This window comes from Macaca thibetana, chromosome 6, assembly GCF_024542745.1.
Source record: "Macaca thibetana thibetana isolate TM-01 chromosome 6, ASM2454274v1, whole genome shotgun sequence".
NCBI classification, from domain to species: domain Eukaryota; kingdom Metazoa; phylum Chordata; class Mammalia; order Primates; family Cercopithecidae; genus Macaca; species Macaca thibetana.
In genome coordinates, this window is record NC_065583.1 from 2,073,052 (window position 1) to 2,215,359 (window position 142,308).

Below are 142,308 nucleotides of genomic sequence, written 5' to 3' on the forward strand. Positions count from 1 at the left end.
CCCAGTCTCAGGTATGTCTTTATCAGCAGCATAAAAACAGACTAATACAACATGAAATGATTTTTTTTTGTTTAAAGTCACTAACATTAAGGGTAGTTTGTTATGAGCACTGGGATCCAGCTGTGAGCAACACAGACAAGCTTTCTAGAGGAAATGTACTTTTCTAGCTACATTCTGGGAGGGGAGGCAGACAATACCAAATAAAACTCCAACAGGAAAATACTGGGAAGTGATAAGAACGGCAAACAAATGAAAACTGTGTGAAGTGGCACAGGGACTTGAGGTTGGGAGGGATGCATATTTTAGAATGGCTAGAAAAAGTGTGTCTGAAAAGTTTAATTGAGCTTGGATATGAATGATGATGATAAAAAGCCAGACATGCCAAGACTAGGACAAAATCAGTCCAGAAAAACCAGTCCAGTTCTTCGCACATGCAAAGAACAGAGTTGGTGCGTTTAAGGAACAGAAAAAAATCATGGGAGACTTAAATTCACAGATAATGATACAAAACGGGGTCAGAAAGACTGGCAGGGGCCAGATTACTTAAGGCATGTAGGCCAGAACGGATGGATAGATGGGAGAATGGATACGGATGATGGATGTATTGAAAGATGCATAAACAGGCCAGGCGCGGTGGCTCACGCCTGTAATCCCAACACTTTGGGAGGCCGAGGCAGGCGGATCACGAGGTCAGGAGATGGAGACCATCCTGGCTAACACGGTGAAACCCCGTCTCTACTAAAAATACTAAAAATTAGCTGGGCATGGTGGTGGGCGCCTGTAGTCCCAGCTACTCGGAGGCTGAGGCAGGAGAATGGTGTGAACCCGGGAGGCGGAGCTTGCAGTGAGCCGAGATCAGGCCACTGCACTCCAGCCTGGGCGACAGAGCGAGACTCTGTCTCAAAAAAAAAAAAAAAAAAAAAAAAGAAAGAAAGATGCATAAACATAAGGGTGGAGGGTGGGAGGAGGGAGAGGATCAGGAAAAACAACTAATGGGTACTAGGCTTAATATCTGGGTGATGAAATAATATGTACAACAACCCCCCCCACCCCATGACACACGTTTACCTATGTAACAAACCTGCACATGTACCCCTGAACTTAAACAAAGGGTTTAAAAAGAAAAAAAGTGGATAAAGATAAATGGATGGAAGAATGGGAAGGTGGGTGGATTGGTGGGTGGGTGGATGGATGGGTGGGTGATGGGTGGGTAGGTGGATGATGGGTGGGTGGATGGGTGGATGGGAGGGTGGATAAGTGGGTGGAAGGGCAGATGGATGGATGGATGGATGGATACTGTCAAATTCCAGATAATTAGAAACCCAAATCCATTTTCGATCACTAGGTGGCAGCCAAACATTTAGAACTGTTACGTAGTTGTGTCTGTCTTTATATTGGCGTTTTTTTTTTTTTTTTTTTTTTTTTTTGAGACAGTCTTGCTCTGTTGCCCAGGCTGGAGTGCAGTGGCTTCCCGGGTTCAAGCAATTCTCCTGCCTCAGCCTCCTGAGTATCTGGGATTGCAGGCACCTGCCACCGTGCCTGGCTAATTTTTGTATTTTTAGTAGAGATGGGGTTTCACCATGTTGTCCAGGCTGGTCTGAACTCCTGACCTCAAATGATCTGCCCGCCTCGGCCTCGCAAATTGCTGGGATTACGGGCATGAGCCATCTCGCCCGGCCTGTACTGGCATAAATTTTAAAGAACTCATGATATTCGTCACTGAGAAGTCGATGAACTTTCATCTCTGTGCAGAGCAGAGCGGAGTGTCTGGACTAGTGTGGCCACTGGGCTTTTAGCTGTGCAGAGATATTATGCCCTTGGCCCAGAGATGAGCAGGTAAAATTCGGGGGAGCCAGACTTCCCAAGGGTTACCTCTGCAGCAAGCAGGCTCTGTCCATTTACAATGCTGTGTTGTACAACAAATAGTATCATGTGCCAGGTGGATCATAATGTGAAAAAGATTAAGAGGCACAGCTTCAGAGAGTGAGAATTTCTGGTCCTAATAAAGGAGTAAAAATACCATCAAGTTTGAGAATATTGATTCAAGAAATGACTAGGAAGAGCCACCTACCCTAGAAAAGTGAAGAATCATCCTGGACTCTCCAGCAGAAAAACAGTTTGCATATGGAATTAAATCATATCACTCTTTCCTTCAAAACAGACTTAATGAGTGCAATGATTTGAATATGGTTTGAATAGGGTTTGCACAGGGTTTGCATAGGGTTTGAATATGGTTTGAATAAGGTTGGAATAGGGCTGGAATAGGGTTTGAAGATGGTTTGCATAAGGTTTACAATAGGGTTGGAATAGCGTTTGAAGATAGTTTGAATGTGGTTTGCATGTGGTTTGCATAGGGCTTGAATAGGGTTTGAATAGGGTTGGAATATGGTTGGAATAGGGTTTGAATAGGGTTTGAAGACGGTTTGAAGATGGTTTGCATTTGGTTTGAATAGGGTTGGAATAGGATTTGACGATGCTTTGCATAGGGTTTGCATATGGTTTGCATAGGGCTTGAATATGGTTTGAATAGGGCTTGAAGATGGTTTGAATACATTTTGCTTGTGATTTGAATAAAGTTTGAATAGGGTTTGAATAGGGTAGGAATAGGGTTTGAATTGGATTTGAAGATGGTTTGCATGTGGTTTGAATAATTTGAATAGGGTTGGAATAGGGTTGCAATAGGGTTTCAAGAGGGTTTGAATCGGGTTTGAATAGGGTTGGAATATGGTTGGAATAGGGTAGGAATAGGGTTTGAATTGGGTTTGAAGATGGTTTGAATATGGTTTGCATATGGTTTGCATATGGTTTGAATAGGGTTCCCGCCAAACTTCATGTTGAAACTCAGTCCCCAAGGTGACAGTATTGAGAGGTAAGGCCTTTAAGAGGTGATTGGATCACAAGGGCTCTATTCTCACAGATGAATGGATTCCTGGTAAACTAACTGCTTTTTTTTTTTTTACAACCTTGCTCTGTTACCCAGGCTGGAGTGTGGTGGCACGATCTTGGCTCACTGCAACCTCCACAATTCTCATGCCTCAGCCTCCCAAGTGGCTGGGATTACAGGCATTCACCAAGCCCAGCTAATTGTTGTAGTTTTAGTAGAGACAGGGCCTCGCCATGTTGGCCAGGTTGGTGTCGAACTCCTGACCTCAAGTGACCCACCCACCTCAGCCTCCCAAAGTGTTGGGAAGACAGGTGTGAGCCACGGAGCCCGGCCAGAACTGGCTGCTTTATATGAAGAGGAAGAGAGGTCAGAACTGGCAGCTATGTAAGAAGAGGAAGACAGATCTGAGCGAGCATGTGAGCACGCTCAGCCCCTCACCATGTGATGCCCTGCATCGCCCTCTGAACTCTGCAGAGTTCCCGCCAGCAAGAAGGTCCTCATCAGATGTGGCCTCTCAACCTTGGACTTCCTAATTGAAATACATAAATTCCTTTTCTTTATAAATTAGGTATATCTAGTTTCAGTTTCAGGTATTCTCTCAGAAGCAATAGAAACCAGACTCAGGTCATGAGCACTCACTCTGTATCCATTCTGCAACACAGAAGTGGGAGGAATTGCCACGTGGTTCCTTGTCCCAGGGAGCTCCCCCTATAGAAAGGAGTCGGAGAGACAAACAAAGGACTATCATACGGCATCCAAACCGATGCTCAGCCAGCCTGCTTCATCATTCAGGAGCACTTTCAGCGGCAAGTGGGAGAGTTACTGTGGCTTAAATAGGGTCATTTACCTTGACCATTCCCTCATGCTTGTCATCTCATGATGGCAGAAAGGCTGCCCTAGCTCCAGCTATCACATGTACAGTCAAAGCAGGAAGAAAAGAAAAAGGACATGGATCATTAGCTATATTTTTCCATATACTGAGGAAAGCAAAAGATTTCCCAGAAGCACCAACACATTTGGTTACAGCTCATTGGTTAGAACTATGCCACATGGCACCCCAGGCTGCCAGGGACGTTGTAAACATGGGTATCTCACCTAGGCTAAGCCAACGAACAAAATCAAGGTTCCATTAATACAACAGGTACTGGATATTGAGTATGCAGTTAATAGTGTGTCAAAGAAATGCAAATTTGGCCAGGTGCAGTGGCTCATGCCTGTAATCCCAGTGCTTTGGGAGGCTGAGGCAGGAGGATCACTTGAGGCCAGGAGTTGACCAGCCTGGGCAATGTAGCAAGACCCCCATCTCCACAAAAAAATTTTATGAAATAAAAACATAGCCAGCACTTTGGGAGGCCGAGGCAGGCGGATCACCTGAGGTCAGGAGTTTGAGACCAGCCTGGCCAACATGGTGAAACCCCGTCTCTGCTAAAACTACAAAAATTAGCCAGGCATGGTGGCAGGCACCTGTAATCCCAGCTACTCAGGAGGCTGAGACAGGAGAATCACTTGAACCCGGGAGGTGTAGGTTGAAATGAGCCAAGATTGCACCAGTGCACCCCAGCCTGACGACAGAGCGAAACTCTGTCTCAAAAAAAAAAAAAAAAAAGAAAAGAAAAGAAAAGAATATCACCCCACTCCACACCTGGGATGACTTCTTCCCCAGCTCCGATCACTTTGCCTGGCCGGACTTCAGGGACATTTGCAAATGGAACAACCACGTGGTGAGCAACCTGCTCTGTTGCCAGACCAACTACCTGGTGGTGGCTGCCATGATGATTTCCGTCGTGGGGTTTCTGAGTCCCTTCAACATGATCCTGGGAGGACTTGTGGTGGTGCTGGCGTTCACAGTGTTTGTGTGAGCAGCCCACAATAAAGACATCCTTCGCCGGATGAAGAAGCGCCACCCTACGACGTTCCTTATGGTGGTCATGTTCACCAGCTATTTCCTTATATCCATGTTTGGAGGAGTCATGGTCTTTGTGTTTGGCATCACTTTTCCTTGGTTGTTGATGTTTATCCATGCATCGTTGAGACTGTGGAACCTCCGGAACACACTGGAGAATAAAATGGAAGGAATAGGTTTGAAGAGGACACCAACGGGCATTGTCCTGGATGCCCTACAAGAGCAGGAAGAAGACCGCAACAGACTCACTGACTATCAGCAAAGTGAAGGAAGAAACATAACTGACCTGAGATGGGGTTGCAGCAGAAATTGAGTTGCAGTTTGCCCTTGTCCGGACCTACTTTCTGCTTGTGTTTTTGAAATAGGAGGTGCAGGTACCACTCAATTATCTATGGCAGCATGCATGTATAGGCCGAACTATTATCAGCTCTGATATTTCAGAGAGAAGGCCTCAGAAACTGAAAAAGAACCACCACCCTCCTATTATGTCTGAAGTTTCACGTGTGTTTATGAAATCTAATGGGAAATGGATCACACTATTTCTTTAAGGGAATACAAAATAAATAAATAAATAAAAGAAGTATGGCTTTTACAGCAACAATACTGTTATAGGAATAAAAACAATCATTGTAAAGTATCAAGACAATACAAGTAAATGAAAAGGCTGTTAAAGTAGATGACATCATGTGTTATCCTGTTCCTAATCCCCTAGAATTGTAATGTGTGGGATATAAATTAGTTTTTATTATTCTCCTTTAAAAATCAAAGATGATCTCTATCACTTTGCCACCTGTTTGATGCGCCGTGGAAACTGGTTAAGCCAGTTGTTTATACTTCATTTACAAATCTAAAGATAGCTGTTTAGGATATTTTGTTAAATTTTTGAAATGATAGTAATGTGTTTTCACCAGCAAGTATTTGTTGCAAACTTAATGTCATTTTCCTTAAGATGGTGACAGCTATGTAACCTGTAGTATTCTGGACAGACTTGTTAAAAAATAAACAGACAAAAAGAAAAGTAAAACAAAACTTGAGTTCTGTTTATCTTGCACATTTTTTGTTGTTACAGTGAAAACAAAAATGGCCCGAGAAAATGTTTCCCATTTTTTTATTTTTTAGTTTATAACTGGAACATTTAGAAAGAAGGAAATGAATGTGCATTTTATCAATTCCTTAGGGGCACAAGGAGGACGATAATAGTAGATTTTTTGAAATTTGAACAACATCTTTAGATAACCAAGCAAAGACTTTAAAAAATTGTAATGAAAATGGAAAACAGCTACTGTAGCTCATAAAAATTTTAGATAGCTATTGCTATAATCATATACTTTTATAGCTGGACATTAAAATTATGATAGCATGAGTTCATACATTCGATTACTTTTCCTCCCTTTCTCTTGTTTTTTTTTTTTGAGACGGAGTCTTGCTCTGTCGCCCAGACTGGAGTGCAGTGGCGCGATCTCATCTCACTGCAACCTCCGCCTCCCGGGTTCAAGCAATTCTCCCACCTTAGCCTCCCGAGTAGCTGGGACTACAGGTGCTCACCACCACGCCTGGCTAATTTTGTTTTTTTATTTTTAGTAGAGATGGCATTTCACCGTGTTAGCCAGGATGGTCTTGATCTGACCTCATGATCCGCCCGCCTCGGCCTCCCAAAGTGTTGTGATTACAGGCGTAAGCCACCGTGCCCGGCCTTTTTCTTTGTTTGTTTGTTTGTTTGAGACAGAGTCTCACTTTATCGCCCAAGTTGGAGTGCAGTGGCGTGGTCTCGGCTCACTGCAACCTCCACCTCCTGGGTTCAAGCGATTATCCTGCCTCCTCCTGGGTTCAAGCGATTATCCTGCCTCAGCCTCCCGGGTAACTGGGATTACAGGCGCTCACTACCACTGCTTAGGCTGGTCTCGAACTCCTGGCCTCAAGTGATCCCTTGGCCCCGGCCTCCCAAAATGCTGGGATTACAGGCGTGAGCCACTGGCTATTTTTTTTTTTTTTTTCCTGTCAGGCTTAAGCAGTCTTTCTGCCTCAACCTCCCTGTAGCTGGGACCACAGACACATATCACCATGCCTGACTAATTTTTTTTTTTTTTTTTTTTTTTTTGAGACGGAGTCTTGCTCTGTAGCCCGGGCTTGAGTGCAGTGGCCAGATCTCAGCTCACTGCAAGCTCCGCCTCCCGGATTTACGCCATTCTCCTGCCTCAGCCTCCGGAGTAGCTGGGACTACAGGCGCCCGCCACCTCACCCGGCTAGTTTTTTTTTTGTATTTTTAGTAGAGACGGGGTTTCACCGTGTTAGCCAGGATGGTCTCGATCTCCTGACCTCGTGATCCGCCCGTCTCGGCCTCCCAAAGTGCTGGGATTACAGGCTTGAGCCACCGCGCCCGGCCTGCCTGACTAATTTTTGTATTTTCTGTAGAGATGGGGTTCGCTGTGTTGCCCAGGCTGGTCTCGGACTCTTGGCCTCAAGTGATCCACCTGCCTTAGCCCCCATCCTTAAAAAAAAAAAAGGACATGAATTCGATTGTGTCACTGTGCTGCTTGAGCCTTCAGTAGTTGTCCTCCAAGTAGAATCTGCTCCCTGCCTGTCCAGCCTGGAGGCTACTGCTCCAGGCCCTTGGCCTCTTAGCCTCAAAGCCTGCTTCCCTCTGCCTGACCAGGCCCTATCTATCACCTGCCAAATCCCAGGTTACGCATCACTTTCTCAGCAACTCTCCCCAACTCCCAAATAGCTCCCAATTAGGGGCTCTCACTGTAGTGCATAGCACTTGCTGAAACTTGTAGCTGTGGACTGTATTGTAAAATTACTCATTTTTCTTCATCTCCCTGCTAGATTCGAAGCTTCTCCAGGAAAGGGATCTTTTCTCCTCTGGTCATCCCAGGACAAGGCAAATAGAATGTACTTGAACATTCACTGGATGGACAAATGCGTGAAATGAAGACACAAATGTGGAGCTGGTAAGCAGTGGGCCAAGCATCCTTCCAAATGGAGAATGAAATTATGAAGACTTGGGCTGGGCGCGGTGGCTCACACCTGTAATCCCAGCACTTCGGGAGGCTGATGCGGGCGGATCACGAGGTCAGGAGTTCGAAACCAGCTTGGCCAACATGGTGAAATCCGGTCACTACTAAAAATACAAAAATTAGCTGGGCGTGGTGGGGCAGTAATCCCAGTTACTTGGGAAGCTGAGGTAGGAAAATCACTTGAACACTGGAGGCAGAGACTGCAGTGGGCCGGGATTGCGCCACTGCCCTCCAGCCTGGGCAACAGAGCAAGACTCTGTCTCAAAAAAAAAAAAAAAAAAAAAAAAAAAGCCGGGCGTGGTGGCTCACGCCTGTAATCCCAACACTTTGGGGGCTGAGGCGGGCGGATTACCTGATATCAGGAGTTCAAGACCAGCCTGGCCAACATGGTGAAACCCCATCTCTACTAAAAAGACAAAATTTAACCGGGCACGGTGGCTCACGCCTGTAATCTCAGCACTTTGGGAGGCCGAGGCGGGCGGATCACGAGGTCAAGAGATTGAGATCATCCTGGTCAACACGGTGAAACCCCGTCTCTACTAAAAATACAAAAACTTAGCCGGGCGTGGTGGCGGGTGCCTGTAATCCCAGCTACTCGGGAGGCTGAGGCAGGAGAATCGCTTGAACCCGGGAGGTGGAGGTTGCGGTGAGCCGGGATCGCGCCACTGCACTGCAGCCTGGAGACAGAGCGAGACTCCGTCTCAAACAAACAAACGAACAAACAAAAACTTAGCCGGGTGTGGTGGGGCGGTAATCCCACCTACTCGGGAAGCTGAGGTGGGAGAATCACTGGAACCCGGAGGCGGAGGCTGCAGTGAGCGAGATCGCGCCGCTGCCCTCCAGCCTGGGCAACAAGAGCGAGACTCGGTCTCAAAAAAAAAAAAAAAAATTAGCCGGCGGTAGGTTTTGAAGATTTGATTTGGCTGAAGACTGTGAGTGACTCGGCGGAAGCCTTGGGAGATCCGCACCCAGAAAGTTCAAAACGGACCGTGTGTTGTCGGCCTGAAGGCGGCGCGCGGCGCGCTCGGTCCCTCCCCAGGTCCGCGCGGGGCGGACCCTTCTGCTCAGCGGGCGGCGGGACACTGTGGGGACGCCTTTGTTTCCGCCGCTCGTGGTGTCTGCATCCACAATTTGTTTACGTGGTTGTGGAGCCGGACTCCGCGTCGAAGGGCGGTCTCTTTCAACACAACAGTGGGGCTCCGGGAAAGGCCGAGAGACGCGGGGATCCCCGCCGGAAGGGCGGCCCGCGCTGCCCGGCCGTGGCGGGGGCGGGTGGTACCCCATACCCGCGCTCCAACCGAGATGCCCGTTTCTTAAGGGCAGCCTGGAGCAGCCTGGAGTGTCCCACCCGAGCAGGTCCCGGAGGCGGCCCATGCTGTTTATCACTCAGAAATGTAAAGTTTGTTTGTTTTGAGACAGGGTCTCCCCACTTTGCCTAGGTTGGAGTTCAGGGGCGCGATCTCAGCTCAGTGCATCCTCCACCTCCTGGGCTCAAGCGATCCTCCCACCTCAGTCTTCTGAGTAGCTGGAACTACAGGCATGTGCCACCAGGCCTGGCTAATATTTATTTTTTTTTTTTTGTTTTTTTTTTTTGAGACTGAAGTCTCGCCCTTGTTGCCCAGGCTGGAGTGAAGTGGCGCGATCTCGGCTCATCGCAACGTCCGCCTTTTGACTTCAAGCAGTTCTCCTGCCTCAGCCTCCCAAGTAGCTGGGATTATGGCCCTGCGCCACTGCACCCGGCTAATTTTTTGTATTTTTAGTAGAGGCGGGGTTTCACCATGTTGGCCAGGCTGGTCTTGAACTCCTGATCTCAGGTAATTTGCCTGCTTCGGCCTCCCAAAGTGCTAGGATTACAGGCGTGAGCCACTGCGCCCAGCATGTTTTTAAATGTTTGTAGAAATGGGGCCTCAGTATGTTGTCCAGGATGATCTGGAACTCCTGACCTCAGGTGATGTGCCTGCCTTGGCCTCCCAAAGTACTGGGATCATAGGCGTGAGCCATCACACGGAACCTAGATCATTTTTTCTCAACTTTTTTTTCATGATCACCATCTTAAAGATCCTTTCTAGATCTTTTTTCCTAGTTCCCCACCACATGACATTTTAATAACATAGATATACTGTAACGTATGTCTTTTTATGTCCTGTGGCCCTTTGGAAGGCAACAAACCATTGTGTTACCTAAGATTTGTTTCCTTCCCCCTCATAGCCTCCCCATCCCACTACCCCCATGCACTCATACCACAATTTATTCCATACTTCATTAGACATTAAGCTGCTTTCTAAAGCTTCCCTATTTCATGCTGCCATGAACAATCTTATAATTAAATCAGTGCAAAAGCAGGAATGGAATGAATGTTTTAATGAAATGTATGTGTTTATACTGCAAATAGCCCTAAGCGAGAGGATGTACCAATTTACACTCCAACCACAATGTACCTCGATGACATCTCCCTGCATGCTTTCCAGCTCTCTTAATTACTCGTTTAAAGGATCACTAATTTGAAAATTAGTTGCAAAGGCTTTGTGTTATTTTATTTAATTAGCATTTCTTTGGTTACCACTCAGAGGGACACCTCTCAAGCCTATGGATCATCTGCATATTTTCTTTTCTTTATTTTTTTGAGACAGAAATTCGCTCTTGTTGCCCAGGCTGGAGTGCAATTGTGTGATCTCGGTTCAACACAACCTCCGCCTCCGAGGTTCAAGCGATTATCTTGCCTCAGCCGCCCGAGTAGCTGGGATTACAGGCATGTGCCACCATGCCCCACTAATTTTGCATTTTTAGTAGAGATGAGGTCTCTCCATATTGGTCAGGCTGGTCTTGAACTCCCCACCTCGGGTGATCCGCCCACCTCAGCCTCCTAAAGTGCTGGGATTATGGGAGTGAACCACTGCGCCCAGCTGTTTTTTTTTTTTTTTTTTTTTTTGAGTTTTGCTCTTGTTGCCCAGGCTGGAGTACAATGACATGATCTCAGCTCACTACAACTGCCACCTCCTAGGTTCAAGCGATTCTCCTGCCTCAGCCTCTCGAGTAGCTGCGATTACAGGCATGTGCCACCACGGCCGGTTAATTTTTTGTATTTTTAGTAGAGGCAGGGTTTCTTTATGTTGGTCAGACTGGTCTTGAACTCCTGACCTCAGGTAATCCACGATCTTGGCCTCCCAAAGTGTTGGGATTACAGGCGTGAGCCTGGTCATCTGCATATTTTCTTTTGCAAATCTCAGGGTTCTGTTTTTCTGTTTGTTTTGTTTTGAGACAGAGTCTCGTTCTGTCACCCAGGCTCGAGTGCAGTGGCGTGATCTAGGCTCACCGCAACCTCCGCCTCCCAGGTTCAAGTGATTCTCCTGCCTCAGCCTCCAAGTAGCTGGGATTACAGGCACGTGTCACTATGCCCGGCTAATTTTTGTATTTTTTTAGGAGAGACGGAGTTTCACCATGTTGGCCAGGCTGGTCTCCAACTCTTGATGTCAGGTGATCCACCTGCCTTGGCCTCCCAAAGTACTGGGATTACAGGTGTAGCCACTACGCCTGGCTTTTTTTTTTTTTTTTTTTTTTTTTTTTTTTTTGAGACCGAGTCTTGCTCTGTCACCCAGGTTGGAGTGCAGTGGCAAAATCTAGGCTCACTGCAAGCTCTGCCTTCTGGGTTCCCGCCATTCTCCTGCCTCAGCCTCCCGAGTAGCTGGGACTATAGGTACCTCCCACCACGCCTGGCTAATTTTTTGTCTTTTTAGTAGAGACGGGGTATCACCATGTTAGCCAGGATGGTCTCGATCTCCTGACCTCGTGATCCACCCACTTCGGCCTCCCAAAGTGCTGGGATTACAGGCGTGAGCTACTGTGCCTAGCCCGGGGTTCTGTTTCTTGAGGGCTGTATGGTGAGCGGTGGTTTCCGGATCCTAGCCGACTAGCAGGTCAATCATGGCAGTGTTTACCAGCTGTGCACCTACCTGGAGCAAATTAATTACTCTAACCTCTCTTTGTAAAATTTGTAAAATGGGGTAAATAATAGTACTCATCTCCCATTGGGTTGTTTTGGGAATTAGCTGAGATACCAGTAAGCATTTTATTTTTTTTTGAGACAGAGTCTGGCTCTGTCACCTAGGCTGGAGTGCAGTAGTGCGATCTTGGCTCACTGCAACCTCTGCCTCCCGGGTTCAAGTGATTCTCCTGCCTCAGCCTCCTGAGTAACTGGGTTTACAGACACCTACCACCACACCTGGCCAATTTTTGTATTTTAGTAGAGACAGGGTTTCACCATATTGACCAGGTCTCTTTTTTTTTTTTTTTTTTTTTTGAGATCGAGTCTTGCTCTATTGCCCAGGCTGGAGTGCAGTGGCGCAATCTTGGCTCACCGCAACCTCCGCCTCCCAGGTTCAAGTGATTCTCTTGCCTCAGCCTCCCAAGTAGCTGGGATTACAAGTACTTGCCAGCACACCTGACTAATTTTTGTATTTTTCGTAGAAATAGGGTTTCACTATGTTGGCCAGGCTGGTTTTGAACTCCTGACCTCAGGTGATCTGCCCACCTCGGCCTCCCAAAGTGCTGGGATTACAGGCGTGAGCCACTGTGCCCAGTCTACTTCACATTATTAAGAAATCCATGAAAATATAATTTTAATGGCTGTAACATGTCATCACACAAAATAACTGGAGTATAACAGTTTCCATCAAATCTAAAATATCATCAATTTTAAGTCCCACCATTATTTTCTGCACTACTACAAACAAATTCTGGCCTGGCATGGTGGTTTGTAATCCCAGCGCTTTGGGAGGCCGAGGCAGTCAGATCACCTGAGTTCAGGAGTTCCAGACCAGCCTGGTCAACCTGTCTCTACTAAAAGTACAAAAATTAGCCTGGCGTGGTGGCATGTGCCTAGAGTTCCAGCTACTTGTTGGGAGGCTGAGGCAGGAGGATCACCTGAGCCTGGGTGGGGGAGGTTGCAGGGAGCCAAGATCGTGCCACTGCACTCCAGCCTGGGCGACATAGTATTATTACTATTATTATTATTATTATTATTTTGAGATGGAGTCTCGCTCTGTCGCTCAGGCTGGAGTGCAGTGGTGTGATCTCGGCTCACTGAAAGCTCCGCCTCCCAGATTCACGCCATTCTCCTGCCTCTGCCTCCCAAGTAGCTGGGACTACAGGCGCCCGCCACCATGCCCAGCTACTTTTTTTTGTATTTTAGTAGAGACGGGGTTTCACCATGTTAGCCAGGATGGTCTCTTATCTCCTGACCTCGTGATCCGCCCGCCTCGGCCTCCCAAAGTACTGGGATTACAAGTGTAAGCCACCGCGCCTGGCTGTATTTTTATTATTTTTTGAGATGGTCTCACTTTGTCACTGTGCCCGGCTAATTTTTGTATTTTTTGTAGAGATGGGTTTTGACCATGTTGCCCAGGCTTGCTTCAAACTCCTCAACTGAAGCAATCTGCCTGCCTCGGCCCACAAAGTGCTAGCATTACACGTGTGAGCCACCACGCCCAGCCATGTTATTTATGATTGCATTTCTTTTCTTTTCTTTGAGGCAGAGTCTTGCTCTGTCACCTATTCTGGAGTGCAGTGGTGTGATCTTGGCTCACTGCAACCTCTCCCTCCAGGGTTCAAGCCATCCTCCCACCTCAGGCTCTTGTGTAGCTGGGATTACAGGTGTGTGCCATCACACCTGGTTAATTTATCTTTTTTACTACACTTGATCTTTGCTCAAAGGATGAGATGTGACAATTTAGTAGAGACGGTGTTTCACCATGTTGGCCAGGTGGGTCTGGAGCGCTTGACCTCAAGTGATCAGCCCACCATGGCCTCCCAAAGAGCTAGGATTACAGGGTGAGCCACCACGCCCAGCTAATATCATTGGTTTTAAAACACATTCCTGGCCAGGCGAGGTGGTTCATGCCTATAATCCCAGCAATTTGGGAGGCTGAGGTGGGTGGATCACCTGAGGTCAACATGGCGACACCCCGTCTCTACTAAAAACACAAAAATTAGCTGGGCATGATAGCGGACGCCTATAATCCCAGCTACTCTGGAGGCTGAGGTAGGAGAATTGCTTGGATCCCGGAGGTGGAGGTTGCAGTGAGCCGAGATTACGCCATTGCACTCTAGCCTGGGTGACAGAGCAAGACTCCATCTCAAAAAAAAAAAAAAAAAAAAAAAAAGCAGAAGAAAATAAATAAAACACATTCCTATCTCATTAAGGCTAAGCTGTACAAAATGTGTCTTATAAATGATACCAAAGATAACAAATATGTGTTTAATCTCTGGATGGGAAAGGCTTTCTAAACTTAAAGACAAACCTCAAAGGAACATATCCATGGCTTTGACATCAAGAAATTTAAACATTCTATATGTCCAAATATTAAAAAGCAATCATAGGCCGGGTGCAGTGCTCACACCTGTAATTCCAGCACTTTGGGAGGCTGAGGTGGGTGGATTACTTAAGGTCTGGAGTTCCAGACCAGCCTGGCCAACATGGTGAAACTCCATCTCTACTAAAAATACAAAAATTAGCCAGGTGTGATGGTGCCTGCCTGTAATCCCAGCTATTTGGTACTTTTTTCCTTCTTTTTTTGAGATGGAGTCTCCCTCTGTTGCCCAGGCTGGAGTACACTGGCGGGATCTCTGCTCACTGCAACCTCCACCTCCTGGGTTCAAGTGATTCTCCTGCCTCAGCCTCCCAAGTAGCTGGGATTACAGGCACTCGCCACCACGCCTGGCTAATTTTGTATTTTTAGTAGAGACAGGGTTTCACCATGTTGGCCAAGCTGTCTCAAACTCCTGACATCAAGAGATCCACCCACCTCGGCCTCCCAAAGTGCTGGGATTACAAGTGTGAGCCACTGCGCCTGGGGTATCCCAGCAATTTGGGAGGTTGAGGCACAAAAATTGCTTGAACCCGGGAGGTGGAAGTTGCAGTGAGCCGAGATCACATACCTGCACTCCAACCTGAGTGACAAAGTGAGATCCTGTCTTAAAAAAAAAAAAGCAATCACAAATCGGGGCCGAGCATCATGGCTCACATGTAGAATAATTCCAGTGCTTTGAGAGGCCAAGGTGAGAGAATTGCTTGACGCCAGGAATTCAAGACTAGCCTGGGCAACATAGTGAGACCCGCATCACCACAAAACAATACAAACAATTAGTCAGGCCTGGTTGAAAGTGCCTGTAGCCCTAGCTACTCAGGAGGCTGAGTGTGGAGGATGGCTTGAGCCTAGGAGTTCAAGGCTGCAGTGAGCTATGATTGTGTCACGGCACAGAACAAGACATTGTCTGTAAAACAAACAAAAAATACCACCACAAAACCACAAAAATAATTAAAAGGTAGGCAAACTGAGAAGAATGTTTGGGGCAACTATCCTAAGGGCTAACAGCCTTAACAAAGAGCTCTGTAAACTATAAGAAGTGTACCAAGACATAAAGACCACTGAGGCAAGATGGTGAATTTTTTTGTTTTTTTTTAGATGGAGTCTTGCTCTGTGGCCCAGGCTGGAGTGCAGTGGTACAATCTCTGCTCACTCCAACCTCCACCTCCCAGGTTCAAGTGAGTCTCCTGCCTCAGCCTCCTGAGTAGCTGGGATTATAGGCGCCGCCACCACACCCGGCTACGTTTTGTATTTTTAGTAGAAAGGGGGTTTCACCATGTTGGTCAGGCTGGTCTCGAACTCCTGACCTCGTGATCCACCGGCCTTGGCCTCCCAAAGTGGTGGGATTACAGGCATGAGCCACCTCGCCTGGGCTGATGATGAACTTTTTATTTTAAAAAACCTTTGGCTGAGCGTGGTGGCTCATGCTTGTAATCTCAGTACTTTGGGAGGCCGAGGCAGGCAGGTCACTTGAGGTCAGGAGTTCCAGACCAGCCTGGCCAACGTGGCAAAACCCCATCTCAACTAAAAATTAAAAAAAAGTAGGTGTGGTGGCACACATGTAATCCCTTTAGACTTGGGAAGCTGAGGCACGAGAATTCCTTGAACCTGGAAGGCAGAGGGTGCAGCGAGCCGAGATTGCACCACTGTACTCCAGCCTGGGTGACAGAGTGAGACTGTCTCAAAAACAAAAGCAAACAAAAAACCTTCTTTCATTGCCAGACATGGTGGGTCATACCTGTAATCCCAGCACTTTCTCTGGGCAGCTGAGGTGGGATGACTTCTTGAGTCCAGGAATTCAAGACCAGCTTGGGCAACAAAATGAGACCCCATTGCTACAAAAAGAAAAATAAAAAAGTTATCTGAGCAAGGTGGCACATGCCTGTGGTCCTACCTACTCAGGAGGTTGAGGCAGGAGGATTGTTTGAGCCCAGGAGGTAGAGGCTGTAGTGAGCCATGTTTGCACCACTGCACTCCAGCCTGGGTGACAGTGAGGCCGTTTCTCAAAAATAAATAGATAATAAGTAAAAAATAAATATTTAAAAACCTTGTTTTAATATAAGTTGGACAATTTATATATAAGAGCATTGGCTATAAATGTATGAAATTTATTCTACCTCACTACTATTCTTTTTTTTTGAGATGGAGTTTCGCTCTTGTTGCCCAGGCTGGAGTGCAATGGCATGATCTCAGCTGACTGCAACCGCTGCCTACTGGGTTTAAGCAATTCTCCTGCCTCAGTCTCTCCAAGTGGTTGGGAATACATGTATATGCCACCATGTCTGGCTAATATTTTTTTTTTTTTTTTGAGAGGGAGTCTTTCTCTGTTGCCCAGGCTGGAGGACAGTGGTGTCATCTCAGCTCACTGCTTCCTCTGCCTCCTGGGTTCAGGTGATTCTCCTGCTTCAGCCTCCAGAGTAGCTGGGATTACAGGCGTGCGCCACCATGCCCAGCTAATTTTTGTATCTTTAGTAGAGATGGTGTTTCACCATGTTGGCCAAGTTGGTCTCAAACTCCTGACCTCAAGTGATCTGCCTGCCTGGGCCTCCCAAAGTGCTGGTATTAGAGGCGTGAACCACCGCACCTGGCCAGAGTCTCTCTTCTTGATTACCTCGGCCAAAGTGTTTTCTGAAATGGTACCACAGATATGTGCTTCCAGTTCCGTTTGTAGTAGAGGGCATGGCATGTACCGTCATTCACCCTGCCTGCTCCATCTGCATCCCCCTCACATCCAGCAAGTTTTCCTTTGCATAGGGCTTATTGCTCCCCTGCTGATCACCTGCCAAAGCCTTCTCTCGGAGTTAACATCCTTGCCAAGGCCTAAGTGGCTTTTGAAGATCAGGCCCTGCTTAGCTCTGGGCTCCCGTCTTTCTTTTGATGTCCTCTCTACTTTTCTCAAACCTGTCAAAACTGGATTCGGACTCTGTGGCCCTGGGGTTGGAAACATGCTTCGTCTGCATCTTCCCAGGGTGGCACTTAGGCCTGCACTAGCTAAGGTAGCCCTGCGGCAAGGTCCAACCCTGCCTTATTGTTAATTTGTTTATTGTCTGTGTCCACTAGAGCTGGGGTGAGGAGGGCAGCCAGATCAGACCTGGGGAGGCCTGGGAGGCTACGGCATCTTCGGTGTTGGGCAGTGCTGTTAGAAACCACGAACATTACTCATCTGGCAGCATGTGTGCACATGGGGTGAGCCGGGGGTCTCCTCGAATGCGGCGTCTACGCCCGGGGATTGGACGCACTGTTACCGATTCTGTCCTGGGAGATTCAGCGGTAACCTACCGGGCAGAGGCCGGCGCGCACCCGTGGAGAAGCCCGCGCTCGCGATTCCTCCTCGTGCCAGGGCCCCAGGGCACGGAAGGCCCACCGACCGTGAGGCGGGTCAAGGGGTACACAGGGTGCGAGTTCGTTAGGCAAAAGCTGGGTACAGGCGCGAGCCACAGGCACGGGAACCTCGCGCCGACCGGGGCCCTAGGCCCGACGACCGCAGGTAAGGGGAAGTGGAGGCACACATGGCTGGGACGTGCCCCAGGCACCATCCGGGTGGCTTCGGGCGCGGGACGTCCGCAGCCCCGCAGCTCCCAGGACGCTCGACCATCTGCGGCTGATCAGCTTCGGCCGGTTTGGGGATAAAGGGGAGACAGGCGGCGCGGGGAGTGGGAACGCCTGAAGGCCGCGCCTCTCCTTTCAGGTCGGCCAGGAGCGCACCGGTAAGAGCCAGGGGGTAAGGGGTAGAAAGACGCCCACCTCTTCAACCCAGAGCTCGGGACTCCTATACAGTCCCATAGGGAACAGGCGGCCGCCATTCCCCTCCCCCACGCTGGCGGGTAAGGCTAGAGAACGGTTTCAAGGAAGACGCATGCGCATGAAACAATTATAAACCGCTAAGACTCCCAAGTTCAATATTCGCGGGAAGGCGCATGCGCAATAAAAAGCCCGGCGGGTTTATGGGTGGGGGTGCTGCGCCCAAAACCCAAGCGTGTAATAATCCGCCGGCGGACGGTGGGCTGGCTCTTGAAACTACGCATGCGCCAGAGCTCTTTGTGACGCAACGGGGCGGTGCGGGCAGCTGGCTGCGCGTGCGCAGAACTCGCACAAAGGGCCTTATTTAGGTTGCGCAGGCGCCCGCTGGCCATTTCGTCTTAGCCACGCAGAAGTCGGGTTTCTGGGTGAGTCTCGGTGGGTCCTCGCTTGCAGTTCACCGACCACCGTGGGCGCCGTTTTTGCGAGGATTGGTTGTCCTCATACCTCTGGGAGGGCCACGGGGACCTTGGCGAGCTGCGGGCTGCCATCGAGAGCCGCGAGTGGTTCGCTGAATGTCGGCACCGCAGCTGAGGCCTGCAGGCCGCGCCGACTCTATTGTGTGAGAAGTCGGAGGAGGCGGAGCGGAAGCGGCCGCCGCCATTTCCTTTCCTCCACGCTGGCTCGGCCCGGGCCCCCACGGTTCGGGGCGCCGACGGTTGCTGCTCAGAACAGCTTTTGGGGGTCCGGCCGCCGGACGAGGAGGTGTTGGGTATTGGAGCCGCCGGGGTGGGTGCATCCCCCCGGTTTTTGCTTGGTGGGGGGGCCGGTGCGGGCCCGGGGGCGCCTCGGAGGCGGAGGACAGCTTAATTGGCGCTCTTAGGTTTGGTCCTCCCCGCCTTGCAGTTTGTTTCGACGCCGGACCGCGTAAGAGACGATGATGTTGGGCACCGAAGGCGGAGAGGGATTCGTGGTGAAGGTCCGGGGCTTGCCGTGGTCTTGCTCGGCCGATGAAGTGCAGAGGTTTTTTTCTGGTGAGTTAGAACTAGGACGCGGGAGTTCGAGTTCGAGGCCGGGGCGGGCGGGCTGGCGGGCAGCCGGGCTGGGGCGGGGCGGGGCGGCGGGACCCGGGGCGCCCCCTGGCGAGGCGCGGGCGACTGCACTCACCGCCGTGTGGCTCGCGCCCGGCCGGCCGCGGTTACGCAATGGAATTTTCGAAAGCCCCGCCCGTCCTCCTGGCCCTGCGGGGGGAGTGCGGCAGATCTGGCAGACCCTTTGATTTCTTTACTACCTTTGAACACCAACTTTTCTTTTATGGATGTCGTTTTTCTTTTTCCTTTGTGTTGGGAGTCTCTGTCACCCAGGCTGGAGTGCAGTGGCGCGATCTCGGCTCACTGCAGCCTCCGCCTCCTGGGTTCAAGCGAGTCTCCTGCCTCAGTCTCCCGAGGAGCTGGGACTAGAGGCGCGCACCACCACGCCCAGCTAATTTTTGTTTTTTTAGTAGAGACGGGGTTTCACCATTTTGGCCAGGCTGGTCTCGAACCTCTGGACCTCAAGTGATCAGCCCATCTCGGTTTCCCAAAATGCTGGGATTACAGGCGTGAGCCACCGCGCCTGGCCCCGGTGTCTTTTTGCGAAAAGATGAATTGGCATAGGTGGGTTTCCTCCTCAATCTCGAGAAAATTGCCGAGTAATTAGACCAATAATAGTAATGTTTTTCAGTATCTTGAAGTGTAATCTCTTGTTTCCAGTTCTGGTGTTTCCTTGAAAAGGAGCATTCTTCGGAAAGTTAAAATGTCACGTCTTAATTTCAGTTTTCCTAATCAAGATTTGGTAATTGAAGAGTGTTTGCTCATCTAGTTCTTAATTTGGCTGGCTATACAATTGAAAACACTGAAACCCAGGGAAGTGTTTTTGCAGTCCCTAGGTTTCCTGAATATTTTCTATCAGAATGTCCTTGTTCCCGTTATTAGACTGGGAAAAATTAGACTGATAAAATCCTACTTGTATGAAATTGACAGCTTTTGGCAAGACGTTTGTAGTGTTGACTTACTATCTGAATTTAGCATTGGTAACGGAAAACGACCTGTAAAACAAGAACCAAGTACACTGGAAGCCACCTTGCAGGGGGCAACGCTGGGTTTGGCTTCAGCTGTGCAACTTGGAGCATTTTAGCTTGGTAACACTGATCCCCTTTCAGGTGAGTAATGGGCCTGTAATTTGGATTTGAATGAGAAACCGTAATGTGGCTGCTGGTAAGGTAGAACTTGACAAACGCGCCAGACCAGACCAAAGCAACTCGCAACGAAGTAGGTTTGCCATAAAGTCACAAAGTCCAGGCTTGATAATGTTCTGAGAAATTGATAAAAGATGTGTGATGTGGACATAAGTAGCAGGGACTTAAGAGAGAAATTCATTCTGAAACTGCTTTGAATATTGTATGTTGTTGATGGGTTGGAAATACATCACCTTGGGAATGAGGTTTTTTTTTTTTTTATTGGAGTTCCAGGAGTTGGTAATATCGTCATTATATGCAGGCTTCACAAGTTACGTAATTTGTAGTGGGGACACGGAATAGACATTTCATCTGTGTCACCCAGAGGTGGTTTTAGGTTTTAAATTCCGTATTAACGGTTGTTTTCTTTCCAGACTGCAAAATTCAAAATGGGGCTCAAGGTATTCGTTTCATCTACACCAGAGAAGGCAGACCAAGTGGCGAGGCTTTTGTTGAACTTGAATCAGAAGATGAAGTCAAATTGGCCCTGAAAAAAGACAGAGAAACTATGGGACACAGATATGTTGAAGGTTTGATTTACATTGCCCTAGTTACAGTAAATAAAGCATTAAACAATAGAGGTCTTACCCCTTCTGAATTTTAGGTATTTGACTGCATGGAAATGGTCATCTAAGGGAGTTTGTGGCAGCTCTTCCTAGCTTATCTAAAGACCCAGGAAGTCTGAACTTTGTTACCTAATTTTCCAAAAGTGACTAATTCTAAGCACCTCTTTCAGTATTCAAGTCAAACAACGTTGAAATGGATTGGGTGTTGAAGCATACTGGTCCAAATAGTCCTGACACGGCCAATGATGGCTTTGTACGGCTTAGAGGACTTCCCTTTGGATGTAGCAAGGAAGAAATTGTTCAGTTCTTCTCAGGTATGTAGTCCTGTTTGTTGATGAGCAGTGAGTTTTGGCTAGCTTCTGCAAGGTGATTTAATAGACCTTAAAGTTGAGTAGCTTAGGTATTTCAATAGGTTGTGTAAATTGCCAATGAATTAATGTTTTCTTCCTAGAGACCTTCAAATAATTTAAGCCCATCTTAAAGGTGGAAATGAAGTACTTCCAAAATGTTAACTTTGCCTATATTTAGTATTATAGTTCAGAGTAGATCTTTCATTGAGGATTGCCCTCAACAGCTTAACTGCTTTTCCTCACATTGGTGTCCAGCTAAGTACTTCACGTTAAAGGTAAGATCCCTTAACATCAGATTAGTGTGACGAATTAGGTTGTTGTAAATTATGGCAAGTGTCTGTGTTGTTGCAAGAGACACATTTGGGTCATGTGACCAGAATGGTCTAATTCTCTTTAATGCAGAAGTCGATTTATGAAAGACTTGGTTTAACCAGTGTGATATAAACTTACTGAAAATCAGATGTAGTGAGAGTAGTTTGAATGCTTGTAGTCTCGGTATCTGAAATAACAAAGTGTTTTGAAATTGTTCCTGGGCCTAAAGTATTTGAATGTTTTTATGCTGAAGAGCTGATAAGATTGCATGTTTAACAATGTTAGATATCGTATATTTTAAATATTAATATTTATGATGTGATACACTGGAAGCAAGAAATCCTTTCATGGTTTAGTGTAGTATGTTAAAAATTTATATATGTATCAAGTCCTAATGTCAGAATTTTAAAAATCAAGTCTTGTTTTGTTTTTACTCTAAATTGGTGAGAATTGAATGCTATCTGTCAACGTTAAATATGAACATAATTTCATATCTTCTAGGAAAGTGCTTTAAGTCCTTTTTGTAAGCTTGGGAATGTATCCACGGAAAGGATTTTTCATAGACGGAATTTCCAGAAGTGAATCATAACTACTGTTAGAGCATAAGCATGCATGATTGTGCTGTGTAGATCAGTTTTGTTGAAAGTTTAGATTGTTATGTTTGTCAATTATAATTTAATGTTTTAGTTTTTATATGAAATGTTTAAATGTATATCTTTTTAAAGACTTGAAGTTCCAATAACTTAAAGCATTGAAATATAAAATGAGGTAAAAGGTGTTTTGAATTTAGTAAAACTGTTATTTAATGCTTAAAACTTAATTGAATTCTTGTATAATTCTCAACATTAAGTTGCATAGATATGTGTTCTTAAGTTGTTGAATTCTTAATGCATCCTGCGTTCAGCAATTTTTTTTTTTTTAATTTATACTGTACCATGGGTGTGTTAAGAATAGTTATACTTCGTAATAATGGAACTTCATATTATTGCAATGCATATTTAAAGAGTACTTGTTGAAAGCATACCATTCACCTAAAGTTAAAAGTTCTGGTTTATTTAAAGCTATAAGAAGAATCATTTCTGGGCTTGTGATGTTAATATTGCCCCCCTACTGGGGTTATTTGTCCTTGGGTTGAAGGGTTGGAAATCGTGCCAAATGGGATAACATTGCCGGTGGACTTCCAGGGGAGGAGTACGGGGGAGGCCTTCGTGCAGTTTGCTTCACAGGAAATAGCTGAAAAGGCTCTAAAGAAACACAAGGAAAGAATAGGGCACAGGTGGGGATGGATGGTTGGTTGGATATGTCACTTTTCTTATGGTAAACAATTAAATCCATATTCTCTCTGCTTAAAAGAAGAAATTAATGTTTTGTAGTCCTAGGTAATTGATGTTTTGCCATGATTTCCAAACTTTTCTTGTGTCAGTCCCATGTTACACGCAAACTAAATTTTAGGTTTAAAATTTGTCCCTAGTTAATTGGTCTACTTGACAATTTTGTGAGTCTTATTAACCCCAATCAATAGAGTTGAGAGACTATGGCTTTAAAAAATTAATGCAAACCTGGCTTTAGCTGTAATAACACCCACCTAGAGTAAATTAATATTACCATAAGAAAATGTGATACTTTCTGATCTTGTTTTTAAAGTTGAAATGCAACAAACTTTTTCTTGCTGTATATAAATATTCTGCATAGTATTAATAAGCATAGCTTTCAAGAAATTGTCACAAAAGGTTTTATTCTCTTTGCTTGTGACTATTTTTCATTGAAGCATGCGCTTACCTATGCTGATTCTTACTAAAAGCATAGGCTGGGGTATTTATTGGCGAAAGGAAATGTGTAGTGTGGGCTAGACTGTTGGTGGAGGCTGGCTTTTTAGCCCACTTGCTATACATGCTGCCAATGGATTTAAGACTTGAAATGTTGAAAGTTGAGTGGAATTATTTCCCTCCTAGAACGTTTATTTTACAGTACTCCTCTCTACCCCTAAGGTTGGGCTCTGCCTCAGGAGGAGTGAGTGTTTTTTTTCTGTAAAGTTTACATTGTCTTACTATTTATTGAGTGAATTTCTGGTCATTGCCTATGCAAATATAAGAAATCTGGCTTTAAATATTAGTCAGTTTCATGGCTATGACTAGATTGTATTTCTTGTGTAACTAAATACCTGTATAAAATGAACTAATGTTGTCTCTCCCCTCCCTACCCTTTCCTTATGAACGATGCTTTAGGTATATTGAGATCTTTAAGAGCAGTAGAGCTGAAGTTAGAACTCATTATGATCCACCACGAAAGCTTATGGCCATGCAGCGGCCAGGTCCCTATGACAGACCTGGGGCTGGCAGAGGGTATAACAGCATTGGCAGAGGAGCTGGCTTTGAGAGGATGAGGCGCGGTGCTTACGGTGGAGGTACGTGAGGATTCCCAGGGTTTGGCAAGTAGTCTGTTCCTTTGTTTAGGTGTTTTGTTTGATGGATTGTACTTTGTCTTTCAGGCTATGGAGGCTATGACGATTACAATGGCTATAATGATGGCTATGGATTTGGGTCAGATAGATTTGGAAGAGGTAAGGTAAGAATTGAATTTCTCAGTTGAAGGATGCTTACACTCTTGTCCATCTAGACCTCAATTACTGTTTTTCAGGAATGTCTGATCACAGATACGGGGATGGTGGCTCTACTTTCCAGAGCACAACAGGACACTGTGTACACATGCGTGGATTACCTTACAGAGCTACTGAGAATGACATTTATAATGTAAGTGTAGGATGAACTCACAAGTCTATTTCAGTATGGCAGTAAAAGTCTGAGCCTTACTCTATAAATGTGAGCACTGTGTTAGAAATTGTAGTTTTATTTTGTAACATTAGAAAGTTGATTTAATTCTTTGAAATGCCTTGTGTTGTAGTTTTTTTCACCACTCAATCCTGTGAGAGTACACATTGAAATTGGTCCTGATGGCAGAGTAACTGGTGAAGCAGATGTCGAGTTTGCAACTCATGAAGATGCCGTGGCAGCTATGTCAAAAGACAAAGCAAATATGCGTAAGTGTGGTTGAGCGTTTGTGGGCTCTTAACAGGTGATTGTGTGACTAACATTTACAATAGAGAAATGGAAAAATAAGGATATATGAGAAGTTTCCTCTCCAGTAATAGATTAATTCTTGGGGGATGGGGGGCAGTGGGTTGAAGGAGGTTTGGGTTTTAAAAATTAGTCTAACGGATTTGTGATACGCACATCTTGAGGTTTATATCCTTAATTGACAACATAGATGAATATGTAAAGGCTAGATATTGGAGTTAAAGTAGATCACCTAAGAGAAGTAGCTAGAATTTTCTTTGCCAAGGTATTTGAAGTTCACAGATCTGCTTGTTTAAAAACTTTATAAAAGTGCTTATCCTGTTGTGTTTCACCAACAAACATTTTCAAACTTTTTTTTTCTCATTTCAGAACACAGATATGTAGAACTCTTCTTGAATTCTACAGCAGGAGCAAGCGGTGGTGCTTACGGTAGCCAAATGCTAGGAGGCATGGGTTTGTGTAAATATCACTTTAGTGTCTTTTTTTTAAGCTAACCTTGTATGCCTTTTCTCTCATTTCAGAACACAGATATGTAGAACTCTTCTTGAATTCTACAGCAGGAGCAAGCGGTGGTGCTTATGGTAGCCAAATGATGGGAGGCATGGGCTTGTGTAAATATCGTTAGTTTTTTTAAAAACCAAAACGTTTATATCTGTATAAGTCAATTATAAGTTGTTAATCTATTTAATAAGTTTAGCATAACAAACTTAGGCAAAGAAAGCAGTTTCTTGATATTTGAATTTTGTATCTGGCTTACTTAAATCTTTGTTATGAAGTTCCTTAGGATAGATAATTCAAATTAGATTTAAGTACTCTTGGGGGAGGGGACTACGGAGTGAAACTACTTAAATTTTCTGAGTATAAAGTTTAAATAGCAAAATAGGATTAAGATAAATGTGGGCATAATTAGGTGTATTGACGTGCCTTTGATATATCTAAGGGGGAACCCCACTAAATCTAGTCAGGCAGTTTCATAAGATCTTCACAAAATGCCTCTACTTAGGGAATCTTGTGGGTTTTAGTCCTGCTGATGTATATCCCGTTAGCACTTTGGTTTATAAATATTTGAGTAGCTCAAATGATGGATAGAAGGGTAGCCCGGTTATAGACAGTAGGCAGAAGGAGGCAGAGGGTTATAGTAATATAAGGTCAAGACTGGAAAATATAGATATAGAATTACAAGCCCGGTACCACCAGGTACCACATTATGTAAGGAACAAGGTTCTAAAGTTTTCTTAACTTAACAGCAAACCAGTCCAGTTACGGTGGCCCAGCCAGCCAGCAGCTGAGTGGAGGTTACGGAGGCGGCTATGGTGGCCAGAGCAGCATGAGTGGATACGGTAAGCCTGTTTTTTTAAATATACTTAGAATTAAGTTTTAGGCAGGTTTCTTTAGTTGGGAAGGTGCAGGCTCCTTTTTGGTGAAATTGGGTTATTAAATGTATGCTTTCAATCCAAATGTAACTTTTTACTAGCTTAATTTTCAGAAACAATCATTGGGAGGGGGAAGTGTTCTGTGAATAAAAAACTAGTCATTGCAACTTTGGAATACTGTCGAGCCAGAAAATATCTGCCTCCATTTATTAAAACATTAAATAAAGTTGTTCGCTTTTTTGTCTTTTGGTTAGCAGTACATCAATTTTAGATGGAGGGAGAATTTGGAATAGTAGAATGGTGGTTGGGTTCAGGACCGTATTTATTAGTTAACCTAGGATTGGTTTTATTTATTTTTTTTCAATTGGTCTAAAGAATGGTGATTTTGGTATTATAGTCTTACCCTACAAAATCCTTTTGCAGACCAAGTTTTACAGGAAAACTCCAGTGATTTTCAATCAAACATTGCATAGGTAAATATTTTCTCAAAAAATATAATTTAAATTCCCAATAGCAAATACTGATATGTTGTAATAATACTTTCTATAGCAGTCAATGGCTCTGACTTAACTCCATGGAGGCTGCCATTTGGGCACAGTGAGTTGCCTTTAGTCCACCTTGGTTGTCTCACTTCCTGCCCACCGTGAATAGGAAAAGCAAGAGACTTCCCCTGTGCTCCCTTTTCTCAAATGCCATTCGAGGGACACATTGTGAATGTTTATGGTAAATTTTTTTAAAAAATGCCTTGTTTAGCTTTAAAAATACGAAGTAATTTTGCAATTTTTGAAAAACACTAGTTTTCCTTTAAACTTAATTTTTCATGTTGATCCTGAAGAATCCGTTAAAATGGTAGCACAAGAGTCTGGCAAGTTGGTACTGCAGAGAAAAGGGGTTAATTGAGGCTTGTTTGGAGTCGGGATTCCCCTTTCCCAAACATGCGTCTCGCCACTTGGACAGCAGCCATTTGTACTCGTATACTTTTTAAACTTTTTCTTGGAATACTATATTTTATTTGACTGGTAGTCTGACATTATTCCTAACTTGTCAAATTGATCTCTTTGCAGGTAACCAAGGAGCAATGAACAGCAGCTACTACAGTAGTGGAAGCCGTGCATCTATGGGCGTGAACGGAATGGGAGGGATGTCTAGCATGTCCAGTATGAGTGGTGGATGGGGAATGTAATTGATCTGTCCTGATCACTGACTCTTGGTCAACTTTTTTTTTTTTTTTTTTTTTTTTTTTTTTAAGAAAAAAAAACTTCAGTTTAACAGTTTCTGCAATACAAGCTTGTGATTTATGCTTACTCTAAGTGGAAATCAGGATTGTTATGAAGACTTAAGGCCCAGTATTTTTGAATACAATACTCAATCTAGGATGTAACAGTGAAGCTGAGTAAACTATAACTGTTAAACTTAAGTTCCAGCTTTTCTCAAGTTAGTTATAGGATGTACTTAAGCAGTAAGCGTATTTAGGTAAAAGCAGTTGAATTATGTTAAATGTTGCCCTTTGCCACGTTACATTGAACACTGTTTGGATGCATGTTGAAAGACATGCTTTTATTTTTTTGTAAAACTCAATATAGGAGCTATGTCTACAATTAAAAGTGAAACATTTTGGCATGTTCGTTAATTCTAGTTTCATTTAATAACCTGTAAGGCACGTAAGTTTTAAGCTTTTTTTTTTTTTTTTTTTTTTTTTTTTTTTTTTAAGTTAATGGGAAAATTTTGAGACGCAATACCAGTACTTTAGGATTTTGGTCTTGGTGTTTGTATGAAATTCTGAGGCCTTGATTTAAATCTTTCATTGTATTGTGATTTCCTTTTAGGTATATTGCGCTAAGTGAAACTTGTCAAATAAATCCTCCTTTTAAAAACTGCACTCTGTCTTGTCTGTGCTTCAGTGTCATGTGGACTGAGTCTCGGTGCTCTGTGCCCACCTGGGTACACATCTAGGGCCACATCTCTGGCTGTGGCAGAGAGGCTTGGCAGTTGAGGCTGTTGTGTAGATGTCTTCAGACTTCCCTCCAGTGCAACTGAAGGTAAACTCGTCTTTGGGGCCCTTGTGGAAGGGCTGTATGTCATTTGGCTGCACAGGACCTGATCTGAACTTGCCTATAACTTGTTAAGCACTTGCACAGAGCGAAGGGGGAGGTGCCAGTGCCCTCACTGCATGGCCTGCATGTCTGTGAGGCCTTCATGCTTGGCTGGGAAGGTGCTGGAGGCAAGGGAGGTTATGATGAATACGTGGGTTTCTTCTAGCTCAGCGGTGGTGGGTTTTTTTTTTTTTTTTTTTTTTTTTGAGGCGCAGTTTTAGCCGTCTCAGGCTGGATTGCAGTGGCGTGATCTCGGCTCACCTGCAGCCTCCACCTTGCGGGCTGAAGCCATTCTCCTGCCTCAGCTTCCCAAGTAGCTGGGGTTACAGGTGCCGCCGCCACTCCAGGCTAATTTTTTTGTATTTTTAGTAGACAACGGGGTTTCACAATGTTGGCCAGTCTGATCTCCAACTCCTGACCTCATGTGATCTGCCCACCTCAGCCTCCCAAAGTACTGGGATTATAGGCTTGAGCCACTGTTCCCAGCCTTCACAGATGGTTTTTCAAATTGAGGTTTTGAACTTTTACATTTTTGGCTCATTCCTAAAAATCAATTCTACTTGGAAGCAGAATTACATGTAAATCTGGGTAGAGTGATAGTGATTGAGAGCTAATGTGACTAGTTTAAATGAACTCCAAATATATCCCCGTTTTGGTAGTTCAGAGCTCCAACATGATGCTAGGAAGTATTCAAGCTGCTTTAAAGTGTACCTGAGCGAGTTAGAAACGCCACACTTTGAGATGAATTCAGGAGTCCTTTGTTAGCCGGTGAACAAGAGACCGCTAAGGCACGAAATTCTCTCCAAAGAAGGGGCTAGATTTTCTTTAATACTTTGTTTAGAGAGGGGAGGGGGATTCTAGCTGCAGCAATCTTAACAGAAGAAAAACACAAAAATGTTGAAAAGACAAATGGTTACAGGAAAACAGTTCCAGGTGCAGGGGCTTTAAATTCATCACAAGGTGATAGGCGTGGGGGCTCTGGCGTTACCTATGGGACAAATGGGGCTTTATGGTACCATCTCCGAGTAAATTGCTGGGAACTGCTTGCCTCAGCACCTTATTGGTTAATTGCACTCTGATATGCTGAGAGCTTGCACAAGTTAAGTCCTTGAGGAAGCGGGTGGGTGAGGAGCCCTTGATGTCTTGTAAATGAAGGAGCCAAATGGAGTCCCTCCGGCTTTCTCAACTAAAGGAGAGTCTATTCATATTACAACAAGGTTAGGTATCTAAGGGAGAGTCTATTCACATTAATAATACAAGGTTGGGTATTAGAAAAGCAGTCCTGAAAAGTCTGGTCCCAGAGTTCCTTCAGTAGATGCTGAGGGCCCGGCAGCTACTCATCCCATTAGATTCAAGTCCCTGATAATGAAATGAGAGTGTAAATGTGTCTGAGTTAGGCTGTCAGATGGGCTTGTGCCCTTTAAAGCAAAGTGTGGATAAGCTTTCTCTTGAGTTTGTTGGGGTAGGGCTAGGTAGGTTGGACAGAGTGGCTTAGTATCGGTCATTTCTAACCATCTGCCCACAGGAGCAGTGCGTGCAGGAGACATGGAGGGAGGGCTTCGCAGATCCTCCCTTGCTTGCTCTACCAGGTTTCCCCATCAGGACTGGACACCAGCAGAGGGAAGGGTCTGGAGTATGTATCGTTGGTTTTGTCTTTGGCAGGTCTAGAGAGAGCAGCAGTTGTCCCGGGGGAAGGCAGTGTTGAGAGTTGCTGAGCTGTGTTCTAAGCCTGGTTACTGCCCTTCAGATCTTGTGTTAATAGTTTGGTACTGAGGCCCAGTATTGAGAAGGATTGAGGGTTCCTTCTCTGGGTCCTGAGTTAACTGTGGTATATTTAGGGATAAAGCTTGCCCTGTGGCCGGGCGCGGTGGCTCAAGCCTGTAATCCCAGCACTTTGGGAGGCCGAGACGGGCGGATCACAAGGTCAGGAGATCGAGACCATCCTGGTTAACACGGTGAAACCCCGTCTCTACTAAAAAATACAAAAAACTAGCCGGGCGAGGTGGCAGGCGCCTGTAGTCCCAGCTACTCGGGAGGCTGAGCCAGGAGAATGGCGTAAACCTGGGAGGCGGAGCTTGCAGTGAGCTGAGATCTGGCCACTGCACTCCAGCCTGGGCAACAGAGCGAGACTCCGTCTCAAAAAAAAAAAAAAAAAAAAAAAAAAGCTTGCCCTGTTAGAGAAGGGACTAGAACTAGACACTTGGAGTAAGGTTAAACTAAATCCAGAGCCATATGGCTAGTCTAGACCAGGGGCAGTGGCTAACGCCTGTAGTTTCAACACTTTGGGAGGCTGAGGTGGGCAGGTCACCTGAGGTCAGGAGTTCGAGACCAGCCTGGCCAACATGGGGAAACCCTGTCTCTACTAAAAAATACAAAAATTAGCTGGGCGTGGTGGTACACACCTGCAATACCAGCTACTGAGGCAGGGGAGAATTGCTTGAACCTGGGAGGCAGAGATTGCAGTGAGCCAAGATCGCGTCATTGTACTCTAGTCTGGGCGACAAGAGAGAAATTCCTGTTTCAAAAAAAAGTCTAGACGCATTATGGTTCTTTGGAATCTTGTGCTCCATAGCTTGTTTGCAGTGACTTAATTAACCTCCTGACCTTGTGAGTTGGAATCTGCATTTTAAACAAAATCCTGACCACTCACCCCTACCTCAGTTGACTTGGGAAGTGCTGCCTTAGAACATCTGTCCTTCGTTTCTCAGGCTGGGTAAAGGTGGTATGGTACCAGACCAGGGACTGGAGATGCCATAATTAGGGCTTAGAATATGTTTGAATTTGTGAGTAGGGAAGTTATCCTGACCAAATATTGCCAACTTTGAAAATGGGTGTGATAAATTTCACTTAAACACAAGTGTCAGGCACAGAGGTGGGAACCTCCTGCATGTTTTTTTTTTTTTTTTTTTTTTTTTGAGACGGAGTCTCGCTCTGTTGCCCAGGCTGGAGTGCAGTGGCCGCATCTCAGCTCACTGCAAGCCCCGCCTCCCGGGTTCACGCCATTCTCCTGCCTCAGCCTCCCGAGTAGCTGGGAGTACAGGCGCCTGCCACCTCGCCCGGGTAATTTTTTTTTTGTATTTTAGTAGAGACGGGGTTTCACCGTGTTAGCCAGGATGGTCTCGATCTCCTGAACTCGTGATCCGCCCGTCTCGGCCTCCCAAAGTGCTGGGATTACAGGCTTGAGCCACCGCGCCCGGCCCCTCCTGCATGTTTTTATACTGAGCTGCCAGAACTGACTTGAAGTAGGGGAGGGATGGATTATTCTGCTTTTGTGTGTGCAGATGAAAGCTAAGACTCAAGTGAACCGACTTGCCTAAGGCTGCCCAGCAAGTTAGGGGTCCACACTGGGTGTATTGAAAAGGCACAGATGTCGTATATGCCAGTTAGGGGTAGTGAGAGGCAGTTTTTTCTCAAAGTTTGGCCCTGTATGAGATGGCAGCTGCTATGGTGAGGTGAGGGAAGGGGAGGGGAGGGCTGCCACTGGGCTTCCCTAACAGGGTTGGAAACCTGCTAGGACATGGCTTTGGAGCAGGGCAGACCTCGTCTTGAAGTCTGGCTGTACAGTCCTAAGCTGTATAGGATGGTGGGTGAATCTTTGAGCCTTGCCCAAGCTCCCACCTTTTCCATCTTGAGAGCGGTTGGAGGGAGGGAGCGGCAGAGGAGGAAACTCAGTCGAGGGTGCCATGCAAGCATCTACCAGGGCTGACCAGGTCGTGGGGGAGCCCAGAGGAGGGGTGCGATCCTGAGGCCTGCATTTGGTGAGGGTAGGGAGCCTGCGGGAAGGGAAGGTAGGGTCCTGGACAAGGTGCACGTATAGAAGGTGAAGGATGAGGTCTGGCAGACTGACTCTTGGCTGTCTGGACTTGACCGGAAGAGAGCCCCAGGCCATTGGCTGTTTGGGGGTAGGGGCCTCCGAGGGAGGGACTGGAAGCCAGTCCTAGCACTGCATTTGAAATGTAAAAAATGACTGCCTGCCAAGTGCCTTTCCACAGGTGTCTCCATCTGTAACCTGTCCAACTCCCAATCATGTATGTGAACTACTCTTGCACTTTGGTGACAGGCTTGGGGTCACTTCCTCTGCCTGTTGGTGGCAGGCTGCCCCTGCAAACTGCCCTTGGCTCACCAGGCACAGCCCTGCAGGCTCTGGGGCAGCACCGGCGGCCTCTTGCTTACACTGGGCTCGGGCACGAGGGGTACGGAGGCCTCCTCCGGTGCGGTGGCTCTTTGGAAGTTGACAGGAGCTTCTGCATGCGCCAGAGTGAAAAATAAATGATTTTATTGCTGGACCAACGATAGGTAGTCACAAGGGCATGAAATGGCAAATTTCTTGACTGAAGCAGAGAAGGCACAGACAGACCCCATGTGTGTCAAACGCTGTACACGAGTCAGGTTTTCAGAAGGGAGGTGGGAGAGGGAAAGTACTCACTAGCAGAACTGAACTGCTGTAAAACAGGTTAAATTCTTTGAAAAGTGAAAAATGATAGTAGCAAAATCATGACGTTGTATCTGAACCAGAGCCGTAAGATGGAAGTTTCCATCCAGAGGAGTTAATTCCGAACGAATCACGGCACGGTGAGAGCTGCTGGTTCTGGCACACTGTCTTCTGGAGTGCCAGTGGCCGGGCGAGAAGTTTGATTCTTTCCTTCGATTCTCTTGGGAAAGAACACAATTCCCAAGCCCCTGGAGACCCACAGGGTTTGGCGCTGTCCGCGAGGCTGTGCTCCCGAGGACAGACGCTCAGGAGGCCGTGGAGGAGCAGCGCTGCAGGAGCAGGGTGTGGCAGCCGTCGCACACTCGCACTGGCTTGGGGTAGGAGGGCAGGGCCAGCTCGTTGCTGGAGCAGGTGTTGCAGAAGATGTGGCCACAGTTCCGGCAGTGGTGCTAGAGGACGGGAAGAAGGCAGTCACAGGACACCCAGGGAAAAGCCATCCACACACCCTCCCTGCTTCCTAACTCAGAAGCGCATTTGTTTGGAATGGGTTTTTTTTTTTTTTTTTGAGACGGAGTCTCGCTCTGTCACCCAGACCGCGCCCGGCTGATTTTTGTATTTTTATTAGAGACGGGGTTTCACCGTGTTAGCCAGGATGGTCTCGATCTCCTGACCTCGTGATCCACCCGTCTCGGCCTCCCAAAGTGCTGGGATTACAGGCCTGAGCCGCCGCGCCTGGCCTGGAATGGGTTCTGTTTCTGTGGAGTGGTGAGGGCTGTGTGCAAAGGGTTTTTTTTTTTTTTTTTAATTTGAGACAGTCTCGCTCTGTTGCCCAGGCTGGAGTGCAGTGGCATGATCTGGGCTCACTGCAAGCCCCACCTCCCGGGTTCACACCATTCTCATGCCTCAGCCTGCCGAGTAGCTGGGACTACAGGCGCCGCCACCTCACCCGGCTAATCTTTTGTATTTTTAGTAGAGACGGGGTTCACGGTGTTAGCCAGGATGGTCTCGATCTCCTGACCTTGTGATCCGCCCACCTTGGCCTCCCAAAGTGCTGGGATTACAGGCGTGAGCCACCGTGCCCGGCCTAAGGGTCTTAAGACAAAAAGTTTACTTTTGCTGTACTTCATCATTAAGCCAGCCAGCTATGGGAAGAGTCTGCTTTGTTCTCTTTGCTGCATTCCAAGGGGGTGGGAGTGGGTCTTCCCCTTTCTAAACAGGTTCCCTAGGTGCCTGATAAGACACCGAGATGAGCACCTGTGCAGCCTCTGCTTTTGTGGTTCCACAGATGGGAACAGCCAGGCCTTGTAGACATATGTGATCTCAGGCAGCCTCAGGCCGTGGTTTCTAGCTCTGAGCTTACTGCAAGGCACTGCCTGAAACTCGGGGTGGGGAGTGGGGGTGGCTGAGGCTTCCTCTTTTCCAGAGCTAGGCTGTTGATGGGAACAGACAGAACATGGCTGTGGCAGTGTTTCTTTTAGCTCCCAGTTTTGCTTATATCCAACTCTTCCCCTACCCAGCTGGTCTTGGTGAGGCTATTAATAAGGCCCTGGCAACCCTAGACCCAAGGGTGAGCCTAGGACCTTGTTTCCAGAACCTAAAAGACAGGGACAAGCACCCTGCCTAGATCACCAGTGATTTTTGGTGACCTGCTGCCCTGTAGGTTCCCCATAGATTCTGTTTTTGCCTAAGTTGGGCCAGATTTCGGTCCTGCCGCACACAGAGAATTTTCAATGACAATCCCCTAGAGCAGCTCGGCACAAGGAGCCCCATCTCCCCCAAAATCATTGTCAATTCCTGCAAGGATGTGCTGGAGACCAGGGGCCTGTGACTGGCCAAGGCCTCCCAGAAAGAGGGTGCCGGGATGGAAAGCCATCTGCACAGGCAAGCAGGAGAGGCGGGGCCGCCCATCTGCCAGCCAGGGAGCAGTCACAGGGCAGTGCGCCTGGTGTGATGCGGGCTTCTGGAACCAGAGAAAGCGGAATCTCAGCGGGCAAGGACCCAGGGCACTGGGAGGGTGGGCGGAGCCCCACAAACCTTTCTCCGGGAAATGGAGAACTCCTTCTCACACTGCCGGCAGCGTGTCGCTTCGTCATCTTTCAGCCAGGCGTGGCCCTGAGGAGGAGAGGACATCCTAGAATCCACTTCCTGTCTAAGCCCCTGATGAGTGCGTAGCTGTGTTCTGGCTGCATCCATTGTCCCTCATAGCACCTGTTTCCTAGTGAGGCACTGTTTCTTCTCCATCAGATGTGGCCTCACAGCACTGTCATCAACGGGCCCTTGCCCGGTCTGGCTGCAGCCAGGATTCCTGTGTCCTAGCTCCATGCTTCACCTCCTGGCCTCTGCAGGCTGCCCCGGGGCCTCAAGGCAGTCTCCAGCGTCCGCTCACTCAGGCACACCCCCACTTTCCATCAGTTCCCTTTGGCTGAAGTAAGCAGAGTGAGCTTCTGGTGCCTGCAACCCTAGACCCTGCCTGAGACACTGGTCGAAGAGACTAGCTGAACTGGCAGGCGCGGCAGAAGGGCCAAGTCTGAGGGAGACTGGGACACCTGCTGACGCTGATCCCTGTGGAGAGACAGGTGGTGATGGACAGCGGGCACTGCATCCCACAGGCCTGAGGAAGCGCTTCTCCTTGCGGGCCAAAGCCTTGATTCCTGAACAGCCCTGGGGAGCAGATGGACTCCATTCCACAGGGGAGGCGGCTGAGGCTTTGAAAGGTGGCTCTTGGGAGGGCTTTCTCAGGGAGCAGCACCTGTGATTTATTCAGGCTTAGGGACTGGGGCGTTCCAGGAGTCAAAGGCATGAGGTACTTTTCTGGCCTATTAGCATCTGCTGGATGTGATCTTCTTGCTGACAGACAGATCCTCATAGACTGAGCTAGAGTCACACACCCTTGGGGCTGCCAGTGTGTGCCCAGGACGTTCATCCTGACATCAAAGAGCTCTGGCGGCTCTAGAGTCCTGTTTCATGATTTTTACCCTCCCTCTGATGCTGTGAAACTGATGTTACCTAGAAGTCCAGGCTGCTGTTAGTTGCTGCCCCTGACCTGACACTTGGAAGTTAGATGCCCAGAGACATTAGGGTCCCTGCTCTGCACCACGTGGGAGAGTGTGGAAAGGGGCTGCTTTTGCATCGCTGCCACGGCACAGCCGAGGCCGAAGGGTGGACGCTCCTGCAGGCAAGGCCATCTTGCAGGCCAGGCTGCCGTGCCCCTGAATGCCCTGAATGTCTGCCTCCTCTCCCACACACTCCGCCCTGCAGCTCAGCCTGGCACCTGCACCTGGCACCTGCACCAGGCCACCCGCAAGCTCCTGCTCTTCAGTGGAATGTGTTATTCTGCCCTCCCCACAAGGGTGTGGAAACCTGGCCCAACTCAGGGCTTGGCTTGAGTGGTCCTTAGCCATGGCACAGGGCACTGCAGTGGGGCTGGCTGGCCTCTGGCCCCTCGCTTCAACAGAAGGGCCTGTTTTTCACTGTTTAAAGATACCTGCGGGTCTCTCTTCTCTGCCACCTGCTTCCCCCTTTAGGAAGACCCATCAGGCCTATTTTCAAAGCACAGCTGATGGCAGAAGAACTGGAGGCAGAAGACCTAGGTTCAGCTTTGGCCCTGCCACCTGTCAGCATCCCTCAGCTGAGGGACACGTTTCTGAGCAGCGTCTGGCTTCTCTGTAAATATGTCATCCACACCACTGCTTCGACCACACGCTCTCACCTGACTCTTGGGATACTTAAACGTACGAGCACACAGGCCATCAGCACAAGCTGACGGCGAAGAAGTGGTTCTTAGCAAGCCAGTACCTTCAGTGCCTGGTTCACTTCTTTTATATCTTCCATCTTCAGCTTGGACCTAAGGAAGAAAAGGCCATTTGACAGCAGTGAGAGAGAGTGAGGCTCTGGCTCCCTAACACAGCTGGCTCTCATGACTAGCTTTGTGAAGATACCGGACTTGTGAGGAGACCCAGAGCATGGGTTGTTAAAATGCCTTCCGCCTCTGTACAATCCCAGAGTCGCCTCATCACACTGGCTCCCGTCTGCTGGGGGCTGAGGCTGAGCCTGGGACTGCACCCGGCACAAGAACACACTGCTTAGCCTGCAGGGGCTCAAACAGACTCTGAGGGAGGCTGAGGCGAGAGGATGGCCTGAGGCCGGAAGTCCAAGACCTGGCCCTGTTCTGCGCTGGTCTCTCCCGCTGTCCCCAGCAGGAACCTGAGTCTGCAGCCTCTCCCCGGCCTCCAATCTGCTGCCTGCTGTCTGGAAGGGGCAGGCTCAGAGGGCACAGCCATTTGTTCTTGCTCCATTCTTGTTAGTGTCAGAACAATTCCTTTGTTTACGTAAGAGACAGGACTGAACACGGTTTAAATTGGCAGAACTAAACCAAATAAAATGAGGCAGTTTGTGCGATTTGGGGAAACAGTGTGATCTTTTTTTTTTTTTTTTGAGACAGGGTCTTGCTATATTGCCCAGGCTGGAATGCAGTGATGCAATCATGGCTCACTGCAGCCTCAACCTCCTGGGCTCAAGTGATTCTCCCAAGTAGCTGGGACTACAGGTGCGAGCCATCATGCCTGGCTAATTTTTGTATTTTTTTGTAGAGGTGGGGTTTTGCCATGTTGCCCAGGCTGGTCTTGAACTCTGGACCTCAAGTGATCTGCCTGCCTTAGCCTCCCAAAGTGCTGGGATTATGGGCTGAAGCGTTCCTTTTTTTTTTTTTTTTTTGAGATGGAGTCTTGCTGAGTCGCCCAGGCTGCAGTGCAGTGGTGTGATCTTGGCTCACTGCAACCTCTGCTTCCTGGGTTCAAGCGATTCTCCTGCCTCAGCTTCCCAAGTAGATGGGATGACAGGTGCCTGACACCATGCCCATCTTATTTTCTTGTACTTTTACTACAGACGGGGTTTCACCATATTGGCCTGGCTGGTCTTGAACTCCTGATCTCAAGTGATCCACCTGCCTCGGCCTCCCAAAGTGCTGGGATTACAGGCGTGAGCCCCCACGCCCAGCCTGGTCTGAGCCTTTGCTAAAAACTGAGATCAGTCTGAACTATCATCAGATTAGACTAATCAAAGTGAGAAAATGGCAGGTCTCTGGGAAACACACGCTAGACTTCTAAGGGAGGGATTAGAAAACAGCATCAGGGCATTTAGAAAAATCCCTGTGGCTTTTACTAAAGATTGGGAGGCAGCTCCTTCCCTTCCTGGTCCGGCTGCAGACACAGGAAATAGGCCAGCAGATTGACAGGATCAGAACAGGCTGCCCAGATGGACAGACCTTGGGAAGCCAGGTCAAGATGGCAAACTGAACATACAAGAACTCTGGGGAACACAATTTAGGAAGAATCCAGATGTTCCCAAGATAATGAAACTGGAAAACTGTTCCTGTAGCTAATGTAGGGTCTGCGAAGAGGCTTTGCCGTCTGTCATCCGGCACAGGCTTGCAAGAGGAAGAAGCGAAGAGGAGAGAGCACAAAAGCAGCTCCTCAGGCAGCCCTGTCTGGGTTTGCATACACCTGATGCTGTCACACGCACAGCACTTGCTGGGAGGGAGTGGTGGCCAGGCAGCTCACACTGGAATTCGGAAGCTAGGGTAGCCGGTAGTGCCAGGCAGCCATTAAGTGCAACAATACATTTTTGTGTTTGTTTTTGAGACAGAGTTTCACTCTTGTCGCCCAGGCTGGAGTGCAATGGTGCGATCTCGGCTCCCTGCAACCTCTGCCTCCCAGGTTCAAGCGATTCCCCTGCCTCAGCCTCCCCTGTAGCTGGGATTACAGGCGCACTCCAGCACGCCTGGCTAATTTTATATTTTTAGTAGAGACGGGGCTTCTCCACGTTGGTCAGGCTGGTCTCGAACTCCCAACCTCAGGTGATATGCCCACCTCGGCCACCCAAAATGCTGGGATTACAGGCATGAGCCACCACACCCGGCCACAAAGATATATTTTAAAGATCAGAGACCATCCACAGTTTCGAGGTCTATGGTCACTAGGAGGGGACCTGTGACACTGCCTTGCCATCCATCCAATGTAAAGAGGAAAACACTGGCTGCAAACCCCAGAAGCCAGCTCCACGCCCGCCCCTGTTCCACGTCTGCTTCTGGTGAGTGCTCTTGGGATGCCCTCACAGCTGGCCTGTGCTCTTGAGCATGGGGACAGACACTGGGCCTTGCGTCGCTCAAGGAGCTCCCTGGGGGTTGGGGAGGAACAGGGGCCAGAGCATGGCAAGTTGACAGGCCAGACGAGAGCAGCACAGGGCACTCAGCTGAGCGGGTGGCAGGCAGGGCGGAGGGTGGGAGGGGAGGGAGCAGTGGCCATGGGCTAATGTAGAGAGGTAAGGGGCGCAGGATAGATGGCGAGTGGCCAGCACCTGCATCTGGGAGTGGGCAGACTGCATTCCCACCACAGACATCAGATTCCTTGACCAGCTATTTTTTTTTTTTTTTTTTTTTTGAGACGGATTCTCACTTTTGTCACCCAGACTGGAGTGCAGTGGCACAATTGTGGCTCACTGCAACCTCTGCCCCCCGGGTTCAAGCGATTCTACTGTCTCGGCCTCCCGAGTAGCTGGGATTACAGGTGCCCACCACCACGCCTGGCTAATTTTTGTATTTTTAGTAGAGATGGGGTTTCACCATGTTGGCCAGGCTGGCCTCGAACTCCTGACCTCAGGTGATCTGCCTACTTTGGTCTCCCAAAGTGCTGGGATTACAGGTGTGAGCCACCATACCCGGCCTATTTTCTTAATACTACTACTCTACACCTTTCCAGACTGCAAGAAAAATTCTAAGGCTGCACGCATCTATACCCCAGTGTGTTTCGAGCTGATTCTCATTTTGGTCTCCATGTGTGGACCTTTTCCGGTCAAATATACGCAGTGCTGGGCCTGAGCCCAGGCTGTGCTGAGGCTGAGCCCCATCTGCTTGGTAATGGTGCTTACGTCAGGCATGGGCACTCGGGAGCAGAGTCAACCTTGGGTGACCTTGGGAGCTATGCAGAAAGAAGAGGGACTTTGTTCCTCTGATAGATGGCCTTGCTGACGGCTGTTTTGCCCCTGAAGGGTCCAGACCCACCTGTGAGGTAGACAGGATAGCAGAGGTGGGAAACAGAGACCGACTCCTGATGGCTTCTTTTGCTTAAGCTACTTTGAGTTGGATTTCTGTTACTTGCAACCGTGAGGCCTGACTCGAGGAGAAAAGGCTACCCACTATGTTGAAAATGCAAAATCATCACACAAATGGACAAGCTCCACAATCCGAAGTGTGATACACCCCAAGGCCCAGGTGTCCACAGCAACGTGTCCAGACTGGGACACCAAAGAGGGGCGCTGTCAAGTCAGAGGACAGCAGAGCTACCAGGGTCTGTGCCCATCAGCATCTGTAGCAGACAGACAGACAGACAGGCTCCGGCGGCTGCTGTGGCCAGTTCCCCAAAGGAAGGGGCTGTGCTGCCCAAGGCCGGTGAGTGCACCTCTACCGGGCCAGGCTTCCATTCTCAAACCCGCCACGCTCCCTCTGGCCTGACTGTAGACTGACCAAGAAATCCTCTCATTGCCCATCTGTTCCCTAAGGCCCTGGATACGAAGCTAAGGAATAGGAGTGTCCTGGTCACTAGGAATGAGTGCGCTTGATGAATTAACTAAGAGCTGACTGACATCCCCAGGGGGTTAGCAGGAATCAGTGCTTGGTCCCCCTGAGGCCTGGCTTCCTGAGAGCTCATCCGTGAACAGTGGACGGGGCTCCTAAACGGCCCACCCTCCTTTCGCCAGAAGGTAGGTTTGGGGCCCGAGGGGTGCGCCGGGTAGACTGGTGTGCCTGCAGCGGCAGACGAGGGGAGTGGGGCTCTTACTGGCTGAGGTGCAGGCCCATTTCCTGGAGGGCTTGCTCCTGCTCCTCGCAGATCTTCTGCAGCTCTGCCTTCTCGTCCTGAAGCTCCCGCAACTCCTAAAATGAACAAACCAACCAGACGCTGGACGGAGGATTCACGGGCCTTTTAAAAAATTTTTTTATTTTTTTGAGACGGAGTCTCGCTCTCTCGCCAGGCTGGAGTGCAGTGGCACCATCTTGGCTCACTGTAACCTCTGCCTCCTGGGTTCAAGCGATTCTCCTGCCTCAGCCTCCCAAGTAGCTGGAACTACAGGTGCCCGCCACCATGCCCTGCTAATTTTTGTATTTTTAGTAGAGATAGGGTTTCACCATGTTAGCCAGGATAGCCTTGAACTCCTGACCTTGTGATCTACCTGCCTTGGCCTCCCAAAGTGCTGGGATTACAGGCATGAGCCACTGCACCGGCCTTTTTTTTTTTTTTTTTTTTTTTTTTTTAAAGATTTAGCAACCAGAGCAACAAGCAGATCAGAATGTTTTTCAATAGCAAAAGGCGGCTGGGCACAGTGGCTTATGCCTGTACTTCCAGCACTTTGGGAGGCTGGGGCAGGTGGGTTACCTGAGGTCAGGAGTTTGAGGCCAACCTGGCCAACATGGTGCAAACCTGTCTCCACTAAAAATACAGAAATTAGCTGGGTGTGGTGGGCACCTGTAATCCCAGCTACTTGGGAGGCTGAGGCAGGAGAATTGCTTGAACTGGGGAGGCGGAGGTTGTGGTGAGCCGAGATCGTGCTACTGCACTCCAGCCTGGGCGACAGAGTGGGACTCCGTCTCAAAAAAAAAGCAAAATGTAGTCCTGTGTTAATGTCATTCAAGATTATTTCTTGCTAGCTTCCTCTCGACACGGGGCAGCTCGAAGGCAGGCACTGTACGCGGGCTCTGCAGCTGGGACAGAGACATGGGACAGGACAGTGACATTCATCAGCCACATTAAAAACAGTTACCCTCGGCCGGGCACAGGGCTCACACCTGTAATCCCAGCACTGGGAGGCTGAGGCGGGCGGATCACCTGAGGTCAGGCATTCAACACCAGCCTGGCCAACATGGCGAAACCCCTCCTTTAGTAAAAATACAAAAATTAGCAGGGCGTGGTGGCACATGCCTGTAATCCCAGCTACTCGGGAGGCTGAGGCAGGAGAATCGCTTGAACTGGGGAGGCGGAGGTTGCAGTGAGCTGAGATCGCGCCACTGCACTCCAGCCTGGGCGACAGAGTGAGACTCTGTCTCAAAGAAAAAAAAAGTTACCCTCATGGGACAAATGAGGCTTTGCCTATTTGAGCTTCTTTTTAAAAGATAAACTTTTTACAAAACAGATTGCTATCTCAAAAAATCTAAAGAAGAACTGTGCACAAAAATCACACGAAGCTTGCATCAGCAAAGACTAGTTTGAAAGGTGGTTTCCTGTTCAACTCTGAAAAAGTTGCTTTTTTGGAAAGCACTGGTCAAGGATGATGAAGGCGGTGACTTGGGACCTCATTTCATGGCTAGACCACCTGGGGGCTGGCTGGACCACATGAGGAGCCCTGCATGGAGCAGAATCCCAGGGGACAACGGCACTGACACCTGGGGCCAGTGCACCTTGAGCCAGTCTGGTAAGGCCAGGATGGAGACCCAGAGAGTAACTGGGGTTTCTGGGACCACGGGGGACGGCGGTGGAGCTTAGGCCCCAGCGGAGGGGTAGCTCCCCGCACACCCTGTGCCGTAGCCTCTGCTTCTGTGTACATGCTTGCAAGGCACGCTGTGGCTTAACTGGGGATACTAGACATTGTTTTGTTCCTATTGTTGGGGCGGGCTGTAATTGTGTGATTCGAATCTTTTGACCAAAGCATTTTGAAGCAGAATAAAGGAGGTGTGCCCCGTGACGAGGCAGAACTTTCTGAAAGTCCTCTTCTGCCCTGCACTTCCTCCGTTCCACTCTCCAAGCCAGACCTGGCTCTTGAGGAAGCTCTCCCTTCCCCAGCAACTCCAGGCACTTTCCGATGGAAATCAAAAGGGCCTTTTCTAACTCTCTCGAATCGCTCAGTGGTGTCCATTACGGTGTTCAACGCCACAAAATCCAGGTCCAGAAGCCAGCCAGCCCTGGGCCCCTCCTGGGAAGGTGCCGAGGGAAGCCTGCTTTGGGCTCCGCTGCGCCGCAGTGCTCGGCAGTGCGGGGGCCTGAGAGGAGGGCACACCATCCCCACACGGGAGGAGCCCCACAGCGCCCCAGGCCGCAGTCAGCCCGTCCAGGACTCAGAGCCGCCTCCTCTCTGGGAAAAGTCGATGGTTTTACATTAGGGCGAATGTTCCACACGGCCTCGGAGCTTCCTGGGAGGTCTCGTTCCACAGCCAGACAGTGAAGGCCTCCCGGACCCCACTTCTCTCGCCCTCTGAAGCCCACCGCATCCAGGCCATGCCTCCAAGTGAGAGGGTCCTCCAGGGGACTGAGGGGAGGGGGCAGTGGAGGGCTGGGGTCAGTTTGCTTCCCAGGGATGACCCGACCCTGGGCAGTGGCTGAGGTAAGGACTGCCATGTGCTGGGAGATGTTGACTGGCTCCTCCCAGCTTCCTCTCCTGCAAGCCTGCCACTCACTCTCCACACAGGAACCAACGACCGTCCGCAAACGAAACGGATCCTGTCCCTCCACCAGCTTCCCACTGTGCTCAAAACAAAACCCACGTTCCTTCCCCTGGCTCCCAGGGCCCACGAAGGGCTTCCTGCCGCCTGCCGCCGAGGCCTCCCCTTTGCTCCTCACACTCCTGGCTGCTCCTGCAGCCTCTGCCCAAGCGGTGCTTTGTACGGCGTAACTCACTGGAGCCTCTGCTCACCGGTCGCTCCCTCCCCAGGCCCCTTGCACACGGGTGAGGACACTGTTCTGCTTTATTCTCTTCATGGCACTCGCCTCTATCTGAGCTGGCCAGCAGGCTTAGTGATTTATTTGTCTTCGCTCCTCAAATAGGAGCCCCTAACAGCCTCCCCACGCCCTGGAGCCCCCACACACAGGGTGCGGGGAGAGGAGCCTGCCAGAGGCTCTCCCGCCCCAGGAGGGCCCACCTCACCTTTTTCAATCCTTCCACTTGTTGTAGCTCCGTCCTGAGTAGAGAGGAAGTGTCTTTCTCGCGCTGTAATTCGCGCTGAAGAGCCTGTCGGTGCTCTTTTTCTGATTTCAGTTCTTTCTCTAGGCTTGAGCTGTTTCCATAAAACAAACTTGAGTTAGTCTCGTGGGAGATCTTCATGGAGGACCGACAACCCTACACACTGCCCAGGAAACGGGGAGTCTCTGAATTGCCACTTGAGCACTGAAACCCTTCGGCAAGGCTTTCCTCTCCCCCAGGGTCACCTGCCCGTCCACAGGAAAGAGCAGGAGCCAGGGAGAGAAAAGCCTGCAGGGCCATACTCGACTCTTCCGCAGGAGAGAAGGGAGAGAGCTCTGAACACTTGGACCACAGAAGAGAACGCGCCCCTGACGTGGAGACCTGAGGAAAGGAAGTTCAAAATTCCTTCTTTCCTTTTCCTGAGACAGGGTCTAGCTCTGTCATCCCAGCTGGAGCGCAGTGGCGCAACCTCAGCTCACTGCAGCCTCAACCTCCTGGGCTCGAGTGATCCTCCCACCTCAGCTTCCCGAGGTGCAGAGATTACAGGCATGAGCCACCGCACTGGCCAATTCATTCTGCTTTCTGTTTGTTTTTTTGAGACGGAGTCTTGCTCTGTCGCCCAGGCTGGAGTGCAGTGGTGTGATCTTGGCTCACTGCAACCTCTGCCTCCCAGGTTCAAGCGATTCTCCTGCCTCAGCCTCCCGAGTAGCTGGGATTACAGGCACATGCCACCATGCCCAGCTAATTTTTTGTATTTTTACTAGAGATGGCATTTCACCATGTTGGCCAGGCTGGCCTTGAACTCCTGACCTCGTGATCTCCCTGCCCCGGCCTCCCAGATGCTGGGATTACAGGCGTGAGCCACTGTGCCCGGCCTCATTCTGCTTTCTATAACCTATGGCCAGACTCACGATGGAGAACCCTGGAGGGAGAAGAGGCCGGGAGTGAGCCCCGGCCTGAACCTGACTCCTCCCCTGTGCCCGCTGAGTGGCCCTGGGGGCCCTGCTGGACCCCTGGAGTCTGCTCTCTCCCTGTGGGAATAAACATGTCTCTTCTCTCTCTTCTCCCAACATCAGGCTTTTAATCTGCCACATACACTATCTCAAAACATCTACAGGCCACGCACGGCGGCTCACACCTGTAATCCCAGCACTTTGGGAGGCCGAGACGGGCGGATCACGAGGTCAGGAGATCGAGACCATCCTGGCTAACACGGTGAAACCCCGTCTCTACTAAAAATACAAAAACTTAGCCGGGCGAGGTGGCAGGCGCCTGTAGTCCCAGCTACTCGGGAGGCTGAGGCAGGAGAATGGCGTAAACCCGGGAGGCGGAGCTTGCAGTGAGCTGAGATCCGGCCACTGCACTCCAGCCTGGGTGACAGAGCCAGACTCCGTCTCAAAAAAAAAAAAAAAAAAAAACTAGCCGGGCCAGGTGGCGGGGGCCTGTAGTCCCAGCTACTCAGGAGGCTGAGGCAGGAGAATGGCGTGAACCCCGGAGGTGGAGCTTGCAGTGAGCTGAGATCTGGCCACTGCACTCCAGCCTGGGTGACAGAACGAGACTCCGTCTCAAAAAAAAAAAAAAAAAAAAAAAAAAAAAAAAAAAAATCTGTAGACGAACTGTGCACAAAATCATATGAAGCTTCCGTCAGCAAAGGGTAGGTGAAAGGTGGCTTTCTGCTCAACACTGACACACGGTTGTTTCTTTTTAGAAAGGGTGGTTAAGGGTGATAAAGGCTGTGACCTGGGACCATGGTCTGAGCGTGGCCAGACCTTCTGGGGGTGAGCTGGAGCACGTGAGTCGTCCTGTGGGGAGGGAGCTCCCTAGGGGTAACATACGAACGCTGCAGGGGTGAGTGCTGAAGCAGGACACTACTTGCCCCCAGTTCTTCCCAGTCCCTCCTGAGCCACACCCAGCCCAGGCTCCCTGCAGGGCCCCTACCATTGCTCGTGCAGCTGGGAGAGCTGCCGCTGCAGGGCGCTGATCCTCCCGCCCAGCTCCTGCTGCAGCTTGTGGCTCCGCTCCTCGGCCCCCTGCCTCGCCCGCTCCGAGTGCTGCAACCTGGATGCGACACCAGCAAGAGCACAAATGAAGCAAATCTTTGTAAGGAAAGGATGACTTTTGCTGGCTGAAATTCTTTCTTAAAATTAACACACAGTAAAATTAGCTCTTGTGAGTTTTAACACACGGAGAGTCAGCTCCACCACACTCAGGATACAGGACAGTCCCACCACTCCCAAAACCCCCCAGTGCTGCCATCCGGAGCCACACAATCTCCCCACCTCAGCCCCTGGCAGCCACTCATCTGTTCTGCAACAATATGGCTTTGGCTTTTTGAGAATGTAATCTAAATGTGATTATACGTTATATAACCTTGAGACTGGCTTTTTCTCAGAATAATGTCGCTGAGATCAATCCAAGTTTCTGTGTATGTCAGTGGTTCATTCCTTTTGTTTCCTCTCTGAACATTCTCAAAGGGCAGTGGTTCATTCCTTTGTATGGCTGAGCTGTATCTCACTGCACAGATTACCACCTTCTTTATCCATTCACCCAATGCAGAACACGGGGACTGTTTCTAGTTTTTGGCAGTTATGAACAGAGCTGCTACAAACATATGTACTGGTTTTGGTGTAGACGTAAGTTTCATTTCTATTTGGATTACATGGTAAGAGGACGTTTAGCTTCTTGAGAAACTGTTTTCCTAAGTGGTTGCACCATTTTGCATTCCTACCAATAACGTATGAGAGATCCATTAACTCTGTGTCCTCATCAGCACTTGGTGTTGTCATTAAAGAAACTGTAGCTGGCCAGGCGCGGTGGCTCACGCCTATAATCCCAGCACTTTGGGAGGCCAGGGCGGGCAGATCACCTGAGGTTGGGAGTTCGAGACCAGCCTGATCAACATGGAGAAACCCATCTCTACAAAAATACAAAATTAGCTGGGCGTGGTGGCACATGCCTGTAATCCCAGCTACTCGGGAGGCTGAGGCAGGAGAATCTCTTGAACCTGGGAGGTAGAGACTGCGGTGAGCTGAGATCGTGCCACTGCACTCCAGCCTGGGTGACAAGAGCGAAACTCTGGCTCAAAAAAATTAAACACACACAAACAAAAAAAAGAAACCACAGCTGTCCTAACAGATGTGTGGTGGGATGGCGCCACTCATTTCTCTGATGGCCCATGGTCTGAACATCATCTCGTGTACTTTTCTGCTGTCCAGATGTTCTCTGTGATGAAGTATCTGTTCAAGTCTTTTGCCCCCCAATTTTTTTTGGTTTGTTTTGAGATGAAATTTCTTTCTTGTTGCCCTGGCTGGAGTGCGATGGCACGATCTTGGCTCACTGCAACCTCCGCCTCCCAGGTTCAAGCGATTCTTCTGCCACAGCGTCCCAAGCAGCTGGGATTACAGGCATGCACCACTACACCCAGCAAATGTTTGTATTTTTAGTGGAGACGGGGTTTCACCATGTTGGCCAGGCTGGTCTTGAACGCCTGGCCTCAGGCGATCCACCCGCCTCGGCCTCCCAAAGTGCTGGGATTACAGGTGTGAGCCACTGTGCCAAGCTTGTGCCCATTTTTCAATTGGATTGACTGTTTACTGCTGAGCTTTGAGAGTTTTTTTTTTTTTTTGAGACGGAGTCTTGCTCTGTCACCCAGGCTGGAGTGCAGTGGCGTGATCTCGGCTCACTGCAACCTCCCCCTCCCAGGTTCAAGCGATTCTCCTGCCTCAGCCTCCTGAGTAGCTGGAACTACAGGTGCCCATCACCACACCTGGCTAATTTTTTGTATTTTTAGTAGAGACGGGGTTTAACTGTGTTAGCCAGGATGGTCTCAATCTCCTGACCTTGTAATCTGCCTGCCTCGGCCTCCCAAAGTGCTAGGATTACAGGCATGAGCCACTGTGCCTGGCTTTTTTTTTTTTTTTTTTTTTTGGAGACAGAGTCTCTTCCTGTTGGCCAGGCTGGAGTGCAATGGCACGATCTCAGCTCATTGCAACCTCTGCCTCCTGGGTTCAAGCAATTCTCTTGCCTCAGCCTCCCAAGAAGCTGGGATTACAAGCGTACGCCACCACGCCTGGCTAATTTTTTGTATTTTTAGTAGAGACAGGGTTTCACCATGTTGGCCAGCCTGGTCTTGAACTCCTGACCTCAGGTGATACACCGGCCTCAGCCTCCCAAAGTGTTGGGATTACAGGCGTGAGCCACCGCGCCCAGCCCCTGCCCTGCACTTTGGAGAGGAACTCTGAATAAGTTCCAGGCCCAGGGAATGCTTGGCACCTTCCAGAGAGTATCTGCAGGCGGAAGTGATTACCTTTCTTCCATTTGTTTCATGCTGGACATAACTTGGTTGGTTTTTCCTTCAAAGGATGTGATGGCTTCATTCTTCTGCTGCAAACTGCTCTCTGCATTCTACAAAAGCAAAGGAGGGGTTCATGCTCTGCCTGTCCCGCATCCTTGCGCCTGCTCGGGATTACAAACGGGGCTTATTTGTTAACCTTGTACCTTTGTGGCACTTTCAACAGTATTCTGCTAATCGCTGCTCTTCCCCACACCCCTGGAAGACAAATGGACTCGAGGCTCTCAGTTTTGTCAGCAGAAGGAAAGGTAGAGAGGGAGGTCCTGGAGTCTTTGCTCATTTTTGACAGCGTATTCCAGAGTCGGGTCAGGCTCAGTGTTCCCCAGCTGTCCCCACGTGCCAGGCACATCCACTGGTTCATCTGAGCCCTGAAGGTTCTCAAGGAAGATGCTCTCACCCCACTTTTCCCACCGAGAAACTCAGAGGAAAGCAACTGATGAAGGTTAAGAGCAAATGAGGGGTGGAACTGGGTTCGCACCCACATCTGTGTGATTTTCTCTAAGTACAGCTTTTAGCCATGACAGACACAGAGCGGCCAGGAGCGGGCACTGTGTGTTCCTGTGTGTTTACAAGAGACACCCCAGGCCGGGCGCGGTGGCTCAAGCCTGTAATCCCAGCACTTTGGGAGGCCGAGACGGGCGGATCACGAGGTCAGGAGATAGAGACCATCCTGGCTAACACAGTGAAACCCCGTCTCTACTAAAAATACAAGAAAATTAGCCGGGCGAGGTGGCGGGCGCCTGTAGTCCCAGCTACTTGGGAGGCTGAGGCAGAAGAATGGCGTGAACTCGGGGGGGGCGGAGCTTGCAGTGAGCCGAGATCGCGCCACTGCACTCCAGCCTGGGGCACAGAGCAAGACTCCGTCTCAAAAAAAAAAAACAAACAAGAGACACCCTTAAAAAGCCAGAAGACAGGCCGGACACGGTGGCTCACGCCTGTAATCCCAGCACTTTGGGAGGCCAAGGCGGGCGGATCACCTGAGGTCAGGAGTTCGAGACCAGCCTGGCCAGCATCGTGAAGCCCCATCTCTACTAAAAATACAAAATGTAGCTAGGCATGGTGGCAGATGCCTATAATCCCAGCTACTCCGGAGGCTGAGGCAGAATTGCTTGAGCCCAGGAGACGGAGGTTGCAGTGAGCCTAGATTGTGCCACTGCACTCCAGCCTGGCCAACAGCGTGAGACTCTGTCTCAAAAAAAAAAAAAAAAGCAAAAAAAGAGCCTGAAGACAAAAGTCCTAATAAATTCATGAAAAATAACATACGGAGGCTGGGCACATGTGGCTCACGCCTGTAATCTCAGCACTTTGGGAGGCCAGGCGGGCAGATCATGAGGTCAGGAGATCGAGACCATCCTGGCTAACATGGTGAAACTCCGTCTCTACTACAAATACAAAAAAATTAGCCAGGCGTAGTGGCAGGCGCCTGTAGTCCCAGCTACTCAGGAGGCTGAGGCAGGAGAATGGCATGAACCCAGGAGGCAGAGCTTGCAGTGAGCCGAGATCGCGCCACTGCACTCCAGCCTGGGCGACAGAGCAAGACTCCGTCTCAAAAAAAACCAACCAACCAAACAAACAAAAAAAACCATAAAGACTGTATTCTCTGATCTTAATGTAATAAAATCAGACATTAATAACAAAAGAACAGCTAGAAACACCTCGTATCTGGAAACTAAATAGCATATTACTAGAAACGATTGAGCTAAAAAAAGAGAAATTATGGGCTGGGCGCAGTGGCCCACACCTGTAATCCCAGCACTTTGGGAGGCCAAGGCAGGTGGATCACGAGGTCAGGAGATCGAGACCATCCTGATCAACATGATGAAACTCCATCTCTACTAAAAATACAAAAATTAGCTGGGTGTGGTGGTGGCGGGCGCCTGTAGTCCCAGCTACTCAGGAGGCTGAGGCAGGAGAATCGCCTGAACCCGGGAGGCAGAGGTTTCAGTGAGCCAAGATTGCGCCACTGCACTCCAGCCTGGGTGACAGAGAGTCCGTCTCAAAAAAAAAAGGGAAATTATGAAATACTTAGAGCTAAAAGACAATGCAAACACCATATGATACTTCACTGCACTGAACATGGCACTGAGTCTAGGAAACACCACAATTTCACACACCACTGAGAAAGGAAAAAGCTGCTGATTGAAACAGGATGTACCATCTTGACTAAAAGCTGCATCTCAATTTCCGAGATGCTAAAATGGGGAAAATGGGCTTCTGCAATGATGAAATACTTCGGTCACAATTTGGAAGACGCAGCTAAACTAGTTCTTGTGGGCAATTTTCAACTTTAAAGAAATTTTTTAAGGAAACGGCGACAAAACTAATGCAGTAAGTGTGCATTTCAGAAGCTGAAAATGAGCTACAGAGCAAACCCAAATAAAGCAAGTAGAACACAAAGGTGAGGGTGAGCTGTTCCAGTCACACTACTGACACCAGCTATGTGGGTTTTCCACACCAACCAATTCTGACACTAACTGGACGTCCTACAATTCAATTCGGATACTACTGTAACTACTCAGGGTCAGTGTAGACTCCACAGTTAGGAAGGGCTCAGTCCCACAAGACTGGCCCCCTGAGCCACCAGCTGGGAGCCCCAGATGGCCACTGTATTTCTGACCAGGCAGCTGTACATGGGGGCTTCCCACGAGCCCCTCCTCGGCTTTGCTAGAACGGCTCACAGAGCTCAGGAAGGCACTTGACTTACAATTACTGGTTTATTATAAAGGAATGGTCAAATGGAAGAGACGCACAGGGTAAGGGATGGGGGAAGGGGTGCAGAGCTTCCGCACCCTCTTTGGATATACCACCCTCCCAGCATCTTGCTGGGCTCGTCAGGCCAGCAGCTCTCCGAACCCTGTGGTTTGGGGTTTTTAGGGAGGTCTCATTATGGAGTCACGACTGATGAAATCATTGATCACTGGTGATTAGCTCAATCTTCAGTCCGTCACCCCTACCTCCTGGGGTGGGGCTGAAAAGTTCTAGGTCTGTAATCATGCTTTGTCTTTCAGGGGACCATGACTATCCTAACGTTACCCAGAAGCCCCAGCTACCAGCTGTCAGCATACAAAAGACAGTCTTTCACTCTAGAGCATCCAAGGGTTTAGGAAGCTGCGTACCAGGAACCAGGGGCAGAGACCAAACATATATTTCTTGTTATGCCACAGTAGAAATCAATTAAGTATGGAACAACAGTAAAGCATATTAGAATAGGCCGGGCGCTGTGGCTCACGCCTGTAATCCCAGCACTTTGGGAGGGCAAGGCGGGTGGATCACCTGAGGTCAGGAGTTCAAGACTAGCCTGGCCAACATGGTGAAACCCCATCTCCACTAAAATACAAAAAGTAGCTGGGCGTGGTGGTGCACACCTGTAATCCCACCTACTCAGGAGGCTGAGGCAGGAGAATTGCTTGAACCTGGGGGTTGGAGGTTGCAGTGAGCTGAGGTCATGCCACTGCACTCTAGCCTGGGTGACAGAGCAAGACTCTGTCTCAAAAAAAAAAAAAAAACCCAAAAAACAAAAACAAAATCAAAAACAAAAAAACATTAGGATAAAAAAGTTGTTTTTTCGCGAAGTTTTTGTTTGTTTGGTTTTTGAGACGGAGTCTCACTCTATCGTCTAGGCTGGAGTGCAGTGGTGCGATCTCGGCTGACTGTAACCTCCACCTCCCAGGTTCAAGCAATTCTCCTGCCTCAGCCTCCCGAGTAGCTGGGCTTACAGACATGCACCACCATGTCCGGCTAATTTTTGTATTTTTAGTAGAGATGGGGTTTCACCATGTTGGCCAGGCTGGTCTCGAACTCCTGAGCTCGTGATCTGCCAGCCTTGGCCTCCCAAAGTATTGGGATTATAGGCATGAGCCACCGCACCTGGCCGGGAAGATTATTAAAAGAGACATACCTTTGGTAAGACTCAATAAGGAAGAAAGGCAGAAAATGCAACTAAAAATGCTGAATGAAAGAGATTTCAAAATTTTGTAAAAGAATATTACAGTCTGGGCTCGGAGGCTCATGCCTATAATCTCAGCACTTTGAGAGGACAAGGTGGGAGAATCGCTTGAGTTTGAGGTCTCAGGAGTTTGAGACCAGCCTGGGCAACATGGTGAGACTCCAGTCTCTATTCAAAAAAAGGCTGGGCACGGTGGCTCATGTCTGCAATCCCAGCACTATGGGAGACCAAGGAGGGCAGATCACCTGAGCTCAGGAGTTCGAGACCAGCCTGGGCAACACAGTGACACTCCAGTCTCTATTGGAAAAAAAAAAAAAAAGGCTGGGAGTGGTGGCTCATGTCTATAATCCCAGCACTATGGGAGACTGAGGAGGGCAGATCACCTGAGCTCAGGAGTTAGAGACCAGCCTGGCTAACACAGTGAAACCCCATCTCTACCAAAAATACAAAAATTAGCTGGGCATGGTGGCGTATGTCTGTAATCCTAGCTACTCAGGAGGCTGAGGCACGAGAATCGCTTGAACCTGGGAGGCGGAGGTTGCAGTGAGCCCAGATCACACCATTGCACTCTAGCCTGGGAGACAAGAGTGAAACTCTGTCTCAAAAAAAAAAAAGAGATTATGACTGACTCAACCATCTGCATTGGAAGCCCAATGGGGAAAAAGGGTTTGAAGTGAAAACAAGATGATACGATCATAGCAGTACCAGAGGTCTCTTGGTGTGTGGTGCTTCCCAAATGAAAACGCACCATATTGGGCCAGGTGTGGCAGCTCACACCTGCAATCACAGTACTTTGGGAGGCTGAGGCAGGCAGACTGCTTGAGCCCTGGAGTTCAAGATCAGCCCGGGAAACATGGCCAAATCCTGTCTCCACCAAAAATACAAAAATTAGCCGGGCGTGGTGGCACGTGCCTATGGTCCCAGCTACATGGGAGGCTGAAGCAGAACTGCTTGAACCCGGGAGGCAGAGGTTACAGTGACTTGAGATCCCACCACTGTACTCCAGCCTGGCGACAAAGCCAGACCCTGTCTCAAAATAAATAAATAAATAAAAAATAAAAAATAAAACTGACCATATGCGGCACTGACTTGGGAGGCAGGGGTGGGTGTTGTCAAAGTAGATACTGGCAGCTGGAAAGCTGGTGATCCCTGTTAGCTATGGCAAAGCGCTGGGTACAGCTGTCACTTGCCTAAGCTTGGCAAACAGCACCGGCCAGCAGTGCCAGAACGCATAGAAAGAGCTGCAGGAGTCAGTCTAGTGCACGTTGGCTATCCTGCTGTCTGAACAAGGCGCTGTGAGGAAGGGCCGTGCGCAGGTGGAAGTCAGCTGGCTGGTGCAGAAAGACGCACAGGAATAAAGAGGCCAAAGGTAGGGACTTCACAGAACCAGAAACGTCAACTGCTTTTGGACCCTAAAATAGACAAGACTAAGAATAGCAACGAAGGCGCTATAGAACAGCCCTGCAGCGAAGATCAGATCAAAGGTGCTTCTCTCACACCTAAATCTGTTGTTTCAGATGATTGGTCATTAAAGTGACAGAGGGAGGAGAAAGGAAGAGACATACATACACAGACATACACAGACACACACAGACACACACACACCCAAAGAAGCAAAAGCAGTCAGGCAGGAACAAGAACTAAGTTGAGTTCAGGGAGGAACTCTGGTCGCTGACACACAGACCAAGGGGAAATGAACTGAAAAGAGACTGCGACTGAGGCAACTGCCTTGTCAAAGACATCAAGTCTGATCTGAAAAACACCTGTGACCGATCCCCACTACAACTGCCAGGCTGGCCAAGAGATACCTGGAAGAAGCTGCTCGAAAAAGCTGCGCAGGCTCTGAGGAGGGCATGCTCTGAGCCCCCTTCAGATGTGGCCATAGATGACGGCGGACCTCTGAGGGGCTGTGGGGTCAGCTGATCAAGAAATTCCTTCAAAGGCAGAACCAGTGTGGCCAGGCATGCTAAGAAATGGGGCCGGCGACTGCTGTGTCTCCCTTTTCCACACGGGCACTTCCCCTATGTGTGTCTTGTTTCTCCTCCACCGTTTCATGCTGGGGGTGACAGGTTAACGTGAGGAAGATGCTGGCCTTCTGGGCCACAGGTCCCGTGGCCTGCTGGAGAGGGCCACACATCAGCCAGGGACTGCAGACTTGAAGAGGATGCAGGGTCCAGCCGGGATGTCACGGCAGTTCCCGTGGGCCAACTCTGGCAGAGACAAAGATCCGTCTAGCAACATCACTCCTCCCCTTCAGTGGGCTTGTAGCTCCGGAAAAAAGGAGCTCCCAGGTCCCCCTCAGACCCACGTGGGCCACTGGTGACAACCCCTTCCTACGGAACTGACTGGATGCCTGTGTGCAACTTCTGTCTCACTGCCTGAGAGGAGGTCCCGGCTCTGGACTTTGGTTTTTCCACCACCTTGCAATGGCAGGAATGGTGACAACCAGAGTGGCCTGGAGAGCTGGGGCCCCGAATGACTGCGGGGAACAAAACTGCTAGACTGAAATGCCCATCTTGCAACCATTACATAACAGAAATACAAATTCCCATATAAATTCCCATATACATAACACACCCATATATATATGTGTGTGTGTGCGTGTATGTATGTGTTTTTCTTTTTTCATCGCCTTCAAGAATAGAATCAAATTCCCATACTTTTAAGTCACTCTATTTTGGGGTCTGCTAAATTCTCACAGCAGATTAGTTTCCCCTAACGAACACATATTTACATTATGTCTATTTACTAACCAACATCAGAAGAAAACATTAAAAAATTAAAATAGATGGCCAGGCGCGGCGACTCGTGCCTGAAATCCTGGCACTTTGGGAGGCTGAGGTGGGCAGATCACGAGGTCAGGAGATTGAGACTAGCCTGGCCAACGCAGTGAAATCGCGTCTCTACTAAAAATACAAAAATTTGGCTAGGCGTGGTGGCTCAAGCCTGTAATCCCAGCACTTTGGGAGGCCGAGACGGGCGGATCACGAGGTCAGGAGATCGAGACCATCCTGGCTAACACGGTGAAACCCTGTCTCTACTAAAAAATACAAAAAACTAGCCGGGCGAGGTGGCGGGCACCTGTAGTCCCAGCTACTCGGGAGGCTGAGGTAGGAGAATGGCATAAACCCGGGAGGCAGAGCGTGCAGTGAGCTGAGATCCAGCCACTGCACTCCAGCCTGGGCGACAGAGTGAGACTCCGTCTCAAGGAAAAAAAATTAAAAAAAAAAATACAAAAATTAGCTGGGCGTGGTGTTGCGTGCCTGTGCTCCTAGCTACTCAGGAGGCTGAGGCAGGAGAATCGCTTGAACCTGGGACGCGGAGGTTGCAGTGAGCCGAGATCGCGCCACTGCACTCCAGCCTGGGTGACAGAGTGAGACTCCATCTTAGAAAAAAAAAAAAGATGATTTATCAGGAGGCTGAAACTATTTTCTTCCTATTTTTTCCTTCCTTTTTTTTCTTTTGAGATGGAGTCTTGCTCTGCCACCAGGCTGAAGTGTAAGTAGCATAGTCTCGGCTCACTGCAACCTCTGACTCCCCGGTTCAAGTGATTCCCCCACCTTGGCCTCCTGAGTAGCTGGGATTACAGGCACACGCCACCACACCCAGCTAATTTTTTTGTATTTTTAATAGAGACGGGGTTTCACCATGTTGGCCAGGATGGTCTCGATCTCCTGACCTTGTGATCTGCCTGCCTCGGCCTCCCAAAGTGCTGAGATTACAGGCGTGAGCCACCGTGCCCAGCCTTTCTTCCTTCCTTTAATTTTTTTTTTGTAATGACTGCGGAAGAGATGCAAATTCTTCCTTTCTTCTTTTGTTTTACTTCAATTGTTATTGTTACTATTATAATCGTATTTTTTTTTTTTTTTAGCCAGAGTCTCGCTCTGTCCCCCAGGCTGGAGTGCAGTGGCACGAGCCACAACCTCCACCTCCCAGGTTCAAGGGCTTCTCCTGCCTCAGCCTCCCGAGCAGCTGGGATCACAGGCCTGCACCACCACATTCTCCTGCCTCAGCCTCCCGAGTAGCTGGGATCACAGGCCTGCACCACCACATTCTCCTGCCTCAGCCTCCCGAGCAGCTGGGATCACAGGCCTGCACCACCACATTCTCCTGCCTCAACCTCCCGAGCAGCTGGGATCACAGGCCTGCACCACCACATTCTCCTGCCTCAGCCTCCCGAGTAGCTGGGATTACAGGCCTGCACCACCACGCCTGGCTAATCTTTGTATTTTGAGTAGACATGGGGTTTTTCCATGTTGGTCAGGCTGGTCTCAAACTCCCGACCTCAGGCGATCCGCCCGCCTGGCCTCCCAAAGTGCTGGGATTACAGGCGTGAGCCACCATGACCGGCTGATTAATAGTTTTAAAAAGACAGGAAAAAATAACAGTTTATTATTGCTGTCTCATACTATCTGTGACACAGATGTTACAGGAAGTAAGAGTGAAGCTATATCCATGGAAAATGAAATGGGACTGTTTTGGCAAGAAAATAGGAACCAAAATGTCAAAAGTTTTGAGAAAGATGTAGAATGGTCCCCTTCTGAGGAGCTTCTGAGGAATAAAAGCTTTCTAATTTTTAGATACTGTTTTTCTTTTCCTTTTTTTTTTTTTTTTTTGAGATGGAATCTTGCTCTGTCACCCAGGCTAGAGTGCAGTGGCGTGACCTCGGCTCACTGCAACCTCTGTCTCCCAGGTTTAAGGGATTCTCCTGCCTCAGCCTCCCAAGTAGCTGGGATTACAGGCACCTGCCACCACCCCCAGCTAATTTTTTGTATTTTTAGTAGAGATGGGATTTCACTATGTTGACCAGACTGGTCTCGAACACCTGATCTCGTGATCTGCCTGCCTTGGCCTCCCAAAGTGCTGGGATTACAGGCGTGAGCCACTGTGCCTGGCCTAGATGCTGTTTTTCAAACTCTGGCATGATTGGTTCTGTCTGGGACAGTTCCCCTGGACCACCCTGAAATGACACAGGAGAGGCAACCAGCTACCTATGTGGCCCAGAACACTCAGAAACATTATCTTAACGGCAAGTTTGAAAAGCCAATACTAAATAACTTTTTTTTTGAGTCAGAGTCTTGCTCTGTCACCCAGGCTGGAAGTGCAATGGCATGATTTCGGCTCACTGCAACCTCTGTCTCCTGGGTTCAAGCAATTCTCCTGCCTCAGCGTTCTGAGTATCTGGGATTAGAGGTGCCCGCCACAATGCCTGGCTAATTTTTGTACTTTTAGTAGAGACAGGGTTTCACCATGTTGGCCAGGTTGGTCTCGAACTCCTGACATCGTGATCTGCCCGCCTCGGCCTCCCAAAGTGCTGGCATTACAGGCGTGAGCCACCGTGCCCGGCCCTAAATGACATCTTTAATTCACTCCTCCATGCTTGGTGTAAACAGTAAATCGTTGAAATAGAATGAAACAGACAGTGGAGAGACAGCGAAGGTGGATGGACAAAGTTTGGGTTTGGGTTAAAAAGACCCACGTCTCCCCTTATGAGCTGTCACCAGGGGCATGTGATTTAGTGACTTGGCTCTGCCTTGTCACTTACATTTCCCCCCATTTCTCAGGGACTGCCATGAGGATCGAAATCATAATAGGAGCAGGTCTGACACATACGCGGGGCTCTACGTGTCTTCTCGCTCATTCTGTAAGAAGAATGACACAAGACTGACGAGCAGCAGAAACCAGGATGTGCTAGGCACACAAAGCCAACTCCCACCTGAGCTTTGTGAAACATCTGTAAATTAATCGCTTTGACTTCTTCCAGCTGCTGGCGGAGGGCAACTAGTGTGTCCTGCTTCTCGTGGGTGTCCTTCTCCAGTAACTTCATTGCAATTTCCATTTCGGTTTTCATTCCAATTTGTAACTCCAGTTCTTTTTCCAGTTCCTTAAAAGGATATTTACAAGGAAAATGTTATTAAAATAGATCACAGAAATGTATTTAACTGGGGTTGAATCTCAAGTAGTGCTTAAAATACAAACTGAAGCCTGGGTGTGGCTCATGGTTGTAATCCTCAGCACTTTGGGAGGCTGAGGCGGGCGGATCGTTTGAGGCCAGGAATTCGAGACCAGCCTGGCCAGCATGGTGAAACCCCGTCTCTACTAAAAATACAAAAATTAGCTGGGTGTGGTGGTGTGCACCTGTAATCCCAGCTACTCAGGAGGCTGAGGCAGGAGGATTGCTTGAATCCGGGAGGCGGAGATTGCAGTGAGCCGAGATCACACCACCATCGTACTCCAGCCTGGGTGACAGGGTGAGATTGTCTTAAAGAAAAAAACCAAACCAAACCAAACAAACAAGGTGAGAGTAGGTCAGGGAGACTGAAAAGAGTCTGTCTGAGCAGGATTAGACGCTGTTTCCCCTGTTCCTCACTGTACGGTTAGAGCTGGCTCCACATCAAGTCAACAGAAAGCTGGTCAGTGGCAGGATGAGCCTAGGTTCCAGCAACCATGTTTTCCATACCCACAGATCAGAATGCATGTTCTCAAAGAATATCTGTCTCGTCTGAGTGCTGGAAGGGATCTGATAGTGCAATGTTAGAATTTCTAGAATGATTTGCTAGTTTATAGCAACGAAAGTGCAACCATTTTGAAATGGTTCCGTCCTGACCCAGGACATGTCTCTTTGCATTCATGCAAAAAAGCAAAGAAATAAAGCAGGCACAAGAACAGCGTTTACAAGTAACCTGGTCACTGATGCACAGGCTGAGTGGAAATAAATAGGGCAGAGGTTATGACTGAGAGAATTGTATTGTCAAATAAACCATCAATCTGGTCTCATAGCAATCCCTGTAAAAGATTCATAAAATGGCTGGGCGCAGTGGCTCACACCTGTAATTCCAGCACTTTGGGAGGCCGAGGCAGGAGTTCAAGACCAGCCTGACCAAGATGGTGAAACCCCATTTCTACTAAAAATACAAAAAACTGGCCGGGCATGGTGGCTCAGGCCCGTAATCGCAGCACTTTGGGAGGCTGAGGCAGGAGGATCACAAAGCCAGGAGATGGAGAACATCTTGGCCAACATGGTGAAACCCCGTTACTACTAAAAATACAAATATTAGCCAGGCGTGGTAGCATGTGCCTGTAGTCCCAGCCACTCTGGAGGCCGAGGCAGGAGAATTGCTTGAACCTGGGAGGCGGAGGTTGCAGTGAGCCGAGATCGCGCCACTGCACTCTAACGTGGGCGAAAAGAGTGAAATTCTGTCTCAAAAAAAAAACCAAACACCAAAAAATTAGTTGGGCGTGGTGGTAGGCGCCTGCAATCCCAGCTACTCGGGAGGCTGAGGCAGAGAACTGCGTGAACCTAGGAGGCAGAGGTTGCAGTGGGCCGAGATTGTGCCACTGTACTCCATCCAGCCTGGGAGACACAGTGAGACTCCGTCTTGAAAACAAACAAACAAACAAACAAACAAACAAAAATAAAGATTTATAAAATGGGAAAATATATAAGTGACAATGCACAACTGAGTTGTAACCATAGACTTAAAATAACTTTTTTTTAAATGAACAGCTTCTGACTTTCCATGAGCATCAGGACGGTTAAGCATGCCTGTGAGAAGTGTTGACAGAATTAACTTAGAGGGCTACTGGGAAACTCTAAAGACACTCAGTCTTGCACACTCACCAACCGGACTTTCTTCTCCTCTTTTAGCTGCTTCCACACATCACTATACATTTCATCCAGACCTTGTCGAGTTTGCTTGTAAGTGTCCAGCTCAACTTTGGTATCCTGTTTTGTTATCTGTATCAAACAAGGACACCAAAAGAGGAATTGTTTGCTTGTGGAAAGCAAGCTAATTATGAAGTACTTAAAAATATACCACAATTGTAAAAAATGTAAAGTAATTTTTATTTTTTAAGCAAGATAGAAAAAGGTAAAAATTTGGCCCGGCGCAGTGGCTCACGCCTGTAATCCCAGCACTGTGGGAGGCCGAGGTGGGCAGGTCACGAGCTCAGGAGATCGAGACCATCCTGGCTAACACAGTGAAACCCCATCTCTACTAAAACTACAAAAAATTAGCATGGCATGGTAGTGGGTGCCTGCAGTCTCAGCTACTTGGGAGGCTGAGGCAGGAGAATGGCGTGAACCCGGGAGGCAGAGCTTGCAGTGAGCTGAGATTGTGCCACTGCATTCCAGACTGGGTGACAGAGTGAGACTCCTTCTCAAAAAAAAAAGAATGAGAGTTAAGTCCATAGATATTTGAAAAGTTAAGTTCATAAGGCTGGGTGTGGTGGCTCATGCCTGTAATCCCAGCACTTTGGGAGGCTGAGGCGGGAGGATCATTTGAGGTCAGGAGTTTGACACAAGCCTGCCCAACATGGTGAAACCCCGTCTCTACTAAAAATATAAAAATTAGCTGGGCATGGTGACATGCACCTATAATTCCAGCTACTTGGGAGGCTGAGGCAGGAAAATCGCTTGAATCCGGGAGGTGGAGGTTGCAGTGAGCTGAGATTGCACCACTGCATTCCAGCCTGGGTGACAGAGAGCAAGACTCTGTTTCCAAAAAAAAAAAGTGACTTTCATAAAGCAATTTAAATTCAGTTTTCTTTAAAACAGAACAAGACTTGGCCAGGTACAGTGGCTCATGCCTGTAATCCCAGCACTTTGGGAGGCCGAAGTGGGTGGATCATGAGGTCAGGAGATTGAGACTATCCTGGCTAACACGGTGAAACCCCGTCTCCACTAAAAATACCAAAAAAATTAGCTGGGCGTGGTGGCGGCGCCTTTAGTTCCAGCTACTTGGGAGGCTGAGGCAGGAGAATGGCGTGAACCCGGGAGGCGGAGCTTGCAGTGAGCCGAGATCGCGCCACTTACTCCAGCCTGGGCAACAGAGCGAGACTCCGTCTCAAGAAAACAGCAGCAACAACAACAAAAAGTGGAACAAGACTTCATTAGCAGGAAAAGCCCTCATTCAGCCCATCATCCAGTACTTATGAACATGTTTTTAGCACTGAGTGAATTTATAAGTGAATCAGATATGGTCTTTTTTTTTTTTGAGATGGAGTCTCGCTCTGTCGCCCAGGCTGGAGTGCAGTGGCGCGATCTAGGCTCACTGCAAGCTCCGCCTCCCGGGTTCACACCATTCTCCTGCCTCAGCCTCCTGGGTAGCTGGGACTACAGGTGCCCGCCACCACACTTGGCTACTTTTTGTATTTTTAGTAGAGACGGGGTTTCACCGTGTTAGCCAGGATGGTCTCGATCTCCTGACCTTGTGATTCGCCCGCCTCGGCCTCCCAAAGTGCTGGGATTACAGGCGTGAGCCACCACGCCCGGCCCAGGTGAGGTTTCTACCCTTAAGTCATCATGTGACACAGCTGCAAGCCAACAATCCTACAAAATGTCAAATGGACTCTACCACGGAAGGGCACAAAGAGCAACGGGAATGAGGGAGGATGGCCCATGCCCGCCCACGGCCCCCAGGATGACATCATGGAGGACATGGCAGGTGAGTGGATGCTGAAGAACGAGTAGGAACTTTGGCATGCAAAGGCCCACAGGCCAGGCAGGGAGTCCCCATCCAAGTGATCCAGGTGGTCTTAGAGGGATGTGGGCAGGGAAGGTCGTGAGAGGCACTTTCTGACATCAAGCAAGGCACCTTTGCATTCTGAAGACGGGCTTGTTCTTAAGCTATGAGCTTGAGATTGACAACGGGTGTGTCTGAGGAAGGAACACGCTGCCCAGCTGTAAGGTCAATTTCTCACCTCTACACTCTTTTCACTTCTCTCTCGAATTAATTCATTTTGTTCTCTTAACTGTTGCTGTTCTTCTTGAAGTGAACAAATTCGGTCTGTTGCAGCTGAAAGCTGATTAAGGAAAATTTTTACAGTTCTTAACATCAAAATTCATCTTATTGTTCAAATTTAAAACATTAATTTGGCATCTTCACAGTTGACAATGTTCACAGGTTTGATATTTTATTTCCTTGTTTTCAACAGGCAATAATACATGGTTCCAAATTCCAAAGACATGAAAACGTATGTAGTAAAATCTCTCCCCCGCCCTTGCCCCAGCCATCTCTGCCCGCTCCAGATTTTCTCCCTCTACAAAAATGATAGCATACTGCTTAATGTGGACAAAGATTTACAGACACAAAAAATTAGAAACAGCCTGAATGTTCACTATTAGGGAAATAGTTAAATCATAGCGGAAGCATAAAACAAATATGTAGTCAATAAAATGTTTACAAAAGCTTTTAATCACTTGAGAACATACTTAAGATATAATACTAATGGGAAAAAAGGTCATATGGTATGCTCACCTGTATGTAAAAAAAAATCAACTAGGTTAAAAATGCTTAAGAAAAGATGGAGTGGCCGGGTACAGTGGCTCACACCTATAATTCCAGCACTTTGGCAGGCTGAGGCTTGAATCCAGGAGTTCGAGACCAGCCTGGGCAACATGGTGAAACCCCATCTCTACAAAAAACACAAAAATCAGCCAGGCGTGATGTCTCATGCCTGTAATCCCAGCTACATAGGAGGCTGAGGTGGGAGGATGGCTTGAGCCCAGGAGGCAGAGGTTGTAGTGAGCTGAGATCGTGCCACTGCACTCCAGCCTGGGTGACGGACAGAGCCAGAGCCTGTCTCAAAAAAGAAAAAAGAAAAGATGGGAACAACACATATCAAATAATAAAATGGTAAGAATAGCTGTCACTTAGTGAAGGGGTTACAGGCTTTTGTCCTGACTCTTCTTTCTTTCCAGTTTTTCAGGCTAATGATCAGTAAAAGTGTATTTCAATCACTAGAGGGAGGATTAAAGAATTTGCAGGGAGGAATAAAAAACAAATCATTGGAGATATGCCCGAGAGGACCTCTTCTTCCCCTGGAAGGACTTCTCACGGCTGAGGGAAAAGCATAGAGAAGCAGGATGCTGTCAGGGACCTGCCTAAGGAGAGGCTGTCTCAAGAGGCAAGGCAGATGAGTAAACACAGAAACCAGCCCCTCCTCATTCCAGCCTCATCACACAGCTTGCAGAGAGGAAGGTGCAGCTGGGGAGAAAGAAGCAAGATCTCCGTCCTTGGTGCTTGGCTGGCTTTCGGCATCATTCGCTAGTGGAGGGACTCGAAGCACTAACTCCTCACCTTCTCTGTCAACAGTGTCTAAAACTCCTGAGAATTACTCTCCACTTAGACTCAGAACCCAGCCTGGGGTTTCTACACATAACTGCTGTGCCCAAAAAAACAAACATCAAGGCTTCAAAGGGCGTGTTAGTTGCTCAAAGGGAAGAAGCAGGCAAAAACCATAAGCTAATTCCCATTCTACTCTCTGGAGATGCAGAGAGCACACCCTGAAGAGGGCGATGCTTTTCACTAAGCACATTTCTTTGTTTTGTAATTGAGACAGGGTGTTACTCTGTCTCACTGCAGCCTCTAACTCCTAGGCTCAAGGGATCCTCTCACCTCAGCCTCCCGAGTAGCTGGGAGTAGAGGTGTGTGTCACCACAGCTAATTTTTAAATTTTTTGTAGAGACAGAGTGTTGCCACGTTGCCCAGGCTGATCTCAAACTCCTGGGCTCAAGCAAGTCTTCTACCTTGGCCTCCCAAAGAGCTGGGATTTACAGGCATGAGCCACCACACCTGGCTGAAGCACATTTTCTATTACAATCATTTGCCTTTAAAGAAAACATAACCTGGCCGGGCGCGGTGGCTCACGCCTGTAATCCCAGCACTTTGGGAGGCCGAGGCAGGCAGATCACAAGGTCAGGAGATTGAGACCATCCTGGCTAACACGGTAAAACACCGTCTCTAATAAAAATACAAAAAAAAAAAAAAAAAAAAAAAAAATTAGCTGAATGTGGTGGCGGGCGTCTGTAATCCCAGCTACTCAGGAGGCTGAGGCAGAATAACGTGAACCCGGGAGGCAGAGCTTGCAGTGAGCAGAGATCACGTCACTACTGTACTCCAGCCTGGGCAACAGAGCAAGACTCTGTCTCAAAAAAGGAGAAAAAAAAAAGAAAAAAAAGAAAACATAACCGAAGCTGGGCTCAGCGACTTACGTCTGTAATCCCAGCACTTTGGGAGGCCAAGGTGGGGGGTCACTTTAGCCTAGGAGTTTGAGACCAGCCTCGGCAACAAAGTGAGATCCTGTCTCTACAAAAAGTTAAAAAATGAGCCGGGTGTTGGTGGTGTGCACCTGTAGTGCCAGCTACTGGGAGGTTGAGGCAGGAGGGTCTCTTGAGCCCAGGAGTCTGAGGTTGCAGTAAGCGATGACTGCACCACTGCACTCCGGCCTGGGTGACAGGGTGAGACCCTGTCTGAAAAGCGGAAAACCCCACATAACTCTGTTTGGTTTCAAAAGCTGAATCGGACCTTCACCAAAGCACGCCACCTTGACTGAGAAGTAGTGAATCTGCTTGTCCTAAAATCAAACAACTCGAGTTCCCACGTGGCAAGCGTTGCCCTAAGCACATTACAAGATATTAGTCTTAATCTTTGCAACAGTACTGTAAAGTACGTATTATTACCTAACTTGGGGTGAGAAAACTGAGCTCAACAACCGACCTACCTAGCCTGAGGCTCGAAGGCCTGCCTACCAAGATGACTGTGCAGCCTCCAATCCTAAGTTCCATGAAGTTTCCCCCATGACACCCCCATCTAAGACGCTGTCTCGAATTTCCTTCTCCTCACACCAATCTGAGCTCCTTTCCTGAAAGGCTTTCAGGGCTGGCGCCTCAGGAGGGAGCAGTCGGCTTTAGGGAGCCTTACACGGGGTCCCTCGTTACAGAGGTGGGCTCTGAGGCTCTCCTTTCTGCTGTAACCCACCTCCATGCCGTGGAGGCGTTCCTTCTCAAGCCCCTCTCAGAGCCCTCGTCCTTCTAGGTGGGAGGCCTGGGCAGCCGGACACTGCTACCTGTGGGGAGCCTCAGAAGGGCTGAGCACCCCCCTCCTGCTAACAGGAGACAAGATGTGTCCACCAAGCAGACTGCCGGGCAGCTGGCAGCAAGCTCTCTTCCTCGGCTCAGCCCTCCTTTGTCCTGTCCTTTCATTCTCTCTTCCTAGTGAGAAAGCAGAGAAAGACCGCACTGTGGGGAGGCTGGTTGCATGCTCCTGAGGCCAAAGCAGAAGGGGTGGGCGAGGACACTTATTCCTTATGACAGAGTCTGTGCTTTCTGGGGCAGCAGGGAGGCACACGGCATCACAGGAAGGGAAGAAGAAGAGGAAGACACGGCTCTTCCGCCACAGAAGCTGGGCTTTTCCAAAGAGCAATTTCCTTCTATGGGATGACTTTGAGGTGATAAAATCTAAGTCACTTAGAACTGGCTTGTGATCAGCTGCAGTGTCTCACCGGGAGCCTCGGACAGGGCAGAACACAGACATTCCCCTGTCCTACGTGGGGCAACTGGAGGTCAGCAAGCCCCTTCCTACCAGCAAGAAGCTCTGCTTCCACAGACCGACTAGACCATTTCTCTAACCTTGGGCCATTCTGTTTTGTCTAAAAATTTCAATAAAACTTACAAACCTCTTCTTGAAGCTTTGAATTAGTCTTTTCCAAGCCATCTATCTTGGTTTGAAGATCCCCAACTGTGCAGCTGTAGAAAATAACAATATTAGGTAAACATAAACTTATAAAAGCTGACTGTTTTCTCAAACTGGAAACAGTTAAGAGAGATTCCTAGATTTCCTGTATGAAATGGAAAAGCAAAGGGTTTCCAATTAACTCAGAGAAGATGAGAATTCTAAATATACATTTGCGACATACTTTTCAATAAGTTTTATCCCTAAAATTTAATCTTTCTTGGCTGGGCGCGCTGACTCACGCCTGTAATCCCAGCACTTTGGGAGGCCAAGACGGGTGGATCACGAGGTCAGGAGATCGAGACCATCCTGGCTAACACGGTGAAACCCCGTCTCTACTAAAAATACAAAAAAATTAGCCGGGCGTGGTGGCGGGCACCTGTAGTCCCAGCTACTTGGGAGGCTGAGGCAGGAGAATGGCGTGAACCCGGGAGGCGGAGCTTGCAGTGAGCTGAGATTTCACCACTGCACCCCAGCCTGGGTGACAGAGCGAGACTGTCTCAAAAAAAAAAAAAAAAAAAAAAAAAAGAAAAAAGAAAAAAAGAAAAATTTAATCTTTTTTTTTTGAGGCGAAGTCTCACTCTGTCACCCAGGATAGGGTGCAGTGGAATGATCTTGGCTCACTGCAACCTCTGCCTCCCGGGTTCAAGCGATTCTCCAGCCTCAGCGTCCCGAATAGCCTAGACTACAGGTGTGTGCCACTGCACCCGGCTAATTTTTTTGTATTTTTAGTAGAGACGAGGTTTCACCATGTTGGCCAGGCTAGTCTCGAACTCCTAACCTCAGGTGAGGCTGCACACCTTGGCCTTCGAAAGTGCTGGGATTACAGGCATGAACCACTGTGACCAGCCTATTTTTTCTTTTAGTCATCTGGAAAGAGAATTTTTTTCTCCCAACACAAAAGGTGATAGAAACCAAAATATGTTGGCATTCATATACCTAAAGTAAAATTCATTAACATGGTATTAGTGTTTTTGGGTAGAAGGATCCAAGGTGTTATTTTTGTTTATTTGTTTTGTTTTTTGTTTTTTTTGAGAGAGTCTCGCTCTGTCGCCCAGGCTGGAGTGCAGTGGTGTGATCTCTGCTCACTGCAAGCTCCGCCTCCCGGGTTCATGCCATTCTCCTTCCTCAGCCTCCTGAGTAGTTGGGACTACAGGCACCCACCACCACGCCCGGCTAATTTTTTGTGTTTTCACTAGAGACGGGGTTTCACCGTGTTAGGCAGGATGGTCTCGATCTCCTGACCTCGTGATCCACCCGCCTTGGCCTCCCAAAGTGCAGGGATCACAGGCGTGAGCCACCGCACCCGGCCCCAACGTGTTTTTAAATCCCTTTTACACCTTCCCCATTTAAAAAATACTCTTTAATAATATGTACTACTTTTTTTTGTTCTTTGTTTTTGAAACAGGGTCTTGCTCTGTTGCCCAGGCTGGAGTGCAGTGGTGTGATCGTGGCTCACTGCAGCCTCGACCTCCAAGGCTCATGATCCTCCCACCTTGGCCTCTCACCTTGCCACCAGGCCCAGCTAATGTTTGTATTTTTTTTTTTTTGTAGAGGTGGGGTTTCACTATGTTGCCCAGGCTGATCTTGAACTCCTGGGCTCAGGTGATCTTCCTCCCGCCCCAGCCTCCCAACCTGCTGAGATTACAGGTGTGAGCTTCCACACCTGGCCTCTAAGCACTTTAAATGCATCAACTCATTTAATCTTCCCCACAATTCAATGAGGTAGATCCTATTGTCAGCCTATCTTACAGACAAGGCAGCCATAATTTTATATAAAAGAAATCACTCAAGTTCACATATCTACAAAGGGGTGCTGGCTTCTGAACCCAGGGAATCTGGCTCTCGAGCCTGCACTTCTGGGCAACAGGCCATGCTGCCAAACACCAGTCCCTGTTGCCAGTGAGTGGGGCACAAAGAAATAAACTTGGCAAGGCTGATGAACCAAGGCTTAGGAACCAGGGGGCAAATATAAAAATACAAAGACACAAAATGAAAAAGGGAAAAAAACCAAAAGATACAGAGGGAGTGAAAAGTTTTAAGAGTATACAATTGTCAATTCTGTGCCAACTTGATAATTCAGAAAATACCCCCAAATTTTATATTTTTCTTAAAAATATAAATGACCGGCTGGGCACGGTGGCTCACACCTGTAATCCCAGCACTTTGGGAAGCTGAGGTGGGCGGATCACGAGGTCAAGAGATCTAGACCATCCTGACAAACACGGTGAAAGCCCATCTCTACTAAAAATACAAAAAATTAGCTGAGTGTGGTATCAGGTGCCTGAGTCCCAGCTACTCGGGAGGCTGAGGCAGGAGAATGGCGTGAACCCGGGAGGCGGAGCTTGCAGTGAGCCGAGATCGTGCCACTGCACTCCAGCCTGGGTGATAGAGCGAGACTCCATCTAAAAAAAAATTTTATATATATATATATATAATTTTTTAAAAAATATATTTTATATATTTATATATTTTTTTGATGAACTAACAACTAAGTAAAAACTGAAAAGCTAGCAATATATTGCCTCAAAAACGCTTTGAGCTTCATAAATTCTTTTTTTTTTTTGAGATGGAGTCTCACTCTGTCACCCAGGATGGAGTGCAGTGGTGCAATCTCGGCTCACTACAACCTCTGCCTCCCAGGTTCAAGTGATTCTCCTGCCTCAGCCTCGAGTAGCTGGGACTACTGGTGCCCACCACCATGCCTGGCTAATTTTTGTATTTTTAGTAGAGATGGCCACCATGTTGGCCAGGTTGATCTTGAACTCCTGACCCCAGGTGATTCGCCTGCCTTGGCCTCCCAAAGTGCTGGGATTACAATCGCCTGGCTGCTTCATATTCGCAAGGGACAAATAATGCCCATGATCTAGAAGCCAGCTGTTCACAGGCATGAGGAAAAGCTCACTAATTCATTTTGCAACACTATATACCCCTGACATGAGGGCAGAGAAAGAAAACTATGAAATTCCCAGCAAGTCAGGTTACATTTTTTTTTTTATTTGAGATGGAGTTTCGCTCTTGTTGCCTAGGCTGAATGCAATGGTGCAGTCTCAGCTCACCGCAACCTCCGTCTCCTGGGTTCAAGTGATTCTCCTGCCTCAGCCTCCTGAGTAACTAGGATTACAGGCGTGTGCTACCACGCCTGCCTAATTTTGTATTTTTAGTAGAGATGGGGTTTCTCCATGTTGGTCTCGGCCTCCCAAAGTGTTGGGATTACAGGTGTAAGCCACCGCACCCAGCCAGGTTACATATGAAAAGGATAATTGAATTATTAAAACTATATCCTGGCTGGGCAAGGTGGCTCATGCCTATAACCCAGCAGTTGGGAGGCTAACCAGGGAGGATCGCTTGAGGCCAAGAGTTTGAGACCACCTTGGGCAACAAAGTGAGACCCTGTCTCTACAAAAAATACAAAAAATCAGCCAGGTGTAGTGGTGCATGCCTATGGTTCCTGCTACTTGGGAGGTTGAGGTGGGCAAATCACCTGAGCCCCGGGAGGTGGAGGCTGCAGCGAGCCATGATTATACTACTGCACTCCAGCCTGGGTGACAGAGTAAGATCTTGTCTCAAAAAATCCTAATAAAAATAATATGATCAATCCCAGCACTTTGGGAGGCCGAGGCGGGCGGATTATGAGGTCAGGAGATCGAGACCATCCTGGCTAACACGGTGAAACCCCATCTCTACTAAAAATACAAAAAATTAGCTGGGCGTGGTGGCGGCTCCTGTAGTCCCAGCTACTGGGAGGCTGAGGCAGGAGAATGGCGTGAACCCGGGAGGCGGAGCTTACAGTGAGCCGAGATCGCGCCAGTGCACTCCAGCCTGGGCGACAAAGAGAGACTCTGCCTCAAAAAAAAAAAAAAAAAAAAAAAAAACACCACATATGATCAAGTGGTGTTTATCCCTGTGACACAGGAATGGTCCAGTATGAAGAAGTCTATGAATAAAATACATCACATCAGTAGACTAAGGGATAAAAACCATGATTATTTTAATGGACACTAAAAGGCATTTGATAAAATTCAATATCTATTTCTTATAAATACTCTCAATAAACTAGGAATTGATCAAAAAACTTTCAAAAAATAGCCAACATCACAGTTAAGAAGAGCCGCAGGCTGGGTGTGGTGGCTCACGCCTGTAATTCTAGCACTTTGGGTGGCTGAGGTGGGAGGATTGCTTGAGCCCAGGTGAGACCAGTCTGGGTAACATGGCAAAGCGCTGTCTCTATAAAAAACACAGAAACTAGCCAGGAGGGGTGGCGTGCGCTTGTAGTCCCAGCTACCTAGGAGGCTGAGGTGGGAGAATCAATTGCCCGAGCCTGGGAATTCGAGGCTCCAGTGAGCCGAGATCAGCCTGGGCAACAGAGTGAGACCCTGTCAAAAAAAGAAAAAAAGAAAAGTGAAAAAAGCCCCAGAGCGGTATGTCCCTGACTACACCGGGAGGAACAAGCCAGCTTCTTCACCTGGCTTTTGGGGCGAGAGGCTGCCCTGTGGAGAACTGTAATGCGCAATGTACCCTCTAACGTGTCTCTCCACATTCCCCACGGATACCTCCAAGGATTAGTGTTTCATGAAACACATCCACAGAGCTCCAGCAAAAAAAAAAAAAAAAAAAAAAAAATCAAGATAAAGATGCTTGTGATCACTAGTACATTGCTCTGGAGGGCCTAGCCCAGTGGTTTTCAACTCTCTTTCCCGGCCTAATGCACTGGGTGCTGTGTGCTGATTCCAGCAGCAACAGTGCTTGCCATGAAGGCATTTCCAGCCACGTGGCTGTGGGGCGAGGAGTGGAGAGGCAAGGTTTAATGTAGTTACCTCTCTGTATTATATAACTGCAGAAAGCAGAGAATAAAGATTTCCCAAGAGTTTATCAAGAAGAAATCATACTTCTCCAGTTTGTACAAATAAATGTTGCCTGAATGATGACCCTTTTGTCTTGGTTTGGAAACAAGCTATTTATAAGTATGTGGCAACTCAAAGAAGTTCCATGAAACAATGACAGTATACCACGCATGTAACTGTCACACTGAAAAAAAAGGAGTCTTACCTCAAGTGCCGGTTAAGTTCTTCCACATAATTTTTTTGATCAAGGACATCAGTAATTCTTTCATGCCTTTTAAAAGGAGCATAAAAAGGGAGAACTTTTTTTATTAATGATTAATACTTTGTAACTGTTCCCCAACCTTCCAATCACCTTGTGGAAGTACCAACGTCTTCAAGAAACCAAGAGACAGCCAAAGCTTAGTAACATCCACAGTCCTAGAGTACAGAGAGCAAAGCCAGCCTGGGGCACAGTAGCCAGCGTCTCCAAGGCCAGGCTGCCAGGGGAGTGGGCTCCCTGCAGACCAAGGTTTCAGGATCAGCAAGCAAGGTGAAAATACCAACCTGCCACATGCAAATGGCTTTGACACAACCCTTATTACACTGAAGGAAAGGAGCCCATGGGACTTACAAACAAAAGAACTGTCCAGGCACGGTGGCTGGGAGGCCGAGGGGGGTAGATCATGAAGTCAGGAGATCGAGACCATCCTAGCTAACACAGTGAAACCCCATCTCTACTAAAAATACAAAAAATTAGCCAGCATGGTGGCATGTGCCTGTAGTCCCAGCTACTCGGGAGGCCGAGGCAGGAGAACTGCTTGAACCTGGGAGGTGGAGGTTGTAGTGAGTCGAGATCGCACCACTGCCCTCCAGCCTGGGCAACAAGAACGAAACTCTGTCTCAAAAAAAAAAAAAAAAAAAGGAATATATTTTGTTCCTTTGAAGTATTTGGCCTAATATGAAATAAAATAATATATTTTGTTTAAATTTCAAGTGGGTGAGCCCTTGTACTTAGGATGTATGAAGCTTTAGTGTGGTTCCTGCTGGTCCATTCTTTGGTAAGGTGCACTGCCAGGCACTGAGACCGCGAGAGTCCTCGGGAAGACATGGAAGGGCAGGTAACATACGTACGAGGTGAAATATTCAAACGCAATCGCAGGGTTTACAGTGAAAAACCCCTCCCATGCCTGCCTCCACAGGCAACCACTACTATAAGGTTGATATGCCACTCTAGAAATGTTCCATGAATACATATGGAAGTAAAACATACGTACATACATGCTTTTTTATTATAACGTAAATGGGGCCAGGCGCAGTGGCTCATGCCTGTAATCCCAGCACTTTGGGAGGCTGAGGCGGGCGGATCATCTGAGGTCGGAAGTTCGAGACCAGCCTGACCAACATGGAGAAACCCCATGTTTACTAAAAATACAAAATTAGCCTTGCATGGTGGCACATGCCTGTAATCCCAGCTACTCAGGAAGGTTGAGGCAGGAGAATCGCTTGAACACGGGAGGTGGAGGTCGCGGTGAGCCAAGATCGTGCCACCACACTCTAGCCTGGTCAACAAGAGCGAAACTCAGTCTCAAAAAAAAAAATATCTATCTATCTATCTATATATAAATGGCAGTATGTTATGCATAGTTGTTATTATTATTATTTTTTCTCCTGGATAACTTATTTTAAAAGAATACCCTTGTTAACAAGGGTGAAGGAGAGCTTCATAATGGCATGAAAAGACATCTAGGCCCAGCGTGGTGGCTCACACCTGTAATCCCAGCACTTTAGGAGGCCAAGGCAGGCGGACCACCTGAGGCCAGGAGTTCGAGACCAGCCTGGCCAACATGGGGAAACCCCGTCTCTACTAAAAATACAAAAAAAATTAGCCGGGCGTGATGGTGAATGCCTATAATCCCAGCTACTCGGAAGGCCGAGGCGGAAGAATAGCTTGAACCAGGGAGGCGGAGGTTATAGTGAGCCGAGATTGCACCACTGCACTCCAGCCTGGGTGACAGAGCGAGACTCCATCTCAAACAAAACAAAACAAAACAAAACAAAACAAAAATCTAAAACACTATGATTAAAGAACAAGTCCAAGGGCAACTTATATAATACTATCCCATTTATATCTGAACAAATGGTAAAGCAAAATACACGACCAACAAACAAATACCTGCAAGGCATTAAACAGTCTTCCTCTGAGGGGAAGAATGGGATTGACATGGAGGCAAGGGGACATTGTGAATGGGGAAATTTCACCTGTACACTCTATTCTTCTGCAGAGCCAAATTCCTTAAACAATGAGAATAATGCATTGCTTCTGTACTTAAAAATAACTAAACAAAATCTAAAATCTCAAAGCAAAAACAAGAAAAGTGTTCTTTGCCAATTTTTTTTTTTTTTTTTTTCCTGCAGAGAAGAGCCTCATTACCCGTTCTGCAGGCGGGGACCACCACCCAGGGTGCGCACCTCCAACCCCAGCGCTCCTACCGCCTCGGCCGGCCGCACTGCCAGTGTGGAGAGAGGCCACACCTAACCTGCCCACCCCACCCCCACTGGGCCCAACCACGCAGTCCGACCCGGATTCTTCGGCCGAAGTTCCCCACCCCCACCCTCCCCTCCTGCCCCACCATTCCTGGCTTCGGGGCCTCCGCTAGTCTTCGGCAATTTCCGTCTGGAGACCTGGCGCTCGCCTAGGCCGGAAGACCTGCCTTTGCCAGAATTTTATTAAAAATGTGATGTAGCTGGGCGCGGTGGCTTATGCCTGTAATCCCAGCACTTTGGGAGGCCGAGGTGGGCAGATCACGAGGTCAGGAGTTCGAGACCAGCCTGGCCAATATGGTGAAACCCCGTCTCTACTAAAAATACAAAAATTAGCCGGGCGTGGTGGCACGCACCTGTAGTCCCAGCTACTCAGGAGGCTGAGGCAGGAGAATCGCTTGAACCCCGGAGGCAGAGGTTGCGCTGAGCCGAGATCGTGCCACTGGACTCTAGCCTGGGCGACAGAGCCAGACTCCGTCTCAAAAAAAAAAAAAAAAAAAAAAAAAAAAAAAAGTGACGTACAATGCAGTACTTACTCCTTCCCACCATCAAGATCCTGCACATCCTTAAGGTAGAGGGAAAAATCTATTACTCCAACCTAAACAAAATAAAATGCACAAGTTTAAATAAAATGTCCTATTTTTCATAAACCTTACAACCTTTGAAATTCAGGGTATTTGCATTCTTACCTCTTTCCTAGGAACATTTAGTTACGTCAACCAGCTCTATGTAGTGGCAATCAATTGAACAAACCAAAAAAACCTAACCCTACCACCTTCTAGAAGAAAAACTGACTAAGTATCAGATTTCAGAGACTATTCTGAAATTTCACGACCTAGTTTTCTGTTTATTCAATAATCACATTGTTTACAAAGATCAACAAAATTATTTGTGTACAAAGTAATTATAATTTAAAAAGATGTGGATCTCTAAACTGGTGACCTTAACTGACATTTCTGAGTCTTCCCCCAGATCTTGGTAAAATGGTCTAATCAGTATTTCAGGAAAATTCTCCACCCCTTAGGTACAAGGGAGAACCAAGACCCCTTACACATCTAAACATCAATGGCTTTGCCAATAAATAAAGCACTTGAAAATGAATAAGTGAGGTCATTCTTATGTGAAATACAGGAAAATTGGGTGCACCCTAAATGTTCATCAATAAAGTTGAAATCAATCATGTTACAGCCATATCACAGAACCTATGCAACTGTAACAAAGAATGCAGTCGATACGTTTGCAGTAATATAGAAAAGCTGGGCCCAGTGGCTCATGCCTGTAATCCCAGCACTTTGGGAGTCTGAGGCGGGTGGATGGCTTGGACTAAGGAGTTCAAGACCAGCCTGGGCAACACAGTGAGACCCTGTGTCCACAAAAATACAAAAGTTAGCTGGGTGCAGTGGTACATGCCTGTAGTCCCAGCTACTTGGGAGGCTGAGGTGAGAGGATTGCTTGAGCCCAGGAGGTTGAGGCTACAGTGAGCTGAGATCACGCCACTGCACTCCAGCCTGGGTGACAGAGAGACAGGGTCTTAAAAAACCAACCCACCAACCAACCAACCAACAAAAAAACCCCAACAAACTACAGGATACAATTTCAAGTCACAGAATAATATATACAGTCTCATTATAACAATCCTACTTATGTTGCAACCAAGGCTATATGTAATGGTTCTAACACATGTCTGCAACCTCTGACACACCTACCAAAAGGAATCTATATTTCCAACCTTCCACTCTGGGACGTCTTAGTGCCTGTCTTGATGAGTAAAATGCAGTAGAAATGATGCCGTGTGACTTCTGCAGGTAGGTTAAAAAGGGCAATACAGCTTCCACCCAGCTCTTTCTTGAGGCATACGCGTTTGAAGTTCTGAGCTTTCATGTAAAAAGTCTTGACTTCCCTGAAGCCACAATGCTGCAGACCATGTACACAGAGAGATGTCCAAGAAACCCCTGCCATTCCAGCCCCCAGCTCCTTGGTCTCAGCACAGCAGACAGACGCGGGAGAGAGCGAGAGCCTTCAGGTGATTCCAGCCCCAGCCACCCGCTGACTGTAATCACATGCGCTCTCGAACAAGAACCAACCAGCTGAACCCAGTCCACCCCCAACTGTGGAAGATACAGCGATTGTGACGGCTGAAGTGCTGTTGCTGACTTGTTACACAGTAATAGAAGATCAGAAAAGATTTAATTTAAAACAAAACCTGTGTGAACATAAATGTATAGAAAAAGTAGAAAAGCTTCTAGAAAAATTTCCCCCAGAATCTTTACCATTACCTGTGGGAAAGGGAGAAGAACTGGGGCTGGGACGGGGGATTGGATGAGGAGGTTCAACATCTCTTTTCACATTATGTACTTTGGCATTGCCTAACTTTTTTCAACAAGCAAGTATTTCTTTTATAATAAAAAATAAATAAAAAAATGCAGCCGGAAAAAAACCAACAGAAAGATGAGAATTAATACCCAAAGCAAAAATTAATAGATTAGAAACCAAATAAAGCCCTACTCCCAAAGTAGAATTGATAAATAAGAGAGCTGGTTTGTCAAAGTTCAACCAAGTAGACAAATTTCTACTAAGTGTGATCAATATTTAGAATACACATTATAAATGAGAACAGTGAGATTTTTCAAAAGCTGTAAGAGAATACTTTCATACAACTCTAGCTTAATAGATCTGAATGAAATGGTTTCTAAAAAATTATAAATGACTTTAAAAATTGAAGACTTAGGAAACCCATAAATTGATCAAAACTATGCTAAAAGTTAAAGTGATCAAAGAACAAAGACCAAAAAAGGCATAAGGGTGAAGTGCTCACACCAGTAAGTTCTAGCAAGCCTGCACAGAAAAAATAATTCCTGATCTAATCAACTGTGGTAGAAAACAAGAAAAGGAAGGCTATTTTCAGGTTTATTTTAGTTTTATGTTTTTTTTTTTTTTTTTTTTTTTTGAGACGGAGTTTTGCTCTGTTGCCCAGAGTGGAGCGCAATGGCGCGATCTCAGCTCACTGCAGCCTCTGCCTCCCAGGTTCCAGCAATTCTTCTGCCTCAGCCTCCTGGGTAGCCGGGATTACAGGTACACACCACCATGCCCAGCTAATTTTTGTATCTTTGGTAGAGATGGGGTTTCACCATGTTGGTCAGGGTGGTCTCGACCTCCTGACCTTGTGATCTGCCCACTTCAGCCTCCCAAAGTGCTGGGATTATAGGTGTGAGCCACTGCACCCAGCCTTCTAGTTTATGAGACTAATATAATTCTGACACCGAAAGGTGGCAAAGGCAGTATAGAAAATTCAGAAGTTTCACTTACAAGCAGAGACACAAAAATTCCAAACAGTAAACATATGAAATTCAGGGGTTTACAATGATCAAGTAGGGATTATTTTAGAAATTCAGGGATAGTATTCAATAAGAAACCTATGGATTAATTCAATTATACTTATGGGTTAAAAACAGGTATGACATGTTGATAGATCCAAAAAAAGTATTTGACCACATTCAACATTCATCTCCAACAAAAACACAAAGTAGGCTGGGCACGGTGGCTCATACCTGTAATCCCAGCACTTTGGGAGGCTGAAGTGGGCAGATCACGAGGTCAGGAGTTCAAGACCAGCCTGGCCAACACAGTGAAACTCCATCTCTACTAAAAATATGAAAAATTAGCTGGGCGTGTTGACAGGCGCCTGTAATCCCAGCTACTCGGGAGGCTGAGGCAGGAGAATCACTTGAACGCGGGAGGCAGAGGTTGCAGTGAGTGGAGATTACGCCATTGCACTCCAACCTGGGCAACAGAGTGAGACTCCATCTCGAAGAAAAGAAAAAACAAAACAACAACAACAAAACACAAAGTAAACTGGAGTGGAATACCACTCTCTAAACGTGAGACATAGCATCCCTCAGACATCGGCAGCAAACATGTATACGTTATGGTAACACACTATAGGCACTGTCATTCAAGATAGCACTAGACTAGAATGCTCACCGTGTCTATTAATTAATTAAAATCTCAATGGAGTTTTTATTCTGGAATTTGACAAAATGTTCAAGTTCATCTGGCAGAATGGATGGCCCAGAAATATTTGAAACAAAACTACAGTAGAGTAGGCAGGTACTTAACTACCAGAGTCTAGAATATACTATGTGGCTCCAGTCATTAAAATAATGTGCCACTGGCATAGGAACAGAGATTCAGATTTCCAACAGAAGAGTCCAGAAATAAACGAATGCATATTATGGATATTTCACACATGATAAAAGTGGAATTTCAAATTAGTAGAAAAAATACATTACATGATGATATTGCGAAAACTGGTTAACTATTTATAAAAGAAATTTAGATTCCTACTTCACACTATGCCAAAACAAATGGCAAAAATGTGTAAAATTTACATATTTTTTACACATAAAGTGTGTAAAAAATTACCCAGGTGGAAGCAGAAGGCCTTGGCCTAGCCCTCCAGGGTCCCAGACTGTGGAGACTGGAGGGGCAGGTCTGGCCTTTTCTGGGTCAGCACAGGGTACCCAGGTAGGAGTACAAGCTCACTATCCATTGGCCAGCCTAGTTCCAGCATTCAAGGAATACTGAGGAAGTATTCCCTGTCATCCACATTGGGCTTAACTGTTGCCACCAGGCTTCCAGCCAGTGGGACAAACTTCCCCGTGTTCGATCACGTACTGGAAGGCCGGGACCCGCCGCAGAGCCTCATCCATGGAGCACCCCACAGGCAAATCAGTAGCAGTTATCTGGCAAAGGTCACCCTTGCCATCGATGATGAAGAGGCAGGGTAGGAACACCCTCATGGGTTTTCAGCACACCGTAATCCTCAGACAAGCTTCCCATCATGTCAGCAGGTGGGAGATGCGTGGGGGCCCAGGGCTCCCTACTTCTGGGGGCTGTTGATCCAACTCAGGTGGGTGAACTCAGTCCACCGAGACACCCAGCACTTCGCAGCCCAGCTTGTGGAAATCCTCGGCAAGGTCACTGAAAGCGATGTTCTCTGTGGGCCATAGAAAAGTGAAGTCCAGAGGGTACAAAAAGAGGACGACGTACTTCCCTTCGTAGCCCACAGCTTCACCTCCTGGAAGGCGCCATCCACCAGGGCAGTGGCCTTGAAGTCAGGGGCTGGCTCTCCGAGCTGCGACTGACCGGAGGCCATGACTGAAAGCTGTGGGGGTAAAGGCTGGACAGACGGACAAACACACGCGTGGACCCGCGTTCCGGCGCCCCACATTTGATTTTAAAAGTTAGGGTAATCTTTAGATAGGGAAGGACCTTCACAGCACAATACCTTAGAAGGTATAAAGGAAACACCTGCTAAATCTGGTTGCCAAAAATTAAAAATAAAAAATGTACAGGGCACACCACCCCTGAGAAACCAGAAAAAAATAATTATAACAAATAATTCTGAAGAAAGGTCAATGTGCTTAGTCGTTAATAAAGAAGCAGAGAAAGAAAACTCAAAAATGGACCAAGTATGAAAAGATGATCACAAATGCTAAACCCCCAATGGCAAATAAAACACAAAAATACTTGTAAATTCGAGATGATGAGTTGTTTTGTCCATGAGACTGAAAAAGACCAAGAATGTTTACCACATCCAGTGTCAGGAGGAAATGGGTTCTCCCACGCTGCTGGTGGGTGTATATAATGAAGACCTTTCTGGGCTGGTTTTACATTATCTAGCAAAATGTAGGCTGTATACTTTGACACAACCACCCCAAATTTATGCTAAGGAAATATATGGACAAGAGTACAGAGAACTTTAAGGATGTCTATAATATCGGTGTTTTTTTTTTTTTTTTTTCCCAGACCGAGTCTGGCTCTGTTGCCCAGACTGGAGTGCATTGTAGTGGCATGATTATAGCTCACTGCAGCCTTGATCTCCCAGGCTCAAGCAATCCTCCTGCCTCAGTCTCCAGAGTAGCTGGGATGACAGGCAGCACACCACCATGCCTGGCTAATTTTTTTTATTTTTAGTAGAGACAAGGTCTCACTATGTTGTCTGGGCTGGTCTCAAATTCCTGGGCTCCAGTGATCCTCCTACCTTGGCCTCCCGAAGCGTTGGAATTACAGGCGTGAGCCATGTGCCCAGCAATAATACTGTCACAATATGGAAACGATCTAAATTAATAAGGTACTGGTTACATAATGGTACATTAAAAAATGAAACACTACATAGTCATTTAAAATGGTTTATATCTCTTGTTATTGAGAACTGTGTAGAACATATTGTTACATTTTTAAAAATTACAAAATGATGTGCTTAAAATAATCATAGTTTGGTTTCACAAAAAAAGAAACCCTCCAAACATCTCACTCTAAAATACACAAACATATACACACACACATGCATGCACACACCTTTATTCATGTGCTGGAAGGATGTACACCACAACGTAACCCTAGATTATCTGTCTCAGAGTAATGAGAATATGTGTGACGTTTAGTGTCTTTTCAAAACTACTTCTCTGAATTCAAAAAAAGATATTTTTCAACATGCAAAGACAATCAAACTTTTTTTTTTAAAGGGAGGAGAGGTTACAAAAAAACATTGACCTGCACATGGAGGGATCAGGGAATCTTTAGGTTCATCAAACACAACACAGGAAAAAGGCTGGGAATTTTGCCAGACAGTGTAAAATAATCTTTTTTTCTTGGCAGTGGCCCAGCCACAGCTGCAGATGCCCTGAAGAGGGGGTGGAAGTGAGGAATGGGTTAGGGTGCCTATTCCCCCTCACACATTTACGGTCCCTGCCACCAGGAGTTTAGGCCCTGGCTCTGGTTACCAGCTCCCATGCAGGAAGAAAGCCCATAAGAGGGCTGTCCTTCCCACCGAGCACTCCACACCTTACTGGTTACTCTCATTAGTGCCATTTTATCAACCTGACTTCCCGAATCTCTCCTGACTCGATCTTCCTACTCCCCATCCAGCCTTGCGGGACTTCTAGACTAGACTCAAGGCTTTTTTTTTGAGAGAGTCTTGCTCTGTCGCCCAGGCTAGAGTGCAGTGGTGTGATCTCGGCTCACTGCAAGCTCCACCTCCAGGGTTCACGCCATTCTCCTGCCTCAGCCTCCCGAGTAGCCAGGAATACAGGTGCCCGCCACCACGCCCGGCTAGTTTTTTGTATTTTTTAGTAGAGACAGGGTTTCACCGGATTAGCCAGGATGGTCTCGATCTCCTGACCTCGTCATCCAACCGCCTTGGCCTCCCAAAAGTGCTGGGATTACAGGTGTGAGCCACCGCGCCCGACCTCAAGTCTTTTGCTGCATCTATTCCTGGCCACTTCTAACTCATAACCTGAGTGGCTGCTAGATTGAGCTTTCTCAAACCCAGGCATGATCATTTCAGTGTACTTCTTAAAAACCTCCAACAGCTTCCCAAAGCTCAGGATAAAGGGGGATAAAAGCTACACCCTTCAGGCCGGGCGCAGTGGCTCACACCTGTAATCCCAGCACTTTGGGAGGCCGAGGTGGGCGGATCACAAGGTCAGGAGATTGAGACCATCCTGGCTAACACGGTGAAATGCCATCTCTACTAAAAAAAACCAAACAAAACAAACAACAACAACAACAAAAAAAAAACAAAATAAATTAGTCAGGTGTGGTGGCGGGCGCCTGTAGTCCCAGCTACTTGTGAGGCTGAAGCAGGAGAATGGCGCCAACCCGGGAGGTGGAGCTTGCAGTGAGCTGAGATCGCGCCACTGCGCTCCAGCTACACCCTTCAGCACAGCACCCATGGCCTCACAACCAGGCCTAGCCTCCACTTCCACCTCAGCCATGGAGCATCCTCTGCTTCAGCCACGGAGAGCTGTCTGCCTGTTGCCACACCTGCCAAGCTTTCCAAGTGTACCTCTGGCTATGCAACTTCTTCACCCTTCCGAGACCTTCCCCACTGCTTCCCCACCTGCCCCTGGCTGGTCCTCTACCAGCGGGCTCTTTGCCATCTGCCCTTCTTTGGGTTCAGTACCTGCCTGCAGATCCTACATAAAGTCCCTGGGCTAATGAAAGTGTTCTGTCTAAAGCCAAAATTCCATTTTACCTGAGAATCCAAGTCTTCTCCTTTTAAGCAGAGATTGGCATCGAGAACATTGAGTCCCACCAGCAGACCGACAATCACCATCCCTTCTTCCTCCATCATTAAAGCCTCAGGCTCATAGAACTCGCTACAAGAGATGGACAGGACAGCGGGATGCTCAGAAACAGCTTCACCATCCCCACTCCTTCCCCACCCTGAACTGCCTTTTCAACTGTGCCCTGGAGCCAGAAGATACTGCTGTGGATTTCCTCCCTCCCTTTCATTTCCCTTCACTGCTTCAACGGCTGCTTTTTCTCCCGTCCTCTCTTCTCTTCCTGTGGCTTAGAATGGGCTCGCCCGTCCTCCTGTCTAAAGTAAACTGCTCCATGCAGACCCTGGACCCCGGTTCTCCTCATCTCCTCTTGACTCCTGTCACTCTCCCCTCCTGTGTCTCCACTGGCTCCTCGTCTGTGTTGATATGAACTACATCTCCACTTATGCCCATATAAATAGGAAATGGGATCCCACATCCAAGCATAACACTCCTCCTTCTTGTGTCCCACGGAGGAACATGTGCTGCTTTACTTCCTTGTTGACCAGTCATCGTGACCATTTGCGAGGGGGGGTCCAGCCCCTGCCTGATACTGCTCTGGTCAGCAATGACTTGCTCAGGTACCAAATCCAGTGGCATCCAGGCCACTGTGTGTGTGCGTAGGAACTTTTCTCTTAAGAATTAGTTCATTAGTAAAGTGTGGAATATGGTAATCACCCTGATTTGATCATTATGTAGTGTATACATGCACACAGTATCCCACAAATATGTATAATTTTGTATCGATTATAAAAAAATTAATTGAAAAAGAATTAGTTCATTACAACAAAATCTGTAACTCAAACTTACTCAGTGTAACTGTACTCAGAGTACGTGAAATACTGTAAATCAGTATTTGTCGTGTAAAGCTAAGTTCAATAATGAGCCATGCCTTGAAAACACTGAAAAGCTTGGGTTTTATAGGCTATGCTGTAAAATATGTTTCTCAATTACAAGAGAGCTTTAACTCTGGAAAGAGTCCTCCCTCATAAATCACCATAGTCTAGAGAAAATTCCTTTTATAATGATGTTTGCTTAGTTATAAATATCAAAAATGAACCAGTCGTAAATTTCCATAAATATTGTATACTTATTTTATTTTTTTATTTTGAGACAGAGTCTCGCTCTGTTGCCCAGGCTGGAGGTACAGTGGTGTGATATTGGCTCACTGCAACCTCTGCTTCCTGGGTTCAAGCAATCCTCCTGCCTCAGCCTCCCAAGTAGCTGGGATTATAGGCATATGCCACCATGCCCAGCTAATTTCGGATTTTTAGCAGAGATGGGGTTTTACCATGTTATCCAGGTTGTTTTTGAACTTCTGACCTCAAGTGATCAGCCTGCCTTGGCCTCCCAAAGTGCTGGGATTACAGGCATGAGCCACCACGCTTGGCTGATACACTTATTTTAATTCAAAATGATCTACAGAACTATGTTCTAATTATTATTTTTTTGAGGAGGAATCTCACTCTGTCACCCAGGCTGGAGTGCAATGGCGCAATCTTGGCTCACTGCAAATTCCGCCTCCCAGGTTCACGTGATTCTCCTGCCTCAGCCTCCTGAGTAGCTGGGATTATAGGCATGCATCACTACGCCCAGCTAATTTTTGTATTTTTAGTAGAGACACAGTTTCACCATGTTGGCCAGGCTGGTCTTGAACTCCTGACCTTGTGATCTGCCCACCTCGGCTTCCCAACGTGCTGGGTTTACAGGCGTGATCCACTGCGCTCGGCCTATTATTATTTATTTTTAGATGGAATCTTCCTCTGTCGTCCAGGCTGGAGTGCAGTGGCGCGTTGTTGGCTGTCTGCAACCTCCGCCTCCTGGGTTCAAGCGATTCTCCTGCCTCAGCCTTCTGAGTAGCTGGGGTTACAGGCACCCACCACCATGTCTGGCTAATTTTTGTATTTTTAGTAGAGACGGGATTTCACCATGTTGGCCATGGTGGTCTTAAACTCCGGAACTCAAGCAATCCACCTGCCTTGGCCTCCCAAAGTGCTGGGATTACAGGCATGAGCCACCACACCCGGCCTATGTTCTAATTATTTACCAAGCAAAAGATAAGCAAACCTAGTTGATGAAATACCTTAAGAGATGTTTATTGTCTATAAGCACTTTCAGATAATCTGCCAGTTTCTTTTGCATGAGTGCAAGATAAAGCCAAGCTCGGCCTCTTCCCACAGCTGTCCTAGAATTCAAACAGAGCATCAAACTATTGTGACATCACAACAACAAACACAGAAAAGAAACGTGAATTACCTAGGGAGATACACAGGAAACACACTCTTATAAATGCAGAGGACACTCTACAAATGGCTGTTTGGGGTTGGGGAGGGAGGCACGTGGCCTGGGCAGGCATCGAAAATGGCTCACCACACACCTTTGAGTACTATTACAAATACAGTTAGATAATGCTTTGCTTATAGTCATAAAATATCACAGGAAAATATCAGGTTAGATTTGTGTAATAGATAAACATTCTTTCAAAAGACTAATAGAGAACTTAGTGCTTGCTAAAGTGCTAAAGCTTGTAAAATCTCCAAGGGGTTAGCTCAAAGGTACAATTTTTTTTTTTCTGAGATAGTCTTGCTCTGTCGCCCAGGCTGGAGTGCAGTGGTGCAATCTCAGCTCACTGCAACCTCCACCTCTTGGGTTCAAGCAATTCTCGTGGCTCAGCCCCCCGAGCAGCTGGGATTAAGGCACGTGTCACCACGCCTGGCTAATTTTTGTGTTTTCAGTAGAGACAGGGCTTTGTCATGTTAGCCAGGCTGGTCTCAAATTCCTGGCCTTAAGTGATCAGACTGCCTTGGCCTCCCAAAGTGCTGGGATTACAGGCATGAGCCACTGCACCTGGCCTTAAAGGTACAATTTTATGTTTTATTATTGTGGTAAAATACACAGAACATAAAATTTACCATCTTAACCATTTTTAATCTTACAGTTAAGTAGTGTTAAGTACATTCACAATGTTGTGGAACCAATTTTTTTTTTTTTTTTCGAGATGGAGTCTCACTCTGTCACCCAGGTTGGAGTGCAGTGGCACAATCCTGGCTCACCATTGTGATCTCAGCTCATTGCATCCTCTACCTCAAGGGATCAAGCAATTCTCCTGCCTTAGCCTCCCGAGTAGCTAGGATTACAGGCACCTGCCACCACGCCCAGCTAATTCTTGTATTTTTAGTAGAGATGGGGTTTCTACCATCTACCATGTTGGCCAGGCTAGTCTCGAACGCCTGACCTCAAGTGATCCGCCCACCTTGGCCTCCCAAAGTGCTGGGATTACAGGCGCGAGGCACTGCGCCCAGCCCCAGTCTTGAAGGTGTAATTTTTCTGTATTCTAGCATTATCTCCAGAGAAGCAGAAAAGAAAGAAGAGGAAAAAAAAAGAAAAGAAAGAAAGAACAGGCCTGCATTAAACATTAAAAGAATAAAGGCTTCTCAAGTGCTGCTTGGTGAGACTGTAAACTTTACAACTTCCTTTTTTTTTGGAGATAGGGTCTTGCTCAGTCGTCCGTGCTGCTGAGCAATGGCATGATCATGGCTCCCTGCAGCCTGGAACTCCCAGGCTCAAGTGATAATCCTGTGTCAAGCCTCTGGAGTAGCTGAGACACGTGCTACCACACCCAACTAATGTTTTTTTTTTTTTTTTTTGGAGAGATGGGGTTTTGCCATGTTGTCCAGGCTGGTTTCAAACTCCTGGGCTCAAGCATTCTTCCCGCCTCAGCCTCTCAAAGTGTTGGGATTACAGGCGTGAGTCACTGTGCCTGGTCAACTGTACAACTTTCTAGTGGCAATTTGATGACAACAGGTTACCAAAATTCTACATTTAGTAATACATCCTAGAGAAATAACTGAAGATGGACACAAAGATGTATGTTTCGGGGCGGTCACCACATCATTATCACGGTTTGTGGTAACAAGAATTTGAAGACAGCCACAAGGGGGGTTAAACAAAATTAGATATACAACAGAATACGACTTGGCCATTTAAAAAATGATATTGTAGGCCAGGCGCGGTGGCTCATGCGTGTAATCCCAGCACTTTGGGAGGCCGAGGGAGGTGGATCACCTGAGGTCAAGAGTTTGAGACTAGCCTGGCCAATATGGTAAAAGTCCATCTCAACAAAAAATGCAAAACATAGCTGGGGGTGGTGGCTCATGCCTGTAATCCCAGCTACTCAGGAAGCTGAGGCACGAGAATCACTTGAACCCGGGAGGTAAAGGCTGCAGTGGGCCGAGACTGCACCACTGCACTCCAGCCTGGCAGATAGTGAGACTCTGTCTCAAAAAAAAAAAAAAAAAAAAAAAAAAAAAGAAACCTAGAAAGTATTAAAAGGCATATACTTGTCTCCTTGTCCTCCACCTCCCCACCCGCCTTCCCTATACATTAATATAGTGTCCTTTAAGTTCATTTCCAAAACATGTCTCTACACATGAAAACTAGTACCAAATATATTCTCTCCCTTTTTACAAAAAAATTTAACGTTTTACATGTAGTTCTCAACCTACTTATTTTGCTGAGTATCTGTCATCTTGAAAATCTTTCCATATCAGTACACAGAGGACTTCACTTTTTTTTTTTTTTTTACAGCTTTAGTGTGTCACTGTTGGACAGCACCATAATTTATTTAGCTGGGTTAAAAAAAACTAGGGTGGTTCTAATCTCCTGTTAGAAATAACAACTGCAATAGATTATTCTGTACATGTGTCATTTTCATGTGTTACATGCGTAGGATAAAATGCACATAAGTGGAATTGCTGGGTCAAAGTGCAGATGATTTTTTTTTTGAGATAGAGTCTCACTCTGCCATCCAGGCAAGAGTGCAGTGGCGTGATCTCTGCTCACTGCAACCTCCGCCTCCTGGGTTCAGGCCATTCTCCTGCCTCAGCCTATAGTTCCAGCTATTTGGGAGGCCAAGGTGGCAGGATCACTTGAGCCTGGGAGGTGAAGGTTGCAGTGAGCTAAGAGACTGCACTACCACTGCACTCCAGCCTGGGTGACAGAGAGACTCTGTCTAAAAAAAAAAAAAAAAAAAAGCCGGGCACAGTGATTCACGCCTGTAATCCCAGCACTTTGGGAGGCTGAGGCAGATGGATCACCTGAGGTCAGGTGCTGGAGACCAGCCTGGCCAACATGGTGAAACCCCATCTCTACTAAAAATACAAAAATTAGCTCGGCCTGGTGGCAGGAACCTGTAACCTAAGCTACTTGGGAGGCAGAGGCAGTAGAATCGCTTGAACCCAGGGGGCGGAGGTTGCAGTGAGCTGAGATTGCACCACTGCACTCCAGCCTGGGCAACAAGAGTGAAACTCTATCTCCAAAAAAAAAAAAAAAAAAAAAAAAGAAACCATCAGGACACTGTGTAGGTGCTTTACTCTTGAGAGAGTGAGCGAGCTGGGCAGGAAGGGTATGAGAAATTGTACCATATGAAGAACAACTGAAGAAGCATGGCAGTAGACTTGAGAGGCTCATGAAAAAGGTCATTAAGGCCAAGCGTGATGGCTCACACCTGTAATCCCAGCACTTTGGGAGACCAAGGTGGGTGGATTACCTGTGGTCAGGAGTTTGAGACTAGCCTGGCTAACATGGCGAAATCCCGTCTCTACAAAAAGTACAAAAATTAGCCGGGTGTGGTGGCACGCACCTGTAGTCCCAGCTACTCAGGAGGCTGAGGCATGAGAATCGCTTGAACCTAGGAAGCGGAGGTTGCAGTGAGCTGAGATTGCGCCACTGCAACTCCAGCCGGGGCAAGAGTGAGACTCCTCAAAAAAAAAAAAAAAAAAAAAAAGTCATCAAATAAACATTTGAAAGGTTGGCAGGTGCAAAAGGCAGCAATGGAGTTTCATGGGATTTAGAGGGTTTCAGGGCCTAACAGACCCGTGTCTTCTTCCCGCTCCATCACTCACCTGCTGAGGCACCTCAGGCAAGTTACTTAACCACTCTAATCAGTTCCCACACTTGTAGACGAGGACACTAACAGCTATCCTAGAGGACAGCTGAGGAGGATTAAATGAGATAATGAAAAGGAATGTTCTCAGCACAATGCCTGTCACAGAGCAGGCCCTGAGGGCAGTGACTCTTACTATTCTCTGAAAATGGAATAGGCTGGCTCCCTAGGAGAAGGGTCAAATAAACGCTGAACAGTCCAGTCCCGTCTGGGAAACTGTGCAGAGGGCTCTTTTGCATTGGCTCAAGGATCCCTAAGACCCTTTCTAGATGCCACATTCCATGAAGATGACTTATTTGTGTTCTGGCCTGTTTTTGATTTTGAGCCTAAGCATAGCGATCCCAAGGACAAATCCAGACATGGCAAGTAATTTGTTAGTCCTACTCTAACAAATTACAAATGTCCCTTGGCCTGGAGTCTACAATCTGGCCCAAAATGTATTATTCAGAAAACTGCCCACCTGTATCTGAAGCAGTGATTCCAGGAGTGTATCAGTAGTTCCTTTTCCTCCTGAGTGCCCTTTGGTTGACAACACCTTTTCAACCTATTTGGCTTGTGTGGCAAGCAGGAATCACTGTCCCCATTTTAAAGAAAAGGAAACTGAGGCTCAGAGAGAGTCAAATCCTGCTCGAGATCATGTGGATAATGAGCAGCAGAGCTCTTTCCAATTAGAAAGGGCTTCATCAGCAAGGAATAGAGAAATGAGTAAATACGAGGGAGTTTTTAAAATCATCAAATCGGCATAACTACTTCTCACTCACTTTAATTCTGGAAGATTTCTGACACTAGTCGCTATATCTGACGCTTCTGGACAAAGTTTCTCCACCAGCTCCAAAGGACCGAAGAAAGATTTATTTTGGCCAATAAAACTCTTCTTAACTAAAAGGAAAAACAAAAGTGTTATTCATAAGAACGGGTTGCAAAATTTCTTCAGGGACCCACAGCCTCTCCCCCAAAAGCCAAGTGAAAGTGAAAGCTGCTAAACTTCACTGCTTAATCCTTTTTTTTTTTTGAGATGGAGTCTTGCTAGACTATCGCCCAGGCTAGAGTGCAGTGGGCGATCCCAGCTCACTACAGCCTCTGCCTCCCGGGTTCAAGCAATTCTCTGCCTCAGCCTCCTGAGTAGCTGGGATTACAGGTGCCCACCACAACACCAGGCTAATTTTTTGTATTTTTAGTAGAGACGGGGTTTCACCATGTTGGCTAGGCTGGTCTCCATCTCCTGACCTCGTGATCCGCCCGCCTCGGCCTCCCAAAGTGCTGGGATTACAGGCGTGAGCCACGGCGCCCGGCCTCATCTAACACTATTAAAGAAACCTGGCTACTAGAAAATTTAAAACTGCCTATGTAGCTTGCATGATATTTCTATTGTCCAGCGCTGCTCTAGAACGTCGCTTCTGAGGACAGGAGCCTTGTCTGCTCTGTCCACTGCTGGCATTTCGGCACCTAGAAGGATGTCTGGCACTGATGAGAAAATGCTGAGCAAACACCCAGCCCGAACTTCCACGCTCCCAAACGCCCCCTCAGGCTCACCTTTCAGCCCGTGTTTGAGGCAGTGCTCCATCACCACAAAGAACTGCTGCAAGGGCGCATGCTCCGCATCCAGGCTGCGGCCCAGGCTCAGAGCCGACTGCAGCAAGACCTTGATGCTGAGTTTCATCATGTGCATCAGGTTGGCACGCTCCTCCATCATCTGGCACTTAGACGCTGTGGGGCAGGCGCAGGGATAGCTTCGTTAGTGGACTGAGTGTGGGCAGGTCAGACTCCGGGCCACGGTGAGAAGACGGGTCCGACAAGAGGCCAGGCAGTCTGCTTAGGGAACGGACGTGCTGGCGGGCGGATAACCGGGCTTCGCAGGTAAGTAGTCCCTGATCCCTAGAGGCCACAGCCCGCCAGCTGGACAGCGGGGCCTCGGGTCAGAAGAGCCACTCGGCCTCCTGCTCCAGAGGCCTCTCCCAGGCGGCTCCGCGCGTTGCTACGGCGACGGCTCTAGCAAGACTCGCCGCGTTTGGCTGCTCCCGCAACCTCGGTTCCGTTTTCGACCAATGGAAGGGCACTACCTACAGGAAGCCCTGCCCCAAGCTCTTTAGAAGGCGTGCTGTTAAAGCGTCCCGCCCCCAGACATTCCTATTGGGCGAGTCCAGCTCAAGGCCACGCCTACGGAGCTAGTGGGCGCCATTTTGCATCCTCTGGCCCGCACGGGGGCGGATGCACACCCCGCCCGGAAAGCTTTTCCAGCCTTCTCTCTTGCCCGATAGTGCCAGCCGGGTGCTTGCAGGGAAGCATCTTCCCCCCAGTTCCAGGCTCAAATTGTTGCCAATCTTTCGTCCGCTAGTAGTGGACAATTTTAGGTTTTACGCACACTTCCCTTGGAGTCAAATGAATTCAGAGAATTCCATTTCAACTCCCATTACCTTGTCGCACTGTTTTGAGGGTATAATAAAGACTGCAATTATCATCAGATATTTATATGTGCAGGCCAAACGTTCTCTTAAACCCAGTAAGCCGGTATCCTAGAAACGAAAAGTTTAGATCCCAAAGTAAGAGTCCTGGCAGGAAAACCCCGCTCGAAATATTTACCAATGGGATTGGGGGCGGGGGATCGTATTGTTTTTGGTTTGCAGTTGTCCAATTACTACTGAGGTTAAATAACGTCTCTTTATTGTCTCCTATTTCTTCTGTGAATTGCTTGCCTTAGTGTTACTGACCTGCATATTTTGGATATTAATCCTTTGTTTACCTGTTTTATTTCACCAGCATTGATTAATATGGACAATTAAAGAGCATATTTATACGTACTATATTTTTATAGTTAACTGCAGTTAAATCTAAAAGAACGATAATATTATGGCCGTGAACTTGTACTAAAGGTCTTAAATATTGAGACATCCTGGGACTAAAAATTCAAAATTATCTCAGCAAAACCCAAGAAGGTAGGGGGAGAGCTCACGGGCAAGAAGAAACAGCCTAAGCATTTCACCTTGGTTATGGAGAGGGTTAAAAGTGGGTTAAGTAAAGCATTTGGTTGGGCGCGGTATAATTTTTTTTTTTTTTTTTTTTTGAGATGGAGTTTCACTCTTGTTGCCCAAGCCGGAGTGCAATGGCGCGATCTCGGCTCACTGCAACCTTCGCCTCCTGAACTCAAGCGATTCTCTTGCTTTAGCCTCCCGAGTAGCTGGGATTACGCCCGGCTAATTTTGTATTTTTAGTAGAGACGGGGTTTCTTCATGTCGGTCAGGCTGGTCTTGAACTCCCAACCTCAGGTGATCCGCCCGCCTCGGTGTTCCAAAGTGCTAAGATTACAGGCGCGAGCCACCGCGTCAGGCCAGTATAATTATTCTTATACTTCGAGAGAAGCCTATGTATAATTTATAAATTTTAAAACTTTAATGGATGATTGGCAAAGGAAATAAAAGTTGTAAAACTTCATCAAGAGAAGGGAGAAACTCTGAAGAGAGCAATAACCATAAAAGCAATTTGTAAAGATCTATCCTTAAAGACACGAAGCCCAGTTCTATAATCTAGTGGTCTTGAAATTGGAATACATATACAGCAGTCTTGCCAAAGCTAGGTATGCCCAGATGTTTTAAGGAACTCAATTTCCAGATTTTCAAGTTTCACAGGCACTCTTTCTCCTCCCTCTAAAGAAGGCCAACTCACTCCATAACCTGTCTTCCTCTTGATACAGTGACCTGGGGTGCACTAGGTTCCACACACTGAATGGAGGGGGAGTCGCCCTTGATGATTAAGTAACCGAAAACGTGAAGACTGATCTTTTACTGCTCTATGGTATTTAGTTAAGCTTGGGCTTGGGGCAGAGGGGTGGTCTCTAACCCTCTGCTTGGGTATCCTGAATTTAGAAAGTTAAATTTTTCTCCCCACAAATCTATGTAATTATGTTCAACCAGTTGCTATCCACAACCCTAAGATGTGCCATTAGCTTGATGGCCATTTTCCATAAATTAAACGAGCCCAAACTGCAGCTAAGTTTTTGATGAAAATGGATTTGAAATACATGATAAACTAAAAGTATTTTTGTCAAAAAGTATTGTATTGGCAAAGGTGAATGAAATAAGCAATATTCAGATGTCTGCAACCATTCTGAGTATTCTGGGTTAAACAAAGTGCCTAAGTGAAAGAATAAGAAGTGAAATGATCCCTTGATAAGTCTTTTTTTTTTTTTTTTTGAGACGGACTTTTGCTTTTGTTGCCTAGGATAGAGTGCAATGGTGCGATCTTGGCTCACTGCAACCTCCGCCTCCTGGGTTCAAGAGATTCTTCTGCCTCAGCCTCCCCAGTAGCTAGGATTACAGGCACCCGCCACCATGCCCGGCTAATTTTTTGTATTTTTAGTAGAGACAGGGTTTCACTATGTTGGCCAGGGTGGTCTTGAACTCCTGACCTCAGGCGATCCACCCACCTCAGCCTCCCAAAGTGCTAGGATTACAGGCGTGAGCCACCATGCCCGACTCACACTTGATAAGTCTTGGTAAAATTTTTTTTTTGGTAACTCCCAAAAGTTGAGAAATTTCCTTAATATGATTAGGCTGCAGGTCAGGTAATTTTCAGTTATTTGCTTTGAATGAAAATAAGGGAACAAAAAATAATTTTTGGCATTAGATCAGTGTGATTTGGGGCATATAACTTGGAAAGAGTTCAGAGATGACCAACATTACTAAAACAAACAAACAAAAAACAGGACTAAAACTGATGCTGAATTCTATCACACTTTAGCAGTAAATCATATGTATTTGTCTACAGATATATGCTAATAACAAAAACCAACACCATTCATCTCATTAAGAGATGCAATTCATTGGCTGGGCCCGGTGGCTCATGCCTGTAATCCCAGCACTTTGGGAGGCTGAGGCAGGTGGATCACAAGGTCAGGAGTTCGAGATCAGCCTGGCCAACATGGTAAAAACCCCGTCTCTACTAAAAATACAAAAATTAGCTGGGCGTGCTGGCACACACCTGTAGTCCCAGCTACTGGGGAGGCTGAGGTGGGAGAATCGCTTGAACCCAGGAGGCGTAGCTTGCAGTGAGCCGAGATTGCACTACTGCACTCCAGGCTGGGCAACAGAATGAGACCCTGTCTCAAAAAAAAAAATGCAATTCAAGAAAAACTTATGTGTAATTTTTTATAAAAATTGTATTTATGTTCCTGTTACCAATGTAGCATTACTAATAAACTTAATTCACTCCAGAAAAAAATTTTTTATACACTTAGAGCTTTAGTCATAATAAAAATTTATTAAACTTTAACTTATTTACATACTTTTTGCTGAGACCTATAGGATGACCAATAACACTTTTAAAAACATACAAATCTATTACATTAATTCTATGGCAGAAGTGGAATGGAAATTCAAGTTCAATGAATAAAAGAAAAATGTAAAATTTTCAAATATTAAATAACTTCCTATTTTAAAGATGGATGGTGGTAATTATCAATTCATTAAGGTATTTACATACCACTTGATACATTTCAAAACACAATGTAACAGTTTTATTTTAAAAAGTCAATATTTACACTATGCCAGAAAATGAATTCTGAGCAACTTTGAAATATGATGAAGAATCTTATACGTTAATTTTAAAAGTTGGAGTTTTCAGCTGAGAGCAGTGTCTCATGCCTGTAATCCCAGCACTTCGGGAGGCCAAGCCGGGCATATCACTTGAGGCGGGCAGGTCACTTGAGGTCAGGAGTTCGAGACCAGCCTGGCCAATGTGGTGAAACCCCGTCTCTACTAAAAATACAAAAAATTATCTGGGCATGGTGGTGCATGCTTGTAGTCCCAGCTACTTGGGAGGCTGAGGCAGAAAAATCGCTTGAACCTGGGAGGCAGAGGTTGCAGTGAACCGAGATCGCGCCATTGCACTCCAGCCTGGGTGACAAGAGTGAAACTCTGGCTCAAAAAAAAAAAAAAAAAAAAAAGAAGAAGAAGAAGAAGAAAAAAGGCAGTTTTCTTAGGGGGTTACATGAGCAAAAACTGTTAAGACCAGTGTTCCAGGCAATCAGCGCTGAGTGGTGCTGTCTCTGGAAGTGGTGCTGGCAGTGTTTTGCCATCTCATGCATCCTCTACTGTGGGTGACCTGTTCCCATTAGTACTCAAGTTAGAGGCATGGAAAATTAAACCTGGAACGATCTTTTAGCGGTTCCATCTCTCAGTTGTACTGGCTTTATGACCTTGGTCAAACCATTCACATTTCTAAGTTTCATTAATAATAGTTCAACATGACACACAGAATATCACGAAGTTCTACACCTACTGAATTGCTAAATAAATTGCTAGGCCAGTCTCTTGACTGGCAATAAGTGACAAGCCCATTGCTTGCCTGGGCTCAAGCAATCCTCTCTCATTGGCCTTTCAAAGTAGTGGGATTACAGGCGTGAGCCACCTGCACCCCGCCAGCATGTTAATTCTTAAAACACGCATGGTTGTTGCTCATCCTTTAGGAAGCATTTCTCTGAAAAGCAAGATGTATTCCTTGTGGGTACATCCTGTTGTTTGTGTGGAAACAGCCAGTGTTGAGAGAGGAAAGCACATGTGTGATGTGCAGAAAAGCTCAAAGATACAATAGTACTGGGGAAAATTTCTGGGAAGGAGGATTTAGTATTTGCCCTTTTTTTTTGAGACAGTTTCACTCTTGTTGCCCAGGCTGGAGCGCAATGGCGCGATCTTGGCTCACTACAACTTCTGCCTCTGGGTTTCAAGCAATTTTCCTGCCTCAGTCTCTCGAGTAGCTAGGATTACAGGTGTGTGCCACCATGCCCATCTAATTTTTGTATTTTTAGTAGAGATGGGGTTTCACCATGTTGGCCAGGCTGGTCTCGAACTCCTGACCTCAAGTGATCCACCCGCCTTGGCCTCCCAAAGTGCTGGGATTACAGGCATGAGCTACCATGCCTGTCCAAACGTGCTTTTGTATGGTTTGATTTTTAAAAATCATGTTCACTTATTACCTTAAAATCCCCCAGAACCAAACAGGACACCTATGGACAATGCAATCACATACCAGACCCCACATGGGACAACCTTTTTTTTTTTTGAGACGGAGTTTCACTCTTGTTGCTCAGGCTGGAGTGCAATGGCGCGATCTTGGCTCACTGCAACCTCCACCTCCCAGGTTCAAGAGATTCTCCTGCCTCAGCCTCCTGAGTAGCTGGGATTACAGGCATGCGCCACCACACCTGGCTAATTTTGTATTTTTAGTAGACATGGGGTTTCTCCATGTTGGTCAGGCTGGTCTCAAACTCCCGACCTCAGGTGATCCACCCACCTCGGCCTCCCAAAGTGCTGGTATTATAGGCGTGAGATACTGTGCCTGACCGGGACATTTTAAAACAAGTATTCAAAACATTCTGCAGCATTTCCTTTAGCTTCTACCATTGAAAAAATATTAGCCAGCACGAGTGCTGCTCACATTTAATCTCTGCTCCTAAACTGCTCCCTCTGAAAGTCCTGCCTGTCCACAGTGCTTGTGTAGGCAGATCAGTGGGGAAAGAGACCATGAGTCAGCCTTGGGCCTGGGCCTGGCTGAAGTGGTGTCACTGTCTTTTTCCCAACCTGTTTTTCTTGTGTCACTGCAGAGCATACCGCCCTTGGCCCATTTCCTTTCCCCACCTCTGCTCCTGTCCTACCTGATGGCTTCAAATCCTGGTGACCTTCAGGACCAGCCACATGGCTCTACCCAGCAGTTCCCCAGATTTCATCTCTTTTTAAGCCATGGTCACCATTTTTGCTGGAGTGAGTGGCAGTTATTAATACTTTCCTTAAATCGAGTTAATTATTATTATTTTTTGAGACAGTCTTGCAGTGGAATGGTCTCGGCTCACTGCAAACTCCGCCTCCCAGGTTCAAGCAATTCTCCTGTCTCAGCTTCCTGAGTAACTGGGGTCACAGGTGCGCACCACCACGCCCGGCTAATTTTTGTATTTTTTTTTAGTAGAGATGGGGTTTCACCATGTTGGCCAGGTTGGTCTCAAACTCCTGACCTCAGGTGATCCACCTGCCTTCGCCTCCCAAAATGCTAGGATTACAGGCGTGAGCCACCATGCCTGGCCTAGTTTTTAAAAATCCATATGGGGTATATATATTGACATTTTGCAGTTGGTGAAGTTACTTCTCTTTAATTCAGTTTACCTCTTTATAAAACAGGGATAATAATGGTACTCATCAGCCTGTGCCATCTGCATAATTTACAAGGCTCAGTGCAAAATTCCTGGCCTGGAGCAGAGCGCAGAAGTCAGACTCCCCCTTACTACAGCCCTAATGGATTGCAACTCCCCTGCAGGGACGGGACGGGTGAGAGGCCCTGCCCACTTGCCTGCCTAATGTGCTGTGGTACCTGCCACCCTGCCCTGAGATTCAAAGGGTGCAATCCCGATGCTGCCTGGGCAAGAGTGGGATCAGGGAGGCTAGGGAGAAGCCCCAGGGCAGCTCTAGGGGGCCAGGGCAGCTGAGAACCTGTCCCATTGGCCTTCATTTAAAAAACACAAATTCAAAGATAAAATTAAGAATTTCAAGCATGGGATACTTCTGAGTGCCTGGCCCTTTCCACCGGAGTGATCAAAGCCTGCATTGACCGTACACCCATGAAGCTAGTCCTGCTATCTCATAGGGTTGTTGTGAGGACTAAATGAATACTTGTACAGATTTAGGACTAATGCCTGGCACCTTTGAAGGACAATATAAGTGTTGGCTATTGTTTATATCACTTCCATAGATGGAAAACAGGTATTTTTCAAATATGCATTTGTTCAGCAAACACTTACTATTCTGTACCAGGTACTGACACATTTATCTTTTTGTTTCCTTGATTCTGCATTAAAGGAAAGAAATTCTGGCTGGGCGCGGTGGCTTATGCCTGTAATCCCAGCACTTTGGGAGGCCGAGACGGATGGATCACGAGGTCAGGAGATCGAGACCATCCTGGCTAACACGGTTAAACCCCGTCTCTACTAAAATACAAAAAAAATTAGCTGGGCGCAGTGGTGGGCGCCTGTAGTCCCAGCTACTCAGGAGGCTGAGGCAGGAGAATGGCGTGAACCTGGGAGGTGGAGCTTACAGTGAGCCGAGATCGCGCCACTGCACTCCAGCCTGGGCAACAGAGCGAGACTCCGTCTCAAAAAAAAAAAAAAGGAAAGAAATTCTATCAGGGAAGAACTAACATTTATTATTTGCTTACTCCTGCCACGAAATATCTAAGAGGCCTCCAGGGGATGCCATGCCTTGACTTTCAGTATTGACTGTCAATGAGTATGCAATTCAGCATCCACTGATGTGTGGAAATCTCCGGAAAAGGTGTCAAGCTAGAGGGAAGTAGATTTCCGGGCTGCACAGGCTCGCATCACCCTCTAATACTACTTTCCACTGCCAGGATCTCAAAACCAGTCAGCCTTTCAACTTTACTCATTAATCATTCTTTTTTTTTTTTTTTTTTTTTTTTTTTTTTTGAGACCGAGTCTGGCTCTGTGGCCCAGGCTGGAGTGCAGTGGCGCGATCTCAGCTCACTGCAAGCTCCAGCTCCCGGGTTCACGCCATTCTCCTGCCTCAGCCTCCTGAGTAGCTGGCGCTACAGGCGCCTGCCACCACGCCCGGCTAATTTTTTGTATTTTTAGTAGAGATGGGGTTTCACCTTGTTAGCCAGGATGGTCTCGATCTCCCGACCTCATGATCCGCCCGTCTCGGCCTCCCAAAGTGCTGGGATTACAGGCTTGAGCCACCGCGCCCGGCCTATTAATCATTCTTGACCACTGCAAATCTCACAATTCACTACCTGGGGTCAGTGCGTCTACAGCAAAGGTACCAGTGGATGGGGAGGAATCAGGAGGCCTTAAGGGTGTGCTATGATGCTCCTTGGAAGGCACCACCACCTTTCCTCAGCTCTGTCCCAGCATTTTCTATGAAGTTGGCGATGTTCTATGCTGTGCTCTCTCATACAGTAGCCACTGGCTACACACAGGCTACTGAGCACTTAAAACGTGGCCGCTGTAATCGAGGAACTCACTTTTGTTTTTGTTTTTTTTTTGAGACGGAGTCTCGCTCTGTCACGCAGGCTGGAGTGCAGTGGCGCGATCTCGGCTCACTGCAACCTCCGCCTCCCGGGTTCAAGCGATTCTCCTGCCTCAGCCTCCTGAGTAACTGCGACTACAGGTGCATGCCACCTCGCCCAGCCAATTTTTTGTATTTTTAGTAGAGACGGGGTTTCACCGTGTTGGCCAAGATGGTCTCGATCTCTTCACCTCGTGATCCACCCGCCTCGGCCTCCCAAAGTGCTAGGATTACAGGCGTGAACCACCGCTCCCGGCCGAGGAACTCAATTTTTAATTCAATTTAAAAGTACTCAATTTCAATTTGATTCAGTTAGAAATTGAGGAATTCGGCTGCGGGCGGTGGCTCAAGCCTGTAGTCCCAGCATTTTGGGAGGCCGAGGCAGGTGTATCACCAAGTCAGGAGTTCAAGACCAGCCTTGCCAAGGTGGTGAAACCCCGTTTCTACCAAAAATACGGGGCCGGGAGGTGGCTCACGCCGAGCATGGTGGTGGGCGCCTGTAGTCCCAGCTACTCGGGAGGCTGAGGCGGGAGCACAGCTTGAACCCAGGAGGCAGGGGTTGCAGTGAGCCGAGATCACACCACTGCACTCCAGCCTGGGCGACAGAGCAAGACTCGGTCTCAAAAAATAAATAAAAACAAAAAAGAAAAACACACACAAACATACGCGTGCTGCTGTATTGGATAGCACAGCTCTGGATGTCTGGCGTTGGAGGGCTAAGTTAAAATCTTACTATCACTGATATGCTGGCACTTTATTCATTACAAGGGCTGAAAAGTCTTTCAGAGATCATCCGGTGACTTTAAAATCCCCATCTCACAGGCAGGGGTGAGCGGAGGCGCCGCTGGTCCGCTGCGCGCAGGGCCCACGCCCTCCCGACACCCGCCAGCGCTCCACTCCCGCACTGAGCGGCTGAAAAGCAGAACCGTGCTGGCTCCGTGCCGTGGGTGGAGTTACTACAGAGTTTCGAAGCCCGGACGCGCACACGTCCTTCACCTAGTTAGTGGGAAAGCGCAGAGGCGCGGGAGCGGGAGCGCGCTCAGGCACGCGGGGCCGCGGGGGGCGGTCTCGGCTGGGCCGCCGGAGTAGAGACCCACGCGCAGCCAGGCGCCGTCCGCCGGCCAACAGCTCGCGTAACCTCCCCGACCGGCCGGCGCCCTCCCAGCCCGGCCCCCACCGCGCCCGCGCCAGCGGCCAGCGGGGACACGCGGGTCCGCCGCGGGACAGACCCGGCCCGAGCCTACCTGCGCGCGCCGTGCCGTCCCCGCTGTCCCCGCCGCCCAGCCCCGCGGCCGCGCGCAGCGCGCTCCCGCAGCTCGCCGACAGGTTCCCGGTGGCCCTGCGTGCCAGGGTCAGGATGGGCGCCGACCAGCCCTCCGCCGCCCGCGGCCTCGTTGCGCTCCGCAGGTCGCCCGGGCCGGGCAGCTGGCTTCGGTCCACGATCTCAAACTCTTCTCCCGGCTCCAGCTCTGACCCAGGCCCCGGCCCCAGCCCCGGCTCCAGCTCCCGCCCAGCAGTGCAGCCGCCTTCCCCGTCGGCCATCTTCACCCTGTCACGTGACCCAGCGGGGTGGGCGCGGCCGGGCACCGCCTTTCCCTTCGGTAGGCGAGATTTTTCTTCCTCTTCACCGCCCGCCTCGCCTTCCTGCAGCTTCGAAAGGTTCGGGAAGGTCCAATAACATAAAAACTGCGTATTCCCTGCCGCCGGCAGGACGTGTTCGCGGGGAAGTTCCTCTTGAACTTTCTCCCAGGACCGTTGTGCCCCCTGCGGCGCTTCGCGGGGTCCCGTGGCCGTCATTTTCTTTGTGACACCATTTCCTCTTTTAAATTTTCATTTCATGTTCTGTGTTTTCCACTTCGTCATTTTTCTGCAGCACTCATCAGAACAAGCCCCGAAAGGGCAACTAAGGAAACGCACAGGCGAGGCAGGAAAGCGGGATTTTTTTTTTTTTTAAATAAATGTGACGGCTTGGCAAGAAAGAGTGCACGATAGTGGACCGGAAATCAGAGCTGGCTTCTCCTATTAATTAGTTAAGTGGGATAACAAAAAGCTGACCTCATTATTAACTAAGTTTGCAGTAAGGACCACATGGCAGATGTCAACGATTGTGACTACTATCTCTAGTATCCAACTATGTGGCCCGGCTAAGTCACTATACACTCAGTCTGTTTCCTCACTTGGAAAAGAAGGGGATTTTACTAAATACAAAGGAAAATTTTGACCAGCTTGGCCAACAGGAGGAAACCCCATCTCTACTAAAATACCAAAAAAAAAAAAAAAAAAAAAAGGCCGGACGTTGTGGCGGGGCAGCTGCACTCCTAGCTCCCTGGGGGGCTGAGAATGGGAGGATCGCTTGAGCCCAGGAGGTCGAGCCCATAGTGAGCGGAGATCCTGGCCGCTACACTCCAGGCTGGGCGACAAAGTGAGACCCTGTCTCAAAAAAAACACTAAAATTTCACTAGCACTGAACACTTTGCAAAGTGAGGCAACATGAGCCACACCAAACCAGCAGAACTGTTTTGATTCCCAGAATGTTTAAAAATCTTAAAAGTTGTTGCCGATATGTAGAAATCAAAAGATTTCACATAAGAATATGGAGTTTAGCTTTCTCTGGAATCACTGGAAGGTTTGGTAAGTCATGGTATATTCCCTGATGGCAACAAATTTGGGAATGAACTGTGCTGCCCCTTTAGAAGCCCACCTGCTCCCTGGACCTGTCTTGGTCCAGCCCAGTTCACTAGGTTGCATGGTATGTCTGTTCCCTGAAAGACCAGTTCTCAGTGAAGGGATACCACTTCATCTAGGAGTGTTTTGGGAATTTGTGGAATGGCACAATCTCAGCTCACTGCAACTTCTGCCTCCCAGTTCAAGCGATTCTCCAGCCTCAGCCCGTAAGCTGGGACTACAGGCATCTGCCGCCACACTCGGAATTTTTGTATTTTTAGTAGAGACAGGGTTTCGCCATGTTGACCAGGCTGGTCTCAAACTCCTAGCCTCAAGTGATCCGCCCACCTCAGCCTCCCAAAGTGCTAGGATTGCAGGTGTCAGCCACCATGCCTGGCCAGTGAAATCATTTTCTGAATGATGCGATATGACTTTTTCTTGCCAAAAATGTTTGCCTAGGCTGGGCATGGTGGCTCACGCCTGTAGTCTCAGGACTTTGGGAGGTCGTGGTGGACAGATTGCTTTGAGTCAGGAGTAGAGACCAGCCTGGGCAACATGGTGAAACCCTGTCTCTACAAAAAACAAAAACTAGCCAGGCGTGGTGGCTGGCACCTGTGATCCCAGCTACTTGGGAGGCTGAGGCTAGAGGATTGCTTGAGTCCGGGAAGTGGAGGTTGAAGTGAGCCAAGATCGTGCCACTGCACTCCTGCCTGGGTTACAGAGCGAGACTCTGTCTTAGGAAAAAAAAAAAAAAGTTTGCTTAAAAACACATCAGGTATGTGGAGCAGCACTGTCCAACAGAACCCTCTGAGGTGATGGGAATGTTCTCCCTCTGCACTGTCCAGTATGATAGCCAGTGGCCACAAGCAGCTACTGAGCACTTGAAATGTGGTTTGCCTGACTGAGGAGCTGAATTTTACTTCAGTTAATTTAAATTTATATGTGGCTAGTGACTACCGTACTGGCCAGGAAAGCTTGAGATCTAGCTTTTAGTTTGCAGAAAATGTAGAGGAGAAAGGAGGAAGTTAAAACAGCACCTGTTGTAAACCCCAAGAACAACCCTGATGAGATCAGAGCAATCTGCTGGGAAAGACATTTTTTTAGTTGGGGAACTTTGAATATGGACTAGATATTCTAGATAACATTATGGAATTACTGTAAATTCTGTTAAATGTGATAATGGATTATGCTTACGTAGGAAAATGCCCTTTTTCTTTTTTTTTTGAGACGGAGTCTCGCTCTGTCTCCCAGGCTGGAGTGCAGTGGCGTGATCTTTTTTATTTTATTTTTAATTTTTTTAATTTTTTATTTTTTTTTGAGACGGAGTCTCGCTCTGTCGCCCAGGCTGGAGTGCAGTGGCCGGATCTCAGCTCACTGCAAGCTCCGCCTCCCGGGTTCCCGCCATTCTCCTGCCTCAGCCTCCGGAGTAGCTGGGACTACAGGCGCCCACCAGCACGCTGGCTAATTTTTTGTATTTTTAGTAGAGACGGGGTTTCACTGTGTTAGCCAGGATGGTCTCCATCTCCTGACCTCGTGATCCACCCATCTCAGCCTCCCAGAATGCTGGGATTACAGGCGTGAGCCACTGCGCCTGGCCTGAACTGGATAATTTTTATACTTTTTCTATTTTCTTGTACAGCACACGGTCTAGTAGAAATATAATGCAAGAACACAGTGATTAATGTTTGTAGTAGCCACAAAAAAGTAAAAAGAAATATGTGCAATGAATTTTAATAATATATTTAATTCAATATGTCCTAAGTAGTGTCATTTCAACATGTTATCAACATAAACATGAATGAAATATTTCACCTTCTATTTTTGCACTACATTTTTGAAATCTGATATTTTGTATTGATAGCACTTCCTAATTCAGACAGGAAATTTTCATAATAAATACATGATTTGTATTTAGGTTTCATACAATTTACAATTCAAAAAGTAGATTCACATACGCGAATCGTTTCAAACATACCTCTGGGCCCAGCTCCTCGCCCGGCCTCGCCCGGTGAAGGCAGCCCGGACTGCAGCTGCGGAGCGCCCGCCCGTGGTCCCCGGAGAGGGCGCCTCGGACGCCAGCGCAGAGCCCCGGGGAGGGGCGGGAAGCCGGAGGAGGGCGAGGGGCCCGAGGACGGCGATGGGGGCGAGGCGGGGCGAGAGGGGCGAGGAGGGGCGAGCGGGGACTCGGGGCCGAGGGGGGCGAGCGCCGGGCCGCCGCAGCCGGAGAGAGCCGCCCCTCCTGAAGGCCGCGGGCAGGTGGAATGAGACCAGTGCGGACAAAGGGCGGGACGCAGAAGACTCCTCAGGAGCGACTTGGGAGCCGAGACCACCCTGGGGAAGCTCCGCCTCGGATCCGCTTCCACAGACCCGGCGGCCTCAGACCGGGCGCCCGGGGAAGAGGCAGCGGCTGTGAGCACCGCGGTGAGGAAACCAGGCTCCTGCCATCCCCAGGCCTTAGGCCGCGACCCCAGGGCATTCGGGAGCGGGTCTGCGTCCGGGACCAGCACACTCTGGACGGGAGCGCTGCCTTTCTGGGGTCCTCCAGCTGAAGGATGCGATTTGCAAGAAACCCGCTCTGTGGACCTCGACAGCGGCGGGGGGCCCCAGGCACTTGGCGGGGTGCGGGGACTTTGATGTGGCTCCCGCGCACCCACCCGGCACCGCGTGGATTGCAGGCGCGGGACGAGCTTGAGTGGACGCTGGGTTCGCTGAGCCCCCCAGAGGCTCCTCGCCGTGGGTCCCCTGTGCCGCCTTGGACCCCCCAGAGAAACCTTCCCCCTGTCAGGGGAGGCCAGGCCAGGCGCCAGGCCTGAGTGTGCCCTGGACGGGGATTTCTCTGTGAACAGCCCATCATCCCGTCATATCCATGTTATCTTAGCCTCGTGTTCTGAAGAAACACGAATGTCATGCACAAGCGTGGATTTTAGCGCGTTTTAAATTGTAATAGGACTAACTCCAAGGAAGCTGGAACTTGAAGCAGGCTCCAAGCAAACTTTTGCGTCACCCCCCACCATCCTCCAGGGTAAACTGAGGAGCATAGTTAATTGGTTTTCCACAGGTATTTGGCTGTTCTGGATGTAACCACGTAATTCCTGGAACCCAGTAAGAGTCAGCTTCCTTTATGGGCGTCTGGCAAGATGTGCTCAGAGTCAAACACCTTGAAGATCTTCATGGAAACAACTTTTGGTGCTTTATCAAGATGTCATTCAGGGCTCTGAACAGTCGAATACATTGAATTGGGCTGTTAGGTGGATGGGTTTGATGTAGTTATACAGTGTGCATTTGGTACTTGTCAATAGTGCAAGTAATGATATTGCGAAAATAAAGAAAACCTTCTTTGAAAAAGAAAAGCAGCCCGGCACGATGGCTCATGCCTGTAAACCCCGTCTCTACTACAAATACAAAAATTAGCCAGGCATAGTGGCCCGCGCCCAGGCAGGCTGTTCTGGAAGGGGATGCTTGGCTCTCCAATGCAGTGTGGCCATTTGGCTATGATATCACACTGCACAGTTTAATGACTGAAATCAGACCTCTTGTTGTTGGAGATGACTGGAGGATTTTTTTTTCTTTTTTCTTTTTTTTTCCTGAACGTAAGTAGGTAAGCCATGAAGATCCCAGATTTCATTCAGGGACTCGGAACCAGCAGCAAGGAGCAGGCTGCATGGAGAAAACTGTTGGCTCTAAAGTACCCCAGACATCCAGCTTGTTCAAAGTAAGTGGCAATGGCTTTGGGATCACAAAAATAGCCCTTTAACATCCAAGTCAGTTAGTAGAAACCCCTAAATATCATGTGGCAAAAAAAGATTTGAAATTTACTTAAATATTCACTGTATTTTCTCAGATGGGATTTTTTTTTTTTTTTTTTTTTTTTTTTTTTTTTAATTTTAGACAGAGTCTCACTCTGTTGCCCAGGCTGGAGTGCAGTGGCGCCATCTTGGCTCACTGCAACCTCTGCCTCCCAGTTCAAGCAATTTTCCTGTCTCAGCCTCCTGAGTAGCTGGGACTACAGGCACGAGCCACCACACCCGGCTATTTTTTGTATTTTTAGTAGAAACGGTTTCACCATGTTGGCCAGGCTGGTCTCAAACTCCTGATGTCAAGTGATCCGCCCACCTCGGCCTCCCAAAGGGCTGGGATTACAGGCATGAGCCACCGTGCCCCACCTGGACTCAATTTTTAACACATTTTTAACACTAGCTTTTGTGCTAATAAATTAAATTATGGATGGAAACTGAGGCCCTCAGAGATGCCATCGGCCTTGATCCCTTGCTGCTATTCAAAGATCTCGACGTTAACGGAGATTCCTTGGGGCAGCCGGACATGCCTGTGTTGAGGAAGCGTCCACTCACACGCTGTGGGAACGTTGTAGATTTTACTGTGATGCAAACACTCCCTGTGAGGCCCCCGGTGCCCAGGGCCCATTGTTGGGTGCTTTTGAGGGTGGGAGGTGGAGGCGTTTCCGTTTTGCTTGGGGGATCAGCATCACCCTTCCTTTCTCCTTTTCCTCTGGGCTGGTGCTCAGATGGTGAGAGCACAGTGCTGATGAGGTGGGCCCTGGGGTGGAACCCATGGCCCCCTCTGACTCCCAGGAGACCTGGCCAGCTGCAGCGGCCCCCGTGGACCAGCAGAGGGACAAGAGAGGAGCTGACGTGGAGGAGCCGAGGCCCACTGGGGGCTCCGGGAGAGTCCGTCCGCCTGTGGACAGCAGCTCAGGGCTTCAGCTGCTTCCGGAGAGGAAACACCGCTCCCTAGACTGAGGCATCGTTCTGGTTAAAAAAAAAAAAAAGTTGAGTTTTTTCACCTTCGTGTAAATTTTTGTTTGTAACAATATGTTAGTTGTGACAGTTACCACTATTTTTTTTTTTTGAAATTATTTTTAGAGATGAGCTTTCGCTATGTTGCCCAGGCTGGTCTCAGACTCCTGGCCTCAGTGATCCTCCCACCTTGGCCTCCCAAAGTGCTGGGACTACAGGTGTGAGCTGTGGCAGCTGGCCTGTTTTTCTTTATTACCACAGATATTATATGGAGCCTTAAAGCCTCCTGGAGTGAGAGCTAGTTCATAACCACGCTGTTTGGAGAGAAGAGAACTACCTGGAATTCTTGTTCTCCAAAGATGTGGAATTATCATCCCAACAACAGCCGTCCCTCGCTCTGTCCTGAGGAGCCTCAGGTGTGGTCCATCCACCCCCGCAGTGTTTCCCTCTGTCCTGGGGACCCTCAGGTGTGGCCCATCCACCCCCTCAGTGTTTCCCTCTGTCCTGGGGACCCTCAGGTATGGCCCATCCACCCCCTCAGTGTTTCCCTCTGTCCTGGGGACCCTCAGGTGTGGCCCATCCACCCCCTCAGTGTTTCCCTCTGTCCTGGGGCCGCTCAGGTGTGGTCCATCCACCCCCTCAGTGTTTCCCTCTGTCCTGGGGACCCTCAGGTGTGGCCCATCCACCCCCTCAGTGTTTCCCTCTGTCCTGGGGCCGCTCAGGTGTGGTCCATCCACCCCCTCAGTGTTTCCCTCTGTCCTGGGGACCCTCAGGTGTGGCCCATCCACCCCCTCAGTGTTTTTCCTCCCACGTTCTCTATGTTTTGTTTCCAATCTTCCCACACAGGTGGAGAGAGGAGGGGATCCCATTGCCTGTGAGGAGGACACGGCTCCTGGGTGGGCCCTGCAGATTGTGAAGTTCAAGTCACAGCTCCTGGGAAGGTCTCTGTGTGTCAAGATCGTGGGGGTGAGACAGATGCAGGGACCACACTGTGCCCTGCTCTGTACCTCTGAGTGTTGATCCAGCTGCCTTGTGACCAGGGCACTTAGAAGAACCGTAGATCCTGCAAGAGGGCGGGTTCGGAGAGCGAGATGAGCACGCCTGAGGGATTAAAGTGTAACTTGAACCACTGCCTTGCAAACTGCGTGAGGGTGTGCAGGTGTGTGTGTGCTGGGAGGATGTTTAGCAGCCTCATGGAGGGGTAACTGACATACGAGAGAACAAGGCTGGGCGTGGTGGCTCACGCCTGTAATTCCAGCACTTTGGGAGGCCGAGGTGGGTGGATCACCTGAGGTCAGGAGTTTGAGACCAGCCTGACCAACATGGTGAAACCCCATCTCTACTAAAACTACAAAAAATTAGCCAGGTGTGGTGGTGGGTGCCTGCCGAGATTGTGCCACTGCACTCCAGCCTGGGCAACAGGAGTGAAACTCCGTCTCAAAAAAAATTTTTTTTTGATCAATTTTGACACACGTACGCACCTGCAAAACCATGAGCATAGTGAAGACCAGGAGCAACACTACTCCCCAAGCTTCCTTGTGCTTCTTTGGAATCCCTCCCTACAGCCCCTCCCACCCCACCCCACCCCATCCCATCCCAAGCAGCCACTGATTTGCTTTCTGTCACAGTCAGTAGATTTGCAATTTCCTTAATACCATTTCTGAGCCCAGGAGGCAAATACTTTCTTCTTATTGGGTGGACCTTTCATCGCATATTTAAGCTTTTGAATTCAGCGGGTGAGAGAATGAGAAAGAAAAGGCTGGTCTGGGTCACTCCTGGGAGGCCTGGCCCTAACCACAGTGTGGCTCACGTGCCCTGGAGCCCCTGTGCACAGGACAGCCCTGACTGCCCTTCTACAAGCTTTGTAGCTCCCCCATTACCTTTCCTGGACCAGCTGGGACAATCTCAAACTTTTCACCAATTCTGACATCTAAACAACTCATGCCAGAGACAGGCGCTGTGGAACCAGCAGGTGCGACCTCAGCTCCGGTCCCCAGAACACTGAGCTGTTAAATGAAAGGTGCATCCTTCCTTCTCCCTTCCCAGGGAGAATGCTCTGCTCTTCTGTCCAGAGCTGCACGCCCCGGCCATAGCGAATAATAACTGACGATTAAAAACGCCTGAGCTCTATTCATTTCCACCTTCTACCTCCTCCCTAGATTTACCTTTTCCCTGTATTAATACCTCGTTAAAGATGGCGCTCTTCCTGCTTCTTCTTCACCCATTTTTCCCGCACCCGCGAAAATTGCTACCTGACAGCGCAGGTGCAACATGACGTTCGACCAGAGAAACCAATACCTATCTGGCCACGCCTCCACTATGAGATCATTTTCGCCTTGGCCCAACCCCTTCCCCTCCAAGTGTATGTAAGGCACTGCATTACCGCCGTTAAACGAGACTTGATCAGAGCACTGTCTTGTCTCCATTTCTCGTATCTCTTGTTCCCCAAATTCCCACCCCCTCCTCCAGGGCCTGCTTCGACTATCCCGCGGGCCGGGATACTCTTCTTCCTGCTGGATCCCTCCTCTACCTGCTTCTCTCCCATCTCCTGCAGCCCCTGGAGCCCCATGGCAATGAAGGCAGACTCATCTGTACTCTCATTCTGTTTGCAGAACCACATCTCTGAGCTAGCTCTGCCCAAGGACACCACACCTTCTCCATTCCTCATGCCCTGTCCCTGTGGGGTGCAGGTGAGGCTGGGATGGGGCACCCGCCTGGCCCACAGTGGCATCAGGCTCACTCTCTCTAATGCAGGAAGCGTTTCAGATGCCGGGAGCCATGGAAATTGTCCTCATCCCAATCATCTGGCTTGGCAAATGATGATGAAGACAGTTTTCCCTCAAGGTAGGTGTAGCCTCTGTGACAGTGCCTTGTTTATTTTCTAGCACAAAATAGGCATTAGAACAGTGGGACTTTGTAGGCATATGGAGATTTTTAAGGTTTCTTAGGAGGCAGGTAAAAATTTCCTCAATAAGACAAACAGAACACTATCCCAAAAGAAAATGATTGATACATTGGGTGATAGTAAAATTAAGAGTTTTTTCATCATTAAGAGAGTAAAAAGATGGGGCCAGGTGTGGTGGCTCATGCTGTAATCCTAGCACTTTGGGAGGCCAAGGTGGGAGGATCACTTGAGGTCAGGAGTTAGAGAACAGCCTGAGCAACTTAGCAAGACCTTTTCTCTACAAAAAATGAAAAATTAGCTGGGTGTGGTGGTGCATGCCTGTGGTCCCAGATACCTGGGAGGCTGAGGCAGGAGGATCACTTGAGCCTGGGAGATTGAGGCTGCAGTGAGCCATGATTGTGCCACTGCACTCCAGCTGGGGTGACAGGGTGAGACTCTGTCTCTTAAAAAAAAGAGGCGGGAATGGAGGAGGGTGAATCACAGGTAGAGTATAAAGAGAATTCCTGTACATTAATAAGAAAAATGCATGCGGGGCTTAATACCTAGATGACGGGTTGACAAGTGCAGCAAACCACCATGGCACATGTTTACCTGTGCAAGAAACCTGCACGTTCTGTACATGTGTCCCAGAACTTAAAGTAAAATTTTTTAAAAAATTAAAAAAGCTGGCAGACCAATAGGACAATGGGTGAAAGAAATGAAGAGGGACAAAAAAGGGAAGGAGGAGGGAGGAAGGGAGAGGAAAGAACAAATGAACAGCCAAAGGGCCAAAAAGCATATAAAACATGCTCAACCTCATAAGCTATCAAATTTAAACCACAGTGAGAAACCAATATTACACCTACCAGAATGGCTAAAATTAAAAACACTGTTGATACCAAGTTTGGGCAAGAATGTGAAGTAACTGAAACTTTATATGCTGCTTTTGGGAATGTAAAATAGCACAACTACTTTGGAAAACCCTTGGGTAATACCTACTAAAGGAGACCGCACCTGTGATCCCCACATTCCACTCCTATGCATAGACCCAAAAGAACTGTGCACTGTACATGTGTTCACCAAATGATGTGCACTAGAGTGTTTGTATCAGCACAATTCACAGTAGCCCCAACTTCCAACAGGAGAATGGATAAGTACCTCTCAGTATATTTATAGAGTAAAATTCTTACAGCACTGAAAATGGATGAACAGCTGCCATGCACAGTTGGTGAATCTCAGCAACATAATGCTGAGCAGAAGAAGCCAGACACAAATGAATGCGTACTGCACGATTCTGTTTCTGTGACGCTCTAAAACAAGCAAAAGAAACATCTGGTGAGAAGTCAGGATAGCAATTATCTTAGTGCTCTGGGGGAGGGTGGCTCTGGTAATATTCTATTTCTTGATCTGAGGGCTGGCGTTCAGACGTATTCACTCTACGATAATTTACCAAGCTGCCCTCTGGGGATTGGTGGTTTCTCTGTATGAATATTATACTTCAATTAAAAAAAATAGTCCCCAGCACTTTGGGAGGCCGAGACGGGAGGATCACGAGGTCAAGAGATCGAGACCATCCTGGCTAACATGGTGAAACCCCGTCTCTACTAGAAAATACAAAAAACTAGCCAGGTGAGGTGGTGGGCGCCTGTAGTCCCAGCTACTCGGGAGGCTGGGGCAGGAGAATGGCATAAACCCGGGAGGCGGAGCTTGCAGTGAGCTGAGATCCCGCCACTGCACTCCAGCCTGGGCGACAGAGCGAGACTGTCTCAAAAAAAAAAAAAAAAAAAAGTCAACAAGAAAAACCTAACAATCAAATTAAGAAATGAGCAAGGCCAGGCACGGTGGCTCACACCTGTAATCCCAGCACTTTGGGAGGCTGAGGCAGGCAGATCACCTAAGGTCAGGAGTTCGAGGCCAGTCTGGCCAACATGGTGAAACCCTGTCTCTACTAAAAATATAAAAATTGGCCGGGTGTGGTGGCATGTGCCTGTAGTCCCAGCTACTTGGAAGGCTAAGGCAGGAGAATCACTTGAACCCAGGAGGTGGAGGTTGCAGTGAGCCGAGATCACGCCATTGCACTCCATCCTGGGTGACAGAGCAAGACTGTCTTAAAAAAAAAAAAAATGAGCAAAGGACTTGAATAGACATTTCTCCATACTCAGCATCACTAATCATTAGGGAGATGGAAATGACAACAAGATACCATTTCACTCCTGCTACATTGACTAGTATCAAAGAAAACCCAGAAAATAACAAATGTCGGTGAGGATGTGGAGAAACTGGAAACCGTTGTGCACTGCTGGTGGAATGTAAAACAGTGCCACCCATCTAGGAAACAGTATGGCAGTTCCTCGAGAAATTATACCGCTCCAGCAATTCCACTTCTGGGTATATATCCCCCCAAAATTGAAAGCAAGGAAATAAAGAGACACTCACCCACCCCTGTTGATAGCGGTGTTGTTCACAATAGATAAAAGGTGGGAGCAGCTCGGCCGGGCATGATGGCTCACACCTGTAATCCCAGCACTTTGGGAGGCTGAGGTGAGCAGATCACGAGGTCAGGAGTTTGAGACCAGTCTGACCAACATGGTGAAACCCCGTCTCTACTAAAAATACAAAAAAATGTCCAGGCGCAGTGGCTCATGCCTGTAATCCCAACACTTTGCGGGGGCCAAGATGGGCAGATCACCTGAGGTCAGGAGTTTGAGACTCGCCTGGCCAGCATGGTGAAACCCTGTCTCTACTAATAAGGAAGGAGACCACTACTACTCCTGCTGCTCTCCTCCCCCGCACCTTGCCTGTCCGGAGCTGCACGCCCCGGCCATAGCGAATAATAATTGAGGATTAAACGCCTGAGCTCTATTCATTTCCACCCCACACCTTCTCCCTATCTTTGCCTTTTTTCCCCTGTACTAATACCTCATTAAAGATGGCGCTCTCCCTGCTTCTTCTTCACTCACTTTTCCCGCGCCCGGGAAAATTGTTACTTAAAGCGCAAGCGCAACATGACGTCCGACCGGAGAAACCGAAACTAACCTGGCCACGCCCTCGGCAATGAGATCATTTCCGCCTTAGCCCAACCCCTTCCCTTCCAAGTGTATATAAGGCAGTGCATTACCGCCATTAAACGAGACTTGATCAGAGCACTGTCTTGTCTCTATTTCTCATGTCTCTTGTTCCCCAAATTCCCACCCCCTCCTCCAGGGCCTGCTCTGACTATCCCGCTGGCCGGGATACTTGCCTAGTTCACAAGACAGGAGGAAGGAGAGAAAGAAACAAAAGAAAGATAAATAGCCAGACAACCTTGGCACCACCACCCGGCCCTAGGAGTTAAACAAAATAACATCAACCCCTGGCCTAAACTACTTGTGTTATCTGTAAATTCCAGACACTGTATGAAAAAAGCATTGTAAAACTTTCTGTTCTGTTAGCTGATGCATGTAGCCCCCAGTCACGTTTCCCACGCTTGCTCGATTTACCACGACCCTTTCACGTGGATCCCTTAAAGTTGTAAGCCTTTAAAAAGACCAAGTATTTCTCGGGGAGCTCGGCTCTTAAGATGCGAGTCTGCCGACGCTCCTGGCCAAATAAAAAACCTCTTCCTTCTTTAATCCGGTGTCTGAGGAGTTTTGTCTGCGGCTCGTCGTGCTACATTTCTTGGTTCCCTGACTGGGAAGCGAGGTGATTAAGGGATGGTCGAGGCAGCCCCTTAGGCAGCTTATGCCTGCCCTGTAGAGCACCCCTGTGGGGGACTCTGGCCAGCTTGAGCGATGCGGATCCAGAGAGCGCTCTCGGGTAGGCGTTTGCCCCGGTGGAATGCCTCCTCAGAGCAGTGCACAGCAGGCCCCCGTGGAGATTCAAGGCAGTGGCTGAACAACGGGAAGGAACTGGCACTCTAAGTCCGGACATCTGAAACTTGCTAAAACTGGTCTTTGGAACTCGCCCACTCCATTTGAGTGGGCGTGCCTGTACCGGCACTTTGGTTTTTGTTTTTGACTTGACTTGAATTAATTGCTTGATACTTTGGTTTTTGTTTTTGACTTGACTTGAATTAATTGCTTGATACTTTGGTTTTAATTTTGACTTGAATTGCTTGATAAACAGACGTGCCTTTATTGGCACTTTCGTTTTGGTTCTGATTTTGACTTGGCTTAAATTGCTTGACGAACAGGTGTGCCTTTAACAACACTTTGGTTTTAGTTTTGATTTTAATTTAGTGTAACTTAGATGAGTGAGTGACCTTTTACCCTTTGCTTCTTGTAGTGTAAATGTTGTTTTGTCTTGAGAAAAAAATAGGTCAGACACAAAGTAAGCCTACTCCGCTAGGAACTGTGTTAAAACATTTCAAAAAGAAAAATTTCAAAAAAATAAAAGTCATCAAATCATCAAAACTTACTCTATTAAAATGCATGTTACAGAACCTTAAAAAAGGTTTTGCAGGAGATTGTAGAGTTAAGTTAACCCCCTAGAGATTAAGATCTCTGTGTAAATTAGAATTGCCCTCTGTTGGTGTTGGACGGCCCACCAAAGGAACTATAGACGGGGAACAACTGGCCATGTATTTAAGGTGGTGACAGGGGTCGGAGGACAGCCAGTGTACCTAGATCAAATTCCTTTATATTGACCCATGGTTAAATATAATGTAGACAAAACCAGCATAAATTTAGCCCTGTTTAACAGCTTGTTGCAAAAAAGCCAAAAGTAAAAGTAAGAGCAGCTTTACCAGCAGACAGAGTTAAAAAGGGAGTCCCAGAAACAGCAGGAGAAGTCAGTTTTGCAGGAGCCGCCAGAGATCATAGAAATTCTTTCTCCACATGTCCCAGCCTACCCCACTTTACCGAGGCCAACAGCCCCCTCAGAAACGGGATTCAGGAGCTAACACGCCCCAGGTCTCTATAGGCCAAGGAAGGAAGTCAAGATAGTCAAGTGGCCATCTCAGATCTGGTCTTGCTGGAGCTATGTAAATGCCTCTCCGGGAGACGCGAGGACCTGTCTATTACAATGACCAGGCCCACAACCGGGGCGGAGGGGCAACAGACTTTCATCTACCAGCCCTTTTCAACCATTGATCTACTAAACTGGAAACACCCTGAACCTGCCACCTTGCTCCCGGCAGCTAGAGCCCTGTCGACATGACTGTGTAGAGGTGTTGGACTCCAGTTTACTCCAGCAGACCTGGCCTCCGGGACCAGCCTTGGGCATCAGTAGACCAGGAGCTATATGTGGGCGGGAACAACTTCATCAACCCACAAGGAGAGAGATGTGCAGAGTGTGCGGTGGTAACCCTGGACACTGTCGTTAAGCTGAGCTCATTGCTTTAATTCGGGCCTTAGAACTCAGTGAAGGTAGGACTATAAACATTTACACTGACTCTCGGTGTGCCTGTTTAACCCTCCAAGTGTATAAAGAATTATATAAAGAAAAGAGCCTGTTAAACTCTAGAAAAAAGGGAAAAAAAACACCCAGAGAATGCAACTCAGCTTCAGCGTTCGCAGAGGTACTGAGAAGCACTTCTGCAGAGGCTAAGAGTTGGTAGAAAAAAAGCAAGTAATAGAAAAAAAGATTTCAAAAATGCTTCAAGGAGCTGACAAAAGCCTAAGTCAGTTTTATAAGAGACTCTATAAAGCATTCTGGCTTTACACCCCATTTAACCCTGAGGCTGCTGAAAATCAGTATATAGTGAATACTTCATTTGTAAAGCAAGCCCAGGGTAACATCAAGCAGAAACTGCAGGCATGAATACCACCTAGTCTAGAAAAGTGGCCACCAAGGTGTATGTTAACTGTGACCAAGAAACAAAACTGGAAAAGAACAAAAGAAAAAGACTAAAAGTAAGTGTAAAAAAAAAAAATTAGCAATGTAAGAGGACATGGACGTGAATGTAAATATAAGAGAAGTCAAGTTAGGCAAGGATTCAAGAGCCGGACAAGGCTAGAGAAAAATAATGTGCGAGATGCAAAAAAAAAAAAGGACACTAGAAGGGTAAATGTTCAAAAGGCAATAAAGGAAATGGCCAAGACCGCAAGACAAAGCGGCCATCGGCCACGGGCTGCCACACCTTGGAGGAACCAAATACTGATCAGTTCAGGCTGACAGGAGCTGAAGAATGTAAAGACTAGGGCAGACCCGGCACCTTCTCATTAGGCTCCCAGGAGCCCATGGTCACATTAGAAGTTAAAAGCAGCAAGATTCTGCCGTATCTGGATTCCAATTTCTCACCGAAGGCTAAGCCACTAAATAGAGTTACAAATGGTGGGGGGCGGGAGGAGAAGAACTCCTCCCCTAAGAAACTTAGTAAAAAGAGCCATACCTTGTGAAAACTTGCCTATAGACTTTACAGAAGTGCCCTGTGCTGGAGACTACAGGTACGTGCTAGTGCTTGTTTGCTCGTTTACGATAAAATCAGGTTTTTGCCTATGGTCCTCCTCCAAGTCAGGTGCACCCCCACCAAACAAACTAGGTATTTGCCCTGTAAGATTTTGTTCGGTCGGCCACCCCCAAATCATAGGTCAAATTAAAGGTGACCTCCAGAAACTAAAGAAATTAACCTTTAAAAAGTAAATGCAGGTTTTAAAAATAGCCATACGAAGTGTTCATAATTAAATAAATAAAAATGCCTATAAGCCTGACACCCCTTTAAATCTAGTGACTCTGTTTAAAGTAAAATCTAGTTTTTCTAGGACCCATATAGGATGGGCTCTATACTATAACCTTGTCCACTCCCACTGCTGTTAAAGTTGCAGGTGTTGTGTCTTGGATCCACCACAGTCAGCTAACACCAGCAGCTCAGGACAAGTGGACCAGCCAGCAGGACACCAGATCATCCAACCCGGCTGATCCTGAGATGAGACCAAGCTGCTGCTGAGGACGACAGCCCTGCCCTGGTCATTCTGGAGGCTGACCAGTCTACACACAGCTGAAGCTCTAGTCCTGCTCTAGTCACACACTGGCAGCTGACTAGTCTACGCACGGCTGAAGCTTGAGGACTCATCAAGCAAGTAAATGTAGTTAAAAATCTTAATAGTTTTCCTGCAATACTAACTGTTTCCCTATTGTTCTGCTGCTATATTCAACCTTTTTCCCAGGTAAGGACCTCTTTTGTCCTTGCTGTACGTTGTTTTGTTGTTGTTACCCCCCATAACCACGATAGAAGAAACACCTATATGAGGTGTCCCCCCTGTACACATACTACTTAGGAAACCCAGACCCGTCCAGCCCAGCAACAATTCCGAGTCTTACGGTCATTCTTTAAACATAAACCAGAAGTTACCAGAACCTCTTCCTTTAGCAAAAACAGAAAAAGCCTATTTAGTCAGTTGGCTGAAAACATTGCTGGCAGCCTAGATATTTCTTCATGTTATGTTTATAAAAAGGCTCACATAAGAGACCAATGGCCTTGAAAAGCAAAAGAGTTCATGCCTCAAGATAACTTTATTTTAACTTTTTCCCCAAACAGATGCCCCAAGTTCAAGCATCTGGCTCTTAAAAACTTCTGTTATTAAAAAATACTGTGTTACTTGCTAAGAAAAAGCTTTTCAGACCCAGTGACAAAACTAACCTGCTTAGAACATGACAAAGATGATACACGTGCCTGTACAGGTTTAACACAGGTTTGATCCTAGGTCTTCATTTAGAAAACACTTTGCAGCTGTAAAAATTTAAAACCCTCATTCTAAGTATATTACTGGTAATAGAAAGTGGCTTGCTTTCTATTACACTGTGTATTACACTTGTTCCTTCAAATGAGAAAAGGTTTTGTAGCTACCATGGTTCATCAGAAAACTTCAGCACAAGTGTATTACATAAAACACTATTGCTGTGTCTTGCAAAGAGACTCAGAAAATAAAAATAAAAGTGAGAACTCCCACTAATTAGTAAAAATTCTCAAAGGGGGGAATAAGGAAAGAGACCAGTACTACTCCTGCTGCCCTCCGCCCCCCACCTTGCCTAGTTCACAAGACAGGAGGAAGGAGAGAAAGAAACAAAAGATAAATAGCCAGACAACCTTGGCACCACCACCCAGCCCTAGGAGTTAAACAAAGTAATAATAATAACATCAAACCCTGACCTAAATTACTTGTGTTATCTGTAAATGCCAGACACTGTATGAAAAAGCATTGCAAAACTTTCTGTTCTGTTAGCTGATGCATGTAGCCCCCAGTCACGTTTCCCATGCTTGCTAGATTTACCACGACCCTTTCACGTGGACCCCTTAAAGTTGTAAGCCTTTAAAAAGGCCCAATATTTCTTTCTCGGGGAGCTCGGCTCTTAAGACGCGAGTCTGCCGATGCTCCCGGCCGAATAAAAAACCTCTTCCTTCTTTAATCCGGTGTCTGAGGAGTTTTGTCTGCGGCTCCTCCTGCTACACTAAAAATATAAAAAAACTAGCTGGGCGTGGTGGTGGGGATCTGTAATCCAAGCTTCTCGGGAGGCTGAGGCGGGAAAAGCATTTGAACCTGATGAACCTGGAAGGTGGAGGTTGCAGTGAGCTCAGATTACGCCATTGCACTCCAGCCTAGGCGACAAAAGTGAGACTCCATCTCAACAGAAAAAAACAAAACAATTAACCAGGTGTGGGGCCATGTGCCTGTAATCCCAGCTACTCAGGAGACTGAGGCAGGAAAATTGCTTGAACCTGGGCGGCAGAGTTTGCCGTGAGCAGAGATTCGTGCAACTGCGCTCCAGACTGGGTGATGGAGTGAGACTCCGTCTCAAAAAAAAAAAAAAAAGAATTCTGGCTTGTTGCTTAGTGTGTATGTATACATATATGAGCGCACACACATAAAATGGTGTGTTAAAATATTTCATATGAATGCAGGAAAATCATATGTATATATATGTATATTTTTGAGACAGTCTCGCTCTGTGGCCCAGGCTGGAGTGCAGTGGCCCAGTCTCGGCTTACTGCAAGCTCTGCCTCCCGGGTTCACGCCATTCTCCTGCCTCAGCCTCCCGAGTAGCTGGGACCACAGGTGCCCACCACCATGCCCAGCTAATTTTTTGTATTTTTGGTAGAGACAGGGTTTCACCATGTTAGCCAGGATGGTCTCCATCTCCTGACCTTGTGTTCTGTCTGCCTCGGCCTCCCAAAGTGCTGGGATCACAGGTGTGGCCATCGCGCCCGGCCAGGAAAATCATAATTGTTTTGGTAAATTGATCACTTTTCAAAGCATGTGAATTCAGACCATTACAGGAAGGTATTGACATAAATTAAGAGGGTAACGGTTAACTCTGTTTTTGTAAATGTGATTTTTTTAGGCTTGCCACAGAATTCTGAAGGAATGCTACTCACTAAATTCATTTTTCCTCTACTTCAAATAGTGCTATTAATATCCATGTGGAAATTAGAGTGTGAAGAGGATAACTGAATCGAGAAAGGTAACATTCTGTACTCCCGAATTATTGATATCATCAGTCCTTTAGAGCCATATTCTTAGCCCAAGAAACTCGCAAATTACACTGTGAAATAATGAATAAATGATTAGAAACGATATAGGAGATTCCAAAAACTAGCTTTGGTGGTTTAAAAAATGATACTAGAAATGCTATCCTAAGTTTAAAATACAAAGAAAAAGTGGACCCTGAAAGGAAAGCTTGGTGTTTTTTTTTTTTTTTTGAGACGGAGTCTCACTCTGTCACCCAGGCTAGAGTGAGTGGTGCGATCTCGGCTCACTGCAAGCCCTGCCTCCCGGGTTCCCGCCATTCTCCTGCCTCAGCCTCCCGAGTAGCTGGGACTATAGGTGCCTGCCACCACGCCTGGCTAATTTTTTGTATCTTTAGTAGAGACGGGGTTTCACCATGTTAGGCAGGATGGTCTCCATCTCCTGACCTCGTGATCCGCCCGCCTTGGCCTCCCAAAGTGCTGGGATTACAGACGTGAGCCACCGCATCCGCGGAAAACTTAGTCTTTTAAATAATCACTAATAATAATGATAGGCTGGGCATGGTGGCTCATGCCTGTAGTTCCAGCACTTTAGGAGGCCAAGGTGGGCGGATTACTTGAGCCCAAGAGTTCAAGACCAGCTTGGGCAACATGGGGAAACCCCATCTCTACGAAAAATACAAAATAATTTAGCTGGGCATGGTGGTGCATGCCTATAGTCTTAGCTACTCAGAAGGATGAGGCAGAAGGATCACTTGAGTCCAAGAGGTGGAGGCTGCAGTGAGCGCTGATCTGCTACTGCAGTTCAGCCTGGGTGACAGAGTGGGACATTGTCTCAAAAAAATAGAAGAAGAAGGAGGAGAAGGAGAGGAAGAGAGAAGAAGAGGAAGGGGAAGAAAGAAAGAGGAGGAGGAAGAGGGGGAAGAGGAAGAAGAAGAGAGAAGAAGAAGAGGAAGAAAGAAGCAGCAGAAGGAGGAGGAGGAAGAGGAAGAAGGAGCAGGAGAAGAAGAAGGAGGAGAGAGAAGAGGAAAAGGAAGAAAGAAGAAGGAGGAGGAGGAGGAGGAAGAGGAAGAAGGAGAAGACAAAGATGGAGGGGGAGAAGAAAAAAGGAAGAAAGAAAAGAAAGAAAGAGAAAGAAAGAAAGAAAAGAAAGAAAAAGAAAGAATCTGGGCTTACTTTCAGTGTCACTACGGTTCTATTATTCTGGAGAAAGTAAGTCTTGTTTCTCATTTACAACAGAATACATACATAATAACAGGCTAGAGCAGATTGGAGAAATTATTTTGAACACCTGGATCTTAGGTAAAAACATTGTCTTTGCTAAACTGTGTAACTCCTGGAGACTTGGATGTCAGCACACCCAGCACTGTGATGCTCTGCACATCGCGTGCGTTTGTGTTTGTAATTCTAACATTGTGTTAGAATGGGCTGACATTGTCACAGTGGGGGGCATCACTGGCTAAGCCTTATTTATTCTGGGAATCTGCCTCTTGGGATCTCAAATTTTTACGTGTCAGAAATAAATGTTACAGAGAAAATTATACCAGTGGACTTTTGAAAAGTAAATGCAATGATCATATTCTGAAACACATGTGTCTAGAGTGTGTGCATGTGATAAAGTAGATTCTAGGTACTGAAATAACTGTTGCACTTACCCTTTCATTATAGCTATTTCCAGAAGTATATTTTGAAGTGTTTAATAAGCAATTTAGAACACCAGAGACCATGCATTAGGACATTTGGAAATCTACAAGAAATTGGAGCAACTTGTTTTTGAAAAATGACTTATGTTAATATGGAGTTGTGAAACTCTCTTTGTGAAAGTTGCTGTTCTGATCGCTTTATTTTTTTTTCATGTTTCCCAATGAGTATAGTAGTTTTATGTCTACATTGGGTTCTTTCTTTCTTTCTCCTATCAAGAACATTGTAGCTTTATGAGAATTTATTTTGTCTTGTTAGGATTCTTTACTACATCAAAATAAATGCAGATGATTTACTATTGACATAGGAAGTCTTTCCTACTTACTTATCAAGTAATGTAGATTTACAGTCTATTTTCATGTGGTTCTTTCAGAGGATACAAGTTTTAACTCTCACACCAAAGCAAAATTTCATCCAATTAATTCATCCAATCATATTTTTAAATATGTTGGGTTCAGCAAAGATATAATTCATAGTTATACAGGCATTTGCCCTTCATTGCTTCTTATTGTTTTTAATTCCATCTAGATATAATGTAAAAATTCCATTATTGTTAAGAAATAAACACAGAAACATTTGCTAGAAAGATTTGAAGTCACATAGTTGAATTCTAGTTAATGTTTTGATCGTTGAGTAGTTTGAATATGGAGCACCAAATCAAGCCCTGGACAAGTGCTTCTGCACACTTTTTAAATTTTTTTATTAAAAAAAATTTTTTTTGAGTCGGAGTCTCTCTTTGTCACCAGGGCTGGAGTGCACTGGCACGATCTCGGCTCACTGCAACCTCCACCTCCCAGGTTCACGCCATTCTCCTGCCTCAGCCTCCCGAGTAGCTGGGATTACAGGCGCCCACCACCACGCCCGGCTAATTTTTGTATTTTCACTAGAGACGGAGTTTTGCCATGTTGGCCAGGCTGGTCTCGAATTCCTGACCTCAGGTGATCTGCCAGCCTCGGCCTTCCAAAGTGCTGGGATTACAGATGTGAGCCACCGTGCCTGGCCAACCTCCTGAATTTCTTTTTTTTTTTTTTTTTTTTTTGAGACGGAGTCTTGCTTTGTCACCCAGGCTGGAGTGCAGTGGCCGGATCTCAGCTCACTGCAAGCTCCGCCTCCCGGGTTTACGCCATTCTCCTGCCTCAGCCTCCCGAGTAGCTGGGACTACAGGCGCCCGCCACCTCGCCCGGCTATTTTTTTGTATTTTTTTAGTAGAGACGGGGTTTCACCGTGTTAGCCGGGATCGTCTCTCGATCTCCTGACCTCGTGATCCGCCCGTCTCGGCCTCCCAAAGTGCTGGGATTACAGGCTTGAGCCACCGCGCCCGGCCCAACCTCCTGAATTTCTAATCATCCTGCCATCTTTGTCTCCACATGAATTACTACTAGGCTACTAGGCTGGGCCCCTCTCAGGGCCACCATCAAAATACCTGCAGGATAGATAAAGATGGATGGACAAATGGGACAAGAAAATGGATGGATGTGTGGGTGAACGAATGCGTGGTAGGATGGTTGGGGTGGATGGATGGATGTTTGAGTACTAAGTGGATTGTGGGTAGCTAGATGGACAGATGAATGAAAGCTGGACACATGGGTAGACAGAAGAAAGGATTAAGAAATGGATGGATGGATGTGTGGGTGAAGAATGGATGAAGGGATGGGCGGTAGGATGGTTGGGTTGGTTGGATGGATGGCTGAATGGATGTTTGAGTAGTGAGTGGGTAGTGGGTGGCTAGATGGACAGATGAATGAAAGATGGACACACGGTTGGACAGATGAAATGATTGATAAATAGATGGAGGGCTGGCTGGGTAGGTGGATGAGCAATAAATGGATAAAAAAGGAGATGGATTTCTCTTAGGAGAAAGTAAGCCTTTTAAGGTGGAACTGTGCATTTCACTTCCTTGTTTTTGTTTGTTTTTGTTGTTGTTTTTGTTTTTTTGAGTTGAAGTCTCGCTCTTGTCCCCCAGGCTGGAGTGTGATGGCACGATCTCAGCTCACTGCAACCTCCGCCTCCCAGGTTCAAGTGATTCTCCTGCCTCAGCCCCCTGAGGAGCTGAGATTACAGGCACCTGCCACCATGCCCAGCTGGTTTTGGTATTTTTAGTAGGGATGAGCTTTCACCATGTTGGCCAGGCTGGTCTCGAACTACTAACCTCAGGTGATCCACCTGCCTCTGCCTCCCAAAGTGCTGGGATTGCAGGCATGAGCCACCATGCCGGGCCACCTACAGTGATTTCTACATAACAGGCTTAGCAAAATATTTCTTAACTGTAACAGACTTTTCACACTGACAGGATTATTGCCTTCAGATCCCACGTAGACTAGGTAAGATTCTTAGGAAAACCTGGTAAAATCAGTGACAGTGATGGTCACCCACCCCCAGAAAACTGCACTTAGGGATTATTTTATAAAAAGTACTGTTGTTTGTCCAGGCGCGGTGGCTCACGCCTATAATCCCAGCACTTTGGGAGGCTGAGGCGGGCGGATCACGAGGTCAGGAGATCGAGACCATCCTGGCTAACATGTTGAAACCCTGTCTCCACTAGAAAAATACAAAAAAAATTAGCCAGACATGGTGGCAGTCGCCTGTAGTCCCAACTATTAGGGAGGCTGAGGCAAGAGAATGGTGTGAACCCAGGAGGCGGAGCTTGCAGTGAGCTGAGATCGCACCACTGCACTTCAGCCTGGGCGACAGAGAGAGACTCCATCTCAAAAAAAAAAAAAAAGAAAAAAAGTACTGTTGTTTGTACCCTTTAAAATGTACTTTGAAATGTTACTGATTAATATATATGTATATATAATATGTGTATATTTATATATGTATTATATATGTCTATGTATATATGTATATATCTTTTTTTTTTTTTTTTTGAAATGGAGTCTCACTCTGTCACACAGGCTGGAGTGCAGTGGCGAGATCTCAGCTCACTGCAACCTCCACTTCCCAGGTTCAAGCAATTTTCTGCCTCAGCCTCTCAAGTAGCTGGAATTACAGGCACCTGCCAGCATGCCTGGCTAATTTTTTTTTATTTTTAGTAGAGATGAGGTTTCACCATGTTGGCCAGGCTGGTCTCAAACTCCTGACCTCATGATCCACGTGCCTCAGCCTCCCAAAGTGCTGGGATTACAGGCGTGAGCCACTGCACCCAGCCTATATATATGTATATATCTTAACTTGAGGCATATGAGAGGGATTTAAGCAGGAGAGAAATCCCTTCTTTTTCCTATTCAGTATGAGCCTATTTCCTTCGTCCTCTGCTGAATAAATAGCAACATCATTTAACAAAGAAATTTTCATAAATATTTCTGTTCATTTTTCCAAGAAATAGAAAAATTGCCTTTCTCTCGAACCAGCCAGTGAAATCCACATGGTGAAAAGGGTGTCAGGGTCTCCGAAGCAGCCCAGAAACCCCATGCTCCTAGAAGGACCATGAGCCTTAAGACAGTGCTGGGAACCCTCAGGCTGAGCCCTCATCCTGCACTGAAGCATGGGGAGACCAGGAAGAGGAGCGGCCAGCCCAGGGCCACAAAGGCATTAGGAGCAGCGGCTGCAGTGCTGTCCTGGAATTCTCTGTCCAGTCAGCAAGTCTTTCTCTTGTCTGTTCACACAGGGTGGTGGCTCACCAGAGGAGCAGTCCTCCTGCGTCTTCTTCTCAGGCCTTCCTCCAGCAGGGCCCTCTTCATGGGATCCAGTGTCTTCAGGGCCAAGGGGAGGTGCCTACCTGGAGCCCACTCCCACAACCCCTGGTCCATGCTCTGGCTACCTCAGGCCCCACGGTTCCCCGCCCAAAAGTCCCGAGCCCCTTTCAGGGCCTAGTGCAGGCCTCTTGCATGGATCGCTCCTGGAGGGTGGACCAGATAGCTAGTAGGCCTGAGAGGTGGTCATAAAACAGCTGTTTGCAGGGCTGCTTGGAGCTGGGGCTGACCAGAGGTCAGGGTGCTGGGCCCTCCCCATCGCAGTCCAGCATAGAACCTGGAGGCGGCCAAGAATTCTCACTGGGAATAAAGTCACTTTAACAGCAGATTTCTCCAGGGTGGAGCTAGAACATATTTTATTTACCACTTTGTTCATTAATTCATAACTTGATTTATAAATATTTAGACAAGCAGTTCTCAAACGTTTTGTTCTCAGGATCCCTTTGCATTCTAAAAAATCATTGAGAACCCCAAAAAATTTTTGTTCGTTTGGGTTACATCTATCAATGTTTACCATATTGTAATTTTAAACTGAGGCATTTAAAAATTTTTATTCGTTAAGTTTTAGAAAAATAACAATAAGCCCATTATACAGTTATACAAGTAACACACTTTTTGTTTTGTTTTGTTTTTAAAAAAGCTATTTTCAAAGACAACCTAAAAACTGTAGTGAGAAGAGTAGTACTGTTGGAGAGCTTTGCAAATCTCTTCACTGCCTGGATGAAGAGCAGACAGCTGAGTTCTCATCTCTGCTCTGCCTTCAGTCTGTGTTGCGATGTGTTCTCAGGTTGAAGCATACGAAGAAATTCCAGACTCCTGCAGAGAGGAAATTAGAAAAGGGAACCGTGTTTTCAGAGCATTTTCAGAGAGCTGCGGGCGTTCTTACTTGATGCTACTCCAGAACTCAACGAGTAGCAGTTTCCTAAGGGTTAGCTGCCGGGGCCGACTAGGGGGAGCAGAGTGAGGCCAGGGTGCAAACTCAGGGAGGCGCTGGTTCTCAGGGGTGTACAGGTGCTGACCCTGTACCTCGTTCCCTTCAACCTAATATCCACCCTGCTAGATGCAGTGTGAAGTCTGAATCCAGAGTGATCAACTTTTGTTCTCTGCTCCATCAAAATTCATTCATGTTTCTTGGACTTTGAATGGATCTTTTGCCCATGCATGTTTGCGTGGGTGTGTATTGGGCGAACCAGCCCCCAGTATTTCAATGTAGGTTCTTTTCTATTTTCCATAAGTGTTGGCTGGTCTGAGAAATAAAGAGAAAGAGTACAAAAGAAATAAATGGTACAGCTGGGTCTCTGGGGGTGACATCACATGTTGGCAGGTTCCATGATGCCCCTTGAACCACAAAACCAGCAAGTTTTTATTAGGGATTTCAAAAGGGGAGGGGTGTACGAATAGGGAGTGGGTCACAGAGATCACCTGCTTCAAAGGCAATAAAATATCATTAGGGCAGAGAGGCAGAGTGGGGTCACAGAGATCACCTGCTTCAAAGGCAATAAAATATCATGAGGGCAGAGAGGCAGAGTGAGATCACAAGGCCAGGGTGAAACTAGAATTACTGATGAAGGTCCATGTGCTGCTGGGCACACATTGTCATTGATAAACGTCTTAACAGGAAACAAGGTTGAGAGCAGACAACCTGTCTGACTAGAATTCGCCAGGCTGGAATTTCCTGATCCTAGCAAGCCTGAGGGCGTTGCAGGAGACGAGGGCGTATTTCATCCTTTATCTACAACTGCATAAGACAGAAACTCCCAGAGTGGCCATTTCAGAGCCCTCCCCCTGGGAATGCATTCGTTTTCCCAGGGTTATTCCTTGCTGAGAAAATAATTCAGTGATATTTCTCCTACTTGCTTAATGAAAGAAGAGAAATATGACTCTATTCTGCCCGGCCCCGCAGGCAGTCAGACCTTATGGTTATCTCCCTTGTTCCCTGAAAATCGCCGTTATCCTGTTCTTTTAGGATGCCCAGATTTCATATTGTTCAAACACACATGTTTTACAAACAATTTGTACAGCTAATGCAATCATCACAGGGTTCTGAGGTGACATACATCCTCAGCTTATGAAGATGACGGGATTAAGAGATTAAAGTAAAGACAGGCATAGGAAATCACAAGGATATTGATTGGGGAAGTGATAAATGTCCATGAAATCTTCACAATTTATGTTATTCTGCCATGGCTTCAGCTGGTCCCTCCGTTCAGAGTCCCTGACTTCTCGCAACAGGCATGAAACCATCAGGACTGAGATTTCATTTTACTCTACTACAAACTAATCCATTAACTTGTTACTGTTGCATGGATGCTGGCAAAAGAGATGAGATTCCTGTATCAGAAAAAAAGGACTTTATTATTGCTGCTCACACAGCAAACAGAGCGGGCATCAGCCTGTTTTGCACTTGTTCCCTCTGCCCCCCAGGTCCTGCAGAGGTGATGCAGAGGAGCTGAGATAGATGCTACACACACAGTGGGTTTGCGCTGCAACTGAGGAACCCTGAGCCTGGGGACCCATCGCTTTTGTAGCACGCAGTAAGCAAGCCTGCTGTTTGTCCCGGAGGGAGACAGTAGCTCATACCTCAAGGCTGCCCACCACAAATATAAATCTTAGAAATAGTTTGGATAAAAAGAATGCCCAAGCTTTGCATTATTGGCACACCCAGCAAGACCTGTAGGAGTGTAAGAGATCCACAGAGGATGATTGTCTTCTCCTGATGGAAACATGAAGCACTGATCATCTGGAAAATATTGGTTCACTGAGCTGTGTAGATCCTCCAAATGTTGACACATTTCTTTGCACAACATCAAAAAAATCACATTTTTATTTATTTATTTATTTATTTAATTTTTTTTTGAGACGGAGTCTCATTCTGTCACCCAGGCTGGAATGCAGTGGTGTGATCTCCACCCACTGCAACCTCTGCCTCCTGGGTTCAAGTGATTCTCCTGCCTCAGCCTCCTGAGTAGCTGGGATGATAGGCATGTGCCACCACACCTGGCTAGTTTTTGTATTTTTAGTAGAGATGGGATTTCACCATATTGGCCAGGCTTGTCTCAAACTCCTGACCTCAGCTGATCCACCTGCCTCGGCCTCCCAAAGGCGACTTTTCTTGACATTGGGAGTGTAGAGCAGTAAGGAACATGGTGCTGGCACATTTGGGATCAACTGCCTTGATTTGAATTAGTTTTACTCAGTATCATTTTGTACCTTTACACCAAATGTCAACATGATGAAAAGGGCAAATAATGTCTTAATAGTCACATGAAAATAGTTTTACTTCACAGACCCTCTGAATAAGTCATGGGAGCCCTAGTAGTGCAGACCACAAGGGAACAACTATTGATTTTCAGACTGGACACTCGGGTTTCTGTTTGCACCCTTGCCCCAGGCCCTGTGAACTCCAGGGAAGGATGTTCCAGGGATACAAACAACAAGAGAACAAAATATTTGTTTGTCTTCAAGGACTTCAGGGTCTTTAGCAGTGTTCAAAACCACAGGTGACTTCAGGGACCAAGAGGCAGAGGGATGGGAGGAGCATCTGGGTGGGGCCCGGGCAGAGTGGAGGACACAGGTGTGAATTTGTGGGCAGCCGCTGCTCCCTCCAGCCAGCTGTGGCCATGTGGACATTCAGATCCTGAGCGGCCAAATCTTGTAATTTCCAAAAAAGCCAAAACCCAGATTTTTACATAAAATTTCCGAAATGTTGAAAGTTGGCAACTAATTATCTTCACAAAATAAACTGTGAGGCTAAACAGAAGATCCCCAGGCTGGGTTCAGGCCGTGGGTGCCAGCGTGCAGCCTCTGGTCTCGAGGGAGAGCCAGACACATAAATCATTGCAACATGAGCTGATGTGGGGCTACAAGGTGCTCTGGGAGCAGAGAGAAAGAAGGGTCTGATAATCACAGCTTCTCTCTCCTGAGAACTTGCAGGTGCCGGGGGATCTACACACCATGGTTCATGTAATCCACTCGGCAAACTCACGCGGTAGGAACCATTATGACCCGCCATTTTATAGATGAGGAAACTGAGACTTAAGGTGCATATGTAACTGGCCAGGCTGCAGCTCTCCCCTCACTTCCTACAGCTCTCCCCTCACTTCCTACAGCTCTCCCCTCACTTCCTGTAGCTCTCCCCTCACTTCCTACAGCTCTCCCCTCACTTCCACCTCTCTTCCCTCTGAGTTTCTTGCTGCACTCACAGCAAGCAGGCTTCTGCCTCAGGGCCTTGGCATATGCTGTCTCCTTCTGTCTGGATGGTTCTTCCCCCAGAAGAGCTTCCTCCTCCACTGCATTCAGGCATCTACTGAAAACCACCTTCTCAGAGAGCCCTTCCCTAACTCCCTGTCCCATGATAACTACACACACACACACACACACACACACACACACACACAGTACACCCTCACCCTGCTTTATTTCCTTCTGTGTATTATTTCCCGAAATTACTTGATTTCTGTTCCGGCTTATTTTCTATCTTCCGTCCCCGCCAGCGCCACCCCCACTGGAATGCCACTCCCTGCGGAAGGTCGCCCGGCACCTAGGACCGCGCTGGGCCCCTTGAGTGCTCCCTAACTGTGCCTCCTGGATGGAGGGAGAACTGCTGCCGCCAGGCTCAAAACACAGGAACACGAGGCACACACAGTCATGACTCATCAGACCCTTGCAATTTATTTCGAAAGAGTCTAATGACAACGAAATGTAAAATGCTATGAGAAATCAGCACAGCGAGGGAGAGGTGAGCTGAGTGTGAGGTCGGGATAGGCCCCTCTGGGGGGATGTGGTGCTTGGGCTCCCCCCGGGGGTCTTTCCCGCACGCACAGCCACCCAAGGACAGCTCACCTCGGCCGGCCCGCAAGCACGTTACCTACTCAATTCTTCATGCACAAACAGTAGTGACAGACTCACAATATGAAATCGACTGATAACCCAATTTTCAAAAATAACTAAAAGCCTTACGGGAGCCTTCCCAAAAGAAGATGGCAAGTGGCAGATACATGTATGAAAAGGGGCTCAACCTCTCTATTCATCGGGGAAATTCAAATGAAAACCACACGGAGATACCGCAGCACTCCAGCAGAATGGCTGAAATTAACGACTGGCTGTACCCCGTGTGGGTGTAGATGTGGGGCAATTAGGACCCTCGTGCGTGGTTGGTGGGCATATAAATGGGTATCGGCACTGCACAGAAATGTCTGGAAATCCCTCCTCTTCCCTAACATATGCTGGTCCTTTGACCCACATTTTCCTCTCTTGTTCTATACCCAAGAGAAATGAGTGTGTATGTTACAGAAACACCAGGGGTCTGTCTAGGTGCTGCTGCTGGTCACACAAAAAGCCAGTCACTGAGACAAGCAGCATTGCCAGAGAAGAAGCTTTAATCCCCTGCTGCAGCCCGGGACATGGGAGATCAGTCTCAGCCCATCCCCTGACCCACTAAAATAGGGGTTTATCTAGCAGAGAAGAAATGTAACCATGTGTGAAAACAGGAATCAGGGAGGGGTGAGGAAGAGGAGTCAGTCACCAGGAAGCAGGTGGTGGGTTAGGCAGTTTTGACGGGGAGGGTGCAGTGGTCTCCTGTTTCCTTGATTCTATCTGGGAGGTGAGGAGGGCACGGTGGTCTTGTGAGTTTTTTTGGTTCTATCTAGGAGGCCTGGTGGGTGGTTTTTTGGGAAAGGAACTCAGATAAGACAAATGGAACTTTCTCAACTTGTAAGACTGGGAGAATCATTTCTATGTTTATTCAAAGAAACCGTAAACATCAGTTCTATGGGACCATTGGGCCGGTTTCACTTCTCTCCAATAAAGAACACACTCAAGAATGTTCATAATAACTTTTTTCATAATAGTCAAAACCCCAAACACTTACCAGTAAATGAGTCAGTGAACTGTGGCCTTTGCATATGAAGCAGCACTACACACACACAGCAGATGACAGTCTCAACAACGTGGTGACTCGCACGCTGGGTAAAAGAGGCCAGACACAAAAGGGAACACACTGAATGATTCCTTTTACATAAAGGACAAGAGTAGGCAAAACTGCTATGTGGAAATGAGAACAGTGGCTACCTCCTAAGGCAGAGGAGTGAACAGACCAGGAAGGCAGAGGAGGGGCTGTCCTGAACTGCACCTGGGGTTTTGTTTTCCTCAGCTCTGGTCAGATGACAGCCTGGGAGACGCTGCCTTTGAATGAAGAATTGACGACTTTCAGCTCCCAGCATGGGGAAGCACCAGGTCAGTCCTGAGGCAGAAGAAGCAAGGGGAGAGCCCTGGCCGGGCCTTCACTGGGGTCTCCGTGGGAAGGAATGGATGAGAGTGGAGGTGAGTTTGAGCAAGCTTCGAGTGGGCCTGTTTGCCTAATGTTGGCAGGCCCGGGGCTACGGGGTGGTCCCTAGTTATCCAGGACCATGCTCCGGAGTGAGATGGGGCAGGCAGAATATTCACTGGGTGTGTGAGAGTTAAAGGGTGTGGTGCGGGCAGGCGCTTCCGACTGCTGGTCTGCATAGGGAGCTGTGTGCTGTCTCTAGAACTAGCCAGCCCTGGGAGAGGCAGTCCCTTCCCCGCCACCAAAGCCTCCTGCAATGCCAAAGCGCCATAGAACACAGAAACTGGAAAGCGGGGTTAATCCAGGCCTGATGCTTTACATATCAGTGTCCTTTCTGCACTCTGCCATAGTCTACCTCCTCTTTTAAAAATGCAAATAGAGAATTCAATCTGAAGAACTAATGCAAAGGAACTCTTTTTTGTTGCTGTTGTTTGTTTGTTTGAGACAGAGTCTCGCTCTGTTGCTTAGGCTAGAGTGCAGTGGCACAATCTTGGCTCATTGCAACCTCCATCTCCTGGGTTCAAGCAATTCTTCTGCCTCAGCCTCCTGAGTAGCTGGGACTACAGGTGCGTGCCGCCACACTCGGCTAATTTTTGTATTTTTAGTAGAGACGGGGTTTCACTGTGTTAGCCAGGATGGTCTCTGTCTCCTGACCTCGTGATCCACAAGTCTTAGCCTCCCAAAGTGCCAGAATTACAGGCGTGAGCCACTGCGCCCGGCTTCGCTGTCTTTCTGGTATCTGCATCCTCCTCCTCCTCCCTCCCAGACTCCAGGCCCTGAGCTCCAGGCACAGTCCATCCCTGTGGCCTCAAGGCACTGGTCACATCCATGCCAGTTTTAGTCTCTGTAACTACAGTCATGCGGCTGTGAGCTGAGAATTTAACAGACTGTCCCTCTGAGTTTCTGTTTCTCCTTCACTTTCTTGTAGCAAAGCAAAAAGGAGGGAAAATGCATCCCAGGTGCCGCCAGCTGCCACTGTTTTTCTTTGTGTGGTGTATGTGACAGAGTCTTACATTGTTGCCCAGCCTGGAGTGAAGTGGCGTGATCCTGGCTCACTGCAACCTCCGCCTCCCAGATTCAAGCGATTCTCCTGCCTCAGCCTCCTGAGTAGCTGGGATTACAGGCGCGCGCCACTACACCCGGCTAATTTTTGTATTTTGAGGTTTCACCATGTTGGCCAGGCTGGTGTGGAACTCCTGACCTCAAGTCATCCACCTGCCTCAGCCTCCCAAAGTGTTGAGATTACATGTGTGAGCCACTGTTACTGCCCTGCTGCCATGTTTTCAAGCCACTCTTAGGCTTTTCCACATCCCCCAGCATGCACCCACTCTCCTGGCATGCTTAGGGGTCTCCTTCACCATTTTGTGGAAACTGCCCAGGAAGAGCAGTCAGAGGCTGCCTGGGGCTCCCCACACAGGCATGGAGACGTAGAGGATGCAGCCTGATGCTGGACTGCACAGGACCCTCTTCCGCCAGGTTCCCCGGACACCTCCATCCCCTATTCTCGCAATCATGCCACTGCATTGGGGCGCCTGTGTCCTAAGGTTCCCATGCCACAGGCTTGAGCCCTTCAGCCCGGTCTCCCGAGGCCAGGATTGAGCCTGCTTGGCCCAGGGGAGGGGGCGGTAAATATCATGGATGGAAGCATCACGTGGGAGAGCGCTTAGTGTGGGGTCGTCACAGTGACACTGAGAGGCTGAGACACATTGTCTGACGCAGCCCAGCCAGGCACTGCCCACTCCTGAGGTTCCAGAGGACACCTTCTGTGTCACCGTATTCCAGGAGTCAAATCCTTGAAGCCTGGGACAAGTTCCACGGGGTGCAATGAGGCTGCCCCAATTTGATTTTGAAATATACAATGAAATGCCTCCCTTGGTGGTGGCCAAGCCCTGGCCCTGTCAAGGACAGTCTGGGAGCGGCAGGGCAGGCCCAGATGCCCCCTGCTGATGGACACACAGGCACGACACCCACAGCTCAGGGAGCCCGCTCCAGCCTGCCATGGAGCCCAGGGCCAGGTGGTGAGCCACAAGCCTGCTCGGGACAGTCCTTCCTGATCCTGGAAGGGACCAGCCCAATTATAACAGCTCCCGGCCTGCGAGGCTCTCAGTGGAGCGGAGCCCAGAGAGGAGGCCTGCACTGCCAGATGGGCGAGCTCATTAGAATGGGTGTGTGGCATTTCTTATGCAAATGAGGGCAAATACATCCATGGGAGAAATGTGAACAACAGACACAAGCAGGAGCACGGACTTCACCGGGTTTCGAGAGGAGAGGGAGCTGGGACAGGAGGCCAGGAGAGATCCCTGCCCCCAGCACTGCCCTGCAGTGGCCTAGCCCAGGCCTTCTGGATCTGCAAATCTGGGATGCCCAAGAGGGAAACTGAGGCCCCCCACGAGCCCTGCACGTGGGTGGGGCCTGGCCTGACCTGTGGCTCCTTGGGAGGCTGAGGGGGAAGCATTGCTTGAGGCCAGGAGTTTGAGACCAGCCTGGACAACACAGTTAGACCCCATCTGTACAAAACACTAAAAAATTTGCCAGGCATGGTGGTGCATGCCTATGGCCCCAGCTGTTTAGGAAGTTGAGATGGGAGGATCGCTTGAGCACACGACTTAGAGGTTATGATGAGCTGTGATCGCACCACTGCATTCCAACCCGGGTGACAGGATGAGACTCTGTCTTTTAAAATAGATAACATACATAATATAAAATAAATAAAAATTATAATAAAAATAAAAATGACTGTAGTGAGAACTCTTAAGGAGAGTCAGGAAGATATTGCAAATAAACTATATGAAAAAAACAATTTCCTTAAGGGTTCTTCTCATTACAGTTTTTGTTTTTTTTTTTCTGATTCTGTCTTGTGTCTTCACTGGAGCCCCTCTCTCCAGGAGCCCCCCCAGCTCTGATGTTTAGCCCAGATCCCCACCGCTCAAGCTACTGCGTCCTTACCATCAGCGCTGCTCAGTGTGGCCTTGGACCCATGACATTCTGGCATTCCCTGGGTGCCTGTTGGAAATGCAGATTCTTCAGCCCTGCCCCAGACCTCCTGACTCAAATCTCTGGGGTGGAGCCCAGGACCTCATATGCTCCAGCTCCCCAGCGGATTCTGTTGAGACCCGGCCTCTATTCTCGGTGCCTGGCTTTTCGGGGTGAGGCCCCCTGCAGACTGAGCCGGTCAGGATCTAGGCTCTCAGCAGCCCGCATGAGGCAGGGAGATAAGTCCTTCTCTCGGGGAAGGCAGAAAGCAATGGCAGGTAAGCCGGCCGACAAGGCCCTTGCCACTGAGCTGTCCCACGGAGAACCCCCGTGCCTGTTTCTCAGGGCTCTCTCTGGGTGTGCCTGGGGTGGGACTGAGCCCCAGCAATCTCCCTGCATGTCGGTTGCTGCTCTTACTTTCACTGTGGTCCCCTGGGCTGTTTCAATGCTCTATCCTGGCCCAGGGAAAGGTGGACTATGAGACCTCACAGCCAGAAAGAAGCAGCAACCAACTGAACTTCCAAATGGATTTGAGGGGTGCACAGTAGAGGAGATACAAGTTTGAAAATCAAGATGTGTTTGATTTTCTTTGGCCATCAAGAGATACATCCTGAAGGACTCTGCCTCAACATTTTTCTACATAGAAAAACAGAGTAGGGAAGAATGCAGGTTGGTGGGAGCTGGAAGATAAGGTCCACAGGCCAGGAGAGGGCCCCCAGGCTGGGTCGTGTGAGGCAGTGCCCATCTGAGAAGGGAAGCCTGCTGGCCGCAGGGTCCCCGCACCCAGGAGCTAGAGGAGAGGAGGTGGGAGGGAGAGCAGCTGCGCGTCCCTGGGTTTCTTGAGCGAGGACTGGTAAACCCCAGGGGCACGTGTAGCTGTCACAAAAGCATGCACCACCAGTGCTTCCCCCTCCCAGCCGGCGGGAGAGGAATGGACCAGGATGGAGGCGAGCTTGGCAAAGTCTTTCTGGAATCAGCATCCTCCTCCTTCCTCCCAGACTCCAGGCCCCGGGCTCGAGGCACAGTCCATCCCTGTGGAGGACTTCCGTGGATGCTGGTGGGCACAGATGCCAGCCCATCATGTGCTACCCTGGCAAATGCTAGGGAGCCAGGGGCCAGGCATCGTTCTCCCTGATGCCAGGGCACCACTCTGAGGAAAGGGAAGGAAGGACAGGTTGGTCTAAATCTACCTGCAGGGTCTGAGTGACCATACATGGGGCTGGGGGCTGAAATTTTCTGAGAGGGACTGGATTACATTTTCAGAAATTGGAATCAGAAATTGAAACTGAGCTATAAAAACAATGAGTTACATTTTGCACATGTGACTTTTGAGCCGATGATTTGTGTTTGCCATGTTTATACTTGAATGCGAAAGCACCTTGCACAGCACTTGGCATAAAGCCAGTTCCCAGTGATTTCTAGTGAATGCCTTCCTAGCTGTGTACATGGCCTGAGTGCACACTCACACACGATGGAAGCAGTCAGGGAGCGGAGAGGGTGCCCCGCTGGTGCTGTCCTGTTATTTTTATTCGGAAGTCTGTTTGCCTTTTACACATGTTTGATCCTAACATATAAACAATTTTTAGAACCTTCATGTTATGTTACATTCACATTTAATGCTAATTTTTATAACATTAGTGCAAGATGATTGAATTCCTCCCTGGTCAGAAGACCCACGTCTGAATCCTGGATCCCCTATTTGTTAGTTGAAGCCAGCAACTGCACCTCTGAGAGTCGGTGAAAAGGAGGCAATGCCTAGCTCAGGAGGCTGATAGGACGAAGTTGGAGAGGAATGAATGGAAGTCTCTTGGGACCCAGGCCTGCCTGATACTCTCTGGGCAGCTTAAAGTATGTTTTCTGAACGTTAAGGGATTAGCACAGAGCAGGCGTGCGTGCAGATGGGGTGAAATATTACTTCCATTCTTCCATGTGTGAGTCCTAAACACACACCACCTCCCCCCTACACAAACAAACCTGCAACACATGCCACACATAACACAGGCACACACACACGCACTGCAGCAACACACACTGCACGCACACAGCACAGAGTGGAACACATACACGTGTACCACCTACCACACTACACAATGCAACATATTCCCATGATATGCATGTACCACGTGCACATATATGACCCACATCACCAACAAACACGCGTGCATCATATGTACACATAATTCATCACATGCACACATGACCCACATGAACACACACATATGCCACACTGCATGCATGCATGTCTACACCACACATGATACAGGCACATACAAGGTATGTAGACACTGCATGCATGCACATTTACACCATGCTACATGCACACACCATGCTCACACATACTTGCACACACATCACTAATACACATATTTCCACACATGTCCACGACCTGCATGCACAAATCATATTGTGCACGCACCCCCCATATACTATTAGGTTGGTGCGAAAGTAATCACGGTTTTTGCCATTACTTTCAATAGCAAAAACTGCGATTACTTTTTTGTTTTTTGAGATGGAGTGTCACTCTGTTGCCCAGGCTGGAGTGCAATGGTGTGATCTCGGTTCACTGCAACCTCTGCCTCTGGGGGTCAAGTGATTCTCCTGCCCCAGTCTCCCCAGTAGTTGGGATTACAGGTGTGTGCCACCATTCCCAGCTAATTTTTGTATTTTTAGTAGAGATGGAGTTTCACCATGTTGGCCAGGCTGGTCTTGAACTCCTGACCTCAGGTGATCTGCACACCTCGGCCTCCCAAAGTGCTGGGATTACAGGCGTGAGCCACCGCGCCCAGACAAAAACTGCGATGACTTTTGCACCAACCTAATGCATGTGCACAGGCAAGTTTGGTAAGCAGGCGTTGCAATAATTAAAGATGACACGAGGTGGCACCATGACACTTTTACTCAGAAATCGTATTTGCCTATTTTTACACAGTTGTGATTATACTCTATATTAGTAGCTCTCTAAGTGTAGCCAAAACTATTTTCATAATAATGGTAAGATGTGATTTGCCTTTTCTCATTCTCATTCTCCCATGAGTATACAGTGGAATTTTCCAGAGACGCCGTGATGTGTGACATTGCAACAGATTGAAGGCAAAAGCAGATCTGAGAATCAGCTCAGACATCTACCTAGAGATTTGCCAGTGGAAAACGACGCAACTCACTACTTTTTCAGAAGATATTGTTGCTTCCCATACAAAAGTATTTATTGTTAACATACAACAATGGGTTTGTTGTTTTTTAATTTAAAAAATTGCGCAATGTGGATTCTTTTTAAAGCTTATTTTTAATTGAAAATGAAATTATTTAATGTGTACAACATGATGTTTTGAAATATGTAGACCTTGTGGAATCATTGCTATTTTAAAATAAGTAAATATTTCAAAATCTCCTCAAATTTAATCTCTATTACAGTAAAATTGATAGATACAATTCACGTAAAGTTCTTTAGGGTCCACAGGAAATTTTCAGAGTGTAAAGCTATCCTGAGAAAAAATATTTAACAATCACTCTTCTATATGGAATCACATGTCCATAAATATATTTGAGGTTAATCATTTTCATTTATTTTAAATGTATAAGGAACCAACAAGAAAAGAGAAAAGAAAAGCACTTGGAATCCTATTGCACGGGGACAAGAGACAATCACAACTGGCATTTCCATGTTTTCTCCTAGTTGTGTTTCAGAGCATCCATTTCCAGGTTAGTGTGTTCCGAATATAGGCTCTGTGGCCTACGCTCTGAATATGAGCCCTGCATCCTAGGCGCTGGGTATAAGACTTGGGTCCTAGGCTATGGATATGTCTTGTGTCCTAGACTCTGGGTATCAGCCCTGGGTCCTAGGCCCTGGGTATAAGCCATGTGTCCTAGGCTGTGGGTATAAGCCCCGCGTCCTAGGCTCTGGTGATAAGCCTTGGGTCCTAGGCCCTGGATATAAGCCTGGGGTCCTAGGCTCTGGGTATAAGCCCCAGGTCCTAGTCTCTGGGTATAATCCCCGCATTTTAGGCTTTGGGTATAAGCCCTGGGTTCTTGGTCCTGGATATAAGCCCCATATTGTAGGTCACCTACCAGATTGAGAGCCCAGTCAAAGTTCTTTCTCAAGGTGTGTCTAGGACGTCAGAAAACCGAGAGATATGGCCAGACTCTGAGCCCCCCGAAAAGGGTTCCCAGACCTTTTGCGAGAGGGAGGCTTTGCCTGCCCAGAGCCCACCGAGTCTTGGAGTCTTAGAGGGCTGCCCAGCTCCTCAGGTAGGCCTGTCTGCACCTCAGCCTCACCCTGGTCTGGGTATCCACCCCATACAGATATGTTTTTAAAAATTGAGGAATAGCTTTGCACAGTGGCAGTATTGTAGCTGATGAGGTTTATCCAAGGCGCAATTATTGCTAATTGAAAAATTGAGGAATAGTTTAGTAAAACACACAGATCTTAAGTATGTAGTTCAATGGTTTTTTACAAGTATCTGTCTGTAGCCAACACCCCAATCAAGGCAGAAAACATTGCCACCATTGTAGAAAATTCCCTCCAATCCCTTTACAGTCTACTCAACTTCCCTAGTCCCCTAATCCCCAAGCAGCCATTATTCTGATTTGTATTCCAGAAAAGTAGTTTTTCTGGAGCTTTTTTTTTTTTTTTTTTTTTTTTTTTTTTTACAGAGTTTCGCTCTTGTTGCCCAGCCTGGAGTACAGTGGTGTGATCTCAGCTCACTGCAACCTCCACTTCCTAGGTTCAATCAATTCTCCTGCCTCAGCCTCCCAAGTAACTGGGATTACAGGCGTGCACCACCACACCTGACTAATTTTTGTATTTTTAGCAGACATGGGATTTCACCATGTTGACCAGGCTGGTCTTGAACTTCTGACCTCAGGTAATCCACCCGCCTCTGCCTCCCAAAGTGCTGGGATTACAGGTGCGAGCCACCATGCCCAGCCTGGTTTTGAATTTAATAAATCTGTATTACATCCTTTGCATGGCTCCTTTAGTTTAAAACACTGTGGTGTTGTTGTTGTTATAGAGATGGGATCTTGATCCATTGCCCAGGCTGCTTTCAAACTCCTGGGCTCAAGTGATCCTCTGCTCTTGGCCTCCCAAGTGTTGGGACTGCCGGTGAGAGCCATTGCACCAGCCAGAGTCGAATTCTGACTCTTGTGAGAGCAGCCACTTGAATATAAAGGCTCAGGAATTCCTCCTCATGTTTGCTGCGGGAGCACTTGACCTCTGAGTATCAGTTAGCCATTGCCACAGTTATCCTGTGTAACAAACCATCCCCACATCTCAGTGGCAAACAGTAATAATCATTTATTTCTTACTCATGCGTTTGTGAGTTGGCTGGGCAGCCCTGCTTCACATGCCTCTCATCCTCTTCCTGGGACCAGCAGGGGCAGGCTCATCTTGGGCTGATGTCAGGGCCCTGAGAGACGGCACATCTAACCCCACAAGCACCTTTCCAGTTTTGCTGTGTCATGCCTGCTGGCATCCCTTTGGCCAAGTCCAATGTCAAGGGGTGGGAAAGGGAGGCTACGGCGAGGGTGTGAGTGTGGGTGAAAAACTGGGGTGGATCATTCAATCTACGTTACCAGTTTCCTGCCAGTGTAAGTTAAGAGACGGAGCTTCATCGGAATTGAAAGGATGAGGAGAGATTTCTGTTTAACTTAATATGTTGATAAGTTAGGAATTCTTGTTTTTCATATTTCAGCAGCTCAGTACTCTCTTTAAGAGAACCTGTCTGGGGCCAGCTTTTACCGTACAGATCCTGGTCATACATAATCTGTCTCCCATCCAGGCGGCCCTCCAACTGGCATGGTCTGATTTATTGCAGTTTAAAGGGAGCTGAAAAGGATATGTAGTCATTTAAATGAATTTCTTAGATGTGTTTCTCCTCTTCCCCCTGGCCTGGAGTGGATTCAAGGACACAAAATGTATAAACACTTTAATTAATTTAAAAATGCAAAACTGGGCAGGGCGTAGTGGCTCATGCCTGCAATCCCAGCATTTTGGGAGGCTGGGGTGGGCGGATCATGAGGTCAGGAGATCGAGACCATCCCGGCTAAAAGAGTGAAACCCCGTCTCTACTGAAAATACAAAAATTAGGTGGGCGTGGTGTTGTGTGCCTATAGTTCCAGCTACTCAGGAGGCTAACGCAGGAGAATGGCGTGAACCTGGGAGGCAGAGGTTGCAGTGAGCCGAGATTGCACCACTGCACTCCAGCCTGGGCGACAGAGCGAGACTCCATCTCAAAAAAAAAAAAAAAAAGTAAAACTGGTTTACTAGTCCAATTATTTAGTGAATCAGTCCAGTTGATTATAAATCCCAAATGAAGTTCTTTTCAGAAGTGCGGCAGTTCCGACTGGATCATTTGCTGAAAGCTTTGCTCCTGCCTTGGGAAAGTCACGTCTGCACTGGGAGTGTGAATTTACTCGCTGTTCTCCTGCTGTTGCTCCTGCCCCCGCTGTGACCAATTCCCTACCACACTGAGCTCATTTGAGACTTCAGTTTCATATTTTTAAGACCAGTTTAGTGCATCAACTCGGTCTTTATTTCTCCCTCCAGCACTTACTGTAGTCGATACCTTTTATTTTCTTAGATTCTTTGGGGGGAGTTTATAGGTGGGATGAACCCCTATACGCATGAAAATGTCTTTATTTTGCACCCCCACTTGAAGGCTAGATTGGCTGGGTCTTGGATCCTAGGTTACAAATAGTTTTTTCTTTGGAATGTTAGAGAAATTGCCCTACTATCTTTTAGCATTCAGGATTGATGATAAGTCTGGTGTCAAGCTGATTTTCATTCTATTGTGATAACCTATTCTCTCGGTCAGAAAACTATGAGGATTTTCCTTTTCTCCTTGGTATTCCAAAATTTTGCTGCAATGTGCCTAGATTTCTAAAATTCCACTTTATTTTTTTTTTTTTCTGAGACGGAGTCTTGCTTTGTCGTCCAAGCTAGAGTGCAGTGGGGCGATCTCTGCTCGCTGCAGCCTCCGCCTCCCGACTTCAAGTGATTCTCCTGCCTTAGCCTCCCGAGTAGCTGGGATTACAGGCGACCATGCCAGGCTAATTTTTGTATTTTTAGTAGAGAAGGGGTTTTGCCATGTTGGCCAGGCTGGTCTCGAACTCCTGGCCTCAAGTGACTGTCTTGGCCTCCCACTTTATTTTATTTCTTTTCTTTCTTTCTTTTTTTTTTTTTTTTGGAGGCGGAGTCTAGCTCTGTGGCCCAGGCTGGAGTGCAGTGGCACCATCTCGGCTCACTGCAACCTCCGCCTCCCGGGTTCAAGCCATTCTCCTGCCTCAGCCTCCCGAGTAGTTGGGACTACAGGCGCCCACCACCAACCCTGGCTAATTTTTTTGTATTTTTAGTAGAGACGGGGTTTCACTGTGTTAGCCAGGATGGTCTCGATCTCCCGACCTCGTGATCCACCCGCCTCGGCCTCCCAAAGTGCTGGGATTACAGGTGTGAGCCACTGTGCCCGGCCCCTGCTTTATTTTTCATTGAGTCTGCTTGGTATTGAATGGAGCCTATCAACCCGAGAACCGATGGCTTTCTTCAGCTCTGGGACCCCTCTCCCCCCATTATTTCTTTGAGTATTTCTTCACTCCAATTTTATCTGTTCTCTCCTATTGGGACTCCTTTTTTTTTTTTGAGACGGAGTCTCACGCTGTTGCCCAGGCTGGAGTGCAGTGGCGCGATCTCAGCTCACTGCAAGCTCCGCCTCCCGGGTTTACGCCATTCTCCTGCCTCAGCCTCCTGAGTAGCTGGGACTACAGGCGCCGCCACCTCGCCCGGCTAGTTTTTTGTATTTTTAGTAGAGACGGGGTTTCACTGTGGTCTCGATCTCCTGACCTTGTGATCCGCCCGCCTCGGCCTCCCAAAGTGCTGGGATTACAGGCTTGAGCCACCGCGCCCGGCCGGGACTCCTTTTATAACGACATTGGAATGTCTGGGTCTACTCTCCGTGACTAATGACTTTTAACCACATTGTCTATTTCTTTGTCCTTTCACACTAGGCTAAAGTATTCCTTGGTGTGATATCCCACGTCCCTAATTTCCCTTTGCTGCATTTATTTTGCCATTCATCCAATCTATCAAGTTTTTGAAGTTAATCTTCAGTCTCTATTATTTATAATTAATTTTTAAGGGATGAAATAGCCTCTCAGAAGATAGAAAGTATATATATTATCACATCTTCTTTATTTTCTTCATTAATTTCTTCTGGTTATAATTCTCTGATGTTGCTGCCCATCTTCATATCTAAGAGTTCCTGTTCACCTGCTTTTTCTATTTATCTTATCTGCCTCTAATGACTATTGGGGTGGCAGGTTTCATTCCTCAGAGTGGTGAAGGAGTTCCCTGTCCTTCTTCTTCTTCTTTTTTTTTTTTGAGACAGAGTCTCATTCTGTCACCCAGGCTGGAGTGCAGTGGCACGATCTTGGCTCACTGCAAGCTCCGCCTCCCAGGTTCACGCCATTCTCCTGCCTCAGCCTCCCGAGTAGCTGGGGCTACAGGCACCCGCCACCACGCCCAGCTAATTTTTTGTGTTTTTAGTAGAGACGGGGTTTCACCGTGTTAGCCAGGATGGTCTCGATCTCCTGACCTCGTGATCCACCCATCTCGGCCTCCCAAAGTGCTGGGATTACAGGTGTGAGCCACCGTGCCCGGCCATGAGTTCCCTGTCCTTCTCAGGGACAGGGACCAGTGATTCCTGGGGCGACTGTCTTTCTTCTCTGGACCAAGTATTCACACTTTCCATTTCAACTGGGGGCAAATGCTGTGCAATGCTGGTGAGCTTGCTGATTTTCCCAAAACATAATGCATTTCCTTCCCCTTTCTTTCCCTTTTGTGCTACTTCTAATTAAGGAAGATATTTCTATCATTTATGGGATTTTGGTTCGGAGGGAGGTCAATCAGGGGTGCTTGTTCCTCCATCTGGCCCTGATCCGCGTTTTTAGCAAAACAACTGAGTTTGGAAGTTTGAAACTAACGACATTAGGGCTGGGAAATTTCTTAATGTAAATATATTTTAGCAGAGTTAATGAAAACTTGGAGTGCTTACAAAGTTGGATATCTTACATGTGTGACAAATTATATATAAACCAGATTTCATTTCCTGTTTTTTTTTATTTTTTCTTTTTTTTAATCAGCAAAGGAAAAATGGAAAACCAAGTCTCCTGTCTTATAACTACACATTTTAGGGGAGAATGCATATTGAAACATTTTCAACATTTGCTGTTAAAATGAACACAATTTTGCAAAAAGAAATCCCCCCCCAACACACACATAAAGCATCAAGTTCTAGGCAGTGATGAGCCCCTCATTCAGAAATGGTCCAGGCTTTGCCTCTGTGAGCCCGTTGGCCCCAGCCTGCTGCTGTTGGCAACCGCAGTGCCGTTTCCCTCACATCTCTCATCACTATGGTGATTCTTGTTAAATAAAGTGAGCAGTCCCGATCATGTGCACTAGTGCCTTCTTCTGCGTTTAATCTGTGGCTGTCAGTTTCCACAGCCCATCTATTCAGTAAAGATTTGTTGATTATCTACTATGTGCTTGGGTCCAGTGATGCAGAGATGAATAGGACAAGGTGCTTGCCCTCGAGAAAGCTTCACATAGGGCAGAAGAGGCAGAGCAGTCAGATTCCACGGATCCCCTGGCATGTGGAGTCCCACTGTACATGTTGTTGTGAACTGACTGAATTTAACAATGTTTCATGCTTGTATAATTTTTCAAAAAATATCTTTAACTTTCAAATGGGAGATGCATGACATAGTTCAAACCATCAAAATGATATGAAAAGATATCCCCATCTGCTCATTCTCCTTCCCCCCTTCCCCCACCTCCCCGTCTAGGTAACTTCTTTTTTTTTTTTTTCCCCACGTCCCCCTCTAGGTAACCTTTTTTTTTTTTTGAGACAGAGTCTCGCTCTGTCGCCCAGGCTGGAGTGCAGTGGGGCGATCTCGGCTCACTGAAAGCTCCGCCTCCTGGGTTCATGCCATTCTCCCGCCTCAGCCTCCTGAGTAACTGGGACCACAGGCGCCCGCCACCATGCCCGGCTAATTTTTTGTATTTTTAGTAGAGATGGGGTTTCACCATGTTAGCCAGGATGGTCTCCTGACCTTGTGATCCACCCACCTTGGCCTCCCAAAATGCTGGGATTACAGGCGTGAGCCTGATATGGAGTGTCACTCTGTCACCCAGGCTGAAGTGCAATGGTGTGATCTCGGCTCGCTGCAACCTCCGCCTCCCAGTTTAAGTGATTCTTCTGCCTCAGCCTCCTGAATAGCTGGGATTACAGGCATGCGCCACCATGCCCGGCTAATTTTTGTACCTTTAGTAGAGACAGGGTTTCACCGTGTTGGCCAGGCTGGTCTTGAACTCCTGACCTCAGGTGATCCAGCCGCCTTGGCCTCCCAGAGTGCTGGGATTACAGGCGTGAGCCATCGTGCCTGGCCTGGGTAATCATGTTTGTTAGATTCTTGTTTACACTTCTAGTGTTTCCTTATGCAATTATATATGGATATATGTTTTTATTTTTCCTTCCTAAAGAGGCGGGTATGCTGTATACTCACTGACGTAGCCAGGAGACCTTTTCCTAGTGGTGCACAGCGACCGTCCTTGCCGTTTTTACTGCTGAGTATCCCACGGTGTGAGTGATCATTGTACATGAACCAGTTCCTTAGTGATGGCCACTTGGGGTAGTTCCCATCTTTTGCCATCACAATGAACGTCGCAGTGAATAATCTCATACTTATGCCATTTATATGCATGCATGGGTACTTGTCAAACTGATTTCCAGAAGTGGGCTTGCTGGATCAAGGGCTGCTTGCGTCTGTAATTTTGGCATATTCTGCCAGCCCTCCCTTTCCAGGGGAGATACCATCGTACTCTCTCCCAGCAATGTCTGAGGAGCCTCTTTCTCCTGAGTCAGAATATTTCTAACCCTTTCTTGTCTCCCAGGACCAAATAATATTTGCACCTGTTTTTGAAAGTACTGTGTTTGTTTTCAGGTACTATTAAAGTTTCTATTCGCAAAAGGAAACCACCCGTAAGTAGACAGTGCGGGACACTTGCTCTGTGGTGTTGAGATGAGAACGCATGGAAGGAACTAGGTGTTGCGGGGTGATGCAGAGGGCAGGCCGGCTGGGCCCACACTCACGCTGTTGAGCAGCCGGAGGGAAGATCAGGGCCAGACTGTGAAGCAGGTGAGCTGCCATGCACTCAGAGCTCTGGGATCTTCCTGCAAGCAATGGGCAGCCACGGAGGGCTTCACAGAGGAAGAAGGTGGTGGCCACTCCGTTAAGGCAGATAAGAATTCCAGCGGCTGTGAAGGATGGGGAGGAGACTGC

General features: G+C 47.7%; 2 protein-coding genes, 1 long non-coding RNA gene and 2 pseudogenes across 12 annotated transcripts; 3 read left to right on the top strand and 2 right to left on the bottom strand.

Moving 5' to 3' along the window:
* Positions 1 to 17,304: 17,304 nt before the first annotated feature.
* Positions 17,305 to 27,093, top strand: HNRNPH1 (heterogeneous nuclear ribonucleoprotein H1). Of its 9 annotated transcripts, none has more exons than XM_050794207.1 (13): positions 17,305 to 17,653; positions 18,811 to 18,938; positions 20,554 to 20,709; positions 20,916 to 21,059; positions 22,545 to 22,683; positions 23,633 to 23,811; positions 23,896 to 23,967; positions 24,024 to 24,157; positions 24,309 to 24,444; positions 24,851 to 24,910; positions 25,003 to 25,092; positions 25,729 to 25,821; positions 26,919 to 27,093. In XM_050794207.1, the coding sequence occupies exons 2-13, from the start codon at positions 18,842 to 18,844 to the stop codon at positions 27,035 to 27,037; spliced, it is 1,419 nt and encodes a 472-aa protein (XP_050650164.1). In that variant the 5' UTR covers positions 17,305 to 17,653; positions 18,811 to 18,841; the 3' UTR covers positions 27,038 to 27,093. The 9 variants fall into 9 exon arrangements, with proteins under 9 accessions (XP_050650164.1, XP_050650163.1, XP_050650168.1 ...); XM_050794206.1 differs by lacking the exon at positions 17,305 to 17,653 and adding an exon at positions 18,230 to 18,332; XM_050794211.1 differs by lacking the exons at positions 17,305 to 17,653; positions 26,919 to 27,093 and adding exons at positions 18,230 to 18,332; positions 26,278 to 26,333.
* A 5,113-nt stretch (positions 27,094 to 32,206) lies between these two features.
* Positions 32,207 to 98,164, bottom strand: RUFY1 (RUN and FYVE domain containing 1). Of its 2 annotated transcripts, XM_050794176.1 has the most exons (18): positions 97,847 to 98,164; positions 88,078 to 88,251; positions 87,306 to 87,423; positions 82,684 to 82,785; positions 80,534 to 80,657; positions 73,032 to 73,093; positions 70,181 to 70,246; positions 65,076 to 65,145; positions 61,320 to 61,421; positions 59,239 to 59,355; positions 57,334 to 57,501; positions 47,627 to 47,724; positions 45,259 to 45,378; positions 43,285 to 43,414; positions 40,212 to 40,306; positions 36,175 to 36,223; positions 34,414 to 34,491; positions 32,207 to 32,828 (listed from the first exon to the last, which is right to left on the bottom strand). In XM_050794176.1, exons 1-18 carry the CDS (start codon positions 98,142 to 98,144, stop codon positions 32,685 to 32,687), a joined length of 2,115 nt encoding a protein of 704 aa, XP_050650133.1. In that variant the 5' UTR covers positions 98,145 to 98,164; the 3' UTR covers positions 32,207 to 32,684. The 2 variants fall into 2 exon arrangements, with proteins under 2 accessions (XP_050650133.1, XP_050650134.1); XM_050794177.1 differs by lacking the exon at positions 82,684 to 82,785.
* Positions 74,509 to 78,990, bottom strand: LOC126956927 (peroxiredoxin-2-like; annotated as a pseudogene).
* Positions 98,165 to 103,908: 5,744 nt separating the features above from the next.
* LOC126956946 (uncharacterized) lies at positions 103,909 to 115,249 on the top strand. Its single transcript, XR_007726611.1, has 5 exons — positions 103,909 to 104,436; positions 104,867 to 105,179; positions 106,775 to 106,864; positions 108,097 to 108,239; positions 113,642 to 115,249. It is a non-coding gene; the product is annotated as an uncharacterized LOC126956946 (long non-coding RNA).
* Positions 115,250 to 135,300: 20,051 nt separating this feature from the next.
* LOC126957847 (uncharacterized) lies at positions 135,301 to 135,373 on the top strand (annotated as a pseudogene).
* The last annotated feature ends 6,935 nt before the right edge of the window (positions 135,374 to 142,308 follow it).

Coding starts and splice junctions, on each gene's coding strand:
- HNRNPH1 (XM_050794207.1), top strand. CDS start 18,842: ATGATGTTGGGCACCGAAGGCGGAGAGGGATTCGTGGTGAAGGTCCGG. Junction 22,684..23,632: donor AAGGAAAGAATAGGGCACAG/GTGGGGATGGAT, acceptor ACGATGCTTTAG/GTATATTGAGATCTTTAAGA. Junction 24,911..25,002: donor AGCAAGCGGTGGTGCTTACG/GTAGCCAAATGC, acceptor CTCTCATTTCAG/AACACAGATATGTAGAACTC.
- RUFY1 (XM_050794176.1), bottom strand. CDS start 98,144: ATGGCCGACGGGGAAGGCGGCTGCACTGCTGGGCGGGAGCTGGAGCCG. Junction 88,252..97,846: donor GGACGGCACGGCGCGCGCAG/GTAGGCTCGGGC, acceptor CCTGCCCCACAG/CGTCTAAGTGCCAGATGATG. Junction 61,422..65,075: donor ATTCAAAGCTTCAAGAAGAG/GTTTGTAAGTTT, acceptor TTCCTTAATCAG/CTTTCAGCTGCAACAGACCG.